The sequence below is a fragment of the Cetorhinus maximus genome, chromosome 26 (assembly GCF_964194155.1).
Source record: "Cetorhinus maximus chromosome 26, sCetMax3.hap1.1, whole genome shotgun sequence".
Lineage (NCBI taxonomy): Eukaryota > Metazoa > Chordata > Chondrichthyes > Lamniformes > Cetorhinidae > Cetorhinus > Cetorhinus maximus.
Window position 1 is genome coordinate 11,569,525 of NC_135904.1, and position 128,233 is coordinate 11,697,757.

General features: G+C 42.8%; 3 protein-coding genes and 1 non-coding gene across 10 annotated transcripts in view; all 4 read right to left on the reverse strand.

Annotated features, from left to right (window-relative positions):
• Positions 1-19,036, reverse strand: part of uacaa (uveal autoantigen with coiled-coil domains and ankyrin repeats a) — a 159,107-nt gene extending 140,071 nt beyond the window's left edge. For 3 of the 4 annotated variants that reach the window (XM_078530102.1, XM_078530098.1, XM_078530101.1), the window contains exon 1: positions 18,785-19,013. In XM_078530102.1, the coding sequence (XP_078386228.1) occupies positions 18,785-18,832 (48 nt within the window). In that variant the 5' untranslated portion in view covers positions 18,833-19,013. Of the gene's footprint in view, positions 1-18,784 lie in introns of all 4 variants that reach the window. The other variant, XM_078530097.1, reaches the window with a different exon arrangement.
• Positions 19,037-71,946: 52,910 nt separating this feature from the next.
• On the reverse strand, positions 71,947-119,498 carry morf4l1 (mortality factor 4 like 1). Of its 4 annotated transcripts, none has more exons than XM_078530103.1 (13): positions 119,305-119,484; positions 115,069-115,115; positions 107,117-107,184; positions 97,365-97,451; positions 90,460-90,540; positions 89,880-89,905; positions 87,874-87,962; positions 85,085-85,186; positions 77,179-77,270; positions 76,131-76,303; positions 75,603-75,687; positions 74,759-74,848; positions 71,947-72,215 (listed from the first exon to the last, which is right to left on the reverse strand). In XM_078530103.1, the coding sequence occupies exons 1-12, from the start codon at positions 119,342-119,344 to the stop codon at positions 74,764-74,766; spliced, it is 975 nt and encodes a 324-aa protein (XP_078386229.1). In that variant the 5' UTR covers positions 119,345-119,484; the 3' UTR covers positions 71,947-72,215; positions 74,759-74,763. The 4 variants fall into 4 exon arrangements, with proteins under 4 accessions (XP_078386229.1, XP_078386232.1, XP_078386231.1 ...); XM_078530104.1 differs by lacking the exon at positions 71,947-72,215 and adding an exon at positions 74,083-74,217; XM_078530106.1 differs by lacking the exon at positions 71,947-72,215 and having other exon boundaries at positions 73,114-74,848; positions 119,305-119,498.
• A 4,113-nt stretch (positions 119,499-123,611) lies between these two features.
• On the reverse strand, positions 123,612-123,684 carry trnak-cuu (transfer RNA lysine (anticodon CUU)). The gene has a single exon. It is a non-coding gene; the product is annotated as a tRNA-Lys (tRNA).
• Positions 123,685-126,243: 2,559 nt separating this feature from the next.
• rxfp3.3a3 (relaxin family peptide receptor 3.3a3) overlaps positions 126,244-128,233 on the reverse strand; it is a 10,393-nt gene continuing 8,403 nt past the window's right edge. The window contains exons 4-5 of the mRNA XM_078529900.1: positions 127,552-128,232; positions 126,244-126,834 (exon numbers count right to left, since the gene is read on the reverse strand). Coding sequence (XP_078386026.1) covers positions 126,801-126,834; positions 127,552-128,232 — 715 coding nt within the window. The 3' untranslated portion in view covers positions 126,244-126,800. The remainder of the gene's footprint in view (positions 126,835-127,551; position 128,233) is intronic.

Consider the following 128,233-nt stretch of genomic DNA (forward strand, 5'->3'; position numbering starts at 1 on the left):
ATGAGAAGGGACGGAGCAGAGGTTGGGTGCGATGCATGTCCCCTGTGTGTGGTGAGCCCTCCCCAGAAGAGCTAGAAGATAGTGTGTGAGCAACATGATAGATGGGACGGTGGTGATGTGAAAGTCTCGGTGAGACGATGAGTGTTGATATGTGTCGCCCGCTAATGGTTGTGTGAGATCCCTGGAGAGAGCAGCTGTTTGAGTGCATGATGCGACGATGAGAGTTTGATATTGGGAGGGAGTTGAAGGATGTCTTACTTACCCTGGCAGAGCAGATGAGATCATTCATCCTCCTCTTGCACTGGGTGGCATTTCGGGCACAATTGCCAACCAAGCAAATTTTAACATTTAGATAAATAAAATCAAATTGCTGATGCTGGAAACCCAAAGTAAAAATGCTGATTTTTTCCCCCCTCCCTCTTGGTCACAAACCAGGACAGCTGGTCCGAGAATAAAGGTACATTCAAACAAAAGCTCAGTGAATTAGAGACTGACTAATCAAGATTCCTGCTTGGGAGTCCACAATCTCTCACAAATATCTATGTATAAAATGGGAAATACACTGTCAAAATCCCAGAGCACTGTGAGGCCCATAAAACCACTTGATGAATCAACACTTCCAATGTTTTTATAACCAGCGACCCAGGCGTACGCCTTTTGCTCAACTGTAAAACATAATAATCGCTCATCAAACTGTCAAACCAATCGCTGGCCTATCTTGCAAGTTACCTCGAGTGGTTAAACGGTACACGTGATTATACTGTCTGCCCAAAGTCCTTTCCACGGTTCAATAGAAAATATTAAACAATAAAATCCCCTAGATAAACACAGCATACTGTACAGCATTGGCTGTGGGAATACGAATTCACGTCATAGTGTTTAACAGAGGATGCTTCCAACGCACGTACAGAATAGAAACATTTTCAAGACCCTTTTAGGTATTAAATTTACGCACAGCATACACATGCCACGTGCAGTCAGCAGTTAATTACACTGCCAATACTTGGAGCGTGGCCATCCAACATAGACATTTTTGCCAAAATCATGATATCGGAGGTCCTGTAGCCAGGGCCTGGGGAGCTCTCAGCCAAAAAGAAAAGATAAAGCTCAATAAATCCACAAGAAGTCACAAATCACAGCTAACGTCAGAATCAACACAAACACCCTGAAGGGTGAGCAACTGTTCCCGCACAAATGGAAAGTAGAAGTTTCCCTCCCCAAGATATTTAAAATATATATTTCAATCCAACGGAGACAAAAAAAAAATCCCATTTCGAGATAGAACTGGAAGAGGATTAACAGCTGCAATAAGAGAAAGTGCTCCAGTAACAAAAGCCTGAAACTAACAGGAGCATTTTGCTTTTAAATAGTGTCCCCACTGCTACATGGTATGTGCCACAGAATGAAACCAGACGGACCACCCGGCATTGACCTAGGCACCGGAAACGACAACAGCAAACTCAGCCCTGTTGGCCCTGCAAAATCCTCCTTACTAACATCTAGGGGCCAGTGCTGAAATTGGGAGAGCTGTCTCACCTCCTGACTCCCCGAAGCCTGTCCACCATCTACAAGGCACAAGTCAGGAGTGCAATGGAATGCTCCTGACTTGCCTGGGTGAATGCAGTTCCCACAACACTCAAGAAGCTTGATACCATCCATGACAAAGCAGCCCGCTTGATTGGCAGCCCATCCACAAACATTCTCTCCCTCTACCACCAATGCACAGCAGCAGCAGTGTGTGCCATCTACAAAATGCCCCGCGGGAATTCACCAAGGCTCCTGAAGCAGCACCTGCCAAACCCACGACAACTACCATCCTGAAAGACAAGGTCAGCAGATAGATGGGAACACCACCACCTGGAAGTTCCCCTCCAAGCCACTCACCATCCTGACTTAGAAATATATCGCCGTTCCTTCACTGTTGCTGGGTCAAAATCCTGGAACTCCCTTCCTAACAGCACTGTTTTTTTATTCATTCACGGGATATGGGCTTTGCTGGCTGGGCCAGCATTTATTGCCCATCCTTAGTTGCCCTTGAGAAGGTGGTGGTGAGCTGTCTTCTTGGACTGCTGGAGTCCATGTGGTGGAGGTACACTCAACAATGCTGTACCTATACCACATGGACTGCAGTGGTTCAAGTAGGCAGCTCACCACCACCTTCTCAAGGGCAACTAGGGATGGGCAATAAATGCCAGCCCAGCCAGCGAAGCCCATATTCTGTGAATGAATTTTTAAAAACACCTTTGAACTTACCTCTGAAATTCATAAGGGAAGCTCAAAACAGAAATCACGTATTTCCCAAACATAACAAGGAAAGTTATCAGGTAATTCCTCCCCAGCACTCCAGCCAGCTCTCGCACACCTTTCCAACTAATTCCAGAATGGCACAGTAAGTTCAGTAGTGCAGTACTGTTTTCTTAGGGACAAAGAACATGGCATGCTTCATGGTAATATCTGGGCACATTGGCCTCTTCGTAATTCTCAACCAACACCACTAAGGGAGACTATCTAGTCATTATCACATCACTGTAGGTAGGACAAAAACAAAAATACCTGGAAAAACTCAGCAGGTCTGGAGTTTTCCAGGTATTTTTGTTTTTGTTTTGGATTACCAGCATCCGCAGTGTTTTTTGCTTTTATCTTACTGTAGGTAGGAACCTGCTGTGCACACTTGACTCCTGTGTTTCCTACATTACCGTGAAAACTTTAAAAGTGCTTCATCAGCTGTAAAGCACTTTGTGATGTCCAAAGATCATTAAAGATGCTATAGGTATGAAAATATTTCCTTGTAAGATAAGCACATTCTATATTTCATAAACAATTCTTAACATTAATGCTTCCATCTTTTACAAATGATAGTCAGGCAAGTCACTAGCTCTGATGTGCTACCTCCTCAAATGCCAGTCACTCACTGTCAAAACTCATATGAATGATGAACATGCAGGTGAAGTGCAACAGGAGGATTAATGCCTTAGGAGAGAAGGAATGATAAAATGATATGTAGAAATATTACTCTTCAGCACACTTCCTGCCTACAAAACCTTACGCACCTGGTTGTCACACTTCTATCAACTTTTTTCTCATTAAAAATTCCTAATCCCACAATAACAATGGAAAATTCTCATGTAAACCTGTCACATTGCAGGTGAGTGTGGGGGTGAGAGGAGAGGGGGTGGGGATTAGGCAGAATTGTTTTGTCCGTAAGAGTTGGGTGTGGAATGGTTTTCCAGGGCGGGCTATTGAAGTAAGTATTTGGTATAAAATGATAAGCTGCTAGAACTGGAAAGAGATCAAACAATCTGACGAAAAATTGGCTGGCTGGCTTTAATCTATTGTAAAAGGGCAGACTAGTTACGCCCAACATGAATTAAGACATTCCCCTCCTTCCTCCAAAATCTACTCAAATAGGAATTAATTTCTTTATGCTTCCAAGTTTGCAATACAAGATTGCCTGTGTAATCGGGAATTGGAAAGTTAAATTAGCATCTAATCTAAAAGAAAATTTCATACTTTTCCTGTCTATTCCGGAACTACTGTAGCATGGAATGTCAATTACAGGGTGCATAATGACCTTCATTAAAAGTGTGTTGCATTAGATCCTCAGCTGTCAATGCTCCATCTTAATTTCCCACCAGAATGTTTGCAGGGCAAAGCATCTCCTCACTGCACAACAATCATACAGAAGGTTATTCAGCACATATTATCTGTACAAATTCTCTGAACTAGCCCCACAGCTCTGCAAACTTCACCCCTTCACATATATATCCAATTCCCTTTTGAAAATTACTACTGAATGTTTCCATCCACCCTTTCGTTGCACTGATGAGGTTAAGAATGTGAGACAAAAACAGAATTACCTGGAAAAACTCAGCAGGTCTGGCAGCAGCGGCGGAGAAGAAAAGAGTTGACGTTTCGAGTCCTCATGACCCTTTGAAGGGTCATGCGGACTCGAAACGTCAACTCTTTTCTTCTCCGCCGATGCTGCCAGACCTGCTGAGTTTTTCCAGGTAATTCTGTTTTTGTTTTGGATTTCCAGCATCCGCAGTTTTTTGTTTTTAAGAATGTGAGAGCTTGGCAGTGAAGGTACATTAATGTACAGAGTCTAAAACAGTCGCATCCAATAACATTCTATTCCACAGTATGGACATGAATCACTCTAATGGTCTGAACATTTGTAGAGATATTCCCTCACTTCAATGAATGTAATGTCTTAAATTAGGAGGACAATTTGCATAAACTTGGTCTGTATTCTATTGAATTCAGATGGTTGAGGGGTGATCTAATCCAGCTGATTTGATAGATGAATTATTTCCTCTGTTGGGAAATACAGGGTAACGGGCATGATCACAAAATTAGAGCTTTGTCATTTAGGGGAGAAATCAGGAAACTGTTCTTCACATGAAGGGTAGAGGAAATCTGAAACCGTCTTCACCCAAGGACTGTGGAGGCTGGGGGCCATATGAAATTTTTTACATTGAAATCAATAGGTTTTGGTTAGGTAGGGGTGTTAGCTTGGTAGGCATGTCAAGGAAATTCTTTCGAGTTATCAACAGTCACAGATTGCAACTCTTTCGAGTACAATCACAGTTCTTGGTTTCCGGGAGTGGGACATGAACCCACAACCCTTTGATTCAAAGGCGAGGGTCCTATGAACTGAGCCACAGCTGACACCTCAGGCATGTCAAGGAATATGAACCAAAGCTAGATTAAATGGAATTGGGGTACAGACCAACAATGAACTAAGAGTGGAGTGGAACTGACTCGAGGGCCTGAAAGGCCTCCTCCTGTTCCTATGTTTTATAACAGCTTGAGTACATAATTCAGAAACGTTCCCTTATCACTAATAATCATCCACTGAAATAAGTTGGGGGGGGGGGGTCTTCACTTTGGAACAGAAGGTCTTAGGTCTCGAGCACATAACCACAGCTGACATTTCAGTTCCACACTGAGTGCTGCACTTCAGAAGGGATGCTGGGACTTGGAGCAAAGCAGAAACCGACACCCACCCCCCCCCCTCGCCACACCCCCCACCTTGCCCAGCATTAAAATAGCTTGCCTCATCGAGGACAAAAAAATCTACCAGAATAAAACAGACAGTGGAATGCAACTGAGACCTTAAATGTGGAAATGCTTCTTCAATTCAAGAGTAAAGAACGCTCCTGGATCAGTAACTTAAACTTTATCCAGGCCTAAGGCAAATTTTATAGTGTAACTAAAACAAGTTTCCAAGAGAGCTTAACTTCACCACCATGCATGTGTGTTGACAGGCCTGTCTTTATCTGTGGAACAGACAGCATAGTGCATGACCCAATTTGCCAGTTGCAAGAAGCTGTGTATGACAATAACATTCCACAGTGAGTCACATGCTCAGTTTATTACTAAAGGAATGAATGATCCTACAGGAGTAACTTCAGTACTAAAATATCCTACAGGCTTCAACATTTTCAACCGTTTTAAATCGGTGGCTCTAAAACTTTTTCGTCCGCGGACCACTTGGGTGGGGCAAAAGACCCCTGTGAACCACCCACTGGCTGAACTCCACCCAGTTTCCTTCGCCACCGCAAAAAACTCAGCATGATAAATGGGAAGAATGACATTGGCGGAGAAGAAAAGAGTTGACGTTTCGAGTCCTCACGTCAACTCTTTTCTTCTCCGCCGATGCTGCCAGACCTGCTGAGTTTTTCCAGGTAATTCTGTTTTTGTTTTGGATTTCCAGCATCCGCAGTAGTTTTTTGTTTTTATATAAGAATGACAATGCTTTTGAAGCAACGTCAATAAAGTGATGTCTGGTTCCGAGCTGGGGAGCTTCAGTCTCACATCAGGCTCCATGTTCAACCGGCTCCCCATCTTTGTTTTCAGCCCCACAGGTTGTATGTTGGTCATGTAAATCTTGTTTATAAAAACACATTGTTGTTGCTTGCCCTATGCCAACTCAGGCCATGCACACGGGAGCCGGTCTGGTTGTGTCACTTCACCAAGTGATGGGCTGGAGGTTTCTGGAATGTTCTCTCTTAGGACCTCAGCTGTGGCATTTCGCATCAGTGACTTGTATTTTGGACCAGCCCGCGGGTCACCTGGAGGACCACCAGTGATCCACGAACCACACAACAGGCAAGTAACTTTGTAATCAATGTGACACCTTGAGATGGGAAATAAAACCCAGGGGAACCACAGAGGAGCAGGGGGAGGAGATTTCATTTATTTCTGTTTAAAAATGTGTTTCCCTATATAAAAAAAATGTTTCCATCCTCAGTCTTTCTCCTTTGTTGCCTGTTCCCACTGCAGCCAGTCACAAATTCACACCTGATCGGGCAGGCGAGGACCTCGTTTTAATATCTCTTGCAAAAATGGAAATTACCTACAAAAGTGACGCATTCACTCAGTACCGCACTGGGAGCTTCAAGCTGGATTATACGCTGAAGCCTGAGACTTGAACCTGTAACCTTCTGATTTGGAGGAGAGAATGCTACCCTTGAGCCACAGCCACGGAACCCCTGATAAAATAAATCAACGATTGAGAGCAGGTTCAAGTCGTGAGAATCATCCACCTCCATTGTAGCGGCAAATGGAATGTATGCGAACACAAAAGAATTCATACAATTAAGTTACTATTGATTCTGCTTCCACAACCTTTCTAGTATACTTTCTGAAGTTTGGCAATACTTAGCACTGAAGCATTCAAGGGGAAGCTAGATAAACACGAGGCAGCGAGGAATAGCAGGATTATACTGATAGGGAGAGATGAATTGCGGTGGGAGGAGGCACGTCTGGAGCAGAAGCAATCAGCATGGACCAGATTGGCCAAATAGCCTGTTTAGTGCTGTTCTGTGTAATTCTATCAAACTCCTGTTTTATCACAAATAAATATATTTAGATGCACATCTTTTGCATCAAACTTTCTGAATTATATTTCCTTATCCTGGCTCAACCATTCTACATTAAGACAGAAGCAAGAAAGTGCAGATGTTGGAGATCTGAAAAAAAAGAGAAAATGCTGGAATTACTCAGCAGGTCTGGCAGCAGCTGTGGAGAGAGAACCAGGGAGGAAGGAACAGAAGGGAAGGTCCCTGATAGGGTGGAGCGATTAAATGACAAAAGGGATGACAGTGCCAAGCAAATGGGGGTGGCAATAAGACAAGTAAAGAAACAAAAGACAGGTCGACAGGGACTCTCAATGGCAACAGCAGAAACATTAACTGCACCTGTTTTCCAAAATAAACAGGAACAGAGGTTATGGTTATACTTGTTTATGACTGCAACATGAATACTTTGAAAAATTATTTGAAGTGTGGCCCCACAAGGAAGGTCAAATGTGGGCCAACCACCCACACTGCTCATTGTTAATCAGTCTCAGCTGCAGGTAGAGGAGACAGCAGCAAAGGCCAGTCAGTACATGAGATGTGGAAGTGAAGCCAGTTTAAATATATACACACATTGATTATGTGAATGAATATTGGCTTCCTGGTTAAGCAATGCCTCAACTTTAAATTTCTCATTCTGGTTTTAAAATCTCTCCAAGACTTCACCCCTCTCTGTAACCTCCTCCAGTTCTACAACCTTCCAAGTTCTCCACGCTCCTTAAATCCTAGCCTCTTGCGATTTCCCAATTTAATTACTCCTCCAATGACAACTGTGCCTTCAACTGCGTTGGCCCTAGGCTCTAGCATTCACTCCCTAAGTCTCTCCACCTCTCTAGCTCACTATCCTCCTTTAAAAGGTACTCCTTAAAATCTACCTCTTTGGCCAAGCTTTTGGTCACCTGTCCTAATATCCCCTCATGTAGCTCAATGTCGAATTTTGTTCTATAATGCACCTGTGAAGCATCTCGGGACCAAAAACAAAAAATGCTGGAAAAACTCAGCAGGTCTGACAGCATCTGTGGAGAGAAAGACAGAGTTAACATTTCGAGTCCGTATGACTCTTCTTCAGAGCTGACGGGAAGGAGAAATGTGGTGAAATATATACTGTTTAAGGGGGGCGGGACAGGTGAAGCTGGATAGAAGGCCAGCGATAAGTGGAAGCAGAGGAGAGACCCACCAGCCTCCGCAACATCAACAGGGTTGGCCTGGCTTCAGTGGAATTGAGCCTCACCACTAGGCCGCCCTGCTTACCTCACTAATGGATCCGTACTGCAGCTGGGAAAGCAAATATCCATTGCAGCCTACAAAAAAATTATTTTAAAATGCAGTCAGTGGCACAAGCCACAACTTCGCCGTTGACAGGAAGTTCTGGGCCACTATCTCTACAAATTTTCACTTCTGGAGTCGCACTGGGTTACAGCTCCTTAAGGAACACCAGTATTTTCCCCGTGTGGCTCTTTTCAGGCATCAGCCCAAACTACTGGGTGACAGCAGGTTACACAACTGTAAAGGGCGGACAAGCCCAACTCTCGTCGTCAACCTGCATTTTCTGTGACAAAGATCTCGAAGAACATCAAAACAGAAACCTCGGCTGATTTCTTTTCCATTCCCGTATATGTACTTATGTTCATTAGCCACTCAAGGCAATGGAAGCAGTTGAGAACAACCCATTCTGTACCACTGACACAAACTTTTCCTCTTCAAACATAAAAAAATACCCCAAGGCATAAATGGAACACAGTCTCTCATCAATCTGGTGATACAGCCAATAAGATAAGTTTTAAGGGGGAGAAGGAGGTGGAGAGGCAAAGCGTTTTAGGGAGGTAATTCCAGTGCTCAGGGCCAGAAAGTGAAAGCACAGCGGTCGATGGTGGAACGGAGGAAGCGGTGGGTGCTCAGGAGTTCAGAACCTGGAGAAGGGCAGAGTTTTCAGAGAGTTATCAGCTAAAAGAGGTTATAGAGATAAGGAACAGAAAGGCCACAGAAGGATTTGAACACAAGGCTGAGATTTTCAACTTACAGGCTTTGCTGAACTTGGAGCCAACACAGGTCAGTAAACATAAGGACATGGCACCAATGAGAACACAGAGAGCAGATACTATTGTAGCCTCTGATCAATCAAGGAATTCGCAAAAATCCAAGAACCTTCAACCTCCCCGAAATCTATGGTGCCGTAGCAGAACGTGAAGCAGCAGAACTTGCATTTTTCCCCTCACAAGGCACTGGAAACTCATCGTATGACTTGTAATTGAAATTTAAGAATCCACGGATTCTAAAACAGGGAACTTAGGAAACCCCTTAATTCTCTGGAGTTCGAGTCCAAAGAATCAGCTCAAAAGACATACTCAAGCTGCGGACTAACGTTACAGTTCCATTAAACTGCATGCTTATTAAAATCAAATGGAATGTTAGGAAACGGGGTAATGAGCTGGACAAAGGATTGCTTTCTACTCACATTATTGGATTAGGTCATTATTCACATAGTAAGATAATGGATGTCAGGCAATGAATTGCCACCCTATGGTGTTGGAGGACTCAATTATGGGAAACTGAAGAATTGTGGGCTCACCGTCCTTGATGAGGCGTGACAGAGGGTGCCAGACAGGTTAGTACTGAACAAAAGAAAGAGAATGCACAAAATCATTTCTAGTTTCAAGAAGTAAAAGCATCCAAAAAAAAACAATGTGAAAGAACAGCAGGCCTGTACTTGCATCTTCGCGATGTATTAGATATCCCGGGTGCGTAGGCTGACTATGTTGTCATACCAACTCCTAAATGTTAGAACCGTTGCCATACAACTATTGGAGCTCAACAAATTTCCTTTGAAATGCTTACTCATCGCTCCCAAAGCTCCTGGATTTTGTGTCCAACTCTCATCATCTGCCATGCTAAGCAGATGAAGTTTCATCCATATTTGCCCACCCGCTACAACCAAACATGCAGTTGTTCCAAGGAAAATCGGTGTACTGCTTCTTTGTCCTTTGACTCCAAAGAGAAGCTAATACGTAGCTATGTTCATTAGCCATTTAAAGCAACGGAAGTGGTTGAGAACAACCCATTCTGTACCACTGACACAAACTTTTCCTCTCCTCACATAAAAAAACACCCCAAAGCGTAAATGGAACAGTCTCGTCAACTAAAGAACATAGGAAATGCAGGAGGCGGTTCAGCCCTTCAGGCCCATTCCACCATTCAACAGGGAGTCATTATAGCACAGACGGAGGTCATTCAACCCATCGGGTCCATGCTGGCTCTCCCAAAGAGAGCAATTCAGTCAGTCCCATTCCTCCGCTCTATCACCATATTCCTGTTTATTTCCCTCTAGTGACGATCCAATTTCCTAATGTAATCATTCATTGTCTCCACTTCCATCACCTTTGTAGGTAGTGAGTTCCAATGATTCACGCTGATCCATATTTACCATTTAGGTTCTAGAACCTTAACACCCTTGCCGAAGAAGAATCTATCAATCTCAGTTTTGAAATTTTCAATTGGCCCCCATTTCAATAGTTTTTTGGGGCGGGGGGGGGGGTTGGTGGGAGGCACTACTCTTTGCATGATGAGGTGCTCCCTCTGACTCATCCCCGAGGAAGAAACTGTTTCTCTCTGTCTGATGAGGCAAGAGTGGGGGAGAGGGACAAATTCTGAAATAAAAACAAGCAAGCTTGGACGTGGCACTATGGGGCAGTTTGCACTTATGAGGAGAAAAGACCGATCATAACGTTTTGGGTTGGTTAACACTCAGTGTCTGCCTTTTCTCTTCACAGATCTGCTGTATAATGGCAGCCACCTATTCTTTTTCTCTTTCAAATTTTTACTTCCAATTTCCAACTTTCTAAAATTTTTGTGTTTTTATTCCACCAATAGGAATTTCTGATCATGTCAAACCACTTTCTTATACAGCTCAGCAGCCTAAATTCAGTACCATGGGCAAAGCAAGCCACATTTACCTGTTTTCATTTCTAAATATGAAAACACAAATATGCTCATTACTACACCAGGGCAATCTTACAACTGTAAACTCAATACCACATGGCCTTGACATCCGAGACAGATTTCTAAGATGGATGGAGCCCCCTAATGACAATATAGACAGCAACATTCAGTGGTTCTAGTTGGCTTGTATCAGTCATGGAAACAGAAGCTCCTATTGCAACAATTTACACAGGCAGCTATTTGCCATTCAATAGGTATAAATCAGTTAGAGGCAGCAGTCTGCAGCGAGAGACAGAAAACAATCTTTAGACTACAGACTGATTGCACAATTACTGGGTGAATCACAGTACATTTCCTCATTGCACGTCCTTGCCTTGACAAGAATCTACTAATCCAATGACGTGTGTGGCACTTTGAGACAAGGAATATTTCAGAAGCTTCAAAACAAAATGTCTAGGCCCAAAACATTAACTTTTATTTTTTATTTCGATTCTTTGCATTTTCTACAGCTTTGTTTTCACTCCAGATTTCCACCACTTAGAGGCAGCTCCAGTCATTCTCTCCCCCAACTCTGCTACAACACAAGACAAGTGGACAGGAAAAGCATGATTATAGACTCAAGGACTCTGGCAGCCAAAGCAGTCAGTGATTCACAAGTGCTGTCCCATCATCTAAATTCCTCAAATGTTCAATACACAATTTAACTTCAGTTCACCTTTTCGCGTCTTGCTTTCAGTGACTGCTGCAAACAATCATTATTGAGTTTATTTTAATGTGGGGATGTATTCTACGTCATATGTCAGGTGTCTGACGATCTCAGTGTATAGAGAGCATTACTGAAAAAAATCACAGTACATTATTAAAATAGATAGACTTAAAGGCTATGTTCAGCTCAAGACCAAACATCTTCCCTCAAATACTGACTCACACTGTTCCCAGTCTAAGCAAAATGACACTGGGATTAACCATTGCTCACCTCCCACCATCTGTAGATAGCATAGCGTTATAAAATATATATCATTGTACATTATTATGAAACATGTGTGAATGAACACGTAAAGAAACGTTCGATGACTTCATGAATGCCAGGACGGGGACACCATTATGACAATGACAGCAGTGATCTAAAAAAGGAGAAAGTCCACTACCATCTTCACAGGGCAACCATGGATGGGCATTAAATGTGGTTCTGCCAACATCGCATAAACCCAGAAGAAAAAAAGAGATAAAATATGTGCAAATATACTTTCTCAAGGCTCTAAAAAAAGTTTAAAGGTACATGGGATTATAGCAGTGAGTCCCCCACCCCTCCCCAACCAATTTTGGGTCTTTTTATGCTACCACAAAACACCTGCACCTAACATGTTTCAATTCCTGCAGGTTCAGATCTCTGCACTGAGAAATTAACTATTGCAATGGGAGATTCCAAAACTAGCAGCCAGAAATAAAAGATAGACACTAACAAACCCAATAAAAGAAACATGGGGGAAACTTCTTTATTCTGAGTGGTGAGAATGTGGAACTTTTTTTTTATTCATTCATGTGTTGGGGGCGTTGCTGGCTAAGCAAGCATTTATTGCCCATCCCTAATTGCCCTCATTCAGAGGACAGTTAAGAGTCATTGAACTTCCCCTCCAAGTTGTGGCTGAGGCAAATAGCCTAGGTGAATTTAAGGAGAAAGGAATAGAAGATAATGCAGATAGGGTTAGATGAAGTAGCATAGGAGGCGGCACACGTGAAGCATAAACACCAGTATAGACTAGCTGCGTAAAATGGTCTGTTCCCCTGCTATAAATTCTTCACAACATAGCCGCACTAACATTTCCTGGTAATTAACAGTAGATTAAAACGTTATGAAGTTTAGATATAAAAACTAGCTATAAAAATCAACTGGATTGCTCCTGTAGACACGTTGCTCAATGCACCCAGCCTCAAAAAACGTGTTAACCCAATTAACTTTAAATCTCCCAAGTAGGCCATGCTTTCATCCTATAGGAATGTAACTGACAAGATCATAAAGAAATAGGAACTGGACTAGGCCGTTCGGCCCCTCAAGCCTGCTCTGCCATCCAATAAGATCATGGTTTATCTTCTACCCCTGCCATTTTCCTATCCTATCCCCCATACCCCTGGTTTCCCTTAGCGTCCAAAAATCTATCAACCTCCCTACTGAATATACTCAACAACTGAGGATCCACAGCCTTTCACGGTAGAGAATTGCAAAGATTCACAACTCTGAGTGAAGAAATTCCTCCTCATCTCAGTCCTAAATAATCAAGCCCTTATTCTGAGACTGAAATCCCTAGATTGAGACTCTCCACCTGGGGAAACAGCCTCTCGGTATCGACCCTGTCAAACCCTCTAAGAATTTTATACGTTTCAGTGAGATCACCTCACGCTCTTCTAAACTCCAGGGAACATAGTCCTCGTCTACTCAATCTCTCACTCCAGCAATCCGTTTGGTGAATGTTTGTTGCACTCCCTCTCAGGCAGGTTATGTCCTTCCCTAGGTAAGGAGACCAAATCTTTACACAGCACTGCAGGTATGGTTTCACCAGGGCCTCTATCCATTACACTCACTCCATGGCGCAAACATCATGTTCAGCGATCCACTTACATCATAAAATGTGGATCTATAAATGCACGGGCCAATGAGAAGAATCCTGTTCACAAAGGCAATGAGAGATGTCCGTTTCTCGCCTTGTTTCTCTCCCACACTTAGCTCGGTTTCCGCTAATTCACTAATTCAATAGGTCCCCACATTCCACCAGAAAACCAGTGCATCCAAGTAAGGAAGACGGGAAACAAGGCTTCACTATCTCCAGATATCAAAATCAGAGATATATTTCTGTATATATCAGAGTATATCAGAGGCAACACAGAATGCACATGCAGTGGTCAGGAAGTCCTGAACCAACACTTCAATTTTCACTGCTTCCTTGTGAAAAAAGACATAAATTCAACTTCCCACTTTCCCTTCCTTCTGCTAAACTCAGACGAGATCAAAAATGCATCCCTCCACATGGTGAATTGCTACTGTATCTCCTACCCATACACAACCCAGAATGTTAAGAATGCAATTTGCTGCATATGGCATCACCAAAACCCAAGCATTCCAAAGAATAGGTCAACATTTTACCAACCATCCATCCATCCATAAAAACTTTTAGAACCCCCCAACCCATTTAAATAAAGCATGTAATTGTCATGCTCATCATCACCTCCAAGGTGGACACCATCCTGACCTGGACACATCACAGCCTTTCCTTCAAGGTCACTGGATCAAAACCCTTAAATACCGTACCCCAGCACTGTGGCAGCACCTTCATCATACACTGGATTGCAGTGATTCAAGATGGGGCTCCCCACCAGCTCCTCAAGGGCAACTAGGCATTGGCAATCAGCAAATGTTGGCCCTGTCAGTGACACCCTTAACCAGAGTGAAGATTTAAAAAAAAAAATTAGATATTGAGATTCTGTTGCCCTAGCCAAGCCACAGTAACAAATTTTCTTTGAATACAGCAAAGCGCTGTATTATACCCTCTCCGACAGATTAATACTCACACGTCAATCAAAGTACTTGGGAAGGGGAAAGAAAATAAATTCCAATTAGACAGACAACACTCTGGAATGTTAATAGCCTGCATTCAGGACAAGGATCCAAATCCACAACCATTGTAGTGCAACAATTAGCTTTAATTTACAGTGAACATACTGTGTTGACTGTGATATTTTAAGTTACAAACCGTATCACATGAAATGCCAGAGTGTCATAAGACACGCAGATCAGCGAACATATCTCGACATGGCAAGTATTTCATTCTTTGATGAGAAACATGCAATTGTCAAAAAGCAGTGATTACATGGGTTACTTTCTTACTAAAGCCATAAGATATTCGATATTCCACCTCCTCAGGAGAGCCATTAAACTTCCTCTCCATTTTTGAATAGCAAACAATTAGTGGGGAATCCTTAGAATCCTTGTAAATATGCACAGCAGAGGTCAAATTGCAGGGTTGGGCCCTTTACATTTCTGTGATCATCTTATAGATTCTGAATCCGTTCTTAATACTAGCATTCCTAACGATCAGGTTCCAGGAGACTAGCATCAATAAACTAGCTCCCAACATTCACATTACTGAACCTGACAGTCTTATTCCATTGGTAGGATAGTAGGTCCAGTGTCTCGACAAGTATTAGACTCTGCTGCTGGATAAATGAGATGGATATATTAGCATCAATTCTAGAAACAGGCTCATGAGCCCAGGAATCCAACCTAAACAAATGCAAGTACAAAAGCTGCTTTACGGTCTGTGTGATCAACGCACCAATACAAATTAACCCTGAAAAGGATCTATTTTAAGTGCGCTGGTGAAGTTGTAGGGATAAACAAGCCAAACCTCAGTAAAATGCAAGAACAAAAACATTCAGGTACATTAGTAGCAACTGCAGAAGGATTTAGCCCGATAGAGTCAACTTTTAAAAATAGAAAATAACAAAAACATAACTTGTTGAGTTGATCTTGCAGAAAGCCAGCACAGACAAGGCAGGCGAAATGGCCTCCTTGTGGGCTATAACCATTCTGTGATTCCGTGAACAAGATGAGATCAAACGGTTCCAACAAATAAAGTGAAAAGGGGAACAGGAAAATACAAGAAAAGAGAAAGGTTGGCATTCCGGCAGCATTCTTCACAGCCCCTGGGTGTCCCAAGGCACTCTACAGTCAATGGAGCACTTTTGGAGAGGAATATTGGAAACACAGCAACCAATTTGCACTGAGAAAATTCCCACAGCAGTAATGTGATAAATGACCAGATAATCTGTTTTAGTGACATTAGATTGAGGAATAGATTGAGGCCATTGGGAATCTCCTACACTTCCTTGAAATGGTGGGGTGTTTTTTTTTAATCTACAGGAGCCGGCAGACAGGGCCTCAGTTTAATGTCTCATCTGAAAGACAGCATCTCCAACAGTGCAGCACTCCCTTAATATAGCACCAGGAGTGTCATCCTGGATTATGTGCTATAAGTCTCTAGAGTCTTGAACCTATGATCATCTGGCTCAAAGGAATGAGTCTGGGCATGTACATCCAGCACAGCAATATGCCCTCTGGCATATAAAAAAATTACTCTTACATATGAAAGGTTCATTGGGATTCTAGTTTAATCTAAAGTGACACAGTCAATATATTCTGTAAATTATTGCTGAGACTGTTTTTGATCATCTTCTATTTCCCACCAAGCTTGGAAATTTCTCAAAGACAGTTTACAAAACAAGTGGATAACTGAACATGCCAGTTGCCCTCGAAAGTACAACTGAAGCAGCAGTCCTCACATGTCTGGACAATAAATGTATTTGACATACAGTGGTGTGCCTTAATTCAGAATCTCAGCTCTTTCCAAAAAACAAGCTTAACATGAAACAGAAAAGTCTGGAAGCATTCAGAAGAACCATCAACATCTGGAGTGACTAGATACAAGAAGCCTCTGTTGAAGGGTCCACAACTGAAACATTATAAGCCTGTTCTCTCCACTCAGCATTTCCAGCATGTTTTCATTATTGTTTCTATGTTTCTTCTGACACCCACAGTCTTCTACCTTTCATTTATACAGGAGTGGAGCCATTGGATGCTAACCAGGTCTGCTACCATCAGCTGTGGTACAAACACCTTTAATCTTTGCCAGCAACTGCAAGGCAGGAAACCAAAAACGCTCATCAGCAACTGACCTCCTCACTTCCACAAATCCTCCAAAACTGGATACAGCCCACATCCATAACTGAAGGGAGTGGGCTGGGGCAGGGTGGAATAAGGGAGACATCAAGTTCTCCCTCGCTAGACAGCTATAAGGACAGTGAACAGAAAATATCTCTAAAAAAACTTAGACTTACACAACAGGGATACAATGTTGCAGTAGATTAGTTATCCAGATGCCCTAGGGGCATGAGTTCAAATCCCAGCATGGCAGCTCCCCAAAGCCTGTCAACTATCTACAAGGAACAAGTCAGGAGTGTGATGGAATACTCCCCACTTGCCTGGATGAGTACCGCTCCCATAACATTCAAGAAGCTTGGCACCATCCAGGACAAAGCAGCCCACTTGATTGGCATCTCTCCCACAAACATTCACTCCCTCCACCACCAACACACAGTAGCAGCAGTGTGTACCATCTACAAGATGCACTGCAGGAATGCACCTGCCAAACCCCACACCCGCTAGCATCTGGAAGGACAAGGGTAGCAGATAGATGGGAACACCACCACCTGGATGTTCCCCTCCAAGCCACTCACCATCCTGACCTGGAAATATATCACCGTTCCTTCACTGTCGCTGGGTCTAAATCCTGGTACTCTCTCCATAACAGCACTGTGGATATACCTACACCACATGGCCTGCAGTGGTTCAAGGAGGCAGCTCACCACCACCTTCTCAAGGGCAATGAGGGATGGGCAATAAATACCGACCTAGCCAGCGACACTCACATCCCGTAAATGAAGAAAAAAATATTGAAAGCCAGATTTAGTAGTGATGATCACTGATTCTGGTTCATTAATGCCCTTTAGAGAAGGAAGGAAATCTGCCATTCTTACCTGGTCTGGCCTACATGACTCCAGATCCACAGCAAAGTTTCTGACTACTTAACTGCCCCCTCAAGTAGCCAATCAAGCTACTCAGTAGTACCAAACTGCTACAGTGCTATCGGCACTGTGGGGGTATCTGCACCAGATGGACTGCAGCAATTGAAGGTGATGGCTATGCACCTTCTCAAGGGCAAATAGGGATGGACAACAAATACTGGCCTAGCCAGCGACAGCAAAAGGAACATATTGTGGTTCACATCCACAACCATAGAATTCAAAAACTATAATAAATATATTGATTTTCAAAAACAAAAACCTCTCAGCCAACAGGCAAGCATGGACGTTAATAATCAGAGCAAAATGAGCTGAGAATAGTCAGTGGAAATACTCATACAGCTGCAATATTATCCAATGATTTAACTTACATAAAAAGTTGAAATGTGAAATCAGAGCAAGTGCATTGAACAGAATACTGAAAGACACGCCACAAAATTATATTTTCTACAGGCTAACTATAAGCAAATAGTGTTACAATGCCAGCGCAGATGTACAGAAAATATATCTGGGAGTGATTACAGGGCTGTCATCTAGTTTCCAGCTGCTTTTACTGAGAACATATATCTGGGAATGATTATGAGGCAAACATAAAACCTGGACTAACGGACACCTGGGAGTGATCACAAGACTGAAATGTCATCTACAGGGTCCGAGATAACACCCAAAAACAAGCCTCCACCCAAAATCATTTTAAATTTTAAATCATATTAAAAGCAAGGCTGGACATTTTGAATTCACTGTCAAACTTACACTCACCAATGTAAACCTATGAAATCTATGCAGGAACCTGGGTGTGGCGTTTTGTGTAAGTAGCAACTGTGATCAATGCTGTAGGTGCAACTGCTTAAACAGTCTTCTCAGTTTATAACAAAAACAGAATTACCTGGAAAAACTCAGCAGGTCTGGCAGCATCGGTTTATAGTACACCTAAACTATTAAGCCAACCGAACAACAAAGTGCTCTGATACAAAGTGCTGGCATTTTAGCTTGATTTATTTATTTTTTTTAAAGAGACCAGCAACTTTTAAAATTTTTTTTTTTTGCCTAATCAATCTCCGCCCCACATGAGGGACGTAGGTTGGGCGTTTAAGCACCATAAAAATTGATGCTTAGATTAGCAAAGAGGATAGTGCGTTTCAAACACACAAACACACACAGACTGGGGTCACAGTGATACAGACTCAAAACTACTAACTCCTAAAACTCTGGAAAGAAAGTTTCCATGCGAAACATTAACTTGAAATACAGAATAAACAAACCGCACCGACTTTAAGCTGATTGTGACTCTGTTAAGTCTTCAAATGTATTCAATTAGAAAATTGCAAACGACGCGCCCTCAGCTTTCAACTTACATTGAGAGTCACTTCGTGTTTCTTCAACCGTGACTTCAAACTTTTCATGATTCACTTCTTTATAAAGTTTTTTTTTTCGTTTTTTTACCCTCAGCAGGTTTATTCTTGAACTTCTGTGAAGGCTTCAGGATGGGGGGGCGGGGGGGGTGTTGTAGAGCAGGAGGGTGATCTCCCAACGTCTTACCCTCCACTCTCAAACTCCGGCAGAATTTTCTTCCCCAGCATGAGCGGAGCGCTCCTCACCTGACGCACGGCGTCGCCCCGGATTGACAGCGGCTAGGCCAATAGCGTCCTGCCTGCGGTGGGACGGACGGGCCAATGAAGGGCAGGTGAAGGCGGGATTTCCTTATTTTGATTAGCAGGCGCTGAAAACGGGGTGGTGACCTGCGCCAGCCCCTCACCTGGGCGCGCGCGAGGGAAGAGGCGCTCACCTGAGGCTGGAACACGAGCAACTCGAAGTAAACGAAATGCGACGCTCATCCTCTTGAATGTGTTTTCTGCTGCAAGATATCTGACCTTATATTTTAAGTAAAAACTCCTGAGCTAGTAATTATTTTGCATTGCTCATACTTATGAATTTCTTTTGCAAAAGGACTGAGACTTTAGCGCCTTTCACGAGGTCCCAAACCTCTTTATAGACAATGAAGTACCTTTGATGTGTAGTTACTCTTGTAATATAAGAAACACAACAGCCAATTTGCACACAGCAAGCTCCCACGAGCAGCAATGTGATAATGACCAGATTATCTGCTTTTGTGAGGTTGATCAAGAGGTAAGTATTGGACCCCAGGAATAACTCCCCTACTCCAAAGAGGAGTCATTTTGGACCCAAAATGTTAACTCTGTTTCTGTCTCCACAGATGCTGCCAGATCTGCTCAATTTTTCCAGCATTTTCTGTTTTTATATAAACTCCCCTACTTGTCTTCAAGATAATGCTGTAGGATCTTTTACGTCCACGTGAGAGCACGTGAGATTGCCTCAGTTTAACATCTCATCGGAAAGACAACACCTCCAGCCTTAGTACTGCACTGGACTATCAGCCTTGATTTTTGTGCTCAAGTCTCTGGAGTGGGGACTTGAACCCATGACCTTCTGGCTCAGAGAAAATGCTACTCCTGAGCCACAATCGACTCAATTCTGATTCTGTATTTTGTATAAAAACTCCTGCTATGGTGGTTGTAACATTTGCCAACCGGTATTGGCTGGCATATGTTTAATATGCAGCATTATTCAACCAGTTTATCCCAATGATGAACTGAGCAACAAAGCAACAGCAATTTATTTTTAAATTAATTAAAAGTGGACGTGTTTAGACATTGGGCAAGTACACGATTGCACTTAACCACGCATCTTTCTCCTGCTACAACAGTCTGTCAACATTTGCATATGATTTGCAGAGGACAGTTGGCAGCGAAGAAACAATGTTTCCAGCATGAGTCAACACTTCAGAAGTGGTGGAGAGAACATGTCTGGATGAGTCCCAACTGATGGTGCAACAGTGGAGCAAAGGAACATGAACCCAAGGCCATGGAGAAAATGTGGCCATATACTGCATTAACATATTGGCTAAAGGTGGCAGGTGTAAGGCACAAGTGAAAACAACAATAGCAATACATTATCAATGTCATAGTGTACGAACATACGAATTAGGAGCAGGAGTGGACCACTTGGCCCCTTGTGCCTGCTCCACCATTCAAGAAGATCATGTCTGATCTGATTTTAACCCCAACTTCACATTCCTGTCTACCCCTGATAACCATTCACCCCGTTCCTTATCAAGAATCTATCTACCTCTGCCTTAAAGATATTCAAGGACTCTGCCTCAAGCACCTTATGAGGAAGAGAATTCCAAAGTCTCACGACCCTTTGAGAGAAAATTTTTTCCCCCATCTCTGTCCTAAATGAGTGACTCCTTATCTTGAAACAGTGACCCTGAGTTCTAGATTCTCCCACAAGAGGAAACATCCTCTCCACATCCACCCTGTCAAGTCCCCTTAGGATCTTATATGTTTCAATCAAGTCGCCTCTTACTCTTCTAAACTCCAGTGGATACAAGTCTAGCCTGTTCAGCCTTTTCTCATAAGGCAATCTGCCCATTCCAGGTATTAATCTAGTAAACCTTCTCTAAACTGCTTCCAATGCATTTACATCTTTCCTTAAATAAGGAGATTAATACTGTACACAATACTCTAGATGTGGTCTCACCAATGCCTTGTGCGTTTCTTAGCAAAAACAAATCAGATATTTGACATGCAACTTTTAAGTTGCTGTAGAAATGGCCGTGCCATATGAAATAAATTGAAGTGTTCATGTCTGTAGTCCAAATGTTATGTCGTGGAATTTGTAAGATGCAAGTTCACAACCATGACTCCCAAACCAATGTCAACATTCTTCAGAGGAAGGTGTATATTTTCCAAGTAAACGGTTCGGATTTTCCAAGATAAACTGGCACAGGCCAAGTTCCTCATTTGGAAAGTTATCTTTCAAGTGCCTCCACACAGTGAGAGAGGAAAAACCAGTGACAGATCACAAGAGTCGGAACAGACAAGGCAGGTAATTTTGCACACTTTCTGAGCAATTCAACCAGACATAGCTTCGTCAAAATTCTGGCAACTGGTTATTTCTCCATGAACTTGGAAAGAAAATGGTGCCTCAAAAGAAGAGATGGAAAAATTAATTCAAAAAGAAAAAAAGTCAATATTTTAAAAATCAGCAATTCTCACAAAATGTATTAATTCCACTCCGTTTTTTCGAAAATAAAATTTCTTTGATACTTTAAATATACAAAAAAAAACGCCAACATAAGATTAAATTAAGCCAATGCACTTTTAGCCAAATAGAAAGCAAGAAAATACCATTAACAACCTATTTCCACAAGATCAGTTCACCCCACACAGTTTCCAATGAATAGGTCCATTTTAAAAGCATAGGTTAATAGTTAAATGTCAGCTCAGCTAATGATCTAACTCAGCAAGGTTTCAGGTCTAAGAAGAGTCATACGGACTAGAAACTTTAACTCTGTTTCTCCCTTCACAGATGCTGAAAGACCTGCTGAGATTTTCCAACATTTTCGGTTTTTATTTAAAATCCTTATTCTTGTTTTCAAATGGCTCCGCACCCCCCCCTTTCTCCTCCAGCCTCACAAACCTCTGAGATCTCTGCATTCCCCCAATTCTGGCCTCTTGAACATTCTAGTTTTAATCGCTCCACCATTGGCAGGCGTCCCTTTAGCTGCCTGGGCCTTAAGCTTCCGAATTCCCTTCCTGAACCTCTCCACCTCTCTCCCCCTTTATTACCCTCCTGAAAATCTACCTTTTGGTCATCTATCCAAGTATCTCCTCATGTGGTTTTGTTTCAAATGTTGTTTGAGAATGCTCCTGTGAAGCACCTTGACATGTTTTACTACATGAAAGGTGCTATATAAATGTAGGTTGGTTGTGTGTGTGTGTGTGTGTGTGTAAATGTGTTTCTGTACGTGAACCTATATCTATATGTGTGTGTGTGTGTGTGCGCGCGCGCACTCAGATGTCAGATTAAGGAAGACTTGTCTGGGATGCCCCCTGTGGTTCACACTCATTGTCGAGACTCACTCTTCAGGTGAGGAAAATATGATGAATATTCATAATACATAGGTACTTCCTATTTGTTCACATCAAAGCAGCTAATTACAGCTATCATTTACTTAGTAACAGTCATCAGGAGGCAGTGGCATAATGGTATTGTTGCTGGACTAATAATCCAAAGACCCAGCACAATGCTCTGGGGACATGGGTTTGAATCCCATCCCAGGCAGGTGGTGAAATTTGAATCCAATAAAAATGAGGAATTAAAAGTTGAATGATGACCATGAAAACCATTGTCGTAAAAAAGCCATCTGGTTCACTAATGCCCTTGAGGAATAGTCGTTTGGTAGTACAGGACTTGAGTATTGCTGAAAAAAGAGACATGTTGAAGCTTTTTGTCTTGCACTCATCAGGACACTCGCAAGAACACCAATACAAGGGGAAAACAACAATTTATACTGTATGTGAAGGGTCTGTTGATTAGATGGCAAGTGACGTTGCCATGGGGAATGCACCACTTATGGTGACTGACAGTTAACTGCCAAGCATCATTTGAAATTTAAACCAGGGAGCTTGACCCTGATTGGTCAAGGCATTGCCCTGGGGAATGAATCAGCGAATGGCTGTCACTTATTTTGTTTAGCTGAAATAGACACAATGCATGTACATGTTCTTTCTGTCTGCAAAGAACAGGGCCCTGTGTATATACGTAGCTACCAGTACAGCAAATGCACCACATTGCGCGCCTGACTGACAATCTTAAATTGGTTGTCAGCGTACTTCTTAGCACACTGAGGATTATTTAGCTATTGTTGTCCAATTGCAGAATCACATCTAATGCTGGACACTATGTTTTGAGTTTTGCAAGCGCGGCTGGTTGGGTACGGTCTGTACCCTGCCCGTTGAGAACAGCGGCTAGGACATGCTGCTTGATACTGAGGGTGGTAAGGGCACAGATAGTACTCTGGGTGGGGGCCTTCAATGTCCATCATCAAGAATGGCTCGGTAGCACCACTACTAACTCAGTTGGCCGAGTCCTAAAGGACACAGCTGCTAGACTGGGTCTTCGTCAGGTGATGAGGGAACCAACAAGAGAGAAAAACATGCTTGAATTCATCCTCACAAACCTGCGGATGTATGTGTTCATGACAGTATTGGTAGGCATGACAACCGCACAGTCCTTGTGGAGATGAAATCCCGTCTTCACATTGAGGATACCCTCCATCGTGTTGTGTGGCACTACCATCGTGCTAAATGGGATAGATTTCAAACAGATCTAGAACTCAAGACTGGGCAACCATGCAGGGTGTGGGCCATCAGCAGCAGCAGAATTGTACTCAACCACAATCTGTAACCTCATGGCCCGGCATATCCCCCACTCTACCATTACCACCAAACCAGGGGATCAACCCTGGTTCAATGAAGAGTTCAGGAAGACATGTCAGGAGCAGCACCAGGCATACCTAAAAATGACGTGTCAACCTGGTGAAGCTATAACACAGGACTACTTATGTGCCAAACAGCTTAAGAAACAAATGATAGACAGAGCTAAGCGATTCCACAACCAATGGATCAGGTCTAAGCTCTGTAGTCCTGCCACATACAGTTGTGAATGGTGGTGGACAATTAAACAACTCACTGGAGGAGGAGGCTCCACAAATATCCCCATCCTCAATGAAGGGGGTGTCCAGCATATCAGTGCAAAAGTTAAAGCTGAAGCAATCGCAACAATCTTCAGCCAGAAGTGCCCAGTAGATGATCCATCTCTGCCTCCTCCAGAGATCCCCAGCATCACAAATGCCAGTCTTCGGCCACTTCGATTCACTCCACATGATATCAAGAAACGGCTGAGGGCACTGGAGGCGATGGGCCCTGACAATATTCCGGCAATAGTACTGAAGACTTTTGCTCCAGAACTTACTGCACCCGTAGCCAAGCTGTTCCAGTGCAGCTACCACACTGGCATCGACCCGGCTATGTGGAAAATTGCCCAGGTATGCCTTGTACACAAAAAAGCAGGACAAATCCAACCCGGCCAATTACCGCCCCATCAGTCTACTCTGGGTTATCAGTAAAGTGATGGAATGGGTCATCAACAGTGCTTTCAAGCGGCACTTGCTTAGCAATAACCTGTTCACTGACGCTCAGTTTGGGTTCTGCCAGGGACACTCAGCTCCTGACCTCATTACAGCCTTCATTTAAACACGGACAAAAGCGCTCAACTCCCAAGGTGAGGTGAGAGTGACTGCGCTTGACATCAAGGCAGCGTTTGACCAAGTGTGGCATCAAGGAGCCCGAGCAAAACTGGAGTCAATGGGAATCAGGGGAAAATTCTCCGCTGTTTGGAGTCATACCTAGCACTAAGGAAGATGATTGTGGTTGTTGGAGGTCAATCATCTAAGTTCCAGGACATCACTGCAGGAGTTCCTCAGGGTAGTGTCCTCGGTCCAACTATCCTCAGCTGCTTCATCATAAGGTCAGAAGTGGGGATGTTCGCTGATGATTGCACAATGTTCAGCGCCATTCGAGACTCCTCAGATACTGAAGCAGTCCATGTCCAAATGCAGCAAGAGCTGGACAAAATCCAGGCTTGGCTGACAAGTGGCAAGTAACATTCACGCCACACAAATGCCAGGCAATGACCATAACCAACAAGAGAGAATCTAACCTTCAGCCCCCAACATTCAATGGCATTACCATCGCTGAATCCCCAACTATCAACATCCTGGGGGTTACCATTGACCAGAACCTGAGCTGGACTAGCCATATCAATACTGCAGCTACAAGAGCAGGCTAGGAATCCTGCGGCGAGGAACTCAACTCCTGACTCCCCAAAGCATGTCCACCATCTACAAGGCACAAGTCGGGAGTATGATGGAATACTCCCCTCTTGCCTGGATGAGTGCCGCTCCAACAACACTCAAGAAGCTTGACACCATCCAGGACACAGCAGCCCCCTTGATTGACACCACATCCACAAACATTCCCTCCCTCCACCACCGACACACAGTAGCAGCAGTGTGTACCATCTACAAGATGTACTGCAAGAATTCACCAAAGCTTACACAGCACCTGCCAAACCCACAACCACTACAATCTAGAAGAACAAGGGAAGCAGATAGATGGGAACACCACCACCTGGAAGTTCCCCTCCGAGACACTCACCATCCTGACTTAGAAATATATCACTGTTCCTTAACTGTCACTGGGTCATAATCCTGGAACTCCCTTCCTAACAGCACTGTGGGTGTGCCTACACCTATGGACTGCAGCGGATCAAGAAGGCAGCTCACCACCACCTTCTCAAGGGCAATTAGGGATGGGAAATAACTGCTGGCCCAGCCAGCGAAGGCCACATCCCATGAATGAACAAAAAAATGTCAGTGTTGGGAAAAGTCGGGGGGGTTTGAAAAGCTGTCAGTTGGGTCACCAATCAAGGGACATTGGGATAGGGCATGTAAGTAGAGTTAAGATAGATCAGCCACGGTCTTATTGATTAGCTCAAGGGGCCATAAAGCTCCTATTTTTTATATTCTTAAGTTCAGATAAGGGAGGAGGAATTTAAAAATCTGGGAGAACAATAAATTAAAAATAAACAAGGCACATCCTGAAAATATAGTAAAAAAATTCAGAAACTGATATTGATGAGATTGCAGGCTGGATGAGATCATATTTGTTGTAGTCAGGTCTGGTATATACAGGGTTAATATGGCACTGAGTATAGTACCGCCCACATAGTGATGTAAGAAGGCACATGACCCAGAGCCAGAGTCAGTCTAGAGGTGGGCAGAGATGTGTAAAGACCTCGCATAGTGTCAGCCCCATACCTGTACCCTCTACTGTATATATGTATATAGTTATGAGTTGTTAATAAAGACTTGTTGTTACTTCATGGCTTCCAAAGCAGGATTCTCCAATATTGGCTCAAGAACAGATTGTAGGGGTTAAATTTTTAGGATAGACTCATTGAAAGTTTACGGCACAGAAAGAGGCCACATGGTCATCGTGCCTGCGTCAGCAGAAAAATGAGCCTCCCAGCCTAATCCCACTTTCCAGCATTTGGTCTGTAGCCCTACAGGTTAGGGCACTTGAGGTGCACATCCAGACACCTTTTAAATGAGTTGAGCATTTCTGCCTCTACTACCCTTTCACGCAGAGTTCCAGACCCCCACGATCCTCTGGGTGAAAAAATCTTTCCTCATCTCCCCTCTAATCTTCCTACCAATCATTTTAAACCTCTGCCCCACCCTAGTCACTGATCTCTCTGCTGAAGTAAATAGACCCTTCCCATCCACTCTACCTAGGCCCCTCATAATTTTGTACATCTCAATCAAATCCCCCCTCAGCCTCCTCTATTCCAAGGAGAACAACCCCAGCCTCTCCAATCTTCCCTCATGGTGGCAATTTTCCAGTCCTGGCAACATCCTTGTAAAGATGAGGAGAATTTTTTTCTCTGAGGGTTATGAGTCCTTAGAACTCTCTTCCTCGAAAGGCGGTGGAAGCAGAGTCTTTGAATATTTTTAAGGCAAAGCTAGATAGATTCTTGATAAGCAAGGGGGTGAAAGACTATTCGGGGTAGGCAGGATTTGTGGATTTGAAGTTACAATCAGATCAGCTATTGTCTTATTGAATGACGGAGCAGGCTCGAAGGGCCGAGTGGCCTTCTCCTGCTCCTAATTCATATGTTTGTTTGTTCGTAAGTCTCCTCTGTGCCCCCTCTAGTGCAATTATATCCTTTCAGCAATGGTGTGACCAAATAACCAGACGACATGTACCCAATCTGACCCAGTGTGCATTAATACGATCCGGGTCACCTTGTTCCTTTAATTTTCAGTGTGCATTGAAGTGGAGCTCAGTGGGCCATCAGCCAGGCAGTGAGAGCATTGGTATCGGCATTGCAGTTAAAAATACAATGCCACTCATCACCTTGAAAGGACAAACACCAAGAGCTGATGGATCTGTACTTGTGACAATGCTTTGCTGATGCACGCAGGCACGACTTTCCTGCCAGAGCTTGTGATCGATGAGAAATGTCACATCTGCAACTGTTTATCATTAATGGCATTTTTGATAAAAATGATGTTGAACACACGAAAATCAAGTCTTCATAAATGACAGACCTGTGATTAAATCCAAACTTCAAGTATATTTTTTCTCTAGGACCTCTAAGCTTTTCAGTGCAGTCTGACACCCAGGAACATTTTCTGTATTAAAAAGGAGCACAGCCTTTATTCAAGTTCATTTGACAACCCTTTCTCATTTGCTTGGAATCAATCAGCCATACTGATATGAAACATCAAAAAGTTATAGAAATATTTACCAGTTGTACACTTGGATTGTTGGATTAAGCACTGAATTGTAATTATTTTAAGTGCCATCCTCATTTTCAAATCCTTCCATGGCCTTACCCCTCCCTATCTCCGTAAACTCATCCAGCCCTACAACTCTCCGAGATCTCTGCACTTCTCCAATCTGGCCTCTTGAGCATCCCTATTTTTAATCACTCCACTTTTGGCACCTATGCCTTTAGCTGCCTGGGCACTAAGCTGTGTCCCTCCCTAAATTTCTTCACCTCTCTTACTTTCTTTAAGGTGCTCCTTGTAACTTATGTCTTTGGCCAAGATTTTTGTCACCTGTCTTAATATCTCCTCATATGGCTCAAATATAAAGTGACTTAGGACATTTTACTACATTACAGCTGTCATATAAATGCAAGTTGTTATTGCACTAACAAAACTCATGAATAGAGGCTGGAGCAATGTTGTGATGCACAATAGTCATGGATTTATACAGCTCCTGTATTTTCATCTTGCAAATTTTCTCCCCTTCCCTCTCCATCTGATCTGGTTCCATGTGTGCTCTGTCTCCCTCCGATGCTTCACCCAAGTAACCATTCTTCAGATATGAACCTGGACCATGAAATGTTGGCAGGTTATTCAAATGCAAAGGCCATCATACTGACACTGACTGAGCCTTCATCCTGTGTTCACACATGCACAGGAAAAAAATGAGCAACAAAAATTGAACCATGGAAAGATGTAAGGGTCCCTTCGTAATCTAGTAAAACAGCTCTGGTAAATTTATTCCATTTCTCTGTCATACTCAATTAGAGGCAAATTTATTTGAAGCAAACTTCTTCCAGATGATTAGCTCAAATTCAAATTAGTTCCAGCTCATTGTCTCACATAATAAAGTTGCTTCATTTTATTTGAACGGACGAAAAAGGAATCAAATGTATCATTTGCAGCTTCAGATGCTTGGCATCCCATTTGGCTGTTTTGAGTATTTTTAACCATGTATCATGATAATAGTTGATTGTGGTTGTGGACTCCAGTATTAGATGCTATACGGTACTCTGTACTATATATGGGATCACCTGACCTGGGGGCTGAAGGTCAGGTAGCACATGTTGGAGCCTGTCTTGATAGAGTTCAGATACTGCAGAAATGTGTTTATGTTAGGAAAATGTGTAATCAATAAAGTTAGCTCAGCTACAATGGCCTTTGTGCATCATTAAAATATGAATCAAGAAAAAACACGCACAGAAGGCTCTTGTGGTGGAGTGCGTAGCATCCCTGCCTCTGAGCCAGAAGCTCCAAGTTGATGTCCCATTCCAGGACTTGATGACCAAAGGAGGTGCATTCATAACACAGCTCAACAGGTTGAGTCTCAACTTGTAAATCCTTCCAAAACACGTCAATAGCAGGTGGTAAGAGTGGGAGAGATTCCTGGTCAGCCATGTGATGGAAAGAACATTGGAGCCTCTACCATCACCATTCATAACTCCAGGCTACAACATGCAATTAAAAGTGCCTGTTGCCACAGCAACTTGGACCCCTTTGAGGGACTGGATTGTAGGGGTTCCCCTTTTCCCTCAGAGACCCTCCCCATGCTCAAGTTTGTGACTCCGGATTCACGAGTGTACGGCTTGAACAGAATGACCAGCGAGACAAGTTTCTTCTGATAATTCACAATTGCTTTACTGAATCACCCACAACGCCACAGCACAAAACCCAAAATTTAAAACAAACTACTCCCAGTACCTGACGCAAAGTCACCATAACTCCGTTAAAACTTACAAAAACACAGGCAAAATGCCATGTCCTGTCCTGAAACCTTAAGAAAAAAACCCTCAGGCCAATATCACTAAGGTGAGGCTGAAACAAGTTACACGGTACTGGCAAAAGACATCAAGTTTTCGCCCCAAACCTTCACAAAACCCTTATACCAATATCACTATGATTTGGCTGAAACTTACATTGCCCAATATGGCTGGTCTGTCCGATGTTGACTGTAGGCCTGAGTCAACTGCAGCCCAGATGCTCAGATCTGCTCTTCTTTTATAATAATTTAACTCAGACATGTTAAAACATATTCCTGTTGTTCCAATGTCCATTTAGTTGATTCCACGCAAAGTCCAGACAAATATCATCAGCTCCTGCTGGTTGAAACAATATAGGGTTTTCCACGGAAGATGTATCCAGACGAATATTATCAGTTCTCATTGCATGAAAAATTCTACTGCTCTTTGAGATGACATAGTAACAGCATCTGGCTCCAAAGCTGATGAGAATTTGAATGACCCTATTCCAATACCATTGTCTGTGGTGGTTGAATAATTCCTTGAGTATATTGTATTGATGCTATGTCCTTTGTGCCACTGTATTGGGTAATCAGACTTCTTGATTGTGTTCAAAAACAGAATTACCTGGAAAAACTCAGCAGGTCTGGCAGCATCGGTGGAGAAGAAATCAGTTAACGTTTTGAGTCCTCACGACCCTTCAGCAGAAGGGTCGTGAGGACTCGAAACGTTAACAGATTTCTTCTCCACCGATGCTGCCAGACCTGCTGAGTTTTTCCAGGTAATCCTGTTTTTGTTTTGGATTTCCAGCATCCGCAGTAGCTTTTAGCTTTTTGTTTTTATTCTTGATTGTGTTAGTCAATGTCCAAACCCTTTTGATGAGTCATTCTGTTTTCACTAAATGTCAGAATTAACCCCTGGCTTCCCAGGCCTGAACTGCTGACTGCAGCTTATCTTTTTGAAATTTATAGTTCCAATCATTAGGTCAAAACATGTCCGTGGGTTTGAAATTATGTTCCATAAATTTCCCAGCTGGAGAGGATTTCGATCCTACAGGATGGCTGATGTGGATCAGATTGGTTCCAACAGCACAGGTCTCGATCCCTGCCTCCTTGCTCTACCTGTGGGTTGGACCTGCCTTTGGGCAGAGAACTCAAGAAGAAGATACATTTGTAACCACCTTGCATTACTTACCATACAGAATTCCACCAACCTCTACCACCATTGCTGCAGTGCCAGGAGACTTTAGCTTCTTGAGGCAGTGGCACTCTCCCACCAGCCTTACCCTCAGCTGGTTTTCACTCACTCACATACCAGAGTCCTGGTTTTCCTCTACTTGCTTTCCCACCCTGATTTCCGCCTGTCGTTGCTCACCACTGGTCCAGGTTTTTTTGTTCCCTCTACCCAGCAGAATTCCTAACTTTTCACCCCACCATTTTGCAAACACTTCCTGCTCCGATTCCCACTTTGACGCTCGCACCTTTCGACTCTCTCTCTCTCTCCTCCAGCAGCCTCCATCGTCCATCCAGATTTCCATTTTACCGCACACACAAACATACAAAAATGACAGACAGGAAAAGGCTCTTTAGTCCACCCAGCCCACCCCATGCAGTTGTGATGTCTGATGTCTGGATGCCTTACATCCAGACACTCCCCAAAACTGAGCCATGTAACCCCCTGGGGGAGGCAGAAAAAAAAAGATAAAAATCCAGATCAACTGAGGGGAAAAGAAAATTGAAACTTTAAATGATTGAAGCTAGTCCAGGTAATCAGTTCTTCAATATCAGTCACACGCTTTCATTCCCCTGCCTCAGACACTTACTCCTCCCAACCCCAATACCATCGTCTTTACAATAGTTTCCTTGGTAGGTAAGCACTTCAGTACTCTACAGAATTGAGCATTTATATTTCATAAAAGTAACGCCCGGAGGCCATAAAATTATTTAAAAAGTCAGTTTATGAATGAGGAAATATCAGAATTAACACATTCCTTCAATTACAAACATCTATGAATGCCAGTCTTCAAAACTTCAATGGATCCCCAGCATCCATAGCCTTTTGAGGGAGACTGTTACAGATTTCTACTAAATTTTATGTGGAAAAACTGCTTCCTGGTTCCACTCCTGATTGGTGTAACTCCAATTTTAAGATTATTTCCTCTTGTTCTTGATTTCCCCACCAGAAGAAATAGTTTCACCCCATCTATCCTATTGAATCCTTTGAACATTTTAAACATCTCAATCAGATCACTTCTCAATCTCCTAAACTCAAGGGAATACAAGCTCAGGTTATGTAAATTTTGGTCATAATTTAACCCTTTAAATTCCTGTATCATGCTGAGATCGAGGCTAGGCCACTCATGAGCAATCCCATGAGGGGTAGAGTATATAGTAAGAACTCACAAAAGCACGAGTCCTAAAACAATGCTAAGACATTCTGAACCCAGCTCCCATTTACAGAATCAGAATCACAGAATTGTTACATTCGGCCCACTGTGTCTGCACTGGCTCTCTGAGCATTTTAACTTGCTGCCAATCTCCTGCCTTTTCCCCGTAACCCTGCACATTGTTTCTATTTAAATAATCATCCAATGCCCTCTTGAATGCCCCAATTGAACCTGCCTCCACCACACTTCCAGGCAGTGCATTCCAAACCCTAACTACTCGCTGTGTGAAATTCTCACCTCGCATTTGATTCTTTTGCAAAACACATTAAAACTGTGCCCTCCAGTTCTCAATCCATTTACAAGTGGGAACAGTTTCTCCCTATCTACTCTGTCCAGACCCCTCATGATTTTGAAAACTTCTATCAAGTCTTCCCTTAGCCTTCTCCTCTCCAAGGAAAACAGTCCCAACTTCTCCAATCTTTTCCTCACAACTGAAGTGTCTCATCCCTGGAACCATTGTCATAAACCTCTTCTGCACTCTCTCCAATGCGTTCACATCCTCCCTATAGTGTGGCGCCCAGAACTGTACACAATAACCAGAAAATACAATACTTCTACAAAAATAAAATACAATAGAAAATAAAGTACAATAAAATACACAATACTCAAATTTTACAAAAGACATTTCTATCTGCTGAGATTTTCAGGAGTTCATTATTCTTTTCTTCAATTGACAGCTAATATTGCAGGCTTGCGTTAGGTTTGAGCTTCACTAAAGATAGCAACATTTAAAGTTTTGGGAACAGGTTTTCCATTTTAATCACAGTCTTGTGAATTAAAAGTAATATGTCAAATTTCGTTTGTCATATCTAAGGTGTATGCACTGAGTAATGTGCCATAGTTGGAACAATTCCCAATTCTGGCAAGTTCAGGCTTGAGTCCTGTGTTTCCCGGTTCACCTACAAATGTTGGCTCATGACAACACAAAAGAATATATTTCTTTAGGTGGTTAATGTGATTCCTTTGCTGACTGAACCACAAGTACAATAGTATCAATGCTTAAAGTAAATTTGTTTTATGGTTCTCCTTATAGTACGCATCCAGGATAATATTTATTACCTGAAATTTACAGAAACTCAGGGCAAGACATCAAGACAAGGGGTTTGATAAGCTCTGGAATTCCATACCTAAATCTCTCTGCCTCTCTCTGTCCCCCGTTAAGATGCTCCTTAAAACCTGCTTCTTTGACCAAGCTTTTGGTCACCTCCCTAATATCTCCTTAAAGGGCTCGGTGTCAAAATTTGTTCAATAACATTCCTTTGATGGACCTTGGGATGTGTATCCACATTCAAAGCACTGCATAAATACATGTTGTCGTTATGCCTGCTGTGTTGCTTCAGATGTTATGCAGAGAATGTAACTATTCAGCAAGCAATGAGTGGATTGTGTGGGAAGAAGCTACTTCAATAGACTAATGAGCAATGAGGGAAACATGAGGGAATTGATAGTCAACGCAAAGTTAAAATGAGCTTGAAAAAAGGATTCATCTTAATGTGTATAATTTTTGAAAAAAAAACTGAATAAATATTTCATAAATAATAAGAAACGTGAAACCTGAATGAACAGCATGGAAATTAGATTTTTGCTCTGCCTCAACATGTTTCCAACAAATCCCTGAAGCCATGTCATTCTGAGATGTATCTTTTTATTATTCAATCACACTGTGGGCATCGCTGGCAAAGCCAGCATTTATTGCCCACCTCTAATTACCCTTGAGAAGATGGTGATGAGCTACGTTCTTGAATATATCTGACTGGTCTGCTAGGCCATTTAATAATCAACCATACTGCTGAGGGTCTAGAGTCAGCAGATTTTCTCCCCTCAAGATGATTAGTGAACCAAATGGGTTTTATGACATTCCAGTAGTTTTATGCTTACCATTACTAACATTGGCTTTTCATTCCATGTTTATTTAATTCAGTGAATTTAGATTCTTCAGTTGCTGTGGTGGGATTTGAACTCATCTCACTGGGTCTTTCGTTGAGGCGTTTTGTTTACTAGCTTAGTAACATAATTACTATGCTACCATACCATTTTCACATTCCTTGAACTACTATTGCTCATATGTGAGCCTAAACATTGAATGCTAATATACTGTTTGATGACAGGGAACATCACAGTTGTGTCATATTCTGTCCTCAACCATGCACTTTCCAACAGAAGTTACTGGAGAGCCACCAGGAACGGGATCTTTTCTCTTCCTATTCCAAGCAGATCTTAGAGATCCCAGGTTTGATCCCTTGTCTGAGTTACCTGGGTCAAAGAGCTAGATTTTAAGCTAAGTCTTTAAGGAGGAGAGAGAGAGGTGAAAAGGCAAAGAAGTGTGAGGAGGGAATCCAGAGCTTTGAGCCAAGGCAGCTGAAGGCATGGCCGCTAATGGTCGAGTGAAGAATTGAAGGAAATACAAGAGGACAGGGATAGAGGAACACTGATATCTCTGAGGTTGTAGGGCTGGCGGGGATCGGGAGGGGCGAGGCCATGGAGGGATTTAAACACGAGGCTCAAAATTTTAAAATCAATGTGGACCACGAGCCAATGTACATCAGCAAGCACAGGGTTGATGGGTGAATGGGATTTGCTATAAGTTTGGATAAGTTTTGGTGAGCTCAAGTTTACGATTTCCAATGTGCTGGGAATATCTCTCAAATAGTCATTTGGTGGTACAGAACTTGAGTATTGCTGAAAAAAGACATTTTGTCGAAGCTTTTCGTCTTGCACTCACCAGGGCAATTGCAAGAATACCAATGGCAGGGGAAGCAACAACTTCATACTGTATGAGAAGAGAGTGCTGATTGGTTGGCAAGAATATCTTTCCCTATTGTTGAGGTAAATTAGAGGGAAATTTACTATGCTAACAATTGGATCCTTAAAAAAAATTCCATCCCTTGGCACTAACAAGCACCAAAATATTGATAACAAAAATTGTCAAAATTCCTCAATTTACAAGAAACTTGTGCATCTTCTGATCAAAGAGAACACTGTAAAGGGTTAAAATATTACAAAATAGTTAAAACACGTTAGTGTTTTGCCAAGTTCTGATTTTCTTCATAACTTGACTGCTGGGTTACACAATTTTCTTTAAATAAAAGTCATCTCCTGCAATATAAGCAGGGGTGAAGATTGTTTTGGGGTTCATGAGCTTCTGTTAGTTGTGTCATACTGCAAACCGGAATCGTGTTATTTTTCAATTGTTTTTTCAATTCCAAATCAAATTTGATCGCGATTGTGGCACTTTAGATCTCACTACCGCCAACCCAGATGTGCCTACAACCTACCTGCCTGTCAGAAACCACGTAGGAATGTCACTGGGCATCTTGGCTCCAATATAACATCAGGCATGCGAATTGGCAATGGCAAGGTGCCATTGTTGCCAATGCCACTTCCTCGGACCACTGACATCCTGTTTTCCTTCATGCTAAACAGGTAATAGTAGAAGGGGATCTCTAACACATATAAACATGCATAATTTAAACAGCATTTGACTCATTTAAGTCACAAAAGAAGCCAACAGCCATGATCATTGTCCCTTTGTAGATTGTAGTTGTTGGTTTTCTGTTTTGCAGAATTGTTGAATATGAACATCAGTGAAAATGCAACAATCTCCTCAATTTGGCTTATTCGGGGTCACATACTCAGAAAACTGGATTAAGGCACTTCCACTCTCTTAATCTCGCTTTGGCCCAACCTGACCTCAGCCAAAAGGATTAAGAGCAGTCAGATATTCACAGCCAGCTAGCCAGAGTTGATAGGTTTTTGTTAGGCAAGGGTAGTCGGGTTACAGAACCAAGGCAGGGAGTTGGATTTAACATAGAGTTTGGCTATGATCCAATTGAATGGCGGAACAGGCTCGATGGGCTGAATGGCCTGCTCTGGTCTTTTGTTCTTACGACAGAGTAGGGTGACACCATGTTTGATCTTTGATTGATGACTGCAGTCTAGGAGGTGCATTGGAAAAATCCAAAGTAACTATCAGATTTTACCCCTCTGATCATGATGAAACTCCCTCCTCTTCCCCCAGTCTCTGGACTGACCTTCCCAATCATAGCGTAACTTAGCATGGAAGGTTACCATATAGTGACTATTAGCTACTAACCCATGTTGTACCACATCGTAACATAATGTATTGGAACTCCATTGTTCTGTCTGAGATATTAATGTCAATTTTAGTTTAGATGCGTATTTCAATCTCTCTCATTTCCATAAGTAAACACAGCTTTGAATTTTTTAATGGATTTACAATTGGTCTCACTTTTTTCAATCATAAATCTAACTCCTATCATGCCCTGACAGTAACAGCTGTGACTAATGCTTTTTTTAATGGTATATAAGATCAGGAAGAGCAATTGGATAAAGAAGGCTCTTCAGTCCATTTGATCTGACCATCCCAGAATAGTAACGTTACTACCTCCCCATTACATTAAATTTATACACAGAATAGTGAATTGCCACAGCGTTGTTTACTGTATTTTGGAGGGTTCACAGTTTTAGGACTCAGATGAAGGGACCAAATGTACGGTTGATAATTTGCTGATGACACAAAGATAGGGAAGGAAGTAAGTTGTCAATAAGGACATAAAGGACTGTATTTGATTGGGGTGGCGGTGGTGGGGGGGCCATGGGTGGGGGTGGGGCAGATGGCTCGCCCACCGCCCCGGAAGGAAAGTTGGCTGGAAGCTGACTCATCCCGTGCAAACCTGCCCCACAGCCATAATACACTGCGGGTGGGTCACATTGGCTCACAGTGGGACTTCCACCCCTCACTGGGGAGAATGCCCCGCCCTCGGGAGCTGCCAGCTGATTGGATTGGTCGGCAGCTCTAGCAGTCCCACAGCGCCAAGAGCTCAGTAGTGGGCGCAGCCGGGACTGCAACCAGTCCTAAGAAGGAAGCCCAATGGATCCCAGACTGAAGTAAGTCCAGAGTACTGAGCGGGATGGATTTGGCCAGCTTAGGGAGAGGGTAGGGGCTGTGGGGGAGAGAGCAGGTGGGGGGGCTACGTTCTGAAAGCAGGCAGGTAGGAAGGGAGGGTTGTTACCTTTGTGGGGTGGGGGGGGGGGTGCGCCCTTGATGCACAAAGAGCCCCTCCTGAAGATAGCACCCCACTTCCTTCCCACTCTTTTAAAACCTTTTTAAAAAAACCCACTCCCACCCGCATGCCCAGGCCAGCTGTATTATGGCATGAGCAGCGTATTATCGGTGTCAATTGGCTTGTTAACAAGCTTAATTGACCCTTAATTTTTTTTTAAACGTGGTCCGCCCACCCAGCGAATTATGTGGGTGACCTCGAGTGTGGGTGGGAACATGGTGTGCTGGGCACCCACCCTAGTTTGTGTGCCCTCCTGCTGAAAACACACCCAAGATGGCACATAAAATCCAGCCCAAAGAATCTACAAAGGGATTCCTATAGGTTGAGTGAGCGAGCAAAAATTTGGCAGATGGAGCATAGTGTAGGAAAATGTAAACTTGTCCACTTTGGCAGGAAGAATAGAAAAGCAGCAAATTATTTAAATGGAAAGAGACTGCAGAACTCTGAGGTACAGAGGGATCTGGGTGTCCTGGTACATGAATCACAAAACGTTAGTTTGCAGGTTCAGCAGGAAGGCAAATGGAATGTTGGCGTTATTGCAAATTAAATTGAGTATAAAAGTGGGGAAGTTTTGCTACAGCTGCACAGGGCCTTAGTTAGACCACATCTGGAGTACTGTGTACAGTTTTGGCCACCTTACTTAAGAAAGGATATAACTGCATTAGAAGCAGTTCAGAGAAGGTTCACGCAACCGATTCCTGGGATGAAGGGGTTACCTTATGAGGAAAAGTTGAGCACGTTGGACCTACACTCATTAGAGTTTAGAAGAATGAGAAGTGATCTTATTGAAGCATATAAGATCCTGAGGGGACTTGACAGGGTGGATGTTTCCCCTTGTGGGGAAATCTGGAACTAGGGGACACAGTTTAAAAATTCCCTCAGAGGGTCGCTCATGTGTGGGATTCTGTTCCCCAGGGAGCAGCGGAGGCAGGGTCATTGAATATATTCAAAGCTGATTTAGATGGATTTTTGATTGACAAGAGAGTCAAGGGCTATGGGAGGCAGACAGGAAAGTGGAGTTGAGGCCACTTTCAGATAGCCATGACCTTATTGAATGGTGGAGCGGGCCCAAGGGGCCAAATGGCCTACTCCTGCTCCTAATTCTTGTGTTCTTGTACAAGGATAGGAGTGAGGTACCATAACAGCTGAGAATCAGTGGGTAGCCTTTTCACCTGAGTCAGGAGGTTGTGGGTTTGAGTCTCACTCCAAACACATAATCCAGCCAACACTCCAGTGCCATAATGAGGGAGTGCTGCATTGTTGGGGGTGCCATTTTTCAGATAAGACAACCTTATGGCCCTCCCTCTGCCCTCCTGGGTGGATGTAAAAGATTACAAGGCAAGAAGAGCAGGGGGTTCTTCCCTTATCCAACATCATTAAACACAAATAATTACATTGCTATTGTGGGTCCTTGCTGTGCACAAAATTGGCTGTTGTGTTTCCTATATTATTGTAGTACTTTGTGAGCTGTTAAGTGCTTTGGGATGGCCTGAGGACGTGAAAGGCGCTAAAGAAATGCAAAGTCTTTTAGGGGTGGGCGCCTTTTATGCTGACATTATCCGATTAAAATAAATGGGGCCAATGTCATCATTAAAAAAGGCATAAGCTTGATGAACGTTTGAACATGAACTTTGCTGATCAGAAGATCTACTATTTGTGATAACAGTGAGGCCAAGAACGGTGAGGTATGTGCATTCATTTCTGTCAATCAAGCCCCGCACTCTCTGATTGAATTGCTGATAAATGAGTCACACACTGATATATAAAAATAAATGTCAGGTGAATATGTGAAGAGAAAGCACCGTGATCTGGCTTGTATTTTCTTTCGCACATTTCATGAATGCATCAATGCTCTCAGCTTTAAAAAGGATGAAAAGCATTTAGACATTCCTTAAATCAATTCCATGCTCAGCTGAATAAAGATCATGTTCTTCATCTCACACAAGGCTATCTTTTGTCTACCATAGGTCACAATGATGAACTTACGCACAGAAAAGCTGTTAAGCCAAAAACAGAACTAAAATCGTTCCTCTCTTTTAATGCATTGAGGGGAAGAGAAAAGGTGTCTTATTCCATGTTCCAAGCAGTGGCATTTATTTTGACTTAAGGCATTATCTTGTCTAATATGCTCTGAAGCATAACAATCAAATCCTGGACTGTTTTCTACCACAATCTACCACAAACCTACCTTCACTGGTCAACATAAACGTTGGGATTCCTACAGTTCCACGCGCTATAAGGTTGGTCTAATCAGCAACCTTGTAGATAAGGCCCGAGCCATTTGCTCATCATGCAAGCTTGATGCTGAAATAAGGCACATCAAAGGTATCCTGTAGAATAATAACCCTGCTGAAGGGTCATGAGGACTCGAAACGTCGACTCTTTTCTTCTCCGCCGATGCTGCCAGACCTGCTGAGTTTTTCCAGGTAATTCTGTTTTTGTCCTGTAGGATAATGGCTACTCTGATCAGATCATTTCACGCTGCATATTACGCAAACTCATGAATGGGCCTAAGGCATTAAAGTGCCCAGTCTACCTCAAATTACCTTAGAAGGGTAAGGTATCTCAAAAATTTGAGTAACAGGTGAAGCTAGCTGTTTTATGCTGCTACTATGCAATGGCAACACGAGTGGTATTCACCACTAATGGATGCTGCCATTAAGCCAAAGAGACGTTCTGCCTATCACACAAATGAGTAATGTGGTATATGAATTTTAGTGCTAGTGTGAGGCTAGGTAAGTAGGCCGCACGTCCCAAAGACTGGCAGATCGTATCAAACAGCATGTCCCAATTGCTGTTTGCAATGAGAAGGTACAGACCGTATGCAACCAGCCCGTGCTTGCAAAACTCAAAACACAGCGTTCAGCATTAGATGTGATTCTGCGATTGGACAACATTTGCTAAATAATCCTCAATGTGCTAAGAATTACGCTGACAACCAATTTAAGATTGTCATTCGGGCTCTCAGTGTGGCGCATTTGCGTGTTCTGGAAGCTACATATATTAATACACAGGGCCCTGTTCTTTGCAGACAGAAAGAACATAGACACACATTGCGCCTGTTTCAGTTAAACAAAATAAGTGACAGCCATTCGCTGGTTCATTCCTTAGGTCAATGCCTTGACCGATCAAGGTCAAGCTGTCTGGTTTAAATTTCAAACAATGCTTTGCAGTTAACTCCCAGTCACCATCAGTGGTGCAATTCCATGGCAATGCCTCTACCATCAGAGTCCACTTGCCAACCAATCAGCACTCTTCTCTCATACAGTATAAATTGTTGTTTTCCTTTTATATTGGTATTCTTGCAAAGTGTCCTGATGAGTGCAAGGGGAAAAGCTTCAACATGTCTCTTTTTTCAGCAATACTCAAGTTCTGTGTTACCAAATGACTAAATCCTTTAATATAGATTGTATTGATAATTTGTTTCTGAGTACCCAAATATGTAATCCCTGCAAAGTTCTCAGGCCTTGCTAAAGGTAGAAGTCACCAATCATTGGATAATAAAGCAGGCTAACAAGAATCGGCTGTGGCAAAATTCTTACCTCTGCATGAGTAAAGTTAAGCGTTCAAGTTCCACTCCAGAGACTTGAGTCCATAATGTAGTTGACACTTCAGTGCAGCACCATGGAAGGTGCTGCCTTTAGGGCGAGATGTTTTACAGAGGCACCATTTGCTTTTTCAGGTGGATATAACAGATTCTGTGGCACTATTTCAAAAAACAAGGCAGTTCACCTGGTGTCCTGACCAATATTTAACCCTTGACCAATATCATTAGAAACATTTTTTCGTCATTGGCTATTTATGAGAACTTGCTGTGCACAAATTGGTTGTTATGTTTCCTGCATTAAAAAGTGATGACACTTCCAAAAAGTACTTCCATTGGTTGAGAAGCTTCTTGGGGCATCCTGAGATTACTAAAGGCACTATATAAATGCAGCAAATTTACCCAATAAACCATTTATGGTGTTAAAATATGGCCTGATTATGAGATTAGTCAGGACCTGTATTTTCTGTAAACTTCCCTAGTCAAATGGAATTATATACAGCAAAAAAACAGGCCCCTTCACGCGTAATCAAAATCTCATCTCTCGTCTGGAAACAGCTACATTTTGAGATATAATCCTACAATCAGATCGCAATGAACACTCACTGACTCACTTTGGACATGTTCAATCAGTCCAGTGATGTTGGAGATTGATTATTGTTGTATGTGGGTAATATCAAAGTGTGTATTACTGAAGACTTAAAAAACACTCAACCATAAATAATTGAAGACTGTTCTGACAAACTGCGTTACCAACTATAGAAGGATAAATGTTCAGCATATGGTGGCCATTTTTCCACTTGACAATTTCAGATCAATTTCACATCTGCAGAATTAAGAAATCTGCCACCTTTGAGCCTACTCATCATCAGGAGTTTTTAACGTAGAGATCTAATTGAAATAGCTCAAGACAAAATGATTGGGATGGAATCTTTGCTGGGGCCCCGAGTCATGTTCCAATGTGATTTTGTTTGAGCTTTTTTTGTGAATGGCCAACATACTCACTAGCACTGCTCCCTCCCCTCCGAGACATACTGGTGTATAAAGGTCAGTCATACAGTGGGCAAAGTCTTCACACACTAAAGCCAGAGGTACCCAAACTTTTGTCTCTATGGCCATCTAGGAGTCTATCAGGGAGTCTTAGGGCTGCATAGAAAATTTACATCTTAGAACCACAGACATATGGGGCTGAATTTTCCCCCCGTCGGGGGGGTTGTGCGGGACCGTGCGGGAGTGAGCACGAACCCGATCGGCACCCCCAATCGGGTGCACGCCGCTATTTTACATGGGCAGGCCAACTAAGGCCCACCCAGCGTGACGCACACACGGAAGCTTCTATGGACATTCTTCCCATAGAAACAGAGGGAGGCCGCCATTCAGCCCCCGAGCTTGTTCCACCAATCGGTTAGATCATGGCTGATTTTTGCCTTCATTCCATTGATTTGCCCTTGCTCCATATTCCCTAACTAACAAAAATCTATCAATGTCAGAATCCACAGCCATCTGGGGAGTTCCAGATTTCCAATACCCCTCGAGTGGCACAAACTTCCTAATCTACTCCTAAATGGCCTTGCTTGAATTTTAAAGATTATTTCTCTGTTCCACCCCCCACCCCCCTACCCCCACCACCCCACATTCTGAATTCCCCCACCAATGGGAATAGTTTGTCTGTATGTCTCTATCAAATTCCTTAATCTTTTTAAAACACCTCAATTAAATCATCCTTCATGCTGCTAAACTCAAGGGAATACAAGGCAACTTTATACAACGTGTCCTCATGGTTTAGCCCTTTAGGTCCTGTTATCATTCTGGTAATCTGCATTACGGTACTCCATCCAGAGGTGTGGTGACCAGAATTCTGCGCATGCGCGCACCGAGGTGCCTCGGGGAGATTAGTTTAAGTTCTGAGAAATTTAATAAAAGGGAAAAAAAAAGTTTCAGGACATATCCCCTCATGTGAAAATGTTACATGAGCTGGGACATGTCCATTAATTTTTTCAAAATTTTTTATTTAATTAATAAGCCATTCATGAAACCTCATCCCGCCCGTGGATGAGGTTTCATGAAAATGCGAAGGCCGCCTGGGCTCTTCGCCTGCACCCCCCCAACCTTAAGGTTGGACGGGCAGCTTTCTTAACAACTTAAATTACTTTCTTAATGGCCTTAATAGGCTTTTGACAGTTTGGCGGGTGCGCAGCCGACATGACTGCGTGCCCACCGAACTGACAATCTAAATGATGCGCAGTGACGTCGGGATGCCCGCTCAACGTCACCACGCGTCATTTTACACATCGGCGAGCAGGCCCCGCACCCGCTCACTGACCGGAAAATTCTTCCCATAGAAACAGAGGGAGGCAGCCATTCGGCTATTAGATCATGGCTGAATTTTGCCTTCGTTCCATTGATTTGCCTTTGCTCCATATTCCCCACCTAACAAAAATCTATCAATGTCAGAATCCACAGCCATCTGGGGAGTTCCAGATTCCCACTACCCCTCGAGTGATAAAAAAAACTTCCTAATCTACTCCTAAATGGCCTTGTTTGAATTTTAAGATTATCTCCCTGTTCTACAACAGCATCCCCCCACCCCACCCACCACCCCACTCCCACCCCCACATTCCCCCACCAATGGGAATAGTTTGTCTGTATGTCTCTATCAAATTCCTTACTCATTTTAAAACACCTCAATTAAATCACCCTTCATGCTGCTAAACTCAAGGGAATACAAGGCAACTTTATGCAACTTGTCCTCGAGGTTTAACCCTTTAAGTCCTGTTATCATTCTGGTGAATCTGCATTGTACTCCACCCAGAGGTGTGGTGACCAGAATTGAATACAGTACTCTAGATAAGGTCTGACCAAGGTTCTGTACAACTGATGCATAATTTCCCGCCATTGTATTGAGCTAAAGGTAAACAATCCTTTAGCCCTTTTGACTACTTTCTGAGCTCATGCACTAACTTTTAACTATTTGTGTATATAGACATATAAATCCCTCTGTTCTCTCACCTATAAGAAAATCAACGCTCCTATTTATGGATACTGTATTTGTGGTTTCTGGTATTAACAGTGTACCACTTTAGCTACAGTCCATGTGCTGTGGGTACACCAACAGTGCTGTTAGGGAGGGAGTTCCAGGACTTTGACCCAGCGACAGTGAAGGAATGGCCGATATATTTCCAAGTCAGGATGGTGAGTGGCTTGGAGGGGGACTTCCAGGCGGTGATGTTCTCATGTGTCTGCTGCCCTTGTCTTTCTATAGAGGGTGCAGGTTTGGAGGGTGCTGTCAGAACTCTTGGTAAGTTGCTGCAGTGCATCTAGATGGTACACACTGCTGCCACTGTGCAGCAGTGGTAGAAGGAGTGAATGTTGAAGGTGGCAGATGTGGTGCCAATCAAGCGGGCTGCTTTGTCCTGGATGGTATTGAGCAGTGTGTTGTTGGAGCTACACTCATCCAGGCAAGTGGAGAGCATTCCATCACACTCCTGACCTGTGTCATCCAAATGATGGAAAGGCTTTGGGGATCAAGAGGTGAGTTACACACCATAGAATACCCAGCCTGGAATGACCCTTGCAGCCACAGTATTTATACAGCTGGTCCAGTTCAGTTTCTAGTCAATGGTAACCACCAGGATGTTGATAGTGGGAGATTCAGCAATGACAATGGTATTGAATGTCAATGGAAGGTGATTAGGTTCTTCTTTTCTCATCATTGCTCAATGATCTGAGCCTTAGGCCATCCCATCTGTATTTCAATGTGTACTTTGTGTAGGAACAATGACAAGAAAAGTTTCTCAATGCTCCAACTCTTTCTCCTTCTCCAGTGCCTTCATTATTACACACCTCACCGATGACTGATATTTGTTATATGCTTCTGTACATTTCATTAATTCACACTGAATGCCATGCACCATTCAATTATATGAAACCCTTTCAATTAATTCCCTCTGTTGGTATATCTTAATTCCCACACAAATTTACACATCCTCCACTGAGATCCTAACTCATTAATAAATATTGCAGACAGCGAAGGCCACGCAACTGATTCCTGTGGGATTCCATCAGTCGCTTGCAGCTCAGCTTAAACAATCTTTATAACAATTGTTCTCTGCTGTTTATTGTCAAACTAATTCTCTATCCAATTTGTCATTTCATCAATGATTCATGAACCTTTGCCTTTGCTGTATGTCTTTTGTATATGATCTTGTCAGATGTCTTCTGAAGGTCAAGACAGATAACACCAATGAAGTTTACTTCAATAGCATAATGCTGAGGCATTTGTTAGACTTGCCTTTCATTAACTTCTAACAGCACTCACAGGAGTGAATTGGGAAACAATTAATAAAGAACTGGGACACTGGATCATCCAGTGGGATGTAGCAGTGATGCCACCAAAGATTATCCAAGAAGATATAGACAGATAAGATTTTCCATATTCCTTGCAAAATAAGAGACTAATATAAACAGGCAATATAAAATAAGGGATGAAATTTTGAAGGGGGTGCAGAAGCAGAAAGACCTGGGTGCATATGTGCATAATTCATTGAAGGTGGCAGGACAGGTGGAGAGAGCAGTTAAAAAAGCATATGGCATCCTGGGCTTTAGTAATAGGGGCATGGTATTCAAGAACAAGGGGGTTATGCTGAATTTATATAAGACACTCGTTAGACCTCAGCTGGAGTATTGTGTACGGTCCTGTTTGCCACATTATAGGAAGGATATGAACACATTGGAGAGAGTGCAGAAGAGGTTTACAAGAATGGTTCCAGGGATGAGAAACTTCAGTTACGAAGATTAATTGGAGAGGATGGGACTGTTCTCCTTGGGGAGAAGGCGGCTAAGAGGAGATTTGATAGAGATGGTCAAAATCATGAGGGGACTAGACAGAGTAGATAAGGAGAAGCTGTTCTTTCTCGTAAAAGGAGAGAGTCATAGAGTTCTACAGCACTGAAAAGGGCCCATCGGCCCACTGAGTCTGCGCCAGTCAAACAAGTGCCTAACTTTTCTAATCCCATTTTCCAGCACTAGGCCATAGCCTTGTATGCCACGGCATCGCAAGTGCAGATCCAAATGCTTCTTAAATGTTGAGGGTTTCTGCCTCTACCACCCTTTCAGGCAGTGAGTTCCAGATTCCCACCACCCTCTGGGTGAAAAATTCTTCCTCACATCCCCTCTAAACCTCCTGCCCCTGACCTTAAATCCATGCCCCCTGGTTATTGATCCCTCCACCAAGGGGAAAAGTTCCTTCCTGTCTACCCTATCTATGCTCCTCATAATTTTATACACCTCAATCATGTCCCTCTGCTCCAGTGAAAATAACCCCAGTCTATCCAATCTCTCCTCATAACTAAAACTCTCCAGCCCAGGAAACATCCTGGTAAATCTCCTCTGCACTCTCTCTAATGCAATCACATCCTTCCTATAATGTGGATTCCAGAACTACACGCAACACTCTAGCTGTGGCCTAACCAGCGTTTTATACAGTTCCAGCATAACTTCCCTGCTCTTATATTCTATGCCTCGGCTAATAAAGGCAAGTATCCCATATGCCTTCTTAACCAGCTTATCTATCTATTCTGCTACCTTAAGGGACCGGTGGACATGCACACCAAGGTCCCTCTGATCCTCTGTGCTTCCCAGGGTCCTACCACTCATCGTGTATTCCTGTGCCTTGTTTGTCCTGTCCAAGTGCATCACCTCACACTTGTCCGGATTAAATTCCATTTGCCACTGATCAGCCCATTTGACCGGCCCGTCTATATCCTCCTGTAATCTAAGGCTATCCTTCTCACTATTTACCACCCCACCAATTTTTGTGTTATCCGCGAACTTACTGATCAACCCTCTTACATTCAAGTAAATCGTTCATATATACCACAAACAGCAAGGGACCCAACATTGATCCCTGTGGAACCCTACTGATCATAAGCATCCAGTCACAAAAACACCCCTCGACCATCACCCTCTGCTTCCTGCCACTCAGCCAATTCTGGATCTAATTTGCCAAAATGCCATGGATCCCATGGGCTCTTACCTTCACTATCAGCCTCCCATGCGGGACCTTATCAAAAGCCTTGCTGAAGTCCAAGTAGATTACATCAAATGCATTGTCCTCATCTACACATCTGGTCACCTCTTTGAAAAATGCAATCAAATTGGTCACACATTACCTCCCCTTAAAACCATGCTGACTGTCCTTGATTAATCCCTGCCTCTCCAAGTGTAGACTAATTCTGTCCCTCAGAATTGCTTCCAATAGTTTCCCCACCACTGAGGTTAGACTGACTAGCCTGTAGTTCCCTGGTTTATCCCTTCCTCCCTTCTTGAATAACGGTACCACATTGGCTGTCCTCCAGTCCTCTGGCACCTCCCCTGTGGCCAGAGAGGTATTGAAAATTATTGCCAGCGCCCCTGCTATCTCCTCCCTTGCCTCACTCAACAGCCTGGGATACGTTTCATCCGGGCCTGGAGATTTATCTACTTTTAAGCCTGCCAGACCACTTAGAACTTCCTCCCTTTCTATGCTAATTTCTTTAATTATATCACAGTCCTTCTGCCTGATTTCCATACCCATGTCGTCCCTCTCACTTGTGAACACCAACACAAAGTATTCATTTAGAACCCTACCTACGTCTTCTGGCTCCACACACAAATTACCACTATGGTCCTTAATGGGCCTTACTCTTTCCCTAGTTATCCTCTTACTCTTAATGCACTTGTAAAATAACTTTGGATTTTCCTTCATTTTACCTGCCAATGTTTTTTCATGCCCCCTTTTTGCTCTCCTTATTTCCTTTTTAAGTTCCCTCCTACACATTCTATACTCCTCTCGGGCTTCCGCTGTTTTGAGCCTTTGGTATCTGCCATAAGCCTCCCTTTTTCTCTTTATCCAATCCTGTATATCCCTCGACATCCAGGGTTCCCTGGATTTGTTGGTCCCACCCTTTGTCTTTACTGGAATATGTTGACCTGTACTCTCCCTATTTCCTTCTTGGACGAGTCCCACTCCTCTGGCGCAGATTTACCTAAAAGTAGCTGCTCCCAGTCCACTCTGGCCAAATCATATCTCATCTTATTAAAATCGGCCTTCCCCCAATTCAGAACTCTGATTTCTGGCCCATCCTTGTCCTTTTCCATAACAACCTTGAATCTAACGGAGTTATGATCATTATCTGCAAAATGCTCCCCCACTGATACCTCTACCACTTGCCCAGCTTCATTCCCTAAAATTAAGTCCAGGACTGCCCCCTCTCTTGTAGGATCTTATATGTTCTGGCTTAAAAAGCTCTCCTGGATGCATTTTAAGAATTCCACTCCCTCTAAACCTATCACACTATGACTAACCCAGTTAATGTTGGGGAAGTTGAAATCCCCCACTATTATGACCCTATTATTTTTACACTTCTCTGAAATTTGCCTACATATCTGCTCTTCTATTTCTCTCTGGCTGTTTGGGGGTCAATAGGACACTCTCAGCAGTGTGATTACTCCTTTTTTTGTTTTTCAGTTCTACCCATATGGCTTCATTTGAGGAGCCTTCTAAGATGTCATCCCTCCTTACTGCTGTAATTGATTCCTTGATCAATATTGCGATACCCCCTCCCCTTTTACCTTCCTTCCCTCTGAAGACCCTATATCCTGGAATACTGAGTTGCCAATCCTGCCCCTCTCTCAGCCATGTCTCTGTGACAGCAATGGCATCATATTTCCATGTGTTAATTTGTGCCCTCAACTCATCTGTCTTATTTGTCAGAATGCTTGCATTAAAATAAATGCCATCCAACCTTGCCAAACTCCCTTGTGCCTTAACTGGCCTACAATTTATATGCCTTCCAGACTCACTTGCTCTCTCTTCTAATCAAGAACGAAAGGTCACAGATTTAAAGTGATTTGCAAAAGAAGCAAATATGACATGAGAAAAAACTTTTTCACACGAGTAGGTCTGGAACGCACTGCCTGGAAGTATGGTGGAGGCAGGTTCAATCGAGGCATTCAAGAGGACATTAGATGATTATTTGAATAGAAACAATGTGCAGGGGTATGGGGAAAAGGCAGGGCAATGGCACTAGGTCATAATGCTCATCTGGAGAGCCGGTGCAGACATGATGGGCCGAATGGCCTCTTTCTATGCCGTTAAGATTCTGTGATTATGTGATTCTGTAAATGGGACAGCAGGGCAGAGGGACCTGGGGGGGGATAGGTACACAAATCACTAAAAAGAGCAAAACAGGTTATTAGGTTCTTAAAAATGTAAACCAAGTACTGAGGGTTCATTTCTTAGAGAGATAGAATTGAAAAGCAGAGAAGTTATGTTAAACCTATATAGAACCCAAGAACACTCGGAGTATGGTAAACAGTTCTGGTCTCTACAGTATAAAAAGGACATGGAGTCACTGTCGAAAGTGCAAAATAGATTTACCAGAATGATTCCAGAACCGAAAAGTCATAACCATCAGGAAAGATTGAACAGGTCTTTTCTCTAGAAAGTGGGAGGTGACCTGATAAATGTCCTTAAGGTTATGAAAGGGTTTGACAGGTTAAATGCAGAGAAGATGCTTCCACTTGCAAAGGAGACCAGAAATTGGAGCCATAAATATAAGAGAGTCACTAATAATCCTAAGAGGGAATTAAGGAGAATCTTCTTCAACCAGAGAGTGGTTAGAATCTGGAACTCAGAACCATAAAGTGACTAGCATGGATTCCAGGGAAAGTCAGATAAACACATTAGAGAGAAAGGAATAGAAGGGTATGTTGATGGGGTGAGATGAAGAGGGGTTGGGTGGAGACTTGTGTGGAATATAGACACTGGCAAGGACCTATTGGGCTGAATGGCCTGTTCCTGTGCTAGAAATGCTATGCAATGTAAGATCTACCACCCAGTTATTATCTGTGACCCCACTAAATCATCCTTTTTAAAAGTATGAGACTTCTTAAAATTTATTCTTTCAGGGGATGTCTTGGGCCAGCATTTATGGCCCGACTCTAATTGCCATCCCTCCAGTGCAGATACCTGATAACTATTTGTGGCAGAACCTGCCTCTCCCGGATTGGTCTCTTCAGTCATCAGCACAAATGCATCATATGAAGCTACCCCATCCCCAATGGATTTGATTTGTTCCATCTCCACCATCTTACTTAGATGGAAGAGTGCTGATGATGGAGTACAGACTATGTACAGATCTCAAGCTAGCTTGGCTTTAAACCTTTGGTTTGTATCTCTTCTCTTTTTTTGAAGATTTTCTAATCTACTGGTTCCTGTTATGGAAGGCAGTTAGTAATTGACAAGCTACCCAAATCCCAGAGGGAAACTTGAAGCAGTTGCCACAACTATTTGCAATTTGTAATTATTTTGAGATGCGGGCTTTGAATTCAGTAAAAAGGCCAGCAAGTCTTGTAGGTTTCTTACAAAACTAAATTAAATCTTTATTAACAGAAGAAATGATTTTAAGCACATACATAAATCTACAAATTACTACTATGATACCTTCTAAATTCCTTAATTAATCTAAACACCAGTTACACCTCCATTAAGGCAACAGTGAGACACACAGATTTTAAAAGACCCAGGCAAAGAAACACACAATACCCTGAACAGTCAAATTCAAAGTAAGTTTTTCTCAGCTTCGGTTCCTTGTAGACAGCAGTTTGAGGCTGAGATGCTGGAGGCTTTTCACACTTGTGTTAGATCTTAGAATGCCTGCCCTTACACACAGCCTTCTCTCCTTTATACATATTTTCCCCTTTGAATGCAAATTCCCATTGTTTAACTATGTCTTTGGACTTTACCTCTCTAATAATGAAATCTATCATAGTACCAATTTTACCAGTAATCTTTGGGAAAAATAAACATATTGTTTCTTAACTACTCTTGGCTAAGTGTAACATTTCACCCATCTTTTGAATTCAAGCTAGTCTGGTTTATTTTAAAATGCAAATGTTCCCTTTACACCTCTCATTCTGAAACTTCCCCCAAGTTTACCTACTTGACATTTCAAACCCAGCCTATCTTCTGATACATCAAAGTCTTCAGACCAGCTGCCTTTAATTCAGTTAAGTCCCACACACAGACCCCGCTATTACTCTACAACAAATTCCAATAACATTGTGAAAATTATATATTCCTGACATCTCCCTGCTTATTAAAAAATGAACCGTCATAATTTAAAAAGTCGGTTTCATTTTCTGAACCCATCTTACATTACCTCCTATACTTATTACACTGTTACATTACTAGCATGCTATATATATATATATATAATATATATATATATATACACAAATCCTTGGTATCAACGGAAATCATTCTATTCCAGTGTCCAGGTTTTTAAATGTACAATTTTCCCTTTAAGCTTCAAACTCTTGACAATGCATCTGCAATCAGATTTTCTCATCCCGCCACATGTATAATCTGTAGATTAAATGGTTACAGTAATGAACACCATCTGAATAGCCTTGCACTTCTGTTTCGAAATTTATCCAGAAACTTTCAAGGATGGTGGTCTGTATAAACAATTGTTTCTGATGAATTGTTTGCAACGTAAATTTCAAAATGCTGCAATGCTAACACCAACCCCAAAGTATCCTTTTCAATTGTTGAATATCTTCTCTGTTGTACATTCAACTTCCGTGAAAAATACCCTAACAGTTTTCAATTCCAGTGTCATTGTCTTGTAACAGTACGGTCCCAATGCCTATATTGCTTGCATCAATGACCAACTTAAATTGTTTGGCCTAACTGGGTACTGCCGAAACCTGTGTTGTAGTTAATACAGTTTTCAAACTATCAAATGCCTTCTGACACTCCTGTGTCCATTGAAACTTCTTGTTCTTTTTTAACCACTTGGCTAAAATTTGGTACAAATTTCTGATAAAACTCACTCATGCCCAAAAATCTCAAAACTTCTCATTTTGTTGCAGGCACGGGGAAATACACCATAGCTTTGACTTTCGCATCTCTCGGAGCAACTCTTACCATGGCCAATGGTATGGCCCAGATACCTAACTTGTGCTTTTGCAAATTCACTTTTAGCCAAGTTCACCACCAAATTAGCTTCTTGTAATTGAGTAAATAATTCTTCCAGATGTTGTAAATGCTCCTCCCACACCTGACTGAAAACTATCAAGTCATCAATATACACAGCACAATTGCCCAGATCTGCAATTTCTTTGTTGAAGAGTCATACGGACTCGAAACGTTGTCTGTGTTCCTCTCCGCAGGTGCTGTCAGACCTGCTGAGCTTTTCCAGGTATTTTTATTTTTGTTTTTGTTCTGCAATTTCTTTGTTTGTCAGTCTTTAAAATGTTGCTGGTGCGTTTTTCATACCAAACAGCATGACTTTAAACTGATATAGTCCATCTGGCATCACAAAAGCCAATATCTCCTTTGCTCTCTCCGATAACAGTACTTGCCAATATCCTCTTAGCAAGTCAATCTTTGTGATAAATTTTGACTGTCCCACCTTCTCAATAAAATCTTCCAACCATGGTATAGGATATGAATCTGCTTTTATCACTGCATTCACCTTTTGATAGTCCGCACACAGTCTTTGTGTTCCATCGGTTTCGGTACCAGCACAATAGGCGAGCTCCAGTTACTGCAGCTAGACTCAATGATATCATTTTGAAGCATGAATTTGATTTCTTTCTATACTTGTGATAACTTTGCCAGATTTAATCTATAAGGGTGTTGCCTTATCGACGATGAAACTTCTACACATACGTCATGTATAATTAAACTTGTCCTTCTCAGCTTATTCCCACAAATATCTTTGTGTGACCACAATAGTTTCCCCAAATCACTGACACTTGTCTGGAATATTGCATTTAAATTTTCAAGTACCCCCTCATTATCCAATTTGATTAGAGGAAAATCAATTTCCAATTTCCTGCATTTCCAGCTCTTTCTCATTATCTACTACCACTAATAGCTCCTTTTGATCCTCTTCCCTGTCAAAGTCTTTTTAAGCATATTTACATGACAAACCCTCTGCTTCTTTCTTCTATCTGGAGTATTTATTAAATACTTTACTTCAATCAGTATCTTTTCAACCCTGTAAGGCACACTAAGCCTTGCCTTTAACGAGTCACTCAGTACTGGTAACAGAACGAGCGCTTTCTCCCCACCAACAAAACTACAAGCTGCAGCTTTCCTGTCTGTGTCCGTTTTCATCACTTGCTGTGATATCTTTAAATGTTCCCTAGCCAACTCTCATGCTCTGTCCAATCTCTCTCTGAAATGTGATACATAATCCAGGGCCGTAGTTTCTGAATCTTGACCCACTAATTTCTCATGAATCAATTTCAATGATCCTCTCATCTCATGCCATAAACTAGTTCAAAAGGACTAAAACCAGTCCATGCATTAGGAGCATCCCTAATAGCAAATAACAAGAATGGAATTCTTGTATCCAAATCCTGTGGATAATCCTGACAATACGTCCTCATCATAGTTTTTAAAGTTTGATGCCGTCTTTCCAAAGCCCCTTGTGACTCAGGATGGTAAGCTGTTGACTTCAAGTGTTTTGTCCCCAAACTGTTCATTGTTTCCTTAAACAGCTGTGACATGAAATTTGAACACTGATCTGATTGTATTTCTTTAGGTAAACCATATCTTGTAAAAAATTTGGTCAACTCTTCCACAATTTTCTTTGTTGTAATATTTCTCAAAGGTATTGCTTCAGGAAGCCTGGTAGGCACACTCATTATGGTCAGTAAGTACTGATTTTCACTTTTACTCTTAGGGAGGCATTCTGCACAATCAATCATAACCCTAGTAAAAGGTTCTTCAAATGCTGGTATTGGAATTAAAGGTGCTGGCTTAATCACTGCTTGTGGTTTCCCTATCACCTGACATGTGTGACATGTTCCAAAGAATTTGACTACATCCCTATGCAGTTCAGAGCAATAAAAATGTTTTTGTATTTTCGACTGTGTCTTTCTACTTCCTAAATGTCCCCCATTGTAATTTCATGAGCAATCCTCAGAATCTTTACTATATCCATTACAGTAAAGTAGGCCTCCATTTTCTTATTAAAACATTACCTTTAAGGGAATAACATTCTGGAATATGTTTTACCTGTTTCTGAGTAAGCTTCTGATATAACTGTTTTGTTTCATTTTTCTGTAAATCTACCAACAGTTGCTGGAGCTGCAAAGGCAAGCTCAGGAACATCAGGAAGGGATATCAGCTGTACTTCTCAGATTGTAGGCACGATGGAGGAATCCATCCATCCTCAGGCTGAAGTGAAAGTGTCAGCATTGCCAATGCACCGAGGTCAACACTGGTAGGATGGCGGCCACCATCACTCCTGCACTGCTGCGCGGGCTTAACTCCATCATTGATGCCATAGTTGGCCTCCAACAGTGTGTGCTTCAGAGGGGTGCTGGGCAGCTCAATCTCACTCCAGCTACTCCTTCCGCTTACGGAGTCAGGTAGGGGCCTTCGGGCACCCAAAGGGAGGAGGATCAGCAGGTGCACACCCCAGGGCCCATCCACCCAGGTGACTCTGGGAGTGACCGGCCCATCCGAGTCCTATCTTCCTGTGATCTCCGCAGATCCAGCTTCACAGGCCGAGGAGGGTGCCACTGCCACACAGCAGGACCCTGAAAGCAGGCCGGTGCCCTCCAAGTCTCGGCCCTCCAGTGGATGCCCGCCAAAGTCATCACAGACAGGGCGTCACAGTCAGCAGGCTGCCTCCACCTCCGCTGTGGATGTCCGGGGAGCACCAGGGTTAGGAAAGTTAGGTAAAAGTAGTTGCACAGCCTGGCACGGGTGTTGATCACTTGTACATACTGTTCACTATTGTCAATAAACTCCTAAGAATGTCTCCTGGCCTGTGGCTCTTTGCTCTGATGAGCAGTGTTTTTGTCACTCAGATGTGAAACCTTTCTGCACAAGATAAAAGGCAGGTCCCTTAGTCCAGGGCCTCTTCCCTGTGCATTGTGCGTCCTTCAGACCACAGTGATGGTCCAGCCTCACACTCCCTGGAAACATTACTGATGCCTGCACCTCGGAGGTGCTGGTCATTGCTGCCAAAATGTAGCGGGCAGGCGCCACAGAGTTCTCTCATACTCTCTATGTGCCCTTAGCACCTTTAAGGTGGGGCTGACCCCCTTTCACATCAGCATCTGTGACCAGTGATGCTGTGCCCTCAGCCAGACAGGAGTCAGACATTCACAGAGACCATGTGAAGCTCTATGGAGTGTCCTCGCTGCATGTCGTCATCATCCTCCTGCGATCGAGCGACTATTAGGGCCTCCACTGCATCTCCATGATAGGAGCATTCTCACAGAGGGTACTGGCACTGCCATAAGCCAGACTGGAGTCAAACATTCGCAACTGTGATGTGAGGATCTACGGGGACACCTTACTGCATGTCATCATCATCCTCCACAAATCTGGCAGCTACAAGTGCCTCCCGGGTGCAGCTGCCTCGTCCAGCCAGTGCGAGGGCCTCATCCCCGTCATCATCACCACCGAGGATCCCCTCACCCCTCAACCTCGTCAGCCTCCTCCTCATCGGAGATGTGCAGCTCCTTCATCTCCTCCTCAGCCAGCCCCTCTCCTCATTGCAGCGCCAGGTTGTAAAGGGTGCAACAGACGATGATGATGCGTGACCCCCTTTGCGGACAGTATTGCAGGGCTCCACCAGACCGGTCCAGGCACCTCATCTTCAGCAGCCTGATGGTCTGCTCCACCAAGTTGCGAGCTGCTGTATGAGCCTCATTATACCTTCGCTCTGCTGCAGTCTGAGGCTACCGCACGGGTGTCATCAGCCACAGCTTCTGTGGGTAGCCCTTGTCCCCGAGGAGCTAACCTTGCAGCCCCTGGGAAACTCGAGGGATCTGCGAGCGACTCAGGATGTAGACATCGTGCATACTCCCTGGAAACCGTGCGCATACCTGCAGGATGCGTTTCAGGTGGTCACATACCAGTTGCACGTTCAGTGAGTGGAATCCCTTGCAGTTGATAAAGTCCACTGAGCCCACTAGTGATAGAGACCTGAGGGCCACATGAGTGCAGTCAATTGCACCCTGCACCTGTGGGAATCTCGAGATCAGGGCGAATCCAATGGCCCTTCAACCCTGGCTGCCCCGGTCCAGGGCGAAATGCACAAAGTTGTGTGCCCTCGAGAAGATGGTATCCGTGACCTCATGGATGGCGGATTGTGAAATCCCACAGAGGTCACCTGCATTGGAGCCCTGAAAGGAGCCATTGGCATAGAAATTGAGCACCGCAGTCACTTTCACAGCCACTGGCAGTGGATGCCCTCCATGTCCCCTTGGCGCCAAGTCCTGTAAGTGGCAGATTAAAGCCATCAGGTCCCTAGACATGCGCAGTCATTGGCGACACTGGTTCTCAGTCATACTTGTTCTTGCAGGCAGCCAACACAAACTTGATGGGCCAAATGGCCTCTTCAGTGCTTTATCTATTCAATGATTCAAGAATACAAATTAGGCCAGAAAACGTAGGCTCAAAATGATATAAATGGAAATTGTAGTAAACTTCAAGCAGATACCAGCAAGAATTCTTTTTATTCAAAGAGTGATATATGTTTGCAATGACCGGTCAGGCAGTGAGACATTGGAGGATATTTAAAATACTGCTGGATTCTGTAGATGGGAGGGCTTGGGTAGGGATAAGCTACAATGGTGGAAGGATTTGGGTTACTCAAGGCACAATTAAGTGATTGGGAAGTGTCTATCCATGATGAGTGTGTGGCAAGCTTGATGTATCAGCTGGCCTTTTCCTGTCACTCATTTTCATCTGTTAGGGATCTTATGAACTGCCACACTTAATTACATTTCCCAATGAGCACAGTTTCTGCAGAGTAACAATAAACCACCACATCCTCCACAAATTCTCCCAGCTCGAAAGATTGGGTTTCTTGAACCGTACGTGAGAGGGAGAAGGAATGAACAAAAAGACATGAAAATTCAAGCAATGTTTACGTGGTCTTCTTCAGATGGTGTCTGCAGGGAGGAAATCCACTTGAACAAGGTCACAAGCTATAAAGTCTCTTTTAATCTTTTATTGTGTATCCTCGATGCACACATCTCATAAAATGTCACCAGTGCAGGGAAAGCAGGTCACCTTCGTACAGCTCTGGTTATAGCTCTACACGCGGCACACACAGAAAGTTAACAGACAAAAAAAAAAATCTAAAATCGGGAGGTGGAGATTTAATACTCAAACTTCAATAAAAAAGACATCACCAGCCCCTGCTGCAAACACAATTTCTAACCCTCTTAAAGTCTCCTGGAATTAAAAACAAATCTCTCAGACATGGTCGACAGCAAAGATCAGGGGGGAAATCATTGCTGCTGAGGGAGGCAGGGGCAGGGAGGGGATTGAGCTCAAAGAAATTACATGTTTTTGAATACTTGCTTCTTAGATGAGATTGTTAAAAAGACTGTTTAACCCGGTGGGGCCGTTGAAGATGATGAAACGTCCAGGAATAAATCCAGCCTGAGTTGATGACTCTATAGCCCTGCAGAAGCATCTCACAGCATTCAAATTAGTATTACAGCACTCCCATCCCACTTCATCCCCAACCCCTTATGTTTTCATTGATAAACTTCAACCTATTTGCTCTTTCCAGACTTAAGGAGGTGTTTCACTTCACTTCATGTGGATAGAATTGGAGATTATTAGCTCCTCCTCATGGACAAACCCAGTGCTACACGTTGTAACTAAAGCACAATATGCGGATGCTGGAAATCGGAAATAAAAACAGAAAATGCTGGAAATACTCAGCAGGTCTGGCAGCATCTGAAGAGAGAAACAGAGTTAACATTTCAGGTCGATATCCTTTTATCAGATCTTCCCAAGTTCCACAAGCATTGCTGCCCTATCAGCTCCATCATTTCAGCCTATCCCTCTACCATGAAACTCCTCATCTCGACTGTTATTTTCTCCCCTTGTCAGTCTCTTCTGACGTGCATTCATGACTCTTTTGGCGCTCTCTGCCCACTTAACCGTTTCCCAATTCACAGCCCTAGCTGTGCCTTTTTTCAGCATGGACCTCTAGCCCCTCTACACCTCCGTCCCCCCCAAGAAAGCCTGAGAGCACCCCACTTCTTCCTTCAAATTGTCCCCATCCACCATCACCACCCTCTTCTGCCGACTGAACTTGTTCTGAGAGTGAACAAAAATTCAGCAATTGGGAATCAATCTGAAACGTTAACTCTATTTCTCGCTCCACAGATGCAGCCAGACTTGCTGAGCATTTCCAGCATTTCCTGTTTTAATTCCTCCCATACCGGCTGTTCCCCCAAGTGTTTTATTTGTTTCCCTTTTTAATGCCAGGATTAAATAAAATATGTTTTAAAACTTTCTAAGCAACAGTTTTAAAGGAACTTTTATAGTTGGGGTAAATTAATGCACTTTAAAAAATTAAGGTACACAATGTACAATTGAGCTGGTGGGACTGAATTTTTCCTGTTTTTAGTTGCACGCTGGACGTAACTCGAGGCAAGAGGTTAACTCGAGTGAAAGCGGGAATAAGAGACAAAAAATAAGGGCTACGGGAAAAGAGGAAGAGAGTGGGACTAACTTGATAGCTCTACCAAAGAACCAGGACAAGCATGCTGGGCTGAATGGCCTCCTTCTGTACTGTAAGAGTCTATGATGCAATAATCACTGGTATAAACCTGTTGGGCCAAGTGACATGTTTCAGTGTTGTGAGGTCTTTGTAACTCTTAACACTGAGCATTTAGCTCATTCCGCATAAACTAGTCAACAGAAACATTGGCCTATGGTTTGCATTGGGAATGATGCTAGATCTTTGTGGCAGTTTTTTAAGTTAACATTTCAGGTTGAGGACCTTTCTTCAGAGCTATGTACAACATTATGCATATGTAAATAAGCTCAGAGCTATGTATGGTTTACAATGAGGATTCAATTCTTAAGACGGTCAGTAATAAATCCAATAAGGAATTCATGAGAAATTTCCAAGAATATGGAACTCACTGCCACATGGAGTGGTTCAGGCGAATAGTATGGATGCATTTAATGGGAAGTTAAATAAACGCAGGGATAGAGCAAGGGAATGGACTGATTGCATTGTTCTACAGAGAGCTGCCATGGATTCGATGGGGTGAATGGCCTCCTTTTGCACCATAATGACTTGGAGAAAGGAATAGGAGGATATCTAATAGGGTGAGGGGAAATAGAGTGGGAGGAAGCACATGTGGAGCATAAACATCAGCAGAGACGAGTTGAATTGAATGATCGGTTTGCTGTGTGCTGCAGGTAAAATATGTATTTGTACCAATATGTTTCTTGTGTGATTTTTTTTCTTTATTCGTTCATGGGATGTGGGTGTCGCTGGCTAGGGCAGCATTTATTGCTCATCCCTAATTGCTCTTGTCAGGAGGGCATTTAGAGGGCCATTAAGAGTCAACCACATTGCTGTGGGTCTGGTGTCACATATAGGCCAGACCGGTTAAGGATAGCAGATTTCCTCCCCGAAAGGACACTACTGAACCAGATGTGCTTTTATCACAACTGGCAATGATTTCATGGTCATCATTTTATGATTTTTAATTCCAGGTTTTTATCGATTCAAATTTCACCATCTGCTGTGGTGGGATTTGAATCCAGGTCCCCAGAGCATTACCCTGGGTCTCTAGCTCAGTAACAACACTTCACCACTGCCTCCCCCAGTTCTTCTTAGTTCATCAATTTGCAATTATCACTATCACTATGAAGGTTTATCCGCCAATACTTCACACTCTCACTCCTCCACCCGAGAATAATTTCACCCAGGGTGTGTGCTCAGCTTTTGAGTGCACAGAGGAAGAAGACAGCTTGCCTCATGTCAGGTACTTAATCAAAACGGTTGATTACGATAACTCTCCATTGAAATATTAATCACTAAGCTTTCTAACGTACTGTGTTTACATTCTTTGATCAGTCTGATCAGATCGGATTATAATAATCACTCATTGTTAAACAAACCCGTAATTCTTTAGTAACTGGGACCCTTCTCTAAATCAGAACAGTTTTTATAAATTCAAGTATTGTCATAGAGGTGAGTTAAAAGGTAGATTTGTGCCTGAGAATTAACAAAAGAAATTAAATCTTACTTCAAACAAGTGTTAATTATAAACACATTAAGTACTGCGAAAAATATGTAAAATCCATATTATTACAAGGTTTAAGTTAGGTCTGTTCTGACCTAATTTATTCATTTAATTGGTGATTTATTGTTGGACACTGATGGTTTAGCTGCCAAAGTTATGGGAGCCTTATAGCTTGTGACACTAATTTCAGGCACAATGTTCTCAATGGCCTCCACTTGTGCTGCTTGTTTCCATGTTAAACCCTCACCATCCCCACATTTACCATTGAACACCTACCCTCACCCCTCCACCAGCAGCTGAGTTCCTTTGAGCCAACTGCGACACGGCACATCACCAGCTTCCAGCTGCACAACCTCAAGGCAGAACCACGTCTATCCACAGTGCCAGCAGAATGTCCTGACTGTGAGCGTCTTATATTTGAGTAGTTTTAGATCCACTGACTTCTTGTAAATCGTTTATAACATTGCCCCCAAACAAAATGGTCGACAGCAGGAAATACCATGGAAATATAAAAAGTGGGAATTTGGAATTTGAAACATTTCCTGAGATTAAAAGTCACATCCATAGATTTCGAAGCAGCTTGACCATCTCCCGGTAGAGTCCATCATTGTTTCTATAAATTTATTCATGGAATATGGGCATCACTGGCCACTGCAATGCCTTGTCTCACTCTCTGTAATGTCCAGAGTCCCACTCCCTGCGATGCCCCTTGCCTCACATCTCTGTAATGCTCCTGTCTCACTCGTCTGGGTGTTAAGACTCAGCAAATTGCATAACATATACTGTTATTCTCAAACATTTCAAGAACACCTCTTACAGCTGAGCGTGACACTTAATTACTATATTCAAGAAAACAGTGCCACATACATGCAATTACAGCAGCACTCATTCCTGACATAAGAATTAAGCTTGCAGTGCATTAAGTCTCACCTTGACTCCAAAGACATTGTTAAGCTTTTTTTTTTAAACAATATTATCACATCAGTTTCACATTTTGCAGAACACAGTCAAGGTTATTTGAAACTTCAGAGTAGGGAATCAGTGTATAATTAAATTCAGTTGACATGAAGTCAGCTTCTGGCCTTCTGAAAATTAAACAGATTAGACATTCTTAAGATGCCAATTGCAGCAACTGAACAACCAGACTGGGAATAATGAAAACTGTACTGTTTCAGGGACAAGGTGTAATGAACAAAGGACAACAGGACATAACACTTCTCTTCCCTCTCTCAGCTCAAATTTTTCCCATCCTATTCCTGAAAATACCGACTTGCTGGGGTTGTTTAACACACACGAACTGCCCTTCAGTTCCTCAATCAAGTGATGATTCTTCATGTGTAAAATGTAGCAATGTAGGCAACACGTTTGCCAAGTTGTGCACAGCATGATCCCACAAAAAGCCATGAGTTAAATGACCAGATAACTTGTTTCAGTGTTCTTAGTTGAGGGATAAATATTGAACAGGATGCCAGGGAGAACTCTCCTGCTCTCCTTTGAAATAGTATCATGGGATCTTTTACATCCACATGAAGGCAGTTTAATGTCTCATCCAAAGATGGATTAGCTTTAGAGGGGTCAGTGTAGATTCAGTTCACAACGACAATAGGGCCCAAGGGTTAAATTCTGAGGACACGTTGCATTAACTTGGTTTATATTCCCAGATATAGAAGATTAAAGGATGATACAATTGAGGTGCTTAAATGTGTTAAAAGGATTTGATAAGGTGGGTGGAGAGAAATGATTTCCTCTGATGGGGCGTTGAGAACAGGCCAAGAATTAATTCTCACCCGGTCTTCAATGCTTCCATAGCCTCGTCCCACCCTTTCTCCTCCAGTCACACAACCTTCCGAGATCTCTGCGCTCCTCCAATTTTAGCTTCTTACACATGATTTCATCACCGCACCACTGGCGGCAATGTCTTCAGCTGGCCAGGCCCTAAATTCTGGAATTCCCTTCCTAAACCTCTCTTGCTCTTGAGCTTCCTTAATGACTCGCCTTAAAATCTACCAGTTGACTTTTGTTCATCTGTGCTAATATCTCCTTCTGTGACTCAGTGTCAAATCTTGTTTGATAACTCTCCTATGAAGTGCCCGGGAACAGTTTAATGCTTTAAAAATGCTATATAAATGCAAATTGTTGTTTGTTGTTGGTGTGGGGGCATAACCCTAATGTTGGGAGTGCCAATAGGACTGAAACAGAAAGCATCTTTTAACACACAAAGGGAAGTGGGAATCTGAACCAGTCTCCCTTAAATTGCTGGGAAGTCTATTTGTCAGGGAAAGATGTCAAAGCAAAGTGGGCTGGGGGGGGCGTGGAATGGGGTTGAGATACTGATCAGCTGTAACCTAATTGAATGGCAGCTCCAGAGGCTGATTGGAGCCCTCCAGTTCCCGATGGACAAAAACACTTTGCCAACCTATTTCTGTAACAACCAGTCTCCCGCCCCAACCTTTTAAGCAGCACAAATTCTGCTGTTTGACAGTGATATGTGAAAGGTGCATTCAATTTAAAAGCTGATGTTTATGCCAGGGACAAAATAATCGATCACCATTTCCCATTCCCTAATGCAAGGATGTTTGCAAGCTCTCCTGCACCTGTCACAATTTGAGTTATGGAAAAGAAAACCTGCTTGGTCTTTGTATGTGTAATTGATTTCCACTTAACTTAACCAATGAATGTATTGTCCTTAATTGCACATACTCCTGTAGGTTCAATATAACTTACAATTAAAGAATTCTATTAACGAATGAGCCTAATTTGCATAAACAAATTACATCCAATTAGTGTAGGTTGCTAAAATGTTATCCATTTTAACTTGGTGAATAAGCTCATGCCTCATAAAGACAAGATATGCTTCATTAAATTGTTAATTAAAATAAAACATGTTTCAGCCAATAAAACTCCTTTCTTTGGTTTCCTTATAAAAGAAAAAAATACACTTACCTTAAGAGACGGTGCAACAAAGGTTTACTGGATTGATCTGTCCGGTGAAAGGGTTGTCCGATGTAGAAAAATTGAGTAGAATGGGCACTGTCTAAGGCCCTCCTATTGTCCACCTCCTTCCAGAATGTGCCTTAGCGAAGCAGGTCTGGAAAGCGATGTAGTGGTTTTTGTCAAAGTTCATCCTGAGGAGCTCCAGAACACAGGACTCTGTGCTATGCAGGCTGTTCCCAAGAAGCACATCGTGATAAGGACCATCAATTCGGTGAAAGACACACTCTGGTCTGCCTGATAATTGCTGGTCTAACAGTGTAAAGTTATATTGGTTTACGGGATGTGGGCATCGCTGGCTAGGCTGGTATTTATTGCCCATCCCTCATTGCCATTGAGAAGGTGGTGGTGAGCTGCCTTCATGAACCACTGCAGTCCATGTGGTGTAGGTACACCCACAGCGCTGTCAGGGAGGGAGTTCCAGGATTTTGACCCAACGACAGTGAAGGAACAGCGATATATTTCCAAGTCAGTATGGTATGTGGCTTGGAGGGGAACTTCCATTTGGTGGTGTTCCCATGTGTCTGCTGCCTAGCCCTTCTAGATGGTAGCGGTCGTGGGTTTGGAAGGTGCTGCCTAAGGAGACTTGATGAGTTTCTGCAGTGCATCTTGTAGAGGGTACATTCTTGTTGGAGATGGTCATTGCCTGGCACTTGTGTGGCATGAATGTTACTTGCCACTTGTCAGCCCAAGCCTGGATATTGTCCAGGTCTTGCTGCATTTAGACATGGACTGCTTCAGTATCTGAGGAGTCGCGAACAGTGCTGAACATTGTGCAATCATCAGCGAACATCCCCACTTCTGACCTTATAATGGAAAGAAGGTCATTGATGAAGCAGCTGAAGATGGTTGAGCCAAGGACACTATGCTGAGGAACTCCTGCAGTGATGTCCTGGAGCTGAGATGATTGACCTCCAACAACCACAACCATCTTCCTTTGTGCTAGGTATGACTCCAACCAGTGGAGAGTTTTTTTCCCCTGATCCCCACTGACTCCAGTTTGCTAACTCCTTGATGCCACACTCGGTCAAATGCTGCTCTGCTGTCACTCTCACCTCACCTCTGGAGTTCAGCTCTTTTATCCATGTTTGGACCAAGGCTATGGTGGACCTACTGAGCCACTCTTGGTGGAGGATATTGAAGTCTCCCACCCAGAGTACATTCTGCATCCTTGCCGCTCGGTGCTTTTGCCAATTGGTGTTCAACATGGAGGAGCACTGATTCATCAGCTTGGGGTGGGGGCGGGGGTGGTGGTGCAGTATGTGGTAATCAGCAGGTGGTTTCCTTGCCCATATTTGACCTGATTCCACGTTTGACCTGATGCCATGAGACTTCATGGGGTCCGGAGTCGATTTTGAGGACTCCCAGGGCAACTCCTGCCGGACTGTAAACTACAGTGCTACTGTGATGGTGGCATCTGCCATATAATCTACAAGATATGATTCCGTCTGCCGTGGTGGGATTCGAACCTGGGTCTCAACATCATTACCTGGGTCTCTGGATTATCTGTGCAGTGGCAATACCAATACCCCAGAGCGCCCCCCCCAACCCCTCCCCCAGCTGTCAACAACTGAGCGTTGCAGACTGATAGATGACAAGGTCCAGGGCTACATGTTGAGGGACGCACTGAAGTTTGGGGCAGCTGCTGCACAGGCTCAATGGGGAAATGGCCAGTGTCTAAGGCCCTCTTGCTGTAGTTCACTGAGGAGCCGGAAACTGTGTTTGACATGAAATGAATAATGCAAATATAAGCTGTGATTTTAAGCGCAGTGCGGCACCACAGAAGAATGAGGAGTAATATCATTGACTCATGTAAAATTCTTAGAGGGCTTGATAGGGTAGGTGCTGAGAGGCAGAGACTGTTTGCCCTGGCTGGACAGTTTAGAACTCAGCGTCTTCGACTCAGGTTAAGGGGTTGGCCATTTAGGACTCAGACTAGAAGTTATTTCTTCAGAAATTTGTGAATCTTTAAATCTCAGACACTATCACGCTAGTTAACATGCTTGCATTAAGTTGTTGCCTACACTATTTTAAAGCAGTCATTAACCTATTCCAAATAAATAGGATGGTGTTAAAATGGCATAGACAAGAACTAAACCCAGAATAATTGGAGATTAACTAACATCTTTTGAGTAAAATCAGAACATGCAATATTAATTTAATGAAGTAACACAGTTGAATTTATTCCTCTATTTTTAAGATTAATAATAACATTCAAATTTCAGTGATTGCACTCCAATGCTTTTACCTCATCGGTGTTTACAGCAGATGTTGTGTTTGCTACGTGGTTTGCTGCCCCCTCTCTGTGATGTCTAACTTATGCATGAGGCCATGAACAAGGTTTATTGCAAAAAGAGGCTGAGGTATTTGAGAAAGATGCTTTAAACATCACTACTTAAAGAATGGACTTTTGATCATTTTCTTTGCATCAGGCTAGAGGATATTCAACATTTGCCAGTAGCTGTGATGAAAAGGTGGTAACATGCAGCAACACAGGCAGGGCATAATTAAAGTGATGGCTATTCTAGTTCACCTTCTACTCAAATGAGCCAATGATAATGGAATTGTTGACTAATCACAGCCATCCAACACTTTCAACAGACTCAGACACGAGGTGAGGAAAACCCTCGTGGTGGAGAGCCTTAGGAACCACACGCCCAAAGTCACCTGTTGCTCCAAACATGCTACACTCGCCATATGTCCTCCAATTAAATATTAGGGAGACTGAAGCCACTGTTTTAAGTCCCTGCTCCAAACTCTGTTTCCTACCTACCGATTCCATCCCTCTCCCTGGTCGCAGGCTAAGATTAAGCCAGTCTGTTTGTAACCTTGATGTCAGGTTTGATGAGCTTCTGACCTCATATTGAATTAATCACTAAGACCACCGATTTCCACCTCCGCAACATCACCCAGCTCAGCTTACCTGCTGCTGAAACTCAGTCATGCCTTTGCCATCTCTAGTCTTGACAATTCCAACGCACTCCTGGCTGGTCTCCCACATTATACCCTCCACAAACTCGAGGTCATCCAAAACTCTGCTGCCCATGACTTAACTCACAGCAAAACCCATTCCCCTATCACCTTGGTTTGCTGACCTACATTGCTGGACTGGAAGTCAATATCTTGATATTAAAATTTTCATCCCTGTTTTCAAATTCCTCCATGGCCTAACCCCCTCCTTCTCTCTAATCTCCTTCAGCCTCACCAGTCTCCAAGATACCTGCGCTCCTCTAATTCTGGACTATTGTACATCCCCAATTTTAAATACCCCACCATTGCCTGCAGTTGCCTAGGCCCCAAGCTCTGGAATACACCCCCACCACCCACCCCATCTCTAATTCACTCTCCTCTAAGACATTCCCTAAAACTTACCTCTTTGCCCATAATCTCCTTATGTGGCTCAGTGTCATACTTTGTTTTATAATGCTCCTGTGAAGCATCTTCGGATATTTCATGATGTTAAGAGCACTATATAAATATAAGTTGTTGTTGTATGTCATCTCTCTAACTATTCATACCCTGGGGAGAAATCTAAGTTATATTTGAATGAAAGAATGAATAATATCTGCTTTCGCCATTTCTCCAGGGAGTCTTATTTCTTAAATTAGTTTTGAATTCCACTTTAGTGCAGCCTATGTCCTCTGCTATTCTTCTGGATATGGTGAAAAAGTTAGTCATGGTGCACACGGTCCTTTGAAAATCCTAAAATCACTTCCAGTGAGAACATGTCTGATTCATACAATCACTCCTCATCATCGAATCCTGGAATCCCCTCAATCATTCTGGCTGCTCTTGTCTGTATCCTTTCAATAGCTGCAATATCCTTTCTATACGGTGGTCATCGTGTACCAGTGCAGTCGCTCTAATGATTTATAAAGTGGCAGGATTACTTCACAGTTTTGGCTCTTTAATACCTCCCTCCCACCATCTGGTTTGCTTTACTCGCTGCCTCTGAGAAATTGTTGCAGTGGCTTCCGTTTATTGTCACTGACTTTACACGTTATTTTCTTTCCATTAAAGTAATAGACCCTGCCTATATTTATTGTCTCCGTGAAGCACTTTGCATTTCACCGCACTGTATTTCCTCCTGCCAACTGTCTTCCCAATTCTCCAGGCATATTTAAACTGTTTGTCATGTGCAGCTCTGGAGTCCACCATCCTCATTAGCTCCACATCATCTGAAAATTTAGCAGCTGTGTTTGCAACTTCAGTTCCAGATGATTTCTGAAGATATTAAGCCAAACAAAAAAGTCTCAAAACAGGCTCCTTTGAGACGCCACTGGTAACCGTCTCCCAGCCTGTTCTTAATCTCTATACCAACGCCTCCTGGGTTCTATCAATCAACCAATTACTCGCCCTTGAATTGAGAATTAATCTACAATCCTAATTAACAAAAATTACTCCTTGCTTTTAGTGTGAGATACCAACACACGTTCCACTGATTGCGCTATAAAGTAAGCTGGCTACAGATTTTTTTTCAATCCTAATAGGTCAATCTTTTTTTTTTCCCCCAGCCTTATTGATGCCTTGTACTCTGGTCACAGGAACAGAGGGGTGACCACTAACCCTACCATAAAACATTCAGATCCCACAAAATAGAAACAGAGGATGACTGATTCAACCACCATACACCTGATTAATATTAGAATATAAAAACCTCTTGGCAAACAACTGGTAAAAAAAAAAAGGTCCTGATGGTAAAATGCAGGGAATTACACATTGCAATCTCCAAGAAAAGGAAACATAAAAAAATCCTGGACTCAAAACAGACCAAACTTGAATCTTCTGTCACCATAAACCAATGGCCCTGATTCGTAAAACTGTCAGCATCACCTATAATCAGGGAAAATAGGCAGATTGTGGAGATGACAGAAGAATGGTGAGCATCCCAGAATAGAAACAAGATATGACATATTCATTCACCATCAATGGGGCACAGCTTAGGCCAACTCTGCCCTCACCTCGTGTTCCTTTATATAGGTACTTTCAGACATGGGAGGCGATGGTGTAGTGGTATTGGACTAGTAATTCAGAGACCCAGGGTAATGCTCTGGGGACACGGGTTTAAATCCCGCCATGGCAGATGGTGGAATTTGAATTCAATAAAAATCTGCAATTAAAAGTCTGATGATGACCATGAAACCATTGTTGATTATTGTAAAAAACCCATCTGGTTCACTGATGCCCTTTAGGTCGTCCTTACCTGGTCGGCCTACATGACTCCAGATGCACAGCAACGTGGTTGACATGACTCTTAAAATGCCCTCAAATGGCCAAGAAAGCCACTCAGTTGTAACAAACTGCTACAAAGTCACAAAAAAGGAATGAAACTGGACGGACCACCCGGCATTGACCTAGGCACCGGAATCGACAACAGCAATCTCAGCCCTGTCGACCCTGCAAAGTCCTCCTTACTAACATCTGGGGTTAGTGCCAAAATTGGGAGAGCTGATTCACAGACTAGTCAAGCAACGGCCTGACAGTCATCCTCATGGAATCATACCTTACAGATAATGTCCCAGACACCACCATCCCTGGGTATGTCCTGTCCCACTGACAGGGCAGGCCCAGTAGAGGTGGCAGCACAGAAGTATACAGTCGGGAGGCAGTTGCCATGGGAGTCCTCAACATCGACTCTGGACCTCATGAAGTCTCATGGCATCAAGTCAAACATGGGCAGGAAAACCTCCTGATCACCACGTACCACCCTCCCTAAGCTGATGAATCAGTACTCCTCCATGTTGAACACCACTTGGAGAAAGCACTGAGGGTGGCACATGCGCAGGAACGTACTCTGGGTGGGACACTTGAATGTCCATCACCAAGGGTGGCTTGGTAGCACCACTACTGACTGAGCTGGCCATGTCCTAAATGACATAGCTGCTAGACTGGGTATGTGGCAGGTGGTGAGACAACCAAGAGAGGAAAATGTACTTGACCTCAACCTCACCAACCTGCCTGCCGCAGATGCACCTGTCCATGACAGTATCAGTAGGAGTGACCACTGCACAGTCATTGGAGACGAAGTCCCGCCTTCACTTTAAGGATAACACGATGGAGGGTGTGTGGCAGTACTACTGTGCTAAATGGGATAGATTTTGAACAGATCCAGCAACTCAAGACTGGGCATCCATGAGGCCCCGTGGGCCATCAGCAGCAGCAGAATTGTACTCGAACTCAATCTGTAGCCTCATGACCCGGCATATCCCCCATTTTACCATTACCATCAAGCCAGGGGGGCAACCCTGGTTCAATGAAGAGTGCAGGAGGACATGTCAACCTGAGGTAAATATGAGGTGTCAACCTGGTGAAGCTATAACACAGGACTATTTGCGTGCCAAACAGCATAAGCAGCAAGTGATAGACAGGTCAAAGCAATGCCACAACCAATGGATCAGACCTAAGCTCTGCAGTCCTGCCACATCCAGTCATGAATGGTGGCAGACAATTAAACGACTCACTGGAAGAGGAGGCTCCACACATATCCCCATCCTCAATGATGGAGGAACCCAGCGCATCAGTGCAAAAGATAATGCTGAAGCGTTTGCTACAATCTTCAGCTATCAGTGCCGAGTGGATGATCCATCTCAGCCTCCTCTGGAGGTCCCCAGCATCACAGATGTTAGTCTTCAGCCAATTCGATTCACTCCATGTGATATCAAGAAATGGCTGAAGGCAGTTGATGCTGCAAAGGCTTTGGGCCCTGACAATATTCTGGCAATTGTACTGAAGACATGTGTTTCAGAACTTGCTGCACCCCAAGCCAAGCAGTTCCAGAACAGCCACAACACTGGCATCTACCCGGCTATATGGCAAGTTGCCCAGGTATGGCCTGTACACAAAAAGGACAAATCCAACCCGCCCAATTACCGCCCCATCAGTCTACACGCCACCAACAGTAAAGTAATGGAAGGGGTCATCAACAGTGCTATCAAGCGGCACTTGCTTAGGAATAACCTGCTCACTGACACCCAGTTTGAGTTCCGGCAGGGCCACTCAGCTCCTAACCTCATTACAGCCTTGGTTCAAACATGGACAAAAGAGCTGAACTCCCGAGGTGAGGTAAGAGTGACTGCCTTTGACATCAAGGCAGCATTTGGCAGTGCGCGGCATCAAGGAGCCCCAGCAAAACTGGAGTCAATGGGAATCAGGGGGAAAACCCTCCACTGGTTGGAGTCATACCTAGCACAAAGGAAGAAGGTTGTGGTTGTTGGAGGTCAGTCATCTCAGCTCCAGAACATCACCGTAGCAGTTCCTCAGGGTAGTGCCCTCAGCCCAACCATCTTCAGCTGCTTCATCAATGGCCTTCCTTCCATCATAAGGTCAGAAGTGGGGATGTTCACTGATGATTTCATCATGTTCAGCACCATTCACGACTCCTCAGGTACTGAAGCAGTGAGTGTCCAAATGTGGCAAGACCTGGACAATATACAGGCTTGGGCTGACAAGTGGCAAGTAACATTCACGCCACAAGTGCCAGGCAATGACCATCTCCAACAAGCAAGTATCCAACCATTGCCCTTTGATGATCAATGGCATTACCATCACTGAAGCCCCCACTATCAACACCCTGTGGTTACCATTGCCCAGAAACTGAACTGGACTATCCATATAAATACTGTGGCTACAAGAACAGGTCAGAGACTATGAATGGTGCGACGAGTAACCCACCTCCTGTCTCCCCAAAGCCTGTCCACCATCTACAAGATACAAGTCAGGAGTGTGATGAAATGCTCATTACTTGCCTGAATGAGTGCAGCTCCAACAACACTCAAGCTTGACACCATCCAGGACAAAGCAGCCCGCTTGATTGGCACCCCATCCACAAATATTTACCCCCTTTACAATCGATACTGTAGCAGCAGTGTGTACCATCTAAAAGGTGCACTGCAGGAATTCACCAAGGCTCCTCTGACAGCACCTTCCAAACCAACGACCACTGCCATCTAGAAGGACGAGGGCAGCAGATAGATGGGAACACCACCATCTAGAAGTTCCCCTCCAAGTCACTCACCACCCTGACTTGGAAATATACCTCCGCTCTTTCACCGTCACTGGGTCAAAATCCTGGAACTCCCTGCCTAACAGCACTATGGGTGTACCTACACCAATTCTCATGGGCAATAAATGCTGGCTCACCCAGCGATGCCCACATCCCGTGAATTAATTTTTTAAAAATGTAGTAAAACATCCCTTGCTCCACAGGAGCGTTATGAAACTGAAGTTGACACTGAACCACATAAGGTGATAATAGGACAGGTAACCAAAAGGTAGGTTAAAGAAATAGGTTGTAGGCAACATCTTAAAAGGAGATAAAGAGGGGTAGTGAAGGAATTCCAGAGTTTAGGGCTTAGACACCTGAAGACTTCATCCCCAACAGTGGGGCGATTAAAATCAGGGATACGCAAGAGGCCAGAATTGAAGGAGCGCAGCAATCTTATGGGGGCTGGAGTTGTTGGGATTATAGCAATGAGTATGAAGCCTTGCCAATTTCTCCTAAATCAAGAAAAATCTGTGCCCTTCCTCCCATCTAACTGAGATTAACAACTCCATCAAAGGCTAAGGATAAAAACTGGGGCCTTTTGGATGAATCAGTTACTCGGAAGTTGAACCTGTCAATCTCTTGCTGTTGTTCGAGAGACTTGGACCCATCATCCTCATTAACATGCAGCCTTGGTCCTGACTCATTATTGAAATGCACTGATCTGTATTCCTGCTCACGTGAGCAACATTGATTCCGAAGAAAGGCTCTTTCATTGCTGTGCTGTGTCCTTTTCAAATTGCTTGCTAAATCCAATTAACTTATTTTAACATTTTCCCCATTTAGAGAAGATGTATGTGAAATGAGTAAACATCTGCAGCTCCAAGTATCGCTCAGCATTACAAACAGCTCAGAAGTATTGCTGTGATTTATTCAAAAAAGAAACACAAATTTTGGGTAAGATTTGATCCCTGATCTGTACTGAACGGGTGGGAGTAAGGTGAAGGTAGGAGTTTCCTCTTCAGATTTTATCCAGCTACTCTGACTAGGGCTCATGTGAATACTGGGTGAAGGGAGTGCAGGACATTAACTGTCATTGCCCAGCATGAACAAGAGGGTTGTCTATACTTGCGCATTCACTTGCAACGTTGGTACTTAGTTAACAAGGAGCAGGTGGCCAGCAGCTTTAGTACAAGTGATCAAATTTGGTGAGGGAAGACAATTCCATTTTCATTTCTTTCCCATCCTTTTGATTGCCTCACACCGCGCACCATTCCCCAGCCGAGTAATCAGAGAGGTGATTAGCATCCAAACCTTTGTCAATAAGGGCTCTTAAAGCAAGCACAAGGTGCAGAAGAGAAACGCACCTTGGGATGGAGCCACATAAGCATCAAATCCCAGACATGGAGTGGTTTTATTTATCTCTCAATAACATCACTAAAACAGGTGATCTGGTCATTATCACAATGCTTTCTGTGGGTGCTTGCTGTTTGCAAATCGGCTGCCACATTTCCCACAATAGCAGGTACGCTGTAACGTACTTTGGGATCTCTTAATGTTGTGAAAGGTGCTGTAGAAATGAAAGCTCTCTTTTATAGACAACCTTCTGATATCCAGTGGTGGTTCTTTACCGAAAATGCTGCATGAAGAAAGGCTGCAAAGGAACAAATTAACAAAAGATATATTTACATCATAGGTTCAGCCACCAGAATCAAATGGCATTTTCATTTGCTTAAGTCTATCCTCATTATGGTAGATCGCCTACCATGGGTATTAAACTTAAACTGAAAAGCTTTCATCTCTGAAACCTCGATCTCAAATTACAGGTCAGGTGGCTTGTACAGCTGTCTATTTGTTTCAGACTCTCTCTCTCTCTCTCTCTCTAGATGAGCATTTATAGGTGCCCTTTGAATATAGGATGACTATTCCATTTATCCATCCCTGAAAAAGTATCAAGTTTCGTTGATTAACTGATTGCATTTTATGATCCACATGGAACACATTAGCTTGAGAGTACCCATTACCACACCATGTACATAGAGTCCAACTAGAATATATAACTTAAGGTTATTACAGCTGCCCTCACTAAAGCTCAGTAAAGATTTACGTTTATTCATACAAAGCAATTAGATAAATGAATACCTGAAATGTATGAAATTGTTAGAGGCTTAACAGGGTGGTTGCTGAGAAGCTGCACCCCTTGGTTGGACAGTCTATAACTAAGGGGCACCAAGGATAAAGGGGCTACCATTTAGGACTGAGGGGAGGAGAAATTTATTCTCTGAAGATTGTGAATCTTTGGAACTCTCTAACCCAGAGGGATGTGGATGTTCGTCATAATGTACATTCAAGGCTGAGACTGATAGATTTTCGGACACTAAATGAATCCAGGGATATGGGGAAACTGCAGGAAAATAGAGTTGAGTTGGATAAGTCATGATCTTATTGAATGGCAGAGCAGGCTAGAGGGACCTACTCCTATAATGCATGCTTAACAACTTGAGATACTTTTCCTCCTTAAGTAGCCAGAAAGAGCAGTCATGAAACGAAAATCGTTCTCATAAAAAGATTTTACTGGAATATATAAACAAAGGATGCACTTTTTATACATGCACTGGACAATTTTCACCAAGTCCTGACGCATGAAGTTGAGCATCAAACCGGACCTCCCATTTACAGGTGCAAGGTCACAGCATTGCCCATCATAGCCTTCAATAAACACACGGACTTGGAGATGCCCACAGGCTCATTTGTAACACAACACATTGTTAAAAAGTTTGAATATTGTGCAACATCATCAGATACACAGATAAGGCAATTTTACAAAAACACTTTTAATTTTACATAGCTCTGCACCTTTTGCAAGGCTGACCTCCAAAAAAGTTTTTTTTGGAATGTGTAGCAACCCAACAACCCCGTTGCCTGTCGCAAAGTCAAACCAAACCAGGGCTGACAGGATTTTTCTCCAGCTGAACCTACTGTGTCTTCCTTCCTGGTGATTTCATTCTCATCGACGGAGGCCATGCGGGTTTTTCCATGTACGATTTGTGCAACAACAGAGCTGGTCCTTGAATAGTACAACTGTTGGGCAATCCCATCCCACCCTCCCACCACCATGCACAGGCTTTTCACACTTGTAATTCACTGTAGTCCTTTGTGCAGGTTGGCATGAAGGTCAAGCAACAGTCTGTGTCACTGTGGTATGGTGAATGCATTTCAGCAAAGTAAGCTCTGATTAACCAAAGACTTCAGCCAAAAAAAGCTATGTACAATTGATGACCCTTCCCCAATGGGCTAGTGGGTTATGCAGACTACCTGAGTGTAGTACTGATCCACACACACTAGGAAGATTCCAAGTAAGGGTAACTGGCTTCAACCACGCAGCCGTAGCAGAATATTCAGTCAGCCAGGGTTGCCACTTAATCACTGTTTAATGACTTCAAAGTTCACACATAAAGAATGGCTATCAGAATGATGCCAGAGGGCTGCTCAAACCTGTGGAATTTTACCTCCCAGTATGAGTCAGCACCTTCAGGAGAGAAAGAAGAAAAAGGAGAGAAAAGAATATTGGATGTTTAACTTCAGTCTCTTTCCTGCCAGAAGAATTCAATTGCCTCATTCTTTTAAAATTAACTTTGACGGTAATGTTCTTCTTCCTTAGGGATCAAACATGTTGGAAAATGGAATAACTTTTCCACGATCAGAATCAAGCACTCAAAAATCCACACATGCAGCACTAAGTACATTAAAACCCAGCTTATATATTCAAGAGCTGAAAAATGTCACAATGACATTTCTGGTTATCCAGGAACTAATGTTTAGGTAACAATTAGTTTACCAGTCAAACTTGGGTCATGGCAGAAACTCGATGGCTACAACACAGAATCATGATTATAAAGTTATATTCATTAAAAGCTTCTCTTTAAATAAAAATCGGAAGATTCAAGGAGGAAGAAAACAAATTATTTGGTTTAATCTACTGTGACATTCCCACACAAAAACCCATGAGTAGAATGAATAACCATTAATGCCGACATTCACTAAAATGGCTACAGGTGACACTTGGAACTTCATTGCTACAGGTAACACTGGTACAGAGTGCGTTGTCGATTGGTTCATCCGTACAAAAAGTTACATAAGCAAAAAAACAAAACAAAAAAAGTCACAATAAATGAAGGATAAAGGCATTTCAATTACCAAAGTCACACTGCTTTGCGATGATATTCGGGTGGTGCCACTTCATAATCACTTGGACTAAAGAGACTCGAAGCATTCTTCACCAAGTACCTAAAGAGGATGGGTGAGAGAAGGAATTGTCGAATTATGAAAAAAACACCTGGAAACAGTAATAGAACACCAAGAAAGTTACCAAGATGTTCGTGACACTTTAGTTTCCCCTCTCTAAATTCAATGACATCGTGCTTTGGTTCAAACACCAAAGCATCAGAGTCTCAATTCCAAGGGCAGTATAATTAGGGGCAAAAAACAGGAAAATATTCCAAGACGTACAGGTTACAAAAGGACTTAAGTAAGGTTCCGAGAACATAAGAAATAGGAGGAAGCCAGATGGTCTTTCAAGCCAGCTCCGCCGTTTCAATAAGATCATTACCGATCTTCTAAATCAACTTCTCTTTCTCAGATGAGGACATTAAAATCAAGGCATTGTTTGACCAGAAGTCAATGTAGGGCAGCAAGCACAGAGATGATCGGGGAAGGGGGGGGCTTGCTGCAAGTTAAGACAAATTCAGCAGAGTTTTGGATGACCTCACATTTCCAGGGGGCAGACAGAAGTACGTTAAAATAGTCGAGGCTAGAGGTAGTGAAGGCATGGATGAGGCATTTGCCGATTTTATTTCTTGAAATTTGCCTGAATTCCCACCAGTACACCAAGAAATTATATGTAAATGTTTTCCACTGTGAAATTCCACACTGACTTCCCCGTAGCAATTATTGATCACAGAAACTTACAGCATAGAAGAAGCCATTGAGCCCAAAGACGTCAAATCTTCATAGTCATTAAGAATATAACAATTCTACTTACTTTAAGAAATCGTGCAAGTAATTCAGCAGCAAGGCTAGACTCTTCTCATCAAGAGGTGTATACGCCAACATTGCTCCTATTCGCACTGCCAGAGAGAAGCAGAACATTAGATCAATGCAGTGGTGTTACATCATATTTGCAGCATAGAAATGGGCCATTCAGGTTCATGCTGGTGTTTATGCTCTACAAAAGCCTCCGCCCACCCTTCATCTAACCTCATCAATATATCCTTCTCTTCAGATACTGCTCAACTGGCCATCAAGTGCTTTGCAACATCCTGAAGTTGTGAAGAGTATCGTACAAATGCAAGGTCATTCTTGAAAATTCTTTCATTGGACAAGTGTAGGATTAGGCTGAAATGTGTTTAGTAACCTAATACTCAATGACTGTTCTCAATTGAGGACAGACAGTTTAGGCTGAGTTAGCAGTGGGTTGCGACCACACTCAGCACAAAAGCACCACCTTCAGTAGGGAAAGGGGAAAAACTGCAAATAACTAAACCAATTCAGAAAAATCAACAGAACTTACCAAACAATCGAAGGAGATGCGGTGCTCCATAAATCTGTGACATAGGTGCATCTGGATGATCGGCCAAGATCTCTGCATATTGTGGCCTCTCAAATTTGTACAGCAGTTGTGTCCCCAACATCACATTAAAATATTCCTTTATTCCTGCAACTACTTCATTAACAGCATATTCCCTAAGGTTTAAAAACAAAGGCACTAAGCAACCAGCAGAGATCCCAGTAAACTAAAATCAGCTTCTACTGGGAAGAATCAGCACATAAGAATGAACACATACAGGCAGAAACTGTTCGGTGATTCTGTACCAGCCTTTAACATCCTTCGACGGCATCATTAAAAAGATTTCTCCCCATCTCATCTCAATTTTTTTGACAATTGACTTAAATCTGTGTTCTCAGGTCACTGACCCTCCTAGTCTCATCCCTCTTTCTTCTTTGCTGCATTTCCTTCATGAGTGCCTGAAGATCGGTTTTAATCATAGTTGTACACTTGTCCTCAGCGTCCTGGTGTGCCCTGCTCCTTTCTCTCGGTCTCCTCCTCCACCACTCAGGCATGCTTTAACATTTCACATGAGCCAATGTAGGACTACTTTATCAGTTCCTTTTTCCAAGTGAGGAGTTCATAACACCATAGCAAGACAGATACCAACAATGGTAACCTGAGATGAAGTGTACAGTATACATTGTAATCACTCATATTTATAATTATGGTTTAAATTTTTATTTTTTTTCAAATAAAACCAAGTATCAGGATTATGGAGTCTGGAACAATTTGATTTCAAACATACCAGGTCAGATACTGTACATTTATTTCATGGTAGCTCCAGCTGCGAGCAGTCATTTTCTATCTTCAATAAAGCCATCCTTATTACCAAGTGAAACCATGAGGAAGGGTTCCCCATGGAGAAACGGAGTGGACAATTGCTTTCATCAGTTTCTGCACAGGGTTCCAACTTAAGTCACAACAGGAGAAGCCAGCAAAAACTCCAGGCATTGGGTTACTGCATTATTTTGAAAGCAAGTTACCACAATAGAGAAAGAAAATTACTCACTTGTTATTGTCTGTGTTCCCACGTGACTTTTTGTAGTTGGCATATTCTTCCAAGACTGTGTCTACATTCTTTTTAGCAGGCAGGTGAAACAGCTTTAGCAAGAGGAAAGATTACTCATTAGGTTATATCGTCATAGGAGTACGCAAATCTTAAATCAATACAAATTTATAATGCAACACCCATTCTCAATTACTAAAAATAGCAAACTATCAATTGTGCCAAAGATTTCCAATTATATTGTCTAAAAGGTTTAAAATTTGGACCATATGATCAAATTTATGTTGCGGCTCATAGTTCGATTCTCTATTATTTATCTAATTCATGGTTATAATTTCTGCAATGCAAAAAGAATACCGTAACAACTACCAAAATGTAACGTCAAGGTTTATCACTTTTAAATACAAGAGCTTTCAGCAAGGGTCTCTTAACCAATGCTTCAATTACATTAGCAGTGATTTAGTGTGACAGAAAAGGAAATGCCAAGGTCTAGCAACTAACACGTGAGATGCTTCCACCTCATCACTAAAACTGGTCTGCAAGTTGAGAACACTGACAAGGTCATTGACCGTAACCCAAATGGAAGCAGATTCTGTCTACTGCCAAAACAAACTGATGGTAACATAGGATTACATAATATTTACAGCACAGAACTATTGGGCTGAATGGCCAGTTTCTATGTTGGCTATTATGCTCCACATGAGCCTCCTTCCACCCTTTACCTCACCTCATCAACAAATCCCTCTAATCCTTTCTCCCTTGCTGCAGAGTATGAAAATTTTGGCTCAGGCGTTTCTGGATAAATCAGCTTCACAGTCAATCTTGGTACCAAAAAAAAAAACACATTTGATGATGAGCTCACACCTCAGCTGTCACTGGCCGGCCCTACAGCGGCACCACAATTTTACTACATTCTTGCGAAGTCGCAATTCATTCCACCCACAAGTGAAATTTGTTATCAAGTTGTCTCCACTTAGCTTAAAATTATCCTGATGTATAATTAGAAACGAAAAAGTTTTTCAGGAACTAGCCCAGTTTTTAAAAAAATCCTACTGTATAAAAAATGAGACCCAGCATGCAAGTGACCTGCAGGCAACCAGGAACTACTCTGTCACGATGTTGACCATTTTATAAAATCACTTTCTAGATTCAACTGGGTCCAGGGCAATCAGCAGAGGAAACCCCCATCCCATTAGTCTGAAAGGAATTCAAACCCAGGTCTCAAGATGAAAGAAAGCAGCAAACCCACTTCACAACCAATTCCTACACCTTGGCAGTGTAAGAGTTAATTTTTTTTGTACTGGTTCGTATGCACTCAACCCATGCACTGCCAGCATTTACGCACTGCAGGAATCTCAAGACTTCAATATGTGAGCATCTCAAAATAAAAGCCTTGGGAAAAAAATCATTCCCGTGAAATAGTCTTAAGCAATTCAATCTCACTAAAGGTGCAGAAAGGGGAAAACAGAAACATGCTTGTGCAGCAATAAACAATTCTGTCGGTAGCAAAGCAGATCAATAAATAATAAAATGACAATTGCACAGAGCTGAAAGGTAACTCTTTCAAAAGTTCTGAAGAATACATCAACAAGCTGCCTTACTTTTTCATCAATCATTTTTGCTTTATAGAACTGCTTACAATGGCAGCCATCAGTCTGCACTCCCAGCAATGTACTTGTGATACTACTTGGCCAAATGGACCTTTCCATCCTCAGCATTGCCAAATTAAATGTTAAAGCATAAAAGCAAAATACTGTGGATGCTGGAAATCTGAAATAAAAGCAGAAAATGCTGGAAAAACTCACCAGGTCCGAAACGTTAACTCTGTTTCTCTCTCCACAGATGCTGCCAGGCCTGCTGAGTTTTTCCAGCATTTTCTGTTTTTATTTTACATTAAATGTTACGGCAGTTGGCTTAAAGTCACATGCATGACGTCCAGAAAGAACTTGCATTTCTCTTCATCTCAGTCTTAAATGGGGGACCCCTTATTTTTAAATTGCGTCCCCTAGTTCTGGTCTCTCCCCACAAGGGGAAAGACCCCTTCAGCATCCAACGTCAAGTCCTCTCAGGATCTTATATATTTCAAAACTATCATCTCTCATTCTTCCGAATTCCAATGGTTACAGGCCCAGTCTGTCTAACCTTTTCTCATAAGGTAACCCACCCGCAGCCTCCCCCCACCCATCCCAGATACAGTCGAGTGAACCTTCTCTGAACTGCTTCTAATGCTAACGCATTTATATCCTTTCTTAAATAAGATTAAAACTGTACACAGTACTCCAGATGTGGTCTCACCAATACCCTGTACAACTCCAGCAAAAACATCTCTACTTATACATGGCATTCCCCTTGCAATAAACAAGAACATTCCATTTGCCACACTTGCTGTACCTGCACACGAACTTTGTGATTCATGTACCAGGACACCCAGATCCCTCCCTTCTGCAATCTCTCTCTATTTAAATAATATGCTGCATTTCTGTTATTCCTGAAGTGGACAAGTTCACATTTTCCCACATTACACTCCAGGTGCCAAATTTTTGCCCACTCAACTTATCTACATTCCTTTGCAGGGTCCTTCTGCCCTCTTTACAACTTACTTTCCAACCTACCTTTGTATTGTTACTAAATATGCTGATGGCTCGTTAGGCCCCTCATCCAAGTCATTGATATAAATTGTAAATAGTTGAGGCCCCAGCACTGATCCCTGTGGCACTCCATCTGCCAACCCAAAAAAAGACACATTTATGCCTACTGTTACCCATTAGCTAACCAATCTTCTATCCATGCTAAAGGGCTACCACCTACACCATGAGCTTTTGTTGTGCATAGTAAGCTTTGATGTGGCACTTTATCAAATGCCTCCTGGAAATTTAAGTGTAGCACATCCACAGGTTCTCCTTTATCTAGGTTGCTTGTATCTTGCTCAAAGAACTCCAATACATTAGCCAAACATGATTTTCCCCTCCACAAAACCATGATGATTCTGCCTGATTGCACTGAAATTTTCCAAGTGCTCTGTTTTAACCTCAATAATATATTCCAGCATTTTCTCTAATACAGTTAAGGTAACTTGCCAGTAGTTCCCCGGTTTCGGTTTCCTTCTTTTCTTGGATAAAGGAGTCACATTTGCTATTTTCCAATCTGATGGGACCTTTACGGAATCGAGGGAATTTTGGAAAATTAAAACTAATGCATGTACTAACATGGCAGTAATGCGTTTAAGATCTTAGGATGAAGTCCATCATGACCTGGGGACTTGTCAGCTTTTAGTTCTAATAATTTACTCAGTACCCTTTCCCTGGTGATTGCAATTGCTTCAAAGTTCACCCCTCCCTTTCACCACCTGATTCGCACTTATTTCTGGGAGAGTCGTTTGGTAGTACAGAGCTCAAGTGTTGCTGAAAGAGACATTTTTTGCCAAAGCTTTTCGTCCTGCACTCAGAACAATTTGCAAAAAATACCAATGAGACAACATATTTATACTGTATGAGAAGAGTGTGCCGATTGGTTGGCAAGTGGACTCTGATTGGTAGAGGTGCTGCCATGGAGAATGCACCAGTTGATTGTGACTGACAATCAACTGCTAAGCATCGTTTGAAATTTAAACCAGTTTCCAACTCTGCTTGGTCAAGACATTGCCCTGATGAATTAACCAGCGAATGGCTGCCACTTATTTTGCTTAGCAGAAACAGGTGCAATGTGTGTACAGCTTCCAGCTATTTCTGGGATGTTCATTATATCCTCTACAGTAAAGACATGATGCAAAATATCTGTTCAATTCACCTGTCATTTCCTTATTTTTCATTATTAATTCCCCATTTGCACTCTAGAGGGCCAATGCTCACTTGACTTTTTTCCCCTTTTTAAATATCTGTAGAAGCTGCTTTTATATTCCTAGCTAGCCTTCTCTCGTGCTCTAATTTCTCCCTCCTTATTAATCTTTTAGTCATTCATTGCTGTTCTTTATATTCTGTCCAATCTACTGGCCTGCCACTCATCTTTGTGGAATTACATGCTTTTCCTTTCAATTTAATACTATCTTCAACTTCTTTAGTTAGCCACAGATGATGAGCCCTTCCCTGAGAGTCTCTCTCCTGAATGTATTTTCTCTGAATATTCAGAAATATCTCCTTAAATGTCTACCACTGCATCGCTACTGACCTACCCCTTAACCTAATTTCCCAGTAGCCAGCTACATCTTCATACTATCTTTAGGGTTCTGCTTTTTTGGCCCCTAGCTGCTCATACTCCCGCAGCAGAACCTCTTTCCTAGTTCTACCTAGGTCGTTCGTACCCATGTGGACCAAGACAACTTGACCCTCCCTCTCCCACTGCAAATTCCTCTCCAGAGGAGAGCAGAGCAGATGTCCTGAACCCTGGCACTGGGCAGGCAACACAGCCACCTGGACTCCTGTTCTTAGCTGCAGGGAATTGTATCTATCCCTCTGGCTAAGCTGTCCCCTACGTTCCTGTTAACTCTTCCCGCTTGAATGACTTCCTGTATTGTGGTACCATGGTCACCACCTTCATCCATACCTTGAACCTGTTGGACAATCGGAAAGGCTGGGGCTCCTCCACTTCTACCTTCTGGTCTCCCCTTACATGCCTCACTCACAGTCACTCTCATCACTGACCAAATCGAAAGACATTATCCTAAGGCATGTGATCGCTTCCTGGAACAAAGTGTCCAGGTAACATTCCTCCTCCCTGATGGGTCATAGTGTCTGTAGCTTGGCCTCCAGCTCATTAAATCTAAGCTGAAGTTCCTCAAGCTACAGGCACATTTGCCCTGGATCACACAGACACCCACGAGCTCCCACATTCTGCAGTTGCAACATACCGCCTTCCCTGCCATATTTATTGTTAATTTCAATTTTCTTAAAATAAGCCCGACTACTCCCAATGAGCTTTGCTAGTGTACAATGAATTTTGAAAATGACCAGATTAATTTCTTTGCTAAAAATTAAGTTGGTTGAGGATTATTGGCCAGGGAAACTGGGGAGAATCCACTGCTCTTCAAAATGGTGCCATTGGATCTTTTACGCCTACTTGAGACCCTTGATGGGGTTTCGGTTTGAAGTCTCATTGAATAGCACCAGACAGTGCAGCACTCCCTCAGCCTAGATTTTGTTTTGAAGTCACCATTCGGGGATTTGAACTCACAGCCTTCTGACTCTGAGTGCATTATCCACTGAGCCACAGCTGACACCCTAACCAGCTTCTGACCAACTACAGGCCAAGAAATCTCAAGCATGGAACTCGAGTGCAAATTTTGCTCATGCATTTATTGGTGCCATCTCCAACTCAATGTATAAGAGGGGACAGCCTCAGACACAATGAAATTGCAGTTATAGGGAAACAGCTCAACAAAACCAGTTTTTCCAGGTATTTTTTATTTCTAATAAACTACATGTCTGATCCAGAGAAGAGATACTTTTTTCCCTTTTATTTTCAAATGGAGGCTTTTAAAAAAAGATCCACTTTAGTGCATGTTTCATGGCTTTAAAGGAGATAAGGGAAAGTATGCGAGCACTTCATCATTACGAAAGTTCAGGCTGGTTGACAACAGCCAGTAGTTCTTTTTTTCTAGAAAAACTTTACCCTCCCATTTTCCCGAGCTTCTCTCTGGCTCATCAATTGATCAGTGGAATGGATTTGCTGCAATGATAAAGATCAATGAGTTGCCCCTGAAGGCCACTGTTCAGTTCAATTTCTTTAACACCATCTCATTTTAGTGATTGCAGGCTTCCTCCCTCACAGCAAAATATTTGTTTTATACCAACTGCATGGAAATGATACATCCATGAGAGGTTTAGTTATCAAAATAGTTTCAATCTGCTAACTCCCAAAGTCTCTGAACTGCAGCAGAGAACAATGACTTCTGAGGATCTCAAACACAAGCAGAAGTCTCAGTGAAAAGATAGAAAACACCGAGAGTTGCAGCATTAGGATTATTATTTGTAACCACAAGTTAATGACATCGATTACACAACCCTGCCCAATCTGGACAATCAACCTGCACATCTACGAGAACAAGGACAGTGGGCACATGGGAACTTTATGGCTGCTCCCTATCAGCACTACAGGAGCACAGTCACCACACAGGCTGCAGCAGTTCAAGATGATTGACCAACACCACCTCAGGACAACCAGGGATGGGCAATAAATGACAGCGAAACCCACACCCCATGAATGATTTTTTAAAAACCTTGTTTGCTGGCCTTCGATACCTCAAAACGCTTCTGTTTTACATCGTCTGAGTTACCTTAAAACTAGAAACACTTTTCTAGATAAATGCTGTGCTGTGCTTGGAGGGAAAGAGAAGCAAATAAACATCCAACTCGTAGAAAGCTATCCAGGAGTCCTGGTCAACATTACTCCCTCAGCCAACGCCATTAAAAAAAAAAGACTTAACTGGTCATTTATCTCACCGCTGATTGTGAGATCTTGCAATTGTTAAGTGAGCTGTTGTATTTGTCTACACTTCAAAACAATTCAGTGCATGTGAAGCATGAAGTGCTTTTGAGACTCTCAATATTCAGAGTAGTGCAATGTATAAGATCTTCCAGCTAGTGCCAAGTCATGTATATCCACTGGATATATATTTTGACTAAACAATTTCCACAGGTCAAAAGAGACAGTAAATTATGTGATGCAGAGTGCACAAAATGTGACAGGTTGGATAAAAATAAACAAAATCATACGTGAAACATAGCAAACATTCAACTGGCCTTCAAGTATAGCCCACAATCATTGTCACAGCACTGCAAACACAAGGAAATCTGCTTGCCAGACATCATGAGCACCTGCTGCGTTGTGACAGATGAATGTTCCTTCATGGGAATCCTGCACTGACTGATTTCTGAATAAAGCAAAAATGCCATGTCTTTTTTTTTTAATTATCTAAGGCTTAGGTTGCAATCAGCCACCCTAACATAGAACCAGAATAATACAGCACAGGAGAACTCACCTGGCACACTGTGCCTTTAGTACAGCAATTCGATTAGTCTAATCACATACTCTTTATCCATAGTCCTACAAATTTGTTCAAGTATTTCTCCAATTCCCTTTAGAAAGTTCTTATCGAATCTGCTTCCACTGCCCTTTCAGGCAGTGCATTCCAGATCACAACAACTCTCTGCAAAAACAATGTTTTCCCATGTCACTTCTGATTTATTTAATCAATCATTTTAAATCTCTGCCCATTTCTGCCACCTGGGAACAAGTTGTCCTTATTTACTATCAAAACCTCCCAATTTTGAACACCTCTATCAAATCTCCTTGTAGCCTATGCTGCCCTTGGGTTGCTTTCAGGGTTGCTTAACTAACCTGCTGAAAATTCCCATTAAGGAAGGGTCACCAGTCTTAGTGAGCTCCATGCCTGATAAGATGATCTGGTTTCACCAGACCAAACTCAAAAAGTGACCAAAGCGTTTTTACATTGGTGCTTAGTTAGGAATGGGGGGGAGAGCAACACATGCACACTGGTTTCCTGTTCCTGATGGTAGAATCGCAGATTGACGAAAATGCAGTCCTACAGCTCTGCCAACGCGGTAAGAGAGTCAATTTCAGAAATGTAAACACAAGGAGCCGGGGTCTCTTCCCCACAACCTGAGCTAAACCAGTGACAAGCAGAGAAAGTGAAAAACCTACTGTTGCAAAGTATTCACAGCATTGAGACAGGTCATTCGGTTCAACAGGTCCATGTCTGTGTCTAAAGTACACACGAGTGTCTATCCAGCCCTTCTTTATCTCTCCCCATCAGCACATTCTTCTGCCCCTTTCTCCCTCATCTGGTTAACTAGCTTCCCCTTAAATGCATTAATGCTAGCAGCCTCAACGACTCCTTGTGGCAGAGAATCCTGATGTCCCACCATGGCTTGAAACAACTGGATGGAGCGCTTACCTGTTTTTGACGAGTGATCAGGTCCCAATCATCCACGAGCCACGGTTTCAACTCCTCTGGAATTTTAACCTTTACTTCTACTCTGTTCATAAATGTCTCCTCCTGCAGAAGCCAAGATTTCACCAAGTTATAGCTTCTCCTCAGAAATACATACCCATTGAACTTGCTGCACTTCACAGTTCCAAAATACACATCTGCAGTCACAACAGTCAAGCTCAATGTGTGCAAAGCATTACGAATACTCCATACCATAATTGCAGGAGACAAAGAACAGACTTCCCACCTCTGCCCTCCTAAAAGCCTCAACCAGAAATGGTTCAACAGATGCCAGGCACCAAACTATCATTCAGAGGTGGAAGTTATCACACAGTTGTACAGAGTTCTGGTTAGGCCCTATCTGGAGAACTGCATTCAGTTCTGTACATCCCCACTCAAGAGAAAAATATATTGGCCTTTGGAGGCAGAGGTTGCAGCCCAGATTCACCAGAATGCCACTCGGACTAAAAGGATTAAATTATGAGGACTGGCTACATAGACTAGCATAGGAGAGTTGGCATGAGTCAAATGATGTGTATAAGATGATTAAAAAATTTGACAGGATAGAAAGAGAGAAACTATTTCTTCTTATGGGAAGCCCAGAACAAGGAAATGTTGGGAATGTCATATTTTTTAAAACTATTTTTTGTTTAAAATATGGAAGGGCACAGTATTATTTGAACATTTGGATGTTGACCTGGAATTTTATTTTTTTTAAAATAAGCTCAAAAATTCACCTCAGAACTGCCAACAAGCAGGCTTCTTCCAAGAAACCACCTGCCCTGCACAGTACTTGGAAGATCTGTTTGTTTGTTTTGAACTGCAATCATTTTAATTGATGGGGGGAAAAAAAAACTGAAGGCAGGAAAAGGCTGCTAAGTTGCTGGAAATCACATGGCAGAGAAGAAAATCTTAGGGGGTTTAAACCTGCTGGTTTTGAAGTCAGTCTTGTTGGGGAATAAGTAGACAAAGGAAGGCCACCCCAACTGCTCTCTCTCTCTGCCTGGCCCGAGATTGTGTGCGGCTATCAACCTGAGAATCCTCATCGGAGTGCAATATGTCTGCATTTGGACCTGCGAGTCCGGTGGTGAGAAGTTCCAGACGGCCACCAGGACCAGTCTTCACACGAGGGAACTGTGAACTTTATCCTTTATTTCCTTTGTTTGTCTGTGTGTGTGTGTGCGCTGGGGGAATTTTTTTTTTAAAAAAAGAGATAGATAGTTATACTTCCAGATTACAATTGTGTAATAATCAGTACTTGCAACTTAAAAAAGTAGTTTTGTTTTATAACCATCATTCTGAGTTTATTGAAGGAACCTGGTTAAAGTCTCTTTTATTCTGGGTACCAGTAGTGAAGGCAAACAATTGGCCAGTTTGGCGAGTAAATTAAACTTCTTAAATTAATGGTACGACCTGCAGAGTAATGAGGCTAGAGAGGGCATGCACTCCTCCCATCCCAGTCGTAACAGAAATACAACCTTTGAGCTAGGCCATTCAGGGGTGGCGTCAGGAAGGGCTTCTTCGCACAAAGTTTAGTGGAAATCTGGAACTCCCTCTGAAAGCTGGATGAAGCCAGGGGCTAACTGAAAGTTAGAAACCTGGGATATATCCATTTAATATAGTTGGATTTTGGTGCGAAACAAAGTAATTTTTAATGTTTGTTATTTCGTATTTAAAATGGAAAAATGGGAACATACGGCTTTTACCACAAATCTAGTCTGCAAGTCACTTGGCGATAATAGAGCATGTACATCAAATTACACATTAAAACAAGATACAATGCTTATTTAGTTAAGCTTTTTTTTTCCCTCGCTTGGGACTATTAATTGTTGCAGGACAATATGGATCCAGCCACACTACAGGTCTTTGGTAAGATCAAGTAGAATTGGGCAGTTATACCATAATGAAGTAATGAAAAGTTAACCCAGCAGGTACAAAAGCCAATGCGCTAGCAACTGTTGTCAGCAGCTGTAGCAAATTAGTCACAACTCAACAGGGTCAGTTGGTGTTGCTTTGGTATAATACCCGAAGGGAAAACGCACTCAGAATTCTTAAGTCCCATTTTTATTCCATCCATGAGGAAATGCCATTTTTGTCCCAATGTCTGAAAGTTGCGATTTTCTCTGGGGTTCTGTGACATAGATGCTAGCAATAAAGGGGTAATTGAGACCAGCCACTATCTAATGTCAGAACAAGTGTATTTGCTAGCAGGGATCTTTGGACAATGATCAGGACCCCCTGGCCAACCTTTTTAATCTCCCTAGCTTAGGGGCTCAGAGGCCCAACTGTGGCATCGAACCTGCCATTCCAGTGCTCAAATTACTGCTTTGGCCGAGAGGAGTTAACTCGCGAGACCCCCCCAGAATTGAATCCAAAACCTTCTGTTCTATGTGGGGCAACAGGGAGCTAAATGCGGCATTGTATACTCAACCAAGGGCGGGAAACGGGACCAATTTCCTAATGGAGGTGCCACCATTATAATGCAACACTGAAAGAATGTGTGTTAGTACCCAGGCTTCAAATGCAAAGGCTCTTGTAAATTACTGTATCAAAACAGCGTAGAGCACACTATGTTCACTGGACCATTGCTGAGATACACTGGTACATCTTTACAATATGCTAGTAGTAATTCCAGGAATTTGAGGTCATTTATCACTTGGGATTCAAGTTCATGCCAATTAAAAATTCTGGGTCTCCTACTGGATGTTAAACACACATTCAGTCACTGTGTCACATTCTAGCAAACTACATACACTTTCCATTGTGGGGTCCACTCTTGCCCTTTTCTTCCTGGGTGGTTGCGGCGTTTCACTAGTGCTACTTCCATCACCAGCTGTGGGGGCTAATAAGAGGTCAGACAAGTTATTCACAGCAAGGCAATTTACTGCTCTTACAAATACTCAACCATTTGCTGCAGCACTGGCTTAAAAAAAATAATTGAATTACACAGACTACTAGCAATTATTTCAGGCTTCTGGAGAGAATTGGAACAAATATTTAGGATTTCCTTGCTTTGCTTAATAATGTTTCGACATAATACCACATTAACTCTGCTCAAGTTATATTAATCAACAGGAGTGTTATCCATCTGTGTTTGCACATTTTGAACAGGAACATTTAGCCAGCCCCAAACTGTTGATTAATTTGAGCAAGTATCATCCGGGCAGTCAAAAGGCTCCATTTCAAACAGGGTGGTCCAATATTTATCAGGTCACCATACGTATTGCTAAATCCTTCAAGCACTAGGCCAAAACATTTAGAATCACAGATATTAAACCACAGGAAGAGGCCATTTGGCCATTCGTGTTTGTACTGGCTCTTTGAAAGAGCAGTGATGCTTAGGTCCATACCCCTGCTTTTTGTCTGTAACCCGTAAATTCCTCATTCTCGAGTACCCATCCAACACCCTTTAAAAATTACCACCACTTTTTCCAAGTGGTGTTCCAGATCCCGACAACTCAAGGGAAAAAAATTCTCATCTCCCCTCCAGATCTTTTGCCAATGATTTTGAATCTATGCCCTCCAGTTACTCACCACAGGAAATAGTTTTTCTCTACCTACCCTATCAAAGCCTGAAAGAGCTGAGACCATGGGCCCTTTTGAAAGCTTTTTAAAAACTACTTGACAGTTCACCAGTTCTTTCACTTGGGCTACAGTACTATAAATGTACAAGACATATTTTTTAAAAATCACTCATAGCGCAAAGTGCCTGTTGCGATAATGATGAAATTGCTCTTACCATTATCACTAAGTGACAGGCCTGTATCCCTCTATACTGCACCCCTACTATTACATAGCTCAAGGCAGAGAGAGAAAGGCAAAATGCTAAATAAGTAGGAGGATACTTAATCACACCACAGGATGTTATTCACACTTCATGAAACATTTTACCAACCTACGATAATGTTTCAATAAACTCCAATACACTCCTCCCGCCTGTGCCCACCCGCCCACCACTCCAGCCCCCTAACCTGACCGCACACCCCCCACACCGCTCCCACAGAACTCCTCTCCTCCCATGCCCACCCCCATTCCCCACACCAAGCCCACCAACACACGCCCACCGTCCATCCCCCAGGCAGACAGAGGTGGAAAGAAAAAAATTAAAAGGCAAAATTCCATGATCCAAAAGTCAGAAATTTCTCATCTCTGAGCGTACCTCAAGGGCATATTTTTTTTTTTAGTTCCTTCAGTCATGGGATGTGGGCATCACTGGCAAGGCCAACATTTATTGCCCATTGTCAAATGGCCCTGGAGACTCTCCAAGTGGGCTGACCTAGGAACATTAATAGGACCCATAGGCAAGGAGCTTCCGAGACAACTAAGGAGATAAATACTTCCGTGAGACATTGATGTACATGGGGGGAAGATGGTGGCAAAGTGATAATGCCACTGGGCTAGTAATCCAGAGGCCCAGGCTAATGCTCTGGTGACATGGGTTCAAATCCCATCACTTCAGCTGGTGGAATTTAAATGCAATTAATAACCTGGAGTCGATAAGCTAGCCTCAGTAACGGTGACCATGAAACCACTGTCCTTACCTGGTCAGGCCTACACGCAACTTAAAGGCCCATGGCGATGTGGTTCACTGTGGCAAGCCACTTGGTTCAAGGGCAATTAGAAATGGGCAAATGCTGGCCTTGCCAGTGACACCCAGCCACCTCCCATGAAGGAGTAAAAAAAGTCCTTCAATTGTTTGAAGATTTCATTTATTCAATAATAAAGTTTTGAATCAAAGCCAAGTTCTAAGAGAGCTTACCTTTCTGTTTATTCTTCTTCGTTTTTCTGAAGAGAGAAAACATTTTGTAAGTATACTAATTACATGTGATGTGATTCTTTTGTCTCGTCAACGAGGAAACATCTTCCAATGGTAAAGCAGCAAATAGATTTTACTACACCAACTTCAGAGCCGGCACTGGCTGGACTGGACAGGCCTGGCATCATATTCAGGGAACATGAACAAGATCGATAATTTAGCTTTCCATTGCAACAAGATACTTTTTCTTTTAATTATACAATCATGTCGTAAAGATGGCTCACCACTTGTTATCTCTATTATTGGGCGGATAAGGGATATAGAAGATTTATCCTATTGTTGCAACAACCAATTCCCCTTTACCACTCAACTCCACAACACCTCCTTTACACAGTTTCACTCATCACTGAACCAGGGTTGATCCTCTAGCTTGATGGTAGTGGTGAGGGATACGCTGGATCAAGAAGTTACAGATTGTGACTGAATACAATTCTGCTGCTGCTGATGTCGGCATTTTGTGAATTAGGAGTTCGAAAAGGGCAAGAAGTCCAACTTCAGGGGCTAAATATCCCAAGTTGCTTACATTTCAACATTCTTCTGTTGCATGGTGGAAGCCTTCTTGGCTGGTGCAGCGCCCCTCATCTTGCCCTCTGCCCATTGCTCTCTGAGAATAAGAGAAAATAAAACAATTGCTAACAAAATAAACATAAGAACACTTCTCAAACAGTATCAACATTTAAAATATTCATTCATTTAGAACGTATTAAAAATCATACAGCCACTTGCCATTCCTATAATAAAACCTTGTGTTCATATTTATAATAGAAACCAGCTTTGTGAACCTGTCACTGCAATTATATCCTCTCTCTGCCAGATGTGAACATTAAGTGGATGTAAAGATCACACAGTTCTATTCAAAGAAGAGTAGGGGAATTCTGTCCAGTGTTCTGGCAAATATTTGTCCTTCATAATCACTCCAAATCTGGTAATTACCACATCAGTGTGTGTAAATTGGTGGCCATGGTTTCCTACATTACAACAGCGATGGCACTTTATAAAAATATACAATTAGCTGTAAAATGCTCTGGGATGTCTTGAAGTTGTGAAAACCACAAACAGCAAGCCTTTTTCTTTTTATAGAAATGTATAATGCATTTACAAAAACTAAGAACAGAATGTACGACTTTAGAATGGGGACTGCACCCTGGTTCAATTAGCCTACGCCCTTAAAGCTTGCTCGACCTGAACAGATCGCTTGCCCTTCCCTCTCCACATGTAATAGCACAGAATATTAAATGTGCATGCGTGTGCATCAGACCCAGCCTCTGAGCATCATCTATGACACAGTCAAACCTGCAGCTATACACCTCTACCACTACCTTGATCCATATACCTAGAGCAGCACTAATGGACTTGGGAGGGAATTCACTTTGTCCAGGGAGAGTCACTGAGTAACTCTGGAATACAGCAGGAATTTGCTCACTTATTTAACAAGTGCCTAAACTTATCCTTTTAAAATGGGAAAACGGTTTCCACAGTTACCAACTCGATAGTGAATATGCAGCTTTGAAACACACAATTCCTGGGAATGTGATTTTGTTGGCTTGTCAATAATTACACAGAAAAACAGGCATTGTTTTTTGTTAGAGGAGAAATTCCACAGCACAACTTTGGAGGTCTCAATAAAATGAAAAAAAAAATACTATCTGATCATGGTCCCGAAAACTGGAGCACTTGCTGCAGAAGGTGCAATATGGACTTAAATAGCAGGTCAGAAGCTAGGAATCATGCGATGTGTAACTCACCTCCTGACTCCCCAAAGCCTGTCCACTATCTACAAGGCACAGGTCAAGAGTCTGATGGAATACTCTCCACTTGCCACTGGGATGTGAGCAGCTCCCACAACACTCAAGAACTTTGACACCATCTAGGTCAAAGCAGCCCGCTTGATTGGCACATCTACAAAACATTCACTCCCTCCACCACCGATGCACAGTGGCAGCAGTGTGTACCATCTACAAAATGCACTGCAACAATTCACCAAGGCTCCTTCGACAGCACCTTCCAAACCTACGGCCACTACCATCTAAAAGTGCAAGGGCAGCAGACACATGGGAACACCACCAGCTGGAAGATCCCCTCCAAACCACTCACCAAATATATCACCGTTCCTTCACTGTCACCGGGTCAAAATCCTGCAACTCCCTCCCTAACAGCACTGTGGGTGTACCTACACCACATGGACTGCAGCTGTTCAAGAAGGCAGCTCACCACCACCTTCTCAAGGGCAACTAGGGATGGGCAATAAATGCTGGCCCAGCCAGCGAAGCCCACATCCCATGAATGAATAAAAAAAATTCCAGTCAGTACTTGAACGCTTAACCCGGCAAATAAAGAATTAAAGACAGGTGCCAAATCCAAGAGTTCTAGAGTTCCTAAAGCCACTGTGGGAAGACAGCAAATTTTTCCACTGTCACGCAAGATTAGAAAGCTAGCCAGAATTACTACAGCAGGCAAGACACATTATGTCCAACAGCAGAATACCATAAATGGCAACACATCTTAATAGGGCTAGCAATGTTCACCAAGAATGGAAAAATAATTCAATGGAAAAAGATGTGCATCCTAAGATGAAAACCAATCATTTCAAATAACTGGGTCAATTTTCAAATAAGGAAAATATTTGGAATTTACTGCTTCTGTACTCTAGAGTCAGTCTTGGCTCAGTCGTTAACACACATGTCAGGAGGGTTGTGGGTATCGGTTGACACTCCCACTGCAATACTGAGGAAGTACTGTGCTACATCTTTCAGATGAGGCACTAAACTGAGGCTTGGGGTGCCACTTAGGTGGATGCAGAAGATCCCAAGGCTCTTAACGTTTTGGTCAACAACCAACATCACTAAAAGAAAGATTAACTGGTAATTTATCTCATTGCTATTTGTAGGTTCTTACAGTGTCCAAACTAGCTGCCACATTTCCAATTAGCGGGGCAGCAGTTAAACAGGGTTCTAAAGGGCTTTAAAATCAAGAACTTACATTATACAGTAGCGTTCACAATTTCAGGACATTCCAAAGTGTTGCATATTCAAAGTGTAGTCACTGTTGTAATTTAGGATCCATGACAGTCAATTTTATACACAGCAAGCTCCCAAAAACAATGTGATAATGACAAGATAATCTGTTTTCTATTTTTAGTGATGTTGGCTGAGGAGCAACTATAGGCCAAAGCATGGGGGAGAACAACTGTGCTCTTCTTTGAAATAAGATCGTGGGATTGTTACATCCGCCCAAAGGGGCGGTGGGCAGAGTCTCGGCTTATCATTTAACCCAAAACTCCAACAGTGGTCAGAGGCTGTAAAATCACAGTATCTTAATGGCACAGAGGGAGGCCATTCAGCCCATCATGTCTGCACTGGCTCTCCAAATGAGCATTATGACCTAGTGCCATTGCCCTGCCTTTTCCCTGTACCCCCGCACATTGTTTCTATTCAAATAATCATCTAATGTCCTCTTGAATGCCTCAATTGAACCTCCTCCACCATACTTCCAGGCAGTGCATTCCAGGCCTGTGCCACTCGTTGTGTGAAAAAGTTTTTTTCTCACGTCACACTTGCTTCTTTTGCAAATCACTTTAAATCTGTGCCCTCTCATTCTTGATCCTTTTAAAAGCAGGAACAGCTTCTCCCTATCTACTTTGTCCAGGCCCCTCATGATTTTGAACAGCTCTATCAAATCGCCTCTCAGCCGCCTTCTCACCTAGGAGTACAGTCCAAACCTCTCCAATCTATCCTCATAGTTGAAGTTTCTCACCCCTAGAATCATTCTTGTAAACCTATTCTGCACTCTCTCCAATGTGTTCACATCCTTCCTATAATATGGTGCCCAGAACTGAAAACAATATTCCAGCCAATGTCTAACGAGTGTCTTATATAAATTCTGCTCTTGTACTCTATGCCTCTATTAATAAAGCCCAGGTTACTATATGCTTTATTAACTGCTCTCTCCACCTGTCCTGCCACCTTCAATGATCTATGCACATATACACACCCAACTCTTTCTGCTCCTGCACCCCCTTCAAAATTTCACCTCTTATTTTAAATTGTCTGGCCATGTTCTTCCTACCAAAATGCATCACCTCACACTTCTCCACATTGAACTTCACCTGCCACCTATGTGCCCACTCCACCAACCTGTCTATGTCCTTTTGAAGTTCCACACCGCCCTCCTTGCAGTTCACAACACTCCCAAGCTTCGTATCATCCGCAAACTTTAAAATTGTCCCCTGCACACCAGGATCTAGATCATTAATATATATCCGGAAAAGCAAGGGTCCCAATACCGACCCCTGGGGAACTCCACTACAAACCTTCCTCCAGCCCGAAAAATATCCATTGAACATTACTCTCTGCTTCCTATTTTTCAGCCAATTTTGTATCCACGGTGCTACTGTCCCTTTTATTCCACGAGCAATAGCTTTTCTCAAGTCTGTTGTGTGACACTGTGTCAAATGCCTTTTCAGAGTCCATGTACACCACATCAACAGCATTACCCTCATCAACCTTTTTTTTAACCTCTTCAAAACACTCCAGCAAGTTAAACATAATTTCCCCTTTAGAAATCCATGCTGCCTCTTATCAACCCATATTTTTCATGACTACTAATTCTATCCCAAATAATTGTTTCTAGAATCTTGCCCACCACTGAAGTTAAACTGACTGGTCTGTAATTGCTGGGCTTATCCTTACAACCTTTTTTGAACAAGGGCGTAATGTTTGCAATTCTCCAGTCCTCTGGCACCGCCCGGGTCTAGGGAAGACTGAAAGATTATGGCCACTGCCCCTGCAATTTCTACTCTCACTTCCTTCAACATCCTTGGATGCATCTCACCCAGTCCCGGCACCTTGTCAACTTTAAGTACCGACAGTCTACTCAACACTTCCTCCTGATCAATTTTGAACCCTTCCAGTGACAGAGTTTCTTCATCTGTCACCATGACCTGGGTAGCATCTACCTCCTTGGTAAAGATGGATGCAAAGCATTCATTTAAATACCTCAGCCACAGCCCCTTCGCCCATGTGTAAATTCCCTCTTAGGTCCCTAAACGGCCCAGCTCATCTTTTACCACCCTTTTACTATTTATATGCCTATGGGAGGCTTTGGGATTCCCCTTTATGTTGGCTGCCAGTAAAAGGCAACATGTAAATGTGCATTCTTTCTTTTGTATCCATACCCAAGTGCACTGTTTATAGGTGAGAAAACAGTCAACCTGCTCCTTTGTTTCAACCATGTCCAAAGCCACAAGGAAGATACATAAAAGTGGGACTCGGTTAGCTGACCCTAGTCTAATTGTTCTCAAGGCAGCATCATTTTGCCTGGTACATTACCTAACATAGGAAGAAGCTGTGTGTTACCTCTCAGCAGGGAGCAGCAGCCCACCAAAAACAAATCCTACTGCAGTATTTTTTTTTACAGATCAATTTTTTTGGAAATCAAGCTGTAGGAGCAGAAAGTTAAACTGCAATAAATGCTCAGTAAGAAAGTTGCCAAGTTGCAATCACCACAACCTGTAACACTCCTTTTGAGTAACCCACAGTAACGGCAAATCAGATGGCAACATCAAGGCAAGCTTCTGCTAAAATAGCAGCGGTGATGGATTAGTGTGCCGGAGTTTGGCCTCAAAGTCTGTGAGAATCAATCCCACGTAATGCAGCTGGAGTGTCCAACTATACAGCGTGAAAATGCCTTGGGGCATTTTCAGACACTTCCATTTTCTAGCATGCATTTCTCTTTTGAGATGAAACCACAGGTTACCTTTGCAAATAAAGTATTTAAGACAGATGCCAAATCCAAAAATTCTAGCATTCCTAAAGCCACTGGGGGGAGACAGCAAGATTTTTCATTGTCATGCAAGATTAGAAAGTTAGCCAGGATTACTCTAGCAGGTTATAGACACATTATGTCCAACAGCAGAATACCATATAATTTGACAACACATCTTAATAAAACCAGCAATGTTCACTAAGAATGGAAAAATAATGCTTGCTTTAACTGGTGTGGGCAGATTGCTAATGCTGCAGTGTGAAATATTACATCTTGAACTACAAGCTTTGCATGGTTTAGACACAGACAGCAGCACGAAATTTGTAACAAGCAGATACCTTGATGGAAACAAAGCCAATACTGTTTTTGTTACAAGTGACATAGGCTTGCACAAGTATTACACAAGTTCCCTCTCCCAAATTTTTAAAAATTCATTCATGGGGTCAGCATATATCGCCCATTCCTAATTGCCCTCAAGATGGTGGTGGTGAGCTGCTTTCTTCAACCCGCTGAAGTCCATGTGGTGTAGGTACATCCACAGTGCTGTTAGGGAGGGAGTTCCAGGATTGTGACCCAGTGACAGTGAAGGAACGGCGATATATTTCCAAGTCAGATTGGTGAGTGGCCTGGAGGGGAACTTCCAGGTGGTGGTGCTCCCGTCTATCTGCTGCCCTTGTCCTTCTAGCTGGTAGTGGTCATGGGTTTGGAAGGTGCTGTCGAAGGAGCCTTGGTGAGTTCCTGCAGTGCATCTAGTAGATGTTACACACTGCTGCTATTGTGCGTCAAAGCTGGGGGGAGTGAGTGTTTGTGGATGGGGTGCCAATCAAGCAGGCTGCTTTGTCCTGGACAGTGTCAGGCTTCGAGTGTTGTTGGAGCTGCACTCATCCAGGCAAGTGGAGAGTATTGCATCACACTCCCGACCTGTGCATTGTAGATGGTGGACAGGCTTTGGGGAGTCAGGAGGCAAGTTACTCATCGCAGAATTTCTGGCCTCTGATCTGCTCTTGTAGCCACAGTATTGATATGGCTAGTCCAGTTCCGTTTCTGGTAACCCCCAGGATGTCGATAGTGGGGGATTCAGTGATGGTAATGCAATTGATCGTCAAGGGGCGCTGGTTAAATTCTCTTGTTGGAGATGGTCATTGCCCGGCACTTGTGTGGTGCGAATGTTATTTGCCAATTGTCAGCCCAAGCTTGGATATTGTCCAGGTCTTGCTGCATTTAGACATGGACTGCTTCAGTATCTGAGTCGTCGCGAATGGTGCTGCACATTGTGCAATCAACAGCGAACATCCCCACTTCTGACCTTATAATGGAAGGAAGGTCATTGATGAAGCAGCTGAAGATTGTTGGGCCCAGGACACTACCCTGAGGAACTCCTGCAGTGATGCCCTGGAATGGAGATGATTGACCTCCAGCAACCAGCCATCTTCCTTTGTGCTAGGTATGAATCAGTGGAGCATTTTCTCCAATTCCTATCGACTTCAGTTTTGCTAGGACTCCTTGATGCCACACTCGGGCAAACGCTGCCTTGATGTCAAGGGCAGTCACTCTCACCTCACCTCGGGATTTCAGCTCCTTAAGGCACTGACTTGTATTCCAGAGGACAGTCTCAAAGCATATGACCAACAGTTCCATTCACCAGTCCTGCTCGCTTATACTCACTGATTAGCCTTTTGTAGTTCCTTCTGCTTTTGCAGGTTTGTGTCCACATACTTCAGCACGCGGCTCTCCGGAACCCATTCATCCCAACTAAAATCCAAGAGAGAAAAAAATAAGACAAGACGAAAATCAACAACGCATCAGGAATGTTCACAGTTCACAGTTCAAAAACAGTGAGATTAAAATTACACATGTCTGAAGCTCGGTCTAGTCTTTTAGTTAAAAAAGCAGGGGGGAAACATAAAGATACTAGCTGAAAAAACAGTTTAAGCAATTGAGGGAGCAAGAGAGATAGAATCTATTGGCGGTTAACTGGAAACAGACTGACTTAAAACCCACAATAGGAGAAATAAAGCAGTTTCTGCTACTGTATAGCAGAGCATTGTGGGTCACAATTATTAAATTAAGTTAGTCTGCCCTCCAATTGAGCTGAACAAATTATAACAACGTATATCTTGTGGCCTCAAAGAGTCACACAAGGTTCAACACCATCCTACTTTAGCTGAATAAGTGCATTTCACTCAATAATGCGCTTGGTACTTGTAAAACGAGAGTAGCCGCTGAGCAACCTACAGCAGACATGTGGGTGACCTTTCCCAGTGTAAAAGCACACGATTGAGGCACTCCCATTTCTGACAATGACTCCACAGTTCCACCCTGTGACAGGGGCCAGTCAACCACCCAATAAAAGTTAAATTGTGCCCAAGTAGGAAGGCACTTTGACACTGGCAATCACAGTCTCATCCAAGAATGGCACAAGTAGAATTTTAAGTACACATTCACATCCAAGCTCATCCTTGTGGTTTCTGTAGTACTATTACATCAAAAGAACCAGATAACCAATTTTAAGAGATGGTAACAAACTCAAGATACCAAAGTAATGACTGATGCGGTGCATTCAAAGGTTAACAAATACACTTACAATAATAAAGTGCTACTTGTTTTAAGAAAATGTTAGACAAGTTCAGCAACAAGGCAGCCGTGGTTTACGCAGGAACCCTCACTTTTTTTTTGGGGGGGGGGGGATTACACCCCGACAGCCACTGAGAATATTCCAGTCTACATGCTGTTTATTCCAGCAGTTCTTCTCCTCAATGCATTCAACAGCCCAATAACAAGCCAGGTGATGCTCAAACATCAAGTCAGTGTAGCCCAGGGCCCCGCACTTACTAACTTTCTGAAGCTGAAGGAGGTAGATTCCAGCAATCAGGAATATTCCAACTTTTGAGGAGCATTCAGATAGAATCACTGGACACTCATTTCTGCTACACACCTGAGTTCTTCCAGCCCCTTCTCACTTTTCTCTGCTATCTCATCCACCGTCAAACCCTCAACCTCAAATTCCCCATCTCATTTCACTATGGTCAGTGAATCTTCCTTCCCATCCAATGACATTTGTCAATTCTAACTACCCCTACCATTGGCTTAGGCTCATGCCTAATCAGTATATTCATTATCAAGCTTTCCACAACACATTAATGGCTCACTCCAAGCATTCATCTGAGCTACCCAATCCTCTCCAATCATTATTCATCCCGTGTCCCTCGCTTTAAGTGTGCCTCAGCACCCCACTCAAGCCTTTTCTATTCATTATCATGCCATTTGGCAATACCTATAGGTATATATGCCAATGACACCCAAATATAATTTCTCCAACATGACAGACTCCAGGACAGCATGAGATTGTTTGCCTGACATGCACTGCTGGTTAAATCAAAGTTTTCTGCAGCTTATCAGGAAAAAAAGTGAAGCCTTTCTGTTCAGCTCACCCCTTCTGGTGTTGAAATGATTTAACCACTGGCTGCTTGCAAGTTTGATCTTGCTTCTGTCCGATTCTAAGCAGGACTTTATATCCGACATCCAGTCGACTTTCAGGATACTGTCAGCTTACCGCTCTGCATCCTAACATCTCACTGGAGACGAGGGAAGTGGTACCTTCCCACTGAAACAGGGAGGGGAGAAAGCATGGGGAGAGGGACTAATTGGATAGTTCTTTTTAAAAGCTGGCAGAGGCATGAAGGTCTAATGATCAACAGGAAATCTGACGGAGCTCATCAAAAGTCATGCCAGAGTTTGCAAAGTAAATAAAGAAAAACTACTGCCACTGAGTGGTAAAAGAGTCTTGTGGCTACAGAGCGTCCATTTATAATCTAAAGAACAAAAGGAAGCAGTTGGGAGAATCTCCCTGGAGCTGAAAAGGTTAAGGGCGAGTTGTTGAGATCTTCAAAATCATGACAGATTTTGATAGAATATAAAGAGAAACTACTTCCATTGGCAGACCAGTCAGCAATCAGAGAAAACAGATTTAAGGTAACTGGCAAAAAGAGAAAAAATAAAGCCTGAAACAGTGTAAGAAACAGGGGCAGATTCAATAACAATTTTCAAAATGGGAATTGGATAAATATTTGAAGGGGTAAAGTTTGCAGGGGTATGGGAAGTTGGGGGGTTGGTGGGTGGGGCAAACTGAATAGCTTTATCAAATAGCCAACATAGGCATGGGCCAAATCACTTCCTTCTGTGATGCATTTACTCATTTTTATTATCACAGAATTGTTAGGACATGGAATACTCTACCAGAAAATGGAAGGAAGCAGTTTTTGAAAGGGAACAGCATAAGTATTTGAAAAACAAAAAAACTCAGTGCCTGAGGAAAATGGCAGGGAAATAGGAATCAGTAATGCAGGCAAAAGGCCTCTGTGCTGTAAAAGTTCTACAAGGCAATATTTATCTGCGCATGCAGCCATCTATGTGCACATGCCCCTTTAAACCCAAGCTGCTGAGCAGATTTTTCCCATCACTCTATCACACGAGCTGTCAATGCAAGGCTAAAGCTGCACTGGGAGATTACGCAAATGAAAAATGACCCTACAAAATCAGAACAAGTCACCGCAGCACATTGCAGACAAGCCTGGGCAAGACAGCCAACTCCTAGCACAGACCTAGCATAAAGAATCTGGGCTACTGAAGGAAAATTTCACATTCCCACCATTACGCGTTGCTGAAATTGAAAAAATATTGGGAGTCGTTAAAAAAATTGCATTCTTGGATAAAAGTCAGAGCTGCAGATTCCAGAATGTGAGGCCCACCAGGTTTGTGCTGGTCTTGTAATTACAAGCTGAAATCACAATCGATTAAATTAGTGTTTTTGGAATGTTCTTCCTAAAACCCCTCTGGCCCTGTCAAGTGCCAACCTGGATGTAAACTTTACATACATCATCAGCTTGGCTCAGTTCATAGTGTTCCCATCCAAATCTTGGGGTTCAAGCCCCACTCCCAAGACTCGTGTGCCTAATCCAGACCAACATTTCAGTGCAGTCCTGCTGCACTGAGCTGCTGCGTTTCAGGTGATGCTAAACCCAGGTCCTACATGCCTGTGACCACTAAAGACCTAATGACACCATTTGAGGAGTTGGCCAAGATGCTGGCCAATATTCATTCTCCAAACGCCATCACCAAAAAGGATAGCTGCTCAGTTAGCATTTACTGATTGTGGGAACGTATGTACAACGCTTGCTAACAGACAGTGCAATTTCCAAAGCAATTTATTGACTTGAATCTCATTCGGACATCGTGAAGCTGCGAAAGGGGGCTACAAAAATTAAATTTTACTTTCTTGCTCCACGTCTCTTCCTAACCTTCAAAACAAAAAAAACCCTTCCAAACCCATCTGTATAACCGTGTAGCTGGTCATGCAGGCGTCACTTTCTTTACGGAAGAGACTGAGGTGACTGGAGGCCATTTCTTTTTTAGTCCTGCGAGTTGATACAATCTGAAAGCAGGTTCCATAACAATTTTCAAAAGGGAATTAGATATAGCGGGAAATGGAAGAACTTGCAGGGCTAATGGGGAGAGAGCAGGGGGCACTGGGACTAATAGGCCAGCTCTTTCAAAGGGCTGGCATAGGCACAATGGGCTGAATTACCTCTTTCTGTACTGTACCATTCTCCATCTCCCTCCTGTTCACTTTGATAGGATGTTTCATTACATTAAAAGGTGATACACAAACGCAAGTTATTGGAGCGGCAGCGCTGATTTAGTGGATCGTTAAAACCAGGTTACCTAAAGCAACCTCACAGCTTTCTGATTTGCAAATGATTTGCAGTAGTGAATAAAACATTTCAATTTGATGGCAATATCAAATAAAGAACTCTGTGGTAATGAAAAGCAGCACTCACTGAATCATTTATCAACATTAGGGGTAATCTGAAACTGCATTAGAGAGGAGTCAGTCTCAAAAGACCATCGTCCCTCCTTAGATATACACAAAAAGCATTTTAAAATTCATATTAAGGCATCTGATTAGAAAATGAGCCAAACAGTACAAGATCTGCATTATATCAGTAGGTTCTGTCACTAACCCAGAGTTTTCTCACAAGCTCATTTCTCATGTTAATTCAGCTTCACCCCAAGCAAATCTTGTTCCCTCCTCCCCAAAGGTGCCATTTTAGCGCCACAGACCCAGCAACCTCCACATCCAAACGTGAAGTCTTCATGCTGGATGGTGTGTTGGCAGGCTACTTGACCATGAGGCATATCACACTTGACCCGATTTTGATTTCAGCTCATGGCGGCAGGTGCACTAGCCAGCTAGGAGCTACCAGAAAGAAGTCAGGATCGTGCCTGAATTTCTTCCTCCCTAATTCAGTGACTAGGTTGAATGTATTGCCCCTACAGCTACTGCAGCTGAGGCCACCTAACTTAGCACAAACCAGGGGCTGAAATGGGAACATTTTGTGCATTCCCCCCACATCAGTACAATACTTATATTTGGAAGCAATTTAACAGATATTCCCAAAATTTATATAAATTGTATAGATTTTGCACCAAGTTCATGCCTGTATCTGTATATATCTTTCAGGAATCCCTGGAGTCAGGGAGGGTCCCAGAGGACTGGAAAATTGCTAATGTAACCCCCCTGTTTAAGAAGGGAGTGAGGTAAAAGACGGGAAATTACAGGCCGATTAGCCTGACCTCGGTCGTTGGTAAGGTTTTAGAGTCCATTATTAAGGATGAGATTTCAGAATACTTGGAAGTGCATGGTAAAATAGGGCAAAGTCAGCATGGTTTCATCAAGGGGAGGTCATGCCTGACAAATCTGTTAGAATTCTTTGAGGAGGTAACGAGTAGGTTAGACAAAGGAGAGCCAATGGATGTTATCTATTTGGACTTCCAGAAGGCCTTTGACAAGGTGCCGCACAGGAAGCTGCTCAGTAAGATAAGAGCCCATGGTGTTTGAGGCAAGGTACCAGCACGGACAGAAGATTGGATATCTGGCAGGAGGCAAAGAGTGGGGATAAGGGGGTCCTTCTCAGGATGGCGGCCGGTGACTAGTGGAGTTCCGCAGGGGTCAGTGTTGGGACCACAACTTTTCACTTTATACATTAATGATCTAGATGAAGGAACTGAGGGAATCCTGGCTAAGTTTGCAGATAATACAAAGATAGGTGGAGGGACAGGTAGTATTGAGGAGGCGGGGAGGCTGCAGAAGGAATTGGACAGGTTAGGAGAATGGGCAAAGAAGTGGCAGATGGAATACAATGTGGGCAAGTGTGAGGTCATGCACTTTGGTAGGAAGAATAGAGGCATAGACTATTTTCTACATGGGGAGAGAATTCAGAAATCTGGAGTGCAAAGGGACTTGGGAGTCCTAGTCCAGCATTCTCTTAAGGTTAACTTGCAGGTTGACGTGGTAGTTAGGAAGGCAAATGCAATGTTGGCATTTATTTCAAGAGGACTAGAACATAAAAGCAGGGATGTGCTACTGAGGCTTTATAAGGCTCTGGTCAGACCACATTTAGAATATTGTGAGCAATTTTGGACCCCGTATCTCAGGAAGGATGTGCTGGCCCTGGAGAGGGTCCAGAGGAGGTTCACGAGAATGATCCCTGGAATGAAAGGCTTAACATATGAGGAACATTTGAGGACTCTGGGTCTATACTCGATGGAGTTTAGAAGGATTGAGGGGGGATCTGATTGAAACTTACAGAATACTGGAAGGCCTGGATAGAGTGGATGTGGGGAAGATGTTTCCATTAGTAGGAGAGACTAGGACCCGAGGGCACAGCCAGTAAAGGGAAGACCTTTTAGAACAGAGATGAGGAGAAATTTCTTTAGCCAGAGAGTGGTGAATCTATGGAATTCATTGCCACAGAAGGCTGTGGAGGCCAGGTCATTGAGTGTATTTAAGACCGAGATAGATAGGTTCTTGATTGGTATGGGGATCAAAGGTTACGGGGAGAAGGCGGGAGAATGGGGTTGAGAAACTTATCAGCCATGATTGAATGGCAGCGCAGACTCAATGGGCCGAATGGCCTAATTTCTGCTCCAAGTCTTATGGTCTTATATGTTCACTTTCTTAGAAAACAATCTTTGAGTTTATATAGTTCCAGAAGCTAAGTAAAGATAAAATAATTCTGTGAAGCAGCATGGAAAACAATGACATTTTATTTTAGTCTTAAGTAAAAGAATTCTAACTAGTCTTTACAATACCTGCAATCTTGAAGATACCACACACCTAAGCTGTTTGAACAGGCGAAACAATAAAGAATTACATATTTGGCATTTTCTCTCATTAACCTAACCTACAGTTGTAAACAATGCATATCTTCAGGACCCAGCTCTATTGAACACAATGGTATTTACATTTTCTGTTGCTGAACAAAGCAGTGTTGTGGGCACCGTGACAAGGCATCAATTCTGGGGTAAAATGAAGGCATCATCTGAATCGTTTTTAAGAGGGGGTGTGTAAATTGGAGCCATCTCTTTGCAATGCTACTTAATTGAGTAAATGTTGTTAACTGTAATAATTTTTGCAAGTTGTCCATTGATAAAATAGTAATTTTTAAAAATATCCAGTTGAGCATCCTATATAGAGTTGTGATTTTCAGTACAGTCACAATTTTTCTTTTTACAAACTCACTTGCGATTATTTTTGCAAATTAACTGTAAAATCACTTGAACGCTTTGAGCAAGCTACAATTTTCCACCAAAATATACAGATCTAATAAGCTGGAATACAAGCAATTTAATCTTTAGTCTCCTTTCTGGGATGTAAGATCATCTTGATACAAAAACCAGGTAACATCAAATCAGTTTCTTTCTGTCCCCTTCGTCCTGACAAAAGTCAATTCTCTCCTTTTCTAGAGGTAGAAAGACTTTGCTGAGGTGCAGTTCTAGTTAGTTGTGCCCCTCAAGGACTTACATTGCCCAAGTAACCTTTATATGAGCCCAGGGTGCACATCAACAGATGCCACGGAGGCATCAGCGCTGAGGTCAAACCTGTCTTCGGTCCAAGTCCAGCTGCACACCTCCAACACAGGTCACTGGATAGTTGTCAAGAATGAAGAACAACGTTCCCGTAAACATTTTTTTTTGTTGAGTTGGACCTATTCATTTTAGTTCACAGTGTTCTTTAAACCTGTCTGCACGGCAACCGAAATGCAATGACTTGTGCTGGGCTGGTGCAGGAACCTCCAGGTTGCTATGCAGCCATACAACCTACGAGGGAACACTGATACAGAACCCTAATGGCTCCTGTTTACCCACCGCTCCCCCAGCTTGAGGGTTCTTCAAATACTGCCAACACCTTCAATTCAGCAAATATCTCCTTCAAGTCTCCTTGTGCCATTCTTTCATCAAGGGCCTAAGCCTCTCCTCGGGCACAAACCAGCCACTTCGGCCACATAAGAGCTGCAAGGTCCACTCACTTTATTCATCGTCCTCTCTGCAGATGAGCACCTGGCCACCATTCAAGGCCGGTCCAGAGGTTTGACCAAGATCATAAACGATGGGGCGGAGAGACAATTACTGAAAACGATTTGACACAACCCGTCATTTGCAGGGTTGACAAGAAAATGCTAATTCTACAGCTTTGATGACAGATTCAGAACAGCGTTAGAGAGAGATCTGCTGAGGGTGTGTTAGATCAACACCTAGTTCTTTACTTACTGAAGACGCAAACTGCATGCATCAATTGCTGGCCTGATGTGCTGAGAATGTGGCCTCTAGAAAATCAGTGGCACAAGTACAAATGCTACAATAACACAGGACATAAGGATATTTATTGCGGGCTGACGACTGCCATTAAAGACCCATTCTCACAATAGTCTCCACCACAAGTGGAGTCATGCATGCCCATTTGTTTTAGCCTGACCAACAAAGCTCTGAATTCAGCCCAGTGCATTGTGAATTCGGAGCATCCCTTCCCAGACTGCAAACCACTGCACCGTAAATGTGCCAGAGGTGCCAAGGAAGGTCAACATTCACAATTGTGACTGGATTATTTTTTTTTTTTGCAGAGGTGGTGGCAAACCAGACGTTCCCCAACGCCACTGGTAAAATTCCGCGGAAGCAGACAACCGGCACAGTACCCGTCAGGCCACCCAACTTTATGCCTCCCCTACCCCCACCTGTCAGCCCTCACCTGGGAGGGACGGGAGTGCAAAATTCCAGCTTGCGTTTATGTAACAATGCTATGAAAATGCCATCTAAGATCTGAATCCTCTTCCTCCCCGGGACGGCGATGAGAAGAATTTTTTTTTCTCTTGGAGGGTGGTGCGACTTTGGAACTCTCTGTCTCAGAAGGTGAAGGAGGCGGGGTCATTGAATATTTTTAAGGCAGAGGTAGATAGATTCCCTTGCCTAACAAGAATCGAAGGTTATCGGGGTTAGATGGGAGTGTGGAAATCGAAACACAAGATGATCAGCCATGATCTTATTGAATGGCGGAGCAGGCTCGAGAGGCCGAATGGTCTATTCCTGTTCCTATTTCTAATGTTATGCTCCTCCATCTCCAAGTAAAATTTTCCAGAACACATTTTATGGTTCAGCATCTTTAGCCTCCTTCAATTTACAACTTATTTTCAAACTAGAAATTTCTCTTGCGTAGAGAGTTCCAATTATTAATATGGTGGGCTTCTTGAAGCGAGGTCCACTGTATTCAGACAAAATTCCTGCAAAATCAACTTCAATGGGCTGGCCACTATGTCTGGATTGCCCTTTCTCAACTTTCAAATGGCCAACGCTCCAGGGGAGGACAAAGGGAACACTTCAAAGACACCGTGAAGCTCTCCTTGAAGCATGGTGGCATTGACCTTAATGGCTGGGAGAAGCTTGCTGCCAATCGGTCAGAATGGCAACTTCTCCATCAAGCTGCATCATGCCACCCGTCCCAACACTTTAATGATCAAGTCACAGAAGGGAAGTAAAGGAAGCAAATCTTGCACTACCTTGTGGGTCATTCTGCCCCATATGACCAAAGGTCTGCGGGTTTAAAAATCAGCCTACTCAGTCAGACGAAGACCCATGGCAGAAATCACGGCCCCAATTAGACGTCACCCTTAAATTTAAGGACAGTGACAACTGTGACTGTAGCATTTAATAGTTCAAGGTTACAGATAAGGTCAATGTTTGCACAGTGTAGCGTCAACAAGGTGAACATTACTGAATTCTAAATTGTCAAGTCTGGGTAAAAAATGGCTATTCAAACCATTGAAGCACTCCCCTCTCATGGCACATTGCTGCAATTTAATTACAGTCACCACAATGTTTTTTCATTCCCTGGATCTTGCTCAAAAGATTACGCCAAACATTTATCACATATTTGTTCCAAACTTATTTTTCATTTGTTTCCATTGAGCTCCCTCGCCTTTCACAATTCTAGTCTCTTCTAATAATTCCATATTAGACAATACCTTCCCCATTCAAGCATATTCACGATCTTGGTGTTACCTCTATTTTCTGCATTTTATACTTACTTTTTATTCCAGCCACTATAATGTATGAAGTACTTCACTTGTTTGTCCTTTATAGCAACCTTTACACACTACAATACAAAAAAAAGAAAAATTAACTAGATTAAATTCAGCAGCCACGTTTGAGGGGTCATTAGGAAAAGCACACAAAAATATACAAGTAATTTTTGATATAATTACTTTAATTGATGTAGAAGTCGAAGGTACATTTATCTATCAGCAGCTAATATTGCAAGACAACTTGCAAAAGCATAGTTAGCACGAGAAAGAAAAATGGTAACCATTCCAAGAGAAAAGGCGAAGCGTGAGGGATCCCATAAGGGAATGGTCGCCAATGTGCCCTGATCTCTGTTTCCAATGTCGCAACAGAACAAGCATTCCCTCACCACACCCAAGACACAGCACGCATTCCCTCCATCTAGGGTTAACTGACTAATCCCCAGTGAGATTCCACCTCAATACCTGATGGCCAAAGATCTGATATTCCAACATTAACTAGCAAATCTTTCCAATTAAATATCAACTCGGGATGAATAAAACCAAAATATGGAGTAAGTCTTTGGGGATAAAAACTGTAAACTCCACTTAGTGTTGTACCCTAAGCCTCAAACCAATATCCAAACGTATAAATTAGGAGTAGGCCACTCTCCCCTCGAGCCTGTTCCGCCATTTAGTAAGATCATGGCTGATCTGACTGTAACCTCAACTCCACATTCCCACCTACCCCTGATAACCTTTCACCCCCTTGCTTACCAAGAACCTAACTCTGCCTTAAAAATATTCAAAGATTCTCTTCCACCGCCTTTTGGATGAAGAGAGAAAAAAATTGCCCTCATCTCAGTCTTAATAGGGCAGTCCCTTATTTTTAAACAGTGACTTATTTTTAAACTAGATTCTCCCACAAGAGGAAACATCCTCTCCACATCCACCCTGTCAAACCCTTTAGAATCTTGTATGTTTCAATCAAGTCGCCTCTTACTCTTCTAAACTCCAGTGGATACAAGCCTGGCTTGTCCAACCTTTCCTCATAAGACAACACTCCCATTCCAGGTATTAATCTAGTAAACCCCTTCCCTGAACTGCTTCCAACACATTTACATCCTTCCTTAAATAAGGAGGCTAATACTGTTCACTGTACTCCAGATGTGGTCTCACCAATGCCCAGTATAACTTAAGCATAACCTCACTACTCTTGTATTCAACGTCCATCGCAATAAACAATAACATTCTATTAGCTTTCCTAATTACTTGTTGTACCTTCATACTAACATTTTGCGATTCGTGCATTAGGACACCCAAATCCCTCTAAATCTTAGAGCTGTACAATCTCTCACCATTTAGATTATATCCTTTTTTATTCTTCCTGCCAAAATGGACAATTTCACATTTGCCCACATTATACTCCATTTGCCAGATCTTCACCCATTCACTTAACCTATTGTACCATATTATGGGTTATGTACCACAACTCATTGTAGCCTCATGTCCTATTACTTTCCTACCTATCTTTGCATCATCAGCAAATGTAGCAACAATACCTTCGGTTCCTTCATCCAAGTCATTTATATAACTTGTAACAAGTTGAGGCCCCAGCACTGATTCCCGTGGCACATCACTCATTACATCTTACCAACCAGAAAATGACCAATTTTTGCCTATTCCACTTCCTGTTAGCTAGCCAATCTTCTATCCATGTTAGTATGTTACCCCTCCCCCAGCCCACCATGAGCTTTTATTTTCTGCAATAACCTTTGATGAGGCAACTTATCAAATGCCTTCTGGAAATCAAAGTGCATCCACCGCTTCCCCTTTATCCACAGCATATGCTACTTCTTCAAAGAACTCCAATAAATTTGTTAACATAATTTCCCTTTCACAAAACCATGTTGACTCTGCCTGATTGCCTTGAATTTATCTAAGTGCCGTGCTATAACATCTTTAATAATAGCTTCTAACATTTTCCCTATGACAGACGTTAAGCCAACTGGCCTGTAGTTTCCTGCTTCGTCTCCCTCCCTTTTTGAATAAAGGAGTTACATTCGCTATTTTCCAAACTAATGGAACCTTCCCCAAATCTAGGGAATTTTGGAAAATCAAAACCAATGCATTAACTCTCTCACTAGCCACTTCGGTTAAGACCCTAGGATGAAGTCTATCAGGGCCCAGGGACTTGTCAGCCCATAGCTCCAACAATTTGCTCCGTACCACTTCCCTGGTAATTGTAATTTTCTCCAGTTCCTTCCTCCCTCCCTTCCACTTCCTGATTTACAGGTTCCCGGTTCATTTTCTGGTTCCTAAAGCTCTCCACTACTGGGGGTTCCCTCACCTCAGGTCTGGGTCTGTTGGAGATTAATCGAAAGAGATTGATTCCGCGATTAATCAACAACTCTATTGCTATTTTATCAGTGACAACCAGGATTATAGAACGTGAACTAGACCTAGAAAAGACCTTGTCTTTTCTCATCTAGAAGTTTTTAAATTAGGAATACAATTCAAACATGAGTGAATTAACACAATAAACTTAATGCACTCTCTCCTAAATAGTCTAAATATTAAGATACTCTACTAAAGTGACACGTTGGCTTTGTGTGCACGAAGCTGTCAGTCTTAGCGAACTGGCTCCAGGCAGAGCCTGGATGGCCCACAACCTTCTGAATGAGCAACAAGAATGTTAACATTGAGCTAAGGCCAACAGTAAAAGCAGTAGGAAGAGGTGAAGAATGAGAGCAGGGAATGTGTTTTTTTTTTAATAACCTGTAGGAATAATGAGCAATGAAGATGCACATAACTCCCATTTATAATGACAGTCCTGTTCTTTCGTGTGAGGCAACAGTAGGTGGTTGGTGAGAAAGGCAGCTTATGAACTAGTAAGGCTCTGCTACTGTACCTTGGCTGTGCTCCATCAGGCTTTTTTTTTAAATAAAAAGGGGCAAGTATATTACATTAAACAGAACAAGTCAGCTCAGAAACAGAAGAATCTCAGCTAAGGCCACTGATTTAGGTTTCATTGAAAAACAGACTGGATCAAATAGATCCATCCTCAAAACTGCCAGAAAAGATCCCAGAATGCCATTGCATTTGACTGAACATCACCAGAAAACCAATCACAGAATGTGATCCCCAAAATATTAATAAAAGCCCTGCATCCCCATGCAATAAAATGGATTGAACTTGCTCAGTCACTGAAAATCAATGAACCTAATAGCATTCCCCCTTATTTCCCCCAAATGGAACACAAGCACTCAATGGGGTGGGAGGGGAAATCAGTTCCCTATTTCGAGTGAAGTTTCCCCAAAAGTTATGCAAACCAGGATAACTCGCAAAAAAATTCAGTGCCTGATTGTGCTGGCTGAGCTCTGAGGGGCAGCAGGAAAGGAGCTAGAGTTAGCTTTTGCCATCCATACAGAGAATGGAAAACAAAAAGATGCTTTGGAGATTCTGTTAATTTTTTAAAAAATTCTTTCACAGGGTGTGGGCGCCAGTGGGTAAGCATTTATTGCCCATCCCTCATTGCCCATGAAAAGGTGCTGGTGGGCCACCTACTTCAACTGCTGCAGTCCATACAAACTAGGAGGAGTGGGCCACTCGGCCCCTCAAGCCTGCTCCGCCATTCAACAAGATCATGGCAGATGGATGCAACCTCAACTACACATTCCAACCTACCCCCGATAACCTTTCACGCCCTTGCTTACCCCATGTGGTGTAGGTATACCCACAGTGCTGTTACGAAGGGAGTTCCAGGATTTTGACCCAGCGACAGTGAAGGGGCAGCGATACAGTTCCAAGTCAGGATGGTGTGGGGTTTGGGGAAGAGAACTGCAGGTGGTGGTGTTCCCATGCATCTGCTGCCCTTGACCTTCTAGGTGGTAAAGGTCACAGGTTTGGAAGGTGCTGTCAAAGGAGCCTTGGCGAGTTGTTGCAGTGCATCTTGTAGGTGGTACACATTGCTGCCACTGTGCATCAGTGGCGGAGGGAGTGAATGGTGAAGGTGGGTGGATGGGGTTCCAATCAAGAGGACTGCTTTGTCCTGGATGGTGCCAAGCTTCTTGCGTGTTGTTGGATCTGCACTCATCCAAGCAAGCGGAGAGTATCCCATCAAACTCCTGATTTATGCCTTATAGATGGTGGACAAATTTGGGGAGTCAGGAGTCTCTGCAGAATTCCCAGCCTCAGTATTTACATGGCTGGTGCAATTCACTTCCTGGTCAATGGTAACCCCCAGGATGTTGGTAGTGGGGGATTCAGCGATAGTAATGCCATTGAATGACAAGCGGCGATGGTTAGATTCGCTCTTGTTGGAGATGATCATTGCCTGGCACTTGTGTGGCACAAATGTTACTTGCCACTTATCAGGCCAAGATTGAACATTGTCTAGGTCTTGCTACATATACGCACGGACTGCTTCAGTATCTGAGTCACCGCGAATGGTGCTGAACATTGTGCAACCATCAGCGACCATCCCCACTTCCGACCTTTTGATGGAAGGAAGGTCATTGATGAAGCAGCTGAAGATAGTTGGGCCTAGGACACTACCCTGAGGAACTCCTGCAGTGATGTCCTGGAACTGAGATGACTGACCTCCAACAACCACAACTACCTTCCTTTGTGATAGGTATGGCTCCAAGCAACAGAGTTTTCCCCCTGATCCCCACTGACTTCAGCTTTGGAATGGGTCCTTGACGCCACACTCTGTCAAATGCGGCCTTGATGTCAAGGAAAGTGTCTCTCACCTGACCTCAAGGTCAAGTGCATATCGATGGGCCCCTGCTGGAAAGTGAATAGGCTGAGACACTAACAGTGCAATCATTTTTTTCAAAAAGGAGTTTTAGACTGATGAGAATTCCTATTTCCATTACACTCATTTCCAAAAGGAGACCAATCATTGCTTAAAAATGAGCACAGTATTTACCTTGATTCATAACCTGACAATTCCATTGAAAATTAAAGCTTAATTTGAAAATATAACGTGGTTAATTTAATCCAGATCATATTCTCAGCAGTAATCAAAACCTTTTCCCCTTTTACGCAACTGAAACTTGAAGGAGCTGATTAAAAGCAGACCATCTACTACATAACGACAGCAATTGGAGAAAATGTGTCACTTAACCAAACCCATCAATGTGAAGTGCCCAGGCAATGCTGCAAACAGTTATATCAACAGGGAATGCTTGGAACAAATCACCTTGCTTTCACAATATTGTAAAAAGATTCCCAGTCTTTGCAAAACTGACTGATCCTAGATGGTATGCTGGTAAAGCATCACAACTGTGCCCTTGGCCCTATTTCAGGAAGATGGGGAAGAGGCCATTCCTGATCGTTATTTACAACTCCCAGTGTTTATGAAAGAAAAGTTAGTGAGAGTCAGCACCTTAAATAGAAGAATGAAAAGTGGGCATGTCACAAAAGCAGAAAATAGATGTAGCAATCTTTGGTGTGCTACCAGAGAGATGACCAAACTGCTGTTCAAGGTCCATGAATTACCACCCACCTTACTGCCAATCCCCAACCACACAAGCAAGCCTCACCACCCAGGCAGCCAAATCCTACATTTTTGGCTTGTAGGCTAAACTTTGTTGGCAGCACACAAGGTGAGAGGCTTGAATAACCCTTGCCTCCTTGATAGTGTAAATAGTTTAAGGTGGAACAAGGAACAACATCATTCAGAGCAGAAGTGAACAAGGAGAAATTTAACAGAGGAATTTAAAATTATGAAGAGTTATGATAAACAACAATTTGGCGTTTACATAGTGCCTTCAAAAAAGTGTTGGTAAGCTATTCAACTACAGTTGCAGAACAACCAAGTCCAACATGCATATGCACTTGCTAATTAGGAGTTACTGGAAATGAGAAACCAGGAACCCTTGTAATTAAAACAAAAAATAATGAAACACATTTATTGCATTTTTTAGCACTTGAGAAGAGAGAGCAGATCCTTTGTTAGAGAAGAAAGGTAAGCAAAAGCCCCTTTACCCAGTGGTGACCAATTCCCTTTGATTTCCTCACCCTTGTGAACAGACCCATTTATGTTCTTTATTATTTGTTCTTGGGCAGCAGGTCACGCTAACAAGACTACATTTATCGCACATCTCAAAACTAAATGGCTTGCCTGGACCTTTCCGAGGAGGAAACTGGAAACAGATTGTCAGGCAAGGATATTTAGGGTTATGGAGCCAAACCAAGTAAATGGAGTTAGGATACAGGTCAGTCAAACAGGCTCATGAAGATGGAATGTCATCCTGTTGTTCTGATGTTTAAAAGTTAATTCTAGAGTGGGGGCTGGATTCATGTGCAGACAGGGTAGGGGTATTAGTTTCCTTTCGTGAGTGGCATTGATGAATCAGCTGCATCTCTATGACAATCTGGCTGCAATTCATTGCCATTTTGTTTCTATTTTCTGCCATTCTGATAAGTTTCACAGAATAGGACACAGCCCTTCATGCCTGTTTCAGCTCTTTTGAAACAGCTTTCCAATCAGTCCCACTCCCTTTCTCTTTATCCATCATCCTGTAATTGTTTTCTTTTTCAAGTATTTATCCAATTCCTCTTTGAAAGTTATTACTGAATCTGCTTCCACAGCCCTTTCAAGCAGTGCACTGCCGGTCATTAAAACTCAAGATAATTCTTTCCCCTTATTTACTGTCTCAGTAGCCTTCATGATTTTTAAAACCTCTATTTCTTTTCAGATGCTGGCGTACCTGCTATATATTTCCAGGTTTATTTTAGGCTTGCAGCTTTATGTTCACAGATACCAGGTTTCCTTTCAAATCACCATCTTCGCAGTATCTGATGATTCTTTTATTATTCTCGAAACTCACCAGGGTTGGTTCTCACTCCTACTCTGTTCCTTTGTATCAATTCCCTTCTCAGCGCATTGAAAAGAGAGTTAGGGTCCTCCAATGTGATAATTCCAGTGTACATCAATAAATTTTGACGTGCGTGTCTTCAGCGTTCACCCCAAGCCTTCTTCCAGTGTAACTGAAGCAAATTATTTTCTCCATATCCTTAATTGTTTTCCCCTTCAAATCTTTGAAGATAGTTTTATGTCTCTTGCAAATCAGTAACTGACATCTCACCTTTGGTGGTTCCACCCTTAATTTCCTTCACCTACTGTGATTCTTTGCCTCATTATCACCTCTTGCATCAAACAGAACTCCCTTAATAGCTGAAACTAACTTCAAGGGGCTTAAGTTTCCTTTTTGGTGCCAAATACAAAAATTAAGATTCAATTTTTATATCTATAAAGCCCAAATCTATCCAGCACTTCAGTACTGCTTCTATATTTGAACATCCTCTTTTTTGCAACTTACAATTCTGGACAGGATAAGAGAACAAAACTTGTCTGATCAGCGAGTGTTCTCCTTTCCTGCCCAAGTGGCAACACTTCTCACCTTTCTCTCTTTTTATTTTGGTTGCAGCTCAGAGGAGCTCTGTGATAATATTGTCATTCCTCCCAAATCACAAGTACACTGTCCCCCTTACTCATTTGAAACCAAGACTGGTGTGCAGTCTCCAACTCTAACCCATTCTTTTCCAGGATGCAAAAATGTGGACTCTTTATGCCCTTCAGTCCTCAGGCAACCCAAGCTCAGAATCACCAACCAGCACTTTCCAATTTACCTCTGCCTTCCTTTACTGTTCTTTAATCTTGAGACTTAAGGGAGTATTCAGTGACTAAGAAACCCTTACGTGGTAAGGCAGTACAAAGATAGAAAATATATACATATATGGCATGTATTTCCAACAATTTATCATTTTCTCTATAAACAGCATATTTACCAAGAGACAGTATAATAGATTCCAGATTGGTTTTCCGAGATTTGTTGTTTTGTTGAAAAGAAAGAGATGGATATTTTTCTGACTGAACAAAAATACTAACTTGGTAATAAAAAACAAATAAAGATGCATTTTGCCAAGTAGAAAATCTCTTGAAAGAAGAAAGCTTCTGCAGCACATACCTTTGCCTCATAAAGCAATGGCCCATGGAAACACAAGACACGTTCACCTGGAATAAAAAAGGGAACAAAGTGATTCATTCTGTAAGGTTAACATTCAATCTCCAGTACAATTACAATGAAATCTTCAAAATGACTAACACCAGCCACCCCGCACCCCCCACCCCATTTTTTGGGGAAATCACATATTCCAGTTGATGCAACTCAGAAATTAGAAGATGCTGTTTAATTTGAATTAAAATCATGCAAACAACTTCTGTGCTGCTTTGTTACTACTGCTCAATGAAAATGACCAGCTGACCCAATTATTTTCCCAGCAAACACAACTTTGAATTAACAGGAGTTGAGCACATTTTACAGAAAAACTCCACATCTTGGTTGCCGGTGGTCAGTCGCATCCCATACCCACTGCAAGTACTGCCAATAATGGCCGAGAGAGAGCATCTGTATGTTGCAGTTCAATACTTATCTGTGCTAATTGTGGTGCTCAGCATTTCTATCTGTCCCTACTAATGCTGTAAGCCCAGTGGCACGAGTTTGGCAGCGTTGGGGGTACATAAAACAGGAGGGAAGGTGGCTGGGGAAACACACATCCTCACACATGGATACTCTTAAGATCTTATGATGATATGATCTTAAGAAACAGGAGCAAGAGTAGGCCATTCAGTCCATCAAGCCTGCTCTGCCATTCAAAAAGATCCTGACTGATCCAACTGTGGCTTTAACTCCACTTTCCTGTCTTTCCCCATACCCCCCCAACTTCCTTGTAGATCAAACATCTGTCCAACACAGCCTATATTCAGTGATCCAGCTTCCACTGCTCTCTGGGGAAGAGAATTCTAAAGGCGAACAACCTTCTGAAAGAAGAAATTCCTCCTTATCTCGGTCTTCAATGGGAGACCCCTCATTTTGAAATTATGCCCCCTAATTTCAGATTCCCCCACAAGGGGGGATATCCTCCTGACAGCTACCCTGTCCAGTCCCCTCAGGATCTGCTTCAATAAGATCACCTCTCATTCTTCTAAAATCCAATGAGTATAAGCCCAGACTGCTCAACCTTCTCACAAGACAACCCCTTCATCCCAGGAATTAGCATAGTGAACCTTCTCTGAACTGCTTCCAGTGCAAGTATACTCGATACACAAGTACTACCAAGGTCAGGCTGTGGTTGTCTGGGAGGGCAGTATTACAGAGAAAGTCTGACTTAAAATGGCAAACTTTGAACATCAAACCAGAAGAATGTTTGAATCACTTCAAAAGTTTGAGAGGAGGATTGCATTGAGAGAATAAAAATATATAGCACCTTACACAACCTCAGGACATCTCAAAATGCTTCACAGAAAATGAAGTACTTTATGCAGTACTGTCATTATTATAATGTAGGAGATGCAGAATCCAATTTCTGTGGATCAAGGGCCCACAAACATCAATTATATAACTAGCAGATAAGCTGATTTCCTTAAGTAATGTTGGTTGAGCAATAAATATTGATCACAGCATTATATTCTGCAAATCCCAAGTATCAGCAGTTACATACAGATTCAGAGATTCAAAGTGTTGAACTAGTGGTCACTCAAAAGCCTGCACCATAACAGGCTCAGTCATGTAGCTGCCATCAACACATACTAACAAGCAGCAAATGTCTTAAGGTTAATGAGCTAGCTGGTCAATCAGAAAACATGGAGGGCTGATGGGGAGGGGAAATGAAAGATGGAGGGGAGGGTTTAGAAAAAATAAATCAAGGGGCTGGGGGCAGGGAGGAGAAAGTCATTTGACTGAGTGCACCATTAGGCCTTTCAGTTCAGAATTAAAGATGAATAAGCATAATCACCTTCCCTTATACACAAACACAGCAATTATCGCTTCTCTAATTGAATGTAAATCAGTATCTATATACCTACATATTAAACACCTCATATCCCCACACACTTCCTATCTATAGGTAATCATTAGTTGATAGTGCTGGCTGAGTGATAGCTCGAGACTGAGTTAGAAGGGCATGGCTTCACTATCAGAGGTGCAATCTTTTGAATGAGATGTTAAACCGAGGCCCCATTTGCATTCTCAGGTGGATGTAAATGATCCAAAGGTATTATTTTGCTGAGTTCTTCCAGTGTTCTCAACCAATCCCAATGAGGACATATTAACCAGTCTTTTATATGACTGCAGTCGTGGGGTCCTGCTGTGCAAACATTAGAATCACAGAATGGTTAAAACAAAGGAGGCCCAGCAGCTTGTCATGCCTGTGCCAGCTCTCTACAAGACAACTCAGTTAGTCTCACTCCCGAGCCCTTTCCCCATCGCCCTGCAAAGTTCTTCTCTTCAGATGTTATCCAATTTCCTTTTGAGAGCCATAATTGAATTTGCCTCCACCACACACTCAGGCAGTGCATATATTCGATTCTCAATCCTTCCACCAATGGGAACAGTTTCTCCCCATCTACTCTATCCAGACCCCTCATGATTTTGAACACCTCAATCTTCTCTAAGAACAGCCCCAGCTTCTTCAATCTACCATTGTAACTAAAATCCCTCATTCCTGGAACCATTCTTTTAAATTCTTTCTGCACCCTCTCTTGCCTTCACATCCTTCTTAAAGTGTGGTACCCAGAGCTAGACAGAATAGTCCAAATGAAACCATTTAATCAATGATCCATCATAACTTACTTGCTTTGCACCCTACGCCTTTATTTATAAAGTCCAGGATCCCATGTGCCCTTTTAACCACTTTCTCAACCTGCCCTGCCAACTTTATTCCTGCTGCCCCTCTGACTGTCATGTTTCTCTAAGTTACAAAAATTACAACAGTGACTACATTTCAAAAGTGTCTCATTGGCTGTGCAGCACTTTGGGTGCTGAAATTGTGAAAGGCACCATACCAGTGTAACTTTGTTCCATTTCAAAGCTTCATTTTCTTGTCACACTTTATCATATGTCAAAGTTCCCCTCATTAAAAATTCCTATGCATGCATCTACAATGGTAACTTCCTACGTAAACTTGTCACATTATCATTATGCTACCCTACCAGTGATGGCATTGCAATACTTCAGTTTTGCATTTGCCTCACCCTCAGTCGTTATTGTACAGAAACCCTCCATGTTCCAAAATGCTGCACATTTAAAAATATAAAATCAAAGTATTGTCTTTCAGATTTGACAAAAGATCAGTGACCTGAAGCATTAACCCTACCTTCCTCTCTCCACAGGTGCTGTGTGGTTCCAGCATATTCTGTTTTATTAAAAGACAGCAAGTCCATCAGCACCTGAAAACAAGAAAATACAGGCTGTTTCAGATGTAGACTCTTTGTCAGAACAGCTCTGACAAAGGGTCTACACCTGAAATATTAAGCTATCTTTGCAGTTGCTAATGGACTTGCTGTGTATTTCCAATATTTTCTTTATTATTCCACCTTATGGTTAATTGTTTGCCAATACAGACACAGCCAGTGTAATGCAGCAACATAATCCTTACCTAAATATTGCCTTACCATCACCTCCCATTTGGGGATCATGTAGCACATAAAAAAAAATGTAATTTGAGTCTTCCTGTGTATGTTTCATTTACTTACACTTTCAGAAAAGTATTATGTGGGGATTAAGGTAGGACATTTCCACTAAATGTTGATACCCCTAGAAATCCAGCTTTCCTACCAGCAAGAGCTCAGGGATGAAGCAAAGGTGGAAACATGCAAACTCTGCAATTCCCATTTGCTGCAAGAAGAAACTGAGATGGTTTTAGCAGGTAAAGCCATAGAAAGCATGTTTAATCAGGCTGACTTATTTACCTGCTAAAATATACGTCTGGGAATGGGCATGGCCCATTTAAGCCATTTGAAGTGTACAACAGACCTGGAATGTACACTGCAATGCTCTGTTGCAAACAGTCAGAATGCAAAGTTATTTGGTTATCGTTGTAAATCAGCCCCCACCGTATCTGCAATCTTGGTGAACAAAAAAATCTCAAACCTGAATTTAACAGAAAACATAACACACACACACACACAAGCTGGTGGAAGAAATATTCTGCATGATTTTGTTTTATATGCAAGTATTAGCAATAGTAAGGAAAGGCTGCAATGTGCTTACATACAAGGAGTCTAAGCAGCTGCAAATCTCCAATGAGGCGCTTGCAAGCCCCTTGTTGCCCAGTCAGGCTCTGTTACACGCATGCGCATGGGGGGGTGGGGGAGAGGCAGGTCCGGCGCCATTGTCTCCCTCCCCTCGCCCCGCTGGCCTCACCTTCCTGAAATTTGGGTCTCGGGTCCGGTTTCGGAGCCATCAAGTCAAACCGTCTCTTCGCGCTAAATCCGACTGCCTGTCCACCGCCTCTCTCTCCGAACCATAATCGCGGCCGGGTCTGCTCTCGCACCGCCACCGAGCAACACGACGCGCCCGGTGAAGGCTCCTTGGAGCGACGCAGCACGCAACGGAATAACGTCACCCCGCAAGCGACTCCACTACCGCACTGCGCGTGCGTCCTCACCCCAGTGCACGCCGGGAGTTGTAGTTTTTTTAAAAAACAATCTAGATTGGCCCAATAACAGCTTTTAGAAGGGTCATACAGCCTCGAAACATTAGCTCTGTTCCTCTCTCCACAGATGCTGTCAGACCTGCTGAGTTTTCCGGCATTTTCTGTTTTCATTTCATATTTCCAGCATCCGCAGTATTTTGCTTTTATACAACAACAACTTATATTTATATAGCCCCTTTAACGTAATGAAACATCTCAAGACATAGAGCCATAGAGTTTTACAGCACGGAAAGAGGCCCTTCAGCCCACCGTGTCCGCGCCAGTCATCAAGCCCCTATCTACTCTAATCCCATTTTCCAGCACTTGGCCCATAGCCTTGTATGCTATGGCGTTTCAAGTGTTCATCTAAATACTTCCTAAATGTTGTGAGAGTTCCCACCTCTACCACCCTTTCAGGCAGTGAGTTCTACCTTCTGGGTGAAAAAAATTTTCTTCAAACTCCCTCTAAACTTCCTGCCCCTTACCTTAAATCTATGCGCCCTGGTTATTGACCCCTCCACTATAGGGAAAAGGTGCTTCCTATCTATGCCCCTCATAATTTTGTACACCTCAATCAGGTCCTCCCTCAGTCTTCTCTGGTCTAAGGAAAACAACCCCAGCCTATCTAGTCTCTCTTCATAGCTGAAACACCCTGGCACAGGCAACATCCTGGTGAATCTCCTGTGCACCCTCTCCAGTGCAATCACAACCTTATATTGTAAATCAAAGTGTCAACGCATTATAAATCAAAGTATGATGCTAAGCTACATAAGGAGATATTAGGTCAGATAACCCAGAAGCTTGGTCAAAAAGGTAGGCTTCGTTACATTTAACGCGCTATATACATATAAGTTGTCGCTGTTTTAAGAAGCATTTTAAAAATGAAAAGCGAGGCTGAGAGGTGGAGAGATTTAGGGAGGGAATTCCAGAGCTTGGGGCCCAGGCAACTAAAGGCATGGCCACCAATGTTAGAACAAATGTAATTGGGAATGCACAAGAGGCCAGAATTAGAGGACGGCAGGTATCATGGAGAGTTGTAGGGTTCGAGATGATTACAGAGATTGGGGGTCGGAGCAAAGCCACGGAGGGATTTGAAAACAAGAGTGAGAATTTTAAGGCCAAGATGTTGCTAGACTGGGAGCCAATGTTAATCAGCAAGCACAGGAGTGATAGGGGAATGGGACTTGTTGCAAGTTAAAAGTTAAGTTTTGGATGTCCTCAAGTTTATAGAGAATGTTTAGGGAGAGTAGACTATGGGAGACCAATCAGGAGTGCATTGGAATTGTCAAATCTAGAGGCAACAAAAGCATTATTGAGGGTTTCAGCAATAGATGAGCTGAGACACAGGTGAAGTCGAGCTACATCTCAAGTACTGCAGATACTGCAAATCTGGAGGCCTTTCAGCCCATTGTGAATGTACTAGCTCCTTGGTGCAACTGTCCATTTAATGTCACTCCTATACTCTTTTTCCATAATCCTGTAAATGTTTTCCCTTGAACTATTTATCTAATTCTCTTTTAAATCTGCTTCCACCATCCTTTCATTTCAGTGCATTCCAAATTACAGCAACTCACTGTGTAAAAATAAGTTACCTACTGTCACCTCTGATTCTTATGCCAATCACTTTAAATCTATATCTTCCAGTTACCAATCTTTCTGCCATTGGAAACAGTTTTTCCTTATTTATTCTATCAAAATCTTCATGATTTAGAACATCTCCATGAAAACTTCTCTTACTGTTCTCTGCTCTAAGGAGCTTTTCCATAAGCGGGTTTAAGAGAATTTCTTGGATAGATAATGAGTGAAAGGGTTTTGACCCTTTTGTCTGTGACATCTTTTGATTATCTGCTCATCTCCACAATCACCACACCCTCAATGTCTCTCTCTCTCCCCACCAACCACCACCCCGCCCCCCCCCCCACCCACCTTAGACCAATTTATATTTCTCCCTTCTTCTAACTATGCTTCAGTTCTGCCGAAGGGCCATGAAGGCTCCAAACGTTAACTGATTTCTTCTCCGCCGATGCTGCCAGACCTGCTGAGTTTTTCCAGGTAATTCTGTTTTTGTTTTGGATTTCCAGCATCCGCAGTAGCTTTTAGCTTTTTGTTTTTATCAAAGGGTTTACCTTTCCTGGTTGCCTTTGGTGACCTCCTGCTGGGAAAGTGTAGATACAGTGGTGAAGCGAGCATCAGAGCTGGCTGCAATGCCTTACATAGGAAAATAATCTGCAGATTGTCCTAGCTCAAACATGAAGAGTGGCCATTTACATATGAGCATTTGAAAAAGACAAACAGGAAAAATGCATCTGGTCTATGACCCTCGCTCAAATTGTGCTCTGGCAGCTGTTACATCCACTTGAATGTTCCCTTTTTAATATCTTACATGAAAGACAGCACTTTTGAAAATTCAGCACTCCTTCACGTTTGCAATGATGTGTCAGACTAGATTCACACACAGTCAATCCTGTGCGCAACATGAACTCACAGTTTTCTAACTCTGAGGTGGGAATGATATTTAGTCATAGCTGCCAACCAGAACTATTTGATTTGTATTATAATGTTTACGTTACATTCAATGGTGTCAGTAGTTATGTTGACTGCCAGCAGCATGCATTCATCATATCAACCCTTTTGTTGCATCTAATTGGCTTTATTTTAATCTAAGATAATGCTTAATGCTGGCATTGATAGGCAAAATGGTCCATTTCTCAGAAAAAAGCATTTCTCATCTTGGTGAGATCATGAGATAATTGAAGTCCATTGCCTGACAGGATGGTTGAAGCAGATTTAGCAATAATTTTAAGAAAGGAATTGGATGAATACTAAGGGCAAAATATTGGAGGATCTGGGAAAGAACAAGGGAGTAGGTCTAGTTGGATAGATCGTTCAACAAGACAGCAGAGGCAGGTTAGGCCAAATGGCCTCCTGTGTTGTATGAATCCATGATAGTTAAGGATAAGGTAGGACATTTGGCTCATGTTACTCCATCCATCTAGCAAAATCCTAAGATAAAAGCAAAATACTGCAAATGCTGGAAATCTAGAACAAAAACAAAAATACCTGGAAAAACTCAGCAGTTCTGATATCATCTGCGGAGAGGGATACAGTTAACGTTTCGAGTCCGTATGACTCTTCACCAGAATTTAAAAATATAGAAATGAGATGAAATATAAGCTGGTAGAGGGGGTGGGACAGGTAGAGCTCAATAGGGGGCCAGTAGAGACCAAGAAGAGACAAAAGGACAAAGGGGTGTTGACGGTGATGATATTATCTAAAGGATGTGCTTAAAGTTTAGGAAGCATTGGCTTATCTGTATCTTAACTCCATCCTTGGCTTTTTAGGCTTTTAACTGCTGACTGGCAAAGGTCTCTGGGTCTCAGATATTAAATTAACTGAGCTAGCATCTACTGCTTTTTGTGGGAGAGAATGTCACACTTCAACCACCCTTTGTGTAAAGAACTGTTTCCTAATATGTCTCTTGAATAGGCTGGCTCTGATTTAAGCTCATGTCTCCTTGAACTAAATGCTCAATCTAACCTACCAGTTTCCTTCAAAATCCTAAAACCCTCAATCAAATCAAACCTTATTACTCACTCCTTGTATAGAATCATGGAATGGTTTGAAGGAAGGATTGTGTGAAGAAAAGGTTTTTGACACCAAAAATAACCTTTTCCTGATTAAACATGTGCTTGTTCCACTGTCGCGGTTTTAATTTAAGGTGATATTTTGCTTAACAAAAAAAGAACACTGTTAAACTGGCAGCAATCGTTAGAAAACAACGTCCAGAATTTTTTTTTTTAATTGTAAATTGCTAGAAATGAAACAACAGAAAATGTCAAAAAATACAAGGCACCTGGGAAAAGAGAGGTTAGTTAACTCTTCGGGTGTGAATGGTCCGAATTCTCCGTATGAGATTTGACAGAAGTTAAAAAAAAAAGATCGTAAATGTTCAAGAAAGTGTAAAACAGGAAAGAAGGGATGTTCAAGCCAAGAAATTATTTTTCCTATTAAAAAATATAAAACAAGAAAACAGAAGCGCCCAACGTGGGGCTCGAACCCACGACCCTGGGATTAAGAGTCCCATGCTCTACCGACTGAGCTAGCCGGGCTGCTGGTCAAACAGTCCCTCAGTCTGAGTGTCTGGTTGGTCTGCGGTTGCTGTCTGGGGTTTTGTTTTCTTTATACTTTCGCGCGAAATCTTTTGCTTTGAGAGGTGAGACAGGAAGAAACCCCCCTTCCCCCTCCCGCTGTTAATTTCACCTTCAGGTGAAACCTGAGCGCAGTTTCCCGCGCTGCCACTTCTGGCTGGTGGCCCACGTGACTCTACATGTAACAAGGCAGAAGTGTAACAATCAAAGGCTTAGGCACAACGGGAAACCCTGATAGGGGTTTCAATGCTCAAAGGGTCAGTGAATCACACACAAAACAGACAGTGACAGCCCCCTCCCTCCACCCCTCCATCCCCCTCCCACCCCCCGGCAATCGGCAAATTGCTGACACAACCGTGTAATCCCAGCATCAGTCGAAAGCATTCAAAACATAAGACTCAAGGTTTAAGTTGAATTCAGTCCAGTTTTCATTCAGCGCATGTTATAACAACAAGGAAGGAAGGTTTACATTTATTTACAGAAGTCTCAATGCCCTCCCACTGTCATTGGATATGGATATGGATTCCTCAGCCAGAGGTGAAACGCCTGACCGGTTCAATTGTATTGTTGACCAGGGCTCGATGCCCCTCTTTCAACTCCGCTGTGGCCAGTGTGGTCATTTACGGTTTATTATTGAGTTCCAACAATGAACTAGTACAGGTAGCCACACCTCTCTTGTAACCATTTTTTGATTCTATGTTGCTGGATGGGGAGGAGGAAGAGGTGGGGAGGAGGAAGAAAGGGGGGTAAGGACGAAGAAAGGGGGAGGAGGAAGAAGAGGGGAGGAGGAAGATGGGGAGGAGGAAGAGAGGGGGAGGGGAAGGGGAGGAAGGGAGTGGAAGAGGGGGAAGGGAGGGGAAAAGGGGGAGGGAGGGGGAGGGGAGGAAGGGAGTGGAAGAGGGGAGGAAGGGAGGGGATGGAGAGGGGAAGGGAGGTGCTCATGCGTTTCCACCTCCGGAAGGTTTCGTTTTGGGCTGAAGATGTAACATAAGATTACATTTATTTCTCGCTGATATCATGGCCAATAAGTATCCTTCAACCAAAAACAGATTATAGGCGCGATATACCGGCGGGACGGAAATTTCGCCCAAAGTCAACGGACTTTGTCCGCACGGATTCCCGCCAGGGGCGTCGCCAGAAAATCCAGGCCTATGTGGTTATTATTTCATTACTGTTTGTGGGAGCTTGCTGTGTGCAAATTGACTGCCACATTTCCTACATTACAACAGTGACTACACGTCAACAAGTGCTTCATTAGCTGTGAAGCGCTTTGAGACGCATCTGGTGGTTGTATAGGTGTTTATTTTTTTTATTTCCCTAAAACCTGTTACACTTTTTCTAATTCTGATGAATGATCATCGACCTGAAACATTATTTCTGCTTCTCTCTCCACCATTGCTGCCTGACCTGGTGAGTATTTGCAGCATTTTCTGTTCTTATTATAGAAACAGGTAATTTGGCCGCAGAAGCCTCCTCTCACCCTCTCACTTCACCTGACCCCACCAGCAAACCCTTCTATTAATTCCTCTTTCATGTGCTTACCTGGCTTCCTCTGAGATGCATCTATGCTACTCGCCTCAACCACTTCTCGTGGTAAGCAGTTCCACAGTGTCACCCTTCTCTGGGTAAAGACGTTCTTCCTGAATTCTTATTAGATTGAATAGTGACTATTTTATATCTATGGTCCCTAATTCAGGTCTTCCCCAAAAGTAGAAACACTTATGGTCTTCTCTACAACTGGAAGCATCTCCTTATCAAACCTCTTCATATTTTTAAATTCCCCCGGCAAGTCATCACTGGATTTACAAGATAAAAGAGTCCCAGCCTGTTCAACCTTTCTCGAGTTCTGTGGTTACCCTTGCAAATATATTTTTAACACTTCCTCCTGTGTCTCTGTATCTTTTTTAAAACATGAAGACCTGAACTATGCACAGTCCTTCAAGTGGAGTCATTTCAATGCGCCTTGTCAATAAGAAATAAAACCCTTGCAAACTAATTTCGAGATATGCGTTGTTTTATTCTTACTCTTCGGAGAGAAATAAGTGAAAAGAATGTACATTTTGAAAGTTAGAATGTGTAAGTCACTCTGGATGAGTTGAGCTTGAAGGGTTGTGATGCTGGCGATGGACTGGAAACGGTGTTGTTGGATGTTGCACCGCCAGGGGGCTCTCAACTGTCAGCCTCAAACCAGGATTGTGGTTCAATCTATTAAAAAATAAATTACACTGGACACAGAGAATGGAGAAAAAAATGTATATTTCTCTGCAAGTTCATGAAAAGATTTATCGAGAATTCTATAATCGCGTTCGTGGAAACGGTCAAAGAAACCTGGCGGGTTCACACCCTGGTTCACAAATGCAATATTGGAAAACCTATACCTTAGTTATATTGGGTTTAACAAAACCCAGTCTTCAGAACAGAGCGAAAACGCTGCGAGTCTTAATTGTTGCTGAAATGGATTCCTTCCCCCCGCCCCCTGAAATTTCAGCTGGTGGAATCATAGAAAAGTACAGAACAGAAGGAAGTCATCAGTTTTATTTTAATTCTTTTACCAAATATTAAGAGTGAATTGTCACAATGGCTGCCTTCGGCACATTCTCAATGAAAGGTTGGTTGTTAATTTACATCATGTACATTTACAATAACGCACAGTTTAAAAAAACACACACGCATCGGAAACAATTGCTTAATGCCAATTAACTGAAATGTACAGCAGGTCGCGCCACATCCTACAATTGCTTCAAGATTGCACAATTATTCTGTTAAAAGCTGCACAGCGTCATTTCAATGGGAATCGCTCAGTTTTTTTTTGCTCTTCCTACAGTTGCTTGCATAGCCGAAACGGTTTCTGTTGTCGAAACGGTTGCTTAACGTAGGAAATACTAAATGTTGCCCGAGGCATGGGGAGAATTCATTGAAATTCTTACAAAGAGTTTCACCCGCAAAGTCGCTTTTATCATAAAAGACTTCCACAGGCTACCAGATGGTCAAGAAACCTTGTCTGCAACATAGTTCGTGCTATATCGTCCCGCTCTCCATCCGGAGTATTCAAATCCAGGAATTAAGGACATTGTGATTCACCTGCTCCCGGGCTTGATGAACACGATTGACCTACAAAATAAATTTTTACAAAATCTAATTTAAATCGTTCCAAAGAAACAGAAAACGATCAATCTTCAATTATGTGAACGCGCAAGATCCCGTGATTAGGAGAGAACTCAACATCAGTCGCGGATTGTGAATCTGATCTGAAATCAGCGAGATATCACAGCATTGAACCCATTTTATTACTTATTGAGGGACACGGTTATGCTTTACTCGTTTTGTCTAAGAATAGTTTATTACATTAACTAGCGCCACCGCCCCCTCCTCACTAACGATCAGGATAAGAGGACCCATAGCACAAGAGTTTCATTGGGTTTTGTGCAGTGCAGTTAGAGGGTGGATTTCCTCACACAGGCTGGATTGCAGTGCTCGCTCTCAATAGTGTTCAGAGGGATTCCCGCCTGGATGTCACCGAGTTCTTGTTTTAAAGTGCTTGAGAAGGGTCGAATGGCACACATGTGTGTCACGCTGGGTGAAGAAACCTTCCAGAAGACTTCCTTCATGGATTGCCTGAAGTCTCTCCTCAATAAACAGTACAGCACTGGATTCAGACAACTGTTTGTGTGTGCCAAGCAGACAGTGACTGGGAACACATAGGCGTGCAGAATGTAGTATGTTTGGTCCCAAGGCACAGCGTTAAGCTTAACTAAAACCCCCCAAAGGGTTATAAGGTGGTTGGGAAGCCAGCAAAGAAAAAAAGAGAGCATGACAATGGTAACAGACCTGGTCACTCTGGACTTTCTCTTGGGATTGTTGGTACTGATGTGGTGTTGTCCAAGGAATCTAACAAGGAGTAAATAGCAGATTGAAAGGATAATCATAGGCAAGACAAAAGCCAGCGTGATCTTCTGGATGTGGTAAAGAGCAAGCCAATACTGCCCATCGTCCGGGAAATTCAGCAAGCACAGGTTCTCGCCTGCAATTGTACTGGCGGTTGAGAACACCGCCGTGGGTAACGTTGCGAGACTAGCCGCGACCCAGAGGAGAAAACTGACCCACTTCACCGAGCAATAGACCCGGCTTCTTCTGATCTTCAGCGCCGACGCCACCGACCAGTAACGGGCGATGCCCATTGCGGTCAGGAAGAAGACACTGGCGTACATGTTCATCACGGTGAGGGACAGGATGATCCTGCACATGGCGTCCCCGAAAGGCCAGCTGAAATCCAGAGCAGTGTCCACTGCCCAGAAGGGCAAGGTGAGGACGAACTGGAAGTCGGTCACTGCCAAGTTCAGGATGAAGAAGTTGATGGTGGAATGCTTGCCTCCTTGTTTCAACCTCATCAAGAAGAAGACCAGCAAATTCCCCACCAGACCAGTGGCACAAACTACGGAGTAGGTGATGGAGATGCTGATTCTCAAAGCCGGGGAGCCATCACCGGGGATGTCAATGTCATATAAATTGT

Coding starts and splice junctions, on each gene's coding strand:
- morf4l1 (XM_078530103.1), bottom strand. CDS start 119,344: ATGGCTCCGAAACCGGACCCGAGACCCAAATTTCAGGAAG. Junction 97,452..107,116: donor TATAGTGGCTGGAATAAAAA/GTAAGTATAAAA, acceptor CTTGGATTTTAG/TTGGGATGAATGGGTTCCGG. Junction 77,271..85,084: donor TGATCACTCGTCAAAAACAG/GTAAGCGCTCCA, acceptor CTCTTGCTAAAG/CTGTTTCACCTGCCTGCTAA.